At 33.3% G+C, this 144,179-nt stretch overlaps 11 protein-coding genes and 1 non-coding gene across 12 annotated transcripts in view; 6 read left to right on the forward strand and 6 right to left on the reverse strand.

The window, feature by feature from the left end:
- The window catches only part of LOC125813110 (NADH dehydrogenase [ubiquinone] flavoprotein 2, mitochondrial), a 9,176-nt gene extending 5,123 nt beyond the window's left edge, over positions 1 to 4,053 (forward strand). The window contains exons 8-10 of the mRNA XM_049492596.1: positions 3,405 to 3,482; positions 3,585 to 3,650; positions 3,738 to 4,053. Coding sequence (XP_049348553.1) covers positions 3,405 to 3,482; positions 3,585 to 3,650; positions 3,738 to 3,848 — 255 coding nt within the window. The 3' untranslated portion in view covers positions 3,849 to 4,053. The remainder of the gene's footprint in view (positions 1 to 3,404; positions 3,483 to 3,584; positions 3,651 to 3,737) is intronic.
- Positions 4,054 to 5,714: 1,661 nt separating this feature from the next.
- On the reverse strand, positions 5,715 to 10,141 carry LOC125812406 (transcription factor UNE12). Its single transcript, XM_049491906.1, has 6 exons — positions 9,486 to 10,141; positions 8,610 to 8,717; positions 8,095 to 8,160; positions 6,882 to 6,947; positions 6,135 to 6,212; positions 5,715 to 6,028 (listed from the first exon to the last, which is right to left on the reverse strand). The coding sequence occupies exons 1-6, from the start codon at positions 9,840 to 9,842 to the stop codon at positions 5,795 to 5,797; spliced, it is 909 nt and encodes a 302-aa protein (XP_049347863.1). The 5' UTR covers positions 9,843 to 10,141; the 3' UTR covers positions 5,715 to 5,794.
- Positions 10,142 to 12,753: 2,612 nt separating this feature from the next.
- LOC125811299 (uncharacterized) lies at positions 12,754 to 32,586 on the reverse strand. The gene is made up of 17 exons (XM_049490809.1): positions 32,300 to 32,586; positions 31,601 to 31,703; positions 30,860 to 30,929; positions 30,688 to 30,726; positions 30,486 to 30,603; positions 30,343 to 30,400; positions 20,344 to 20,408; positions 20,199 to 20,205; positions 20,023 to 20,083; positions 19,727 to 19,786; positions 19,618 to 19,637; positions 19,466 to 19,531; positions 15,638 to 15,805; positions 15,284 to 15,541; positions 14,999 to 15,211; positions 13,586 to 13,857; positions 12,754 to 13,189 (listed from the first exon to the last, which is right to left on the reverse strand). The coding sequence occupies exons 1-17, from the start codon at positions 32,389 to 32,391 to the stop codon at positions 13,057 to 13,059; spliced, it is 1,803 nt and encodes a 600-aa protein (XP_049346766.1). The 5' UTR covers positions 32,392 to 32,586; the 3' UTR covers positions 12,754 to 13,056.
- A 16,810-nt stretch (positions 32,587 to 49,396) lies between these two features.
- LOC125813080 (3-ketoacyl-CoA synthase 2-like) lies at positions 49,397 to 51,020 on the forward strand. The gene is made up of 2 exons (XM_049492574.1): positions 49,397 to 49,981; positions 50,049 to 51,020. Exons 1-2 carry the CDS (start codon positions 49,436 to 49,438, stop codon positions 50,835 to 50,837), a joined length of 1,335 nt encoding a protein of 444 aa, XP_049348531.1. The 5' UTR covers positions 49,397 to 49,435; the 3' UTR covers positions 50,838 to 51,020.
- Positions 51,021 to 51,447: 427 nt separating this feature from the next.
- On the reverse strand, positions 51,448 to 52,517 carry LOC125813318 (protein ELC-like). Its single transcript, XM_049492815.1, has one exon. The coding sequence runs from the start codon at positions 52,515 to 52,517 to the stop codon at positions 51,468 to 51,470; it is 1,050 nt and encodes a 349-aa protein (XP_049348772.1). The 3' UTR covers positions 51,448 to 51,467.
- A 4,727-nt stretch (positions 52,518 to 57,244) lies between these two features.
- On the forward strand, positions 57,245 to 57,361 carry LOC125813652 (U5 spliceosomal RNA). Its single transcript, XR_007442080.1, has one exon. It is a non-coding gene; the product is annotated as a U5 spliceosomal RNA (small nuclear RNA).
- A 5,533-nt stretch (positions 57,362 to 62,894) lies between these two features.
- Positions 62,895 to 65,704, reverse strand: LOC125813256 (uncharacterized). Its single transcript, XM_049492748.1, has 3 exons — positions 64,906 to 65,704; positions 64,459 to 64,651; positions 62,895 to 63,880 (listed from the first exon to the last, which is right to left on the reverse strand). Exons 1-3 carry the CDS (start codon positions 65,308 to 65,310, stop codon positions 63,174 to 63,176), a joined length of 1,305 nt encoding a protein of 434 aa, XP_049348705.1. The 5' UTR covers positions 65,311 to 65,704; the 3' UTR covers positions 62,895 to 63,173.
- A 9,216-nt stretch (positions 65,705 to 74,920) lies between these two features.
- Positions 74,921 to 79,124, forward strand: LOC125813335 (probable histone H2A variant 1). The gene is made up of 3 exons (XM_049492838.1): positions 74,921 to 75,018; positions 75,523 to 75,645; positions 78,617 to 79,124. The coding sequence occupies exons 2-3, from the start codon at positions 75,523 to 75,525 to the stop codon at positions 78,911 to 78,913; spliced, it is 420 nt and encodes a 139-aa protein (XP_049348795.1). The 5' UTR covers positions 74,921 to 75,018; the 3' UTR covers positions 78,914 to 79,124.
- A 2,500-nt stretch (positions 79,125 to 81,624) lies between these two features.
- Positions 81,625 to 86,556, forward strand: LOC125813344 (beta-carotene isomerase D27, chloroplastic). Its single transcript, XM_049492848.1, has 7 exons — positions 81,625 to 81,853; positions 82,334 to 82,473; positions 84,422 to 84,514; positions 84,950 to 85,011; positions 85,388 to 85,494; positions 86,228 to 86,320; positions 86,469 to 86,556. The coding sequence occupies exons 1-7, from the start codon at positions 81,625 to 81,627 to the stop codon at positions 86,540 to 86,542; spliced, it is 798 nt and encodes a 265-aa protein (XP_049348805.1). The 3' UTR covers positions 86,543 to 86,556.
- Positions 86,557 to 87,255: 699 nt separating this feature from the next.
- Positions 87,256 to 90,331, reverse strand: LOC125813245 (ammonium transporter 2 member 5-like). The gene is made up of 4 exons (XM_049492738.1): positions 90,108 to 90,331; positions 89,176 to 89,651; positions 88,450 to 88,735; positions 87,256 to 87,797 (listed from the first exon to the last, which is right to left on the reverse strand). Exons 1-4 carry the CDS (start codon positions 90,229 to 90,231, stop codon positions 87,256 to 87,258), a joined length of 1,428 nt encoding a protein of 475 aa, XP_049348695.1. The 5' UTR covers positions 90,232 to 90,331.
- Positions 90,332 to 96,281: 5,950 nt separating this feature from the next.
- Positions 96,282 to 99,073, forward strand: LOC125813327 (2-methyl-6-phytyl-1,4-hydroquinone methyltransferase, chloroplastic-like). The gene is made up of 3 exons (XM_049492825.1): positions 96,282 to 96,936; positions 97,646 to 97,952; positions 98,698 to 99,073. The coding sequence occupies exons 1-3, from the start codon at positions 96,380 to 96,382 to the stop codon at positions 98,851 to 98,853; spliced, it is 1,020 nt and encodes a 339-aa protein (XP_049348782.1). The 5' UTR covers positions 96,282 to 96,379; the 3' UTR covers positions 98,854 to 99,073.
- An 816-nt stretch (positions 99,074 to 99,889) lies between these two features.
- On the reverse strand, positions 99,890 to 107,100 carry LOC125813221 (peptidyl-prolyl cis-trans isomerase CYP63). Its single transcript, XM_049492703.1, has 14 exons — positions 106,968 to 107,100; positions 104,612 to 104,713; positions 104,410 to 104,464; positions 103,494 to 103,582; positions 102,901 to 102,925; positions 102,757 to 102,795; positions 102,561 to 102,678; positions 102,220 to 102,380; positions 101,762 to 102,095; positions 101,573 to 101,673; positions 101,309 to 101,489; positions 100,836 to 101,195; positions 100,673 to 100,753; positions 99,890 to 100,479 (listed from the first exon to the last, which is right to left on the reverse strand). The coding sequence occupies exons 2-14, from the start codon at positions 104,687 to 104,689 to the stop codon at positions 100,125 to 100,127; spliced, it is 1,977 nt and encodes a 658-aa protein (XP_049348660.1). The 5' UTR covers positions 104,690 to 104,713; positions 106,968 to 107,100; the 3' UTR covers positions 99,890 to 100,124.
- Positions 107,101 to 144,179: the final 37,079 nt, after the last annotated feature.

The raw sequence follows: 144,179 nt of genomic DNA on the forward strand, positions 1-144,179 counted from the left end.
CAAGAAGAAGAGGATATTCCTAGTATTTTAGATTAATTATGAAGCTTAGTAGGGACACCTCTCCCTCTGTAATTTTGTTGTAAGTATTTCTGGAATACTTCTCTGAGTATTCCTTTTGTTCATAATACAAGTTACCTTCTTCAAAAAAAAATTATCCCAAACATTTATATGTTATCTGGCAAAACACTATGGAGGTGGGATGGGATGAGGATTGGGGGTTCAAGGGTGGTGGGCGGTGGGATGGTCAAGGGGTGGCGATTGGGAGGATTGGGAAGAGACAACAAACTTGGAATGCCACTTATGCAACTTGCTTTCCCTACTTCCATTAGGGAGGTCATTTTTCTCATTTTTGAGGAACTTTTTTTTCCTAGAGAAAATATTTTCCAAATATTTAGACCAACCAAACATGAGAAAATTGAAAAACTTTTTCTGGAAAAATGTTTTCCTCCATACCTAACAGGCAAACACACCCTCGCATACTTAGTTCTAGAAATTTGCAATCTCTCGCAACCTTGGTTCCTTTCCAACCATATAGTCCAAAAGATACAGGTTGGAATTGTTCTACAAATCTGCCTCATGTTTCTAGGCATCCAACGACTTTGCCAGCACTCCATTGAACTCTTGATCTTAAGAGGCATTACCCATGAAACACCAATCAGTCAAAAAAGCTCCCAGCATTCCCTGGAGGATCTGCAGTGCAGGAACAAATGTTCCACTGATTACAAATCTTCTTCACATAAAAAGCATCTGCTATTTAGAGCATAACCCCTCTTATGCAAGTTATTCCGAGTTAAACAAGCCTTCCAGGTGACAATCAGCTAAAACAGGCTGCTTCCAACCTGATTTATTTGCGTCTGCACATCCCACATTCATGGTCCTTAGGTTACTTCACTTAGGTACTAGGCATATACCCTTGGTCTACAAGGGTACATTGGACTCTTGTCTAGTTTGGCAGGCAGGAATATATCCAGTGACAAACATAATTTGTCAATGAATAGTGGAAACTGGCCTCCTGACAACTTAATATGATAACCCACATAAATCTGTTAATGAATTAGAACTCCAACATATACAGTACGACCTCTATATAACAACCCCAAGTTTTCTTTGGTTAATTTTTTTTATGTGGCATTTTACTTCTCTATGACAGTAACAAGTAACAACCATCGTTACAATGACACTCTTTGTGAAGTTAACCCTCTATAGAAGGCCTTAAATCAAATATCTATGTACTTACTCCCTCTTTTGCAATTTATGTGATGCAATTTTCTTTTTGGCATGTTCCAAAGAGAATGACACATTTATATATTTAGAAGCAATTTAACTTTAAATTTTCCATTTTGCCCCTAACAAGATGATTTATTGCCACGCACGTATACATAACTTGTCTTAGATCATTAGTTTCAAAAGTCAGTCTTTCTTAAACTCTGTGTCCAATCAAAGTGCATCACATAAATTGGGTGGAGGAAGTATTATTTTATAATAATTACAGAAACACAATCTATTTTTTTTGGGAGACGTAACTCTAATAAATTTTTCTAAGTTCCAACGAGGAATTTGGAATGTCAAAAACTCTTGTGAACTTGAAATGAGATTCGATCAAAACCTGGAAGAATTTGATTTTCAAATAGTTTTGAATTATCATCCTTAGAGTTGAAGTTCTTATATGTAGAACTTGTTATGGATTTATTAATATTGTATTAGCCTTTTGAAATTTTTAAATAATGACATATGAATGTCTTTTAAAGTTTTAAACTTAAATTAATTTTTCTTTTATAACATTAAAAAAGTTTGAAAAAAAGACGTTTTAAACAGTTTTTGTTTGTAATAACTAAATTAGATCTAAAGGTCAAATGTTGTTATAGGCATGTTATAGGCAAAAAAGGGTTCAAACAAATGAGGTTGTTATGAAGAGGTTTGACTGTAATGATGTGCATGGAGACATGGCCAAACACACGATGTATGGATGGATACATAATTAATTCCACCTATACCTAAAGTAAAGTGACAAGAAGTCTCAGATCCTGTGGAAAATGAATTCTTTTTTAAACCTGCGAAACGAGCAACTTGTTGAGGAACTTCGTTTTCCTCATAGCCCTTTGATGGTTTGGTCCTGGTCTAATAGGGGCCACTAAAGCCTTGAATTCATGGATTGTTGAGAGGATGCCTTTCTTGGTTGGATGGTTTTAGATACATGTGAAGAGAAAGATGTGATGGGTAGGGACTATTTAAAGTCAGAGAACTCATCTTACTGTTAATTAGCCAGTTTTCTCAAACAGTATTCTCCTATTTATGTTTGTCATGGTGAAGTTTGACTAGATATTTATGATAACTAAAAATACTCCAGGGCCACTGGAGCACGGTTTGGAACTCTATGGATAATTTAAATTGGTGCCGACAAATAACCAATTCGCAAACTTAAATACTAGGATTTTGTTTGCACCAGGGTTTGAAAGTCCCTAACCTACACTTTTACCACTAGACATAAACATCGGAGTCTAAATCTGGCTAGATTAAGTTTGTGCTGTTATATGACAGAATATCATTGTCGCCAATGCATTGAGGTCTGTCCAGTGGACCATGTTGAGACCTGAATTGGGTGTCTGAAGGGGGGGAGGGGGGGAAACTTACTATTAATTTGGAACCCTGGAGAAGTCATGAAAATTATAAGGATATATGAATATGACACACCAATGAAAGCATGGTGGGGACGACAAGATTGTCTCTGCTTTCTATTTTTTGCTGACTGTCGGTCTAAAAACCTATTTTACACTAGTTTAGGTCCTCCTAACCAATCTTGTAAAGGCATAACCGCATAAGGTATGATTCTGGAATTGAAACAGTGGAACCTACTGTTAATGACAAGATATGCTTATCCATAAGAAGACAATTTTCAATATGCTTAAGAAATAATAATTCAATACTAGAGGTAGTGTAGAGAGCATGAAAAATGTCAAAACATTATTAAAATTGCTGTTCAGATCCTGCGGAGATTTGTTCTCTATATGAGAATGAGGATTTAATGGTCAGGCTTTAGCTATTGCTTATTTTGAGCAAAAGGCATCAGAAGATGTCAAGCTATATAAAAATGTGCAATGTGGTCATTAACTACAGTATACAACTATCAAGTCCTCCATACTTTCCCCTCAACACTGGTGGCCTTGTAGTCTTGGAAGCTAAAATTGTCCTTGGGGAGGAGGGGTGGTTTCTCAAACTATAGGGAAGGCTATTAGTGTTGTTTAAACTACTGCGACATCCTTCTTACTTTCCATGAATTGGAGATGCAAGGAACCATTGATTAGGTCATTAGATGCTTATATTGGTTCCAGAATGTTGAACACCATTCAAGTCATTGCTTATTTGATATAAAACTGTTTTAATAATATACCTTATCTTTGTGGCAGGGGTGCTGTGTAAATGCTCCAATGATGACGGTGGCTGACTATTCCAATGGATCTGAAGGATATGCTTACAATTATTATGTGAGTTAATACATTAATCCTGTTTTGATCACTTGTTGTTCAATCTTGTACTAATAAGTTTAAGTATTTGGAGCTCAATTGGTCTTCCCTTCCTTTCTGCAGGAGGATCTCACTCCAAAGAAAGCTGTAGAGATTGTTGAAGCATTCAGGAAAGGTGAAAAACCACCGGTAAGATGACTATAAGTTGCATAGACTAATTTTATGTGCATAATGATATTACTACCTTGTTGATTGGCATGCTTTTTTATGTTTCAGCGTGGCACACAGAACCCAGGTCGTGTCAATTGTGGACCAGAAGGAGGAAATACTACATTATTAGGTGAGCCTAAGGCTCCTCCTTGTCGGGATCTAGATGCTGCTGAATAAGTTTCTTGTTGTTCAGTTTTTTAATAATGCAAAACAATGGATGGAGAGACACATCCGATGTCATATGCAGTAACTTACCTACTGCATTGATGTTTAAAGATTGTTTTCTGTCTGTCAGTATGATTACAGGTAAAACTGATTCTTGTTTATTTTTATCGGTTAACTCGAACTGGATCCAGTGAAAGTCCTTTGTTTTGGGTCAGGATGTCATATTTTGCCTATAATTGGTTTAGTACAGAATGGTTAGTTTACAATTAGGAAGTTTGATTTAAGAAGCCAGTTGCTTTTCCAATCAGTACACTCTAATGCTGAAGTGTATTGGGAGCAATGGCAATGTTCGGTGTTTTGGATGTGAAAAGAGATTTTCTACTGAATAAAAAAATTGGAACTTGCATTCAAAGCTAAATTCTTATTTTCCCTTTTACTTGTGACTATATTTAGATTCAAGTTTCTTGTTTCACATTGACTGTAAAATTGGAGTCAAAGTTGCTATTCTGAGAGTTTGATATTGCATTTATACTTTCGTTAGTTAGTTGAAAGGCGGGGGCCTAAGATCGGTTGGCTCCGTTTGGTTTCATGTAGTATCAGTTTTTGGTTTTTAAATATGCTAAATCAATAACCAAACCTATGAGATATCTTTTTTATTGGTTATTGATTTATCGATTTTTAGTCTTCATGATTTGGTTTAACCAATAAGAAAGTTTAGTTCAAAATCAAATGAAGAGTATTTTATAAACACTTAATCCAGATCACATTTATTAATCAGCCATCAACATTTCAATCTCCTTCAAAGTCTTTGATGAAAGTTGTTTGTTGAAATTTGAGTCTAGTAATTGAGAGTCCAAGTCAAATAACTATCATCAGATAGGACCAACCCAAAAATATTATCCAAGTTATTATTATGATAACGCAAGAAAATACTATATTGTATAAAGCAAAATGGGAAACAACTTTCCGTCAGAGCCGCCTTTTTCATTCTCTCTCCAATTATGCATCTCAATAATTATTCAGGAGAAAATTTAGAGAATAAGTCAAACCACTTTCACAACCCAACCACACACGCTTTCAAAATAATACAAAATAAAAAAAAAACTTAAAGTTAAGAACTTTTTTTGGACTATAATTGGTTGGAAATAGGTTATCTCAAGTTTAATTAATTTGGGATAAGTTATTTTATCATATATATAATAATTAAGATAACTTATCTCATCATTAAGATATAAACGGTGAGATATATAATTTTAGAACTGCCTAATACCTCCAACCAAACAACCTTGCATTTTATCTCTAAAATTATTATCCCTTATGCCTAGTCCTAAAATCTTATGTCATGGGACAACAAAATCTAGTATTAGAATTAATTTGGAACAACTCAAATACTTTGCTACTTCCTTCAACAAATGGAAAAAAAATAATCATTTCTTGTTAAATTTTAATCTCCTATAAAGCTACTATTGTTACCACTAGCACTGAAATAGATTATTAGTTAATGTGTCAGTCTTACAGGGCCCCAATTTCCACTAGGAAAACATAGAGCCCCCACCACAAGTGCTTCTACATCCACCACTATATTATCCTAGTCCCACCATTCATTTTCTTCTCTTTCACACTTAACATGAAGAGAAAGTTTGACAATTTCTTTTACTACTTGAATATATCAAACAACGACAACATACTCAGTATAATTAAGATAGTCTATATCCGTTAGACTCTCAGTTCAAGTAAAACATATAAAAAATTAAGTATAAGAGCTGAAAACAAAACTACTTGAATATATCAATGATAGAAAATGGTTTACTTTATACATAAAGCATTAAAAAAAAACCCTGTTTCTTTCAACAAAAAGCTAAAAATTACTTAAATAGATAAAAGTAGGAACCATCCACTTCAAGAAAATTCTTAAGGTCATTAGCATGTTATGTCACCTTTTTCTATAAGGGTGTCATCTATGAAGGAGGATTTGTTTCTGGCTTAACAAGACTTGATGTATCTGGTGGTTGAGAGTGATAAATTGCTGATGCAAGAGAAATAGGCATTATACATAGTGCCTTAGACTGAAGAAATTGCATTGCAGCACCAACATTTTCTTCCATAAGTTTAGCCACTTGCCTTTCTGTGCCATCACTTGACCACTTTTCCCAAGCTGGTTGGTTATTATTTCCACCTTCACTGCTCTCTTCCTAAATAAGACAAAGCCACAAGGATAAAAAGTATTAAGAAATTAATAAAGTGGACAAATCTTCCAGAAAAGAAGTCTAATAAGCTTATTATAATTAAAAAAAGTACCTCTACTGATGATATTGGAATGTCTGTAACAAGTGGTGCTACTGCACCAGCTCCTCCTAACCTACTCATGCTCAACACCTGTAGTGTCAAATATAATTTTTAACTTAGAAAAGTACCAAAATGTTCAATAATGCAGGAAAAAAGTATTGATTCAAAAGGAGGAGAAAATCTAGTGCTATACCCTCTAAAGAGGAAAGGTAACTTTTCCATGATGTGAGTGGGAGATCCTTTATGGCATTTCTCATTTCACTATTAGTTTCTTTTTCAAGTTTAAATTATTTGAGAGGTTTCCATCCAGCAAAACTTCCTTTCAACACAAATATCCGGAGGGAAACTGTTTACTAATCAATTGATTTGAACAGATAGACATCGAATTCAACTAACCATAAGGAAAATACTGCGCAGAAAATGACATGGGAACATTTCTTGAATGAAATGAAAGCCATTGAAAAGAGCAATGCAAAAGCAAAGTGAAAGAATATTCCGTGGAGAGTACATTTTAAAGAATTTTATGCAGAAAATCCAATCATGCCAAGATGCTAGTTTCTGCACCTTGGAAGTATTACATTCATGACATATTTTTTAAAAAAATTAATAAGTAGCAGTTACATGAAGCTCTGAGTATTATCAGTAGTACCAGAATGCATTTCTGAAGAACCTTCACAATCAAAATCAACATCGATAGGTTCAAAATGATTTAGAATGACCCGTGATTGTAACTTTCGAAAAGATTCTATGTTAACTCACCTTCACTTGCAGCCGTAGGAATTTGACATAATCTACAATTTCATCAAGCATTACAGCTCTATCAGTCTGCAAGACCAATGAACAAAGGAAACAGTTGATGACTACTGATATGACAAACTTAACAGAATGATACAGCATAGTAACTACAACATGCCAAACATTGTTAATGCTTTAATTATGGCACCAGAAGAATTAGAAATGGGTGGTTGAACGTTTGCATTAACCTATAGATGCGTATAATCTCTCAAGACCTTCTAAAGATCACTTGAGATAAAACATACATAAACCTGTTTTACTTTGTCCCACAATCTCTGATGGGGATGTGGAAGTTATAGAATAATCAAAGAAAATGATGCAGCAACGTTTTTACCTATTCATAGATTTTGGTCTACTAATAAAATAAAAGATCAAGCTTCTTTTCCGTGACATTTGTTGGCAATTTCAAAGCACAAGACACCTTGTTTAAGCATGAAAAAATTAATTCTCGTAATAATTTTCATAACGACCATAATTTCTATCATATTCTTGTTTGGCTTCTGCGTGAATCCAAACTCCCTTAATCATCAACAGTAGAACAAGTAGACTAAACCAAATTGAAGATCTGCTTCAGTTAACGTGTCGAACTATACTGAAATAAATTCTCTTTAACCAGTAGATCTACAACTATGTCTTCTAATAGTGACTATCAAACATGAAATAAGGACCACAATATATGTCATGCAGTATCCTCATAATACGATGCGTATCAGCTACTCTGTACTAAACCTTATGGAAGAACAATAGCAGAAGGAAAAGTTACCTAATGAATCAACTTCGACTTTTTACATTCTTTCAGGCAGACTAAAAAACACGGGAGAAAAGTTGAAAACTGTACACATGGGAAAGTCATATCCATGTGACCCTACTATTTTTGAAAGAAGTCTCTTTTGGTTTTTCATTTTGAAGTCCTTATTGCTTCTCTATCAATAAAATAGCATCATAACTTGAACAAACTGAGAAAGTTGAAGGAGCTAGTGATTTTAGTTTTTCATTAATTCTGCAAATATTGCTCCATCAAATTCCTGAATTCTTTGGGTACGTAGGCACAAGCCCACAAAAGAAAACTGTGAAAAGAAAGGGGTCTCAATGTTTAACCCTCTACCTTTCTATCTTTTTAAAAGGATGCTCACAGTAAGTGAAGCATAGTTCAGTATATAGAAGAAAGAAAACTAACCTTATTGACACTGGGAACCAACTCTTGCAATGCTCTAATTCTTTCTGCTATCCTCTCTCTACGTAACTTCAGGAAAAGAAAAAAATCAGTTAGAATGGTAAAGTAACAGCAACTGAATACTAGGAAACAGGCCTTTATACATAGTATTCAACCTTGCACCGATGCTCGGAACTAGGATGTTATTCTACCTAGCATATTACTGAATTCTACAATAACACATTTTTGGCAGCTTAGGAATTATCAGTGTAGTATCAGAACATCTTATGCTCGTTGAAACTATGTATAACCCAAAATAATATGAACTCTAGATGATCTCCAGTGAAAAAATTAATGTTGCACTTTGAAGAGCTTAATTCAAGCTCATTCATTTACTGTGGACAGTTGCAATCAAATTAAAAGAAAGGATATTATTTTACTTCTGTCCAAATGCTAGAAGCAACAGAAAAATATGCCCGTTGTTAAACAATCTGAATAACTTTAGAATACTCTTCACTGCAAAAAGAAAAAAAACATACCCTCTCCGCAATGCTGTGTGGATCAGTAGCTTGTCCTCGCCTAGCTCTCACCCTTGGACGTATTGCAGGGGGATGCGGCATTGAAGGCATGGGTTGTCCATGAAAACCCTGTAAAGATAGAACCTTGTCATTACTTTTGATTGTATATCAAGGAAGCAATTGGTAAAATCACTTTGTAAATGGCCAAATTTCTTCATATTTAGATCTCGGACCATGGTTTCGCTTACATCACCTTGAATGGAAAAAAGTATTGTTACATGTCAAGCCCCTTTTTCTAGGCGAGTCTGCAATTCCAATTTTCAAAAGCTAGCAATAGTAGTCTTAAAATGAACAACCTATATGATCTCTAGCTTGAATACACAAATATAAGCCTTATTTTTAAAACACCTCATTCTTAACTCCAAATTATACTGGACTAAGGCAGCCAAGTCCAGAAAAGGAAAAGAAAGTCAGAATTGAATTTCCCATACACCACCACCATCAACAACATTCATAGTATAGTCCAACCATTGGGGTATGGGGAGTGTAGAGTTTACGCAGACCTTATCCTACCTTGCCAGGTAGATAGAGAGTTTGTTTCCAATAGACTCTGCTTCGGGAAAGCAAAAACACAACTTCCCATATACCAAGCACATACACATATCCCAGAAATAAGGTGGAGCTAACATATGGTAGTTTCAGGGGAGAAACAAATTCAGAAAAAACAAACAACTTTCTAGTGAAAACTTCTTAGGTAACACTCTACACCAATTTGCACAAAAAAGGAGAAAACTTTCCAAGAAAAACTTACAGAATATCACAGTATAAGTTTTTAAATGGCAACCAAAAAGAAATCAAGTAACTAAATAACCAAGAAAAGATATAAGTAATAATTACAGGTTTGACAGAAGAAGAAGCTCTGCTATCAACAACATCATCTCTAAACCTCCTTCCAGGTGCTGAAACGTCATCCATCTTCAAGAACCCACCTTTCCCTTGTTCTAAACTCAACCCTAAAGGAAAAGAAGCACCCCCACCATGACCATGGAATCCCCCACCACCTAACCCAACCCCAAGACCCACTCCAGTAAACTGACCCGACCCATCACCGGAGTTAAGCTGGAGCATCATCGCCGGCGGTATAGCTCCGGCATCATTTCCCGCCAAATTAGTTTCTGCTCCATTGTAAGCAGGAAATCCCAAGATTTGGTCAAAGAAATCATCAGAAGGTCCCTCAGAAGGGTTGTTAGCCATAGCAGAACTATAAAGATTCAATCTTTCTTGGATCGGAGCTGTTTTCGACCACCTTAATTTCTCAGAAAAGCATTCAATTGAACAAATACTACTTAAAAAAGTGTTCTTTACAAGTAAAATGATAAGATGGTGTACAAATTAGTACTCTCACAAGTACTTGTTACATATATATATATATATATAGGCAAAAAATGGAAATGGAAGTGTGTGTTTTGGGTGTTTGTGTGTGTTGCTACTTTCTAAAGAGCAGTGAGAGCCATGAAGAAAATGAAGGAAAGGGTGTCACCTAAAGCTTTGCTTAAATATATTGTGTCATATTGTTTGTTTCAATGGTGTCGCTAAAAGCAATTGTTTAAGTATTTGAGAGAAGTATTTTGAAAATATTTCTCAAACTTGAGGCAAATTATTATTTTTATTTTTGAACTATTGTAAGCTTTAAAAATATTTTTCTATTTGATTAACTAAATTTGTACAGCCTGATCTACTACCTCACATAGCAAGTGTTTCAAACTCTCGTAGAAGCATAAAACTCTTAATAAAAAATCGAGAAGTATTGAAAACGCCACTAAATTTGGTGAGAATTCAGGCGTGTATTAAACATAAGATTGATGATGTCTTTAAGTTCAGTTAGTCAAATAAAAAGTATTTTTAAGACTGTTAATAGTTTAAAAATTAAACTAATAATTCACATCGAATTTAGGGGGTGTTCTCGTGTAAGAAAAGTATTTTTTTTTTCTTTGTTAAAAAAGACTAGCTTAAATATATTCTCTACTGTTTCATGTTTTGTATATTTATATAATATTGGAAAGAAAAAGACATTCAAGTGGGACTAAAAAAGTTGTAAAAATTAATACTTCTATGACTTTTGCATAAAGATGATATGAATAAACTAGGAAATTATTTTAACTCTTTTCTTTTGATTTGTGGATTAGATTATCTCAACATTATAGTTTTAAAACTATAATATTTGGATTAATTTATTCCACCCGAGACTTGAGAGATGGATAAAATAATCTCAAATTTAATGCGATAAGACGGTATATCTGTGATTAAGTTTGAGATAAATTTTTTTTGATATGTTTGGTTAACGATATAAATTTATCTAATATCATTAACCAAACACACTATAAATTTTATTGCAAACTTAAACTTGGCATATCATATCCTATCCTGCATATCAAACAATTTCTTTTACTTGAAAAGCATTTTTAGAATCGTGATCATTAATATATTATTGCTTTAATACTAATAAAAAAAATTCAATTAATTAATCAAACATAAATTATTTAGCAAATTTATTTTTCCAAATTAATAAATTTTAAAAGTTAACCAAACAAACTAAAAATTTGTTAGTACAATTTTGAGTTATTTATTAAAAATAAAATTAGAAGCAAACAACTAGTATGACCAAAAATTACATCCATGCCAAGTGGCACACTAGATAAATTTGAGAAAGTGGTTATAAAGTTGGACATAAACTAATAATTTGATGGAATTTGACCTTACTTGTTTGTCCTAAGCACTTCCACTTTAACTAAACCTCTACTTTATTATCTATTAGAGATTAGTGTTATAAACTAACTCATGCATAACATCTTTAAAATATGCCAACAATACCTAACTCAAATTATTAAAAGTTGATGACCTTACCAAATCACATGGGAGTTACTATACTGTTATTATAATCACTCATAACTAAGCAAAACATAATAATAATAATAATAATAATAATAATAATAATAATAGAGAGTTTGTTAATAGATAAAAACTGACATAAGAACACAGATGAATTAGGTAAGTAGCTATTTTTAACACCTCCTATCGAATATTAACCACTATTTGAAAAGTTCTTAATAAACATTTAACCATATTCTTTTGACATGAATAAAATTTGGATGTAAATATCCCCAACGAAAATATGAAACAAGTCAAACATTGCTTGAATATGAAGGATTAACAAGTTGAAAATCCAAGGAACGATTCACAGGGTTCAAGAAATTACTTGAATTTCAAAACCAAGAAAGGATTCAGGAAGTCCAAACCTTTATAAGTTCAAAATCAAGGAATGATTCATACGTTCAGTTTTTTTTTTTTTTTTTGTATGTCAGTAGGAATATTTCCACATTAAAATATAACTATTTCCCTGCTAAAATTCAAACAACTGCTAAAACCTCGTAGCAAATCCAAGAAGTGACTAAAAGATACATCAATAGAGAGAAAATAAAGACCAAAAATGCATTTCCTTGAGGAAAATATGCAAGGCTTTTACATAATTTTCATGTTTGTAAACGTATTCATGCAGTCAAATTATTATGTATTATAAAGTTATTGAGCTAATTGAAACAAGCTATCGTTTTTAAAAATATGCTAATTAATACAATATCGTTAACATTTAACATTATATATAGACTCAGCCTGGATTATTGTTAACAAGACATTTTAGGCATCTAGTATCTAGTACCAAAGAATCTAGTTTTGCTAGAAAATATATAACAATACTGCTTTTTTGTAATTTAATCTCTTTCTAATCAAACATTTATGTCACTAGCATAAATGAATAATTCCTTATTAATAGAATATGTGCTTCCTGGATTGTATAAAAGAACCATCAATAATGACATTCAACAAACATATTCTGTTTAAAAGGATCTTAACTTCTTTAAATGAGATATTTTATCATCTCTTAACTTTATATCTTGCAACATTTCGACATAGCATTGGACCAAAAAACAAGTATATAATAATGTATGAATTGTGTTTATACACAAAAATGGGCTAAAACAGTAACAAACTCAGAATATGGGCTAAAAAACTTACTTGCAATCAAGGTAAAATACGAATGATCTCATAAATCCCTTTAACACCTAAATATATGTGGCTGCTAGTATACACAACCATAAAAACTAAAGTCATCATGTAAAATTCTCTGACTACATCTTATAATTGTTGAAAAATAATTACTCCAGTTTTACAGTAAAAGTTAATGAATGATAAAGATACAGATATTTCCAACTTTTACAACAAAGCTCAAGAACCTGTTTAGATCTTCTTCTGGTTCTCACAACATATTGAACTGGGTATACTGAGGTACAAATATCCAAACCTCGCGTGCTTTTGAAGTAAAAACATAAAGCTCGCGCTGATTAAATGGACATGATAAGCTGCCATTTAACTATTCGCGGTGATTGGATGGACATGATAAGCTGCCATTTGACTATTCTGTTCTATGTCGGTCTTTAGGATTGCTGTACATGGGTAACAACAACATGGGGCCGTGTTTCCGTCTCCCATAACATCGCCAATAAACCACAAATATTACAGCCATTACACACACAGGAATTGCCCACCTGCAGCAGTAAACAACATAGGAAAGGAAATATTATAAAGCATCCTCAGTCCAGGTCATGTCAGCTCATACTACTCTCACATCAAGCTACAGAAAATTCTTTCACAGTTCGACTATTGAAAAAGCATATGCCCTGATACGCAATACAATCTCAAACTCATTATCAAAGACTATGCTATAAAAGAAAGAAACTTTGCTTCAAAAACTTAGTCTGGAGAGGCAAGTCTAATGGCTGCTATAAATCTTGTATTGCTTCTACTGATCATCACAAAAAGAAGAAAAGAGAGCAACCCTCTTGTACTGCTTTAATTACTAATAAATTGTAACCAAATAACAAAAAAGTTCACAAAGGATACTTGAAAGTAACAGAATTTTAGAATAAAAAGGTATTTCGTACCTGTCCAGATCAAGGATTGGACTATACACGAGCGTTTCCCAAGCAGCTACAATAAAATGCCACACTGGATTATAGTAAAGTGACTCTGCAGACCAAAACATTCTTGTATATGTTTCTAAGAAAATAAAAAGTATCCATGCGCCAATCTCGACCAAAATAAACTTTATGACGAACCGCCCGACCACCACCATGAACAGTGAGAAAGCCACCAACCAATTAAAGAGTCTGTGATTATAGTCCTTAATAAATGAAGACTTTGACTTCTCTAACATCTGCATAATTTGTAGATATACACAATTCATTGTAGGCCATATGAAATGGACAACGGGAAAGGAAAAAAAACAGCAACGTAGTCGGAGTAATGCAAAACATCACAAAATTTTTTTTAATAAGTATGTATAAACAAGACAAACGGGTAAATCTGGAGACGAAGACTGATACTGATACTGCTTAATTCAAATGATAATTTATCATCTGACTCTTGTTTATACATTGGACAGTAAAGGATAATTTATCATCTGACTCTTGTTTCTACATGGACAGGTAAGGAATTTTCCTATGTTATTGCTAGCATAGTCTTAATAATAAAACTGGCAAATCAGTTTCGCAGAGTTACTCTGCACATAAAGTAATAGAGAGGAAGCGAGAGACGTGAAACTCCTGTTTCTTAATTTCAACAAAATATTCACCGAGAGAGCAAATAGAAGTCACCTCCAGCTAAATTGATTCCAAAGGCTGCCTACAAGTTTTCAGACCACGACTCTTTCTAATGCCCTTTTTGTCTTTTTTAACTGGAAGGGGGATGTAGTCTACAGTCTACTAATGTTAACTGGTCCAGAAAGAAAACCTACTGGAAGAGGAGGAGCAGGCAAATGAGTTCATACAAGAACATTGATGTGACGAATAATGTCCATATTCAAGAGAGGCTGTGCAACTAGTGAATATCAAAGCAAGAATTCAAAAGCAACAACATTACTAGACATTTTTTGACTAATTTCCAGGGATAAGGGATGGTGGAAAGGATATTTTCATTTACTGCAAAGATACTATGGTTTCTGTCTGTTCAGTATCCAGATTTGTATAGTCAATTATAAGTAAAAATGTATATTTGCTTAGCTTCCTGAATGGGTTTTTTCTCATCTGTTGATCCAGCATGATGCAACTAACCTACATATTCACCAGCAGATGGTAAAGTTTTAATCCATGGTTCACCTTTTGGGTTCAATAGTATACTGTCCGTTACTTAAGATAGGGGCTTCCTGATAAAACACATCCTATTTCTTTCTCTTCCTCAACCTCCCACCAACACAACCAAATGCAACATTATCGTAAGGGCTGAAGTGTACACTCAGTATATTGAGAAAAATCTTGTTGATAAAAAACAAGCAAGTACTAAAACTAAATATATTAAACCTTCATCATCCGCTTCTCATAGTTGATTTTAGAAGGTCCGACACATTCACCGTGAAAGCTTTGGTTACACTGGATGAAGCCAGCATTGAACTTTGCCATCGAAGGAAGTCTGAGGACCTGAAGATGGTCCATTTTGTCCTCACATCTAGTATACAGGGCCTCACACAGCTTTGAGGATTGATATTCATTCGCCAGCATTATATTCTTGTACACCTGCAATTGATGTGGCAATAAGCAAAAAATTGAGAATTACATAAGACTATGCTTGTTGTAATCAATTAAAACCTTTTCAATCTCTTCATCCAATTTATCAACTGATTTTTTTGCATGGTGACGACCAAAATGCTGTTCATCAAAGACGTTCATCGCTGCCTGTCTGTGCTCTACATGAGCCTTTTGCAAAGACTCCCCAGACATTGGCAAAACCAATTTAGCCATCCTCTCATTGTACAGTTTTAGACACCGCTCCAGGATACCCTTGTTGAAAACTTCCACAAGGGACCCTGTGGATGGAATCTCCCCTTTATTCAACGCATCAAGAATCTAGAAACAAAGTTGTCATTTAAGAGCGAAGGTTAAAAAAGGTCATAAGTATACAAAAGCAATTGATTACAATCAGGACAATCGATGGACAATCACCTGCTCAAGGAAAGATACGAACTGCTTCCCGTTGAGAGATTTACCCTGGACAATTTTTGGACGAATAATAGATGTTACAACTTCTTTTAATCGCTCCCTCTTCTTGACATAGAGAGGATCAAGCTCAGCGTCCTTCATGTCACAAAGCTTTGTGCGCTGAAGATGGGGCTGTAAAAGAAATATGCATGTTATTATATCTTATTCTATCACTATGGGAAGTTCTTATACAAAATGCTCAAATCTAAAGGCATACCAAGTTTGCTATAATACCTTAGCATGTATCTGTACTATCCAAAATACCAATGCAACTACATAACAAACAAAAATTGTTTTCCTTCATTTTCTGGGGAAAGGGTAGATGGGGTTTGCCAGGTAGGAGTCTAGGAGATGATAAAGCCATCGTTTAGCAACCACCTACACTTATGGACATTCAATGACCACATATAAGTTTAATTGGTTCCCCATGAAAGGCATGCTTGACACATGAAGTCTTGAGGAAGAAAAGAAAGATCATACTTCCGTGGTGCTCTTTATGTGGAAAGACGGGGGAAACTAACAGTCACCTATTCTTACATTGTACTTTCACAGCAGAAATATGGTCCATGTTTCTCAACTATTTAGAAGTGAAATGGACTATGCCCGAACATACAGCTGATTTACTTAGTTGTTGGATCAGGAGAGGAGGTAGCAAGAGACAGAAGACCTGGTGGAATTTGATTCCACATTGCATTTGGTGGACAGTGTGGAAGGAGAGGAATAGTAGGAATTTTGAAGATATATCCAATTCCATTCACAAGGTTAAATGGAATTGCATTGTATCTCTATATTTTTGGTGTAAAGAGATAGGATTAGAGGAATCAGATCAACTTTTAGAACTCTTAGGATCCTTGTAAGTATTATGTTTTTTGTTCTTTTCTGAATTTTTTAAAGGTCCCCAGCATATCCTTAATGCTGAAGAATACAATGTTTACCAATTCTCAAAAGAAAAAAATTGGTTCCCCACTTCTCTTAAATCCCCACCTGCTTCTGGAAACAAGAGGGGGTGGGAGTGGGAGTGGGGGGAGAGTCCAATATGATGCTATAATTGTATGCCGTGACTTGCTTAAGCAAACCAATGTTTTATCACAAACGAAAAGTGCCAAGGTCTGCTATAAAGCGCATCCAAAAAGCACATGATTTTACAAAGAAAGTTGCAAATGAAGAGAAAATGATGAATGTGTGAACAGGGTTTTGCTATTAGTAGATTAGCAGTTGAGTTCACTTTCTTATTCCAACTCCTAGCAAAATAATAACCATACTAGAAAAGTTAAACCCAATTTTATTTTCTCTCTTTGTATCTTGCCCCCTCTTATTTTCTCATTGATTTGTCAGTGGCTGCCAGACCTCTGACTAGATTGGCCCCTGTTATACTACGGCAGTGACCTTGACAATCTTTCTTTACAGGAGCTCTCCTGATGGGCTTTGCTGCCAAATACAGTGTATTTATCATTGACTGAATTCCCAAAATGCGGTTGTAGATCTGAGTTATGCTGATTTTTTGAAGCCTAGTCAGTCATCGGTTACTTTGCATTTCTGAATGGAGAGTGTCAATTGGAAGCATATCATGTCAGCTCGGACTACGGGGATATCAAAAAGGAAGTGAGACTGGAGGCATAGATAAATGGCTGATTTAGAGAGCTAAGGGAGCTTTCAGGAGGGAAAGAGAAGAATAAATGGGCAGGAAATAGCAGCTGTAAGTGCAGGAAGTTGAGATGGTAGAGGTAGTGATAGGCTGATAGCATCTGAAAATGGGCAACAGTAGAGACAACATTGGTGACAGCATTGAAGAAACCAATGGGAGGAGAATTGGGTATAAAAGAAAGGACGAGGGGTGTGTTTGGTATGAAGGAAAATGTTTTCCTTGAAAATGCTTTTTTGGAAAATGTTTTCCAGTTTAATTTTAGAAGGAAATATTTATTAAAGCTTGATAATAATATCAGCAAATTGGATAGCACTTCTATTTAGACAATCTAATGAAACTTTTGAGTGTTAAAGATTGATAATAAACTCTAAATAAGAGTTGGAATAGTTGCAAAGGATTTTCAGCTTTTTGATGGAATAAGTTCTCCTCAAAAAAATTTTTTTTTTTAAACTGGTAAGATTGTATTCTTCAGCATTAAGGGCATGCTGGTCACCACCAAAAAGTGTCAGTTACAAGCTTCCTATCAAATCTACAATTTGTTCTGTATCTACTATACACAACTGTTTACACCAAAAAAGTAAGGATACTATACAATTCCATTTGACCTTGTGAATGGAATTGGATCTATTTTCAAAACATCTACCATTCCTTTCCTTCCAAACTGACCACCATATACATGATGGTATTAACCTCCACCATCTCCTCTGACTCTTGCTGCCTCCTCTCCTTACCCAGCTCTTTTTCTAGGAATCAAACACCAAACAATGACTTCCTTGTGGATAAAATTTTATTGGAAAAAGAGTACCGACATGTTAGAGACACCTACATCATATTCCTTTTAATGTCTTGGTGGCTATTTATTGGATTAAAAAAAGTGGGAAGAATTTTAGCAAACTAATGTGTGTTGTGTGCATGCACGTGTGTGTGTGTGTGGAGAGAATAATCCAGGAGAAAATAACTACAAACCAAACAACAATTATATGGACAAAGAAACTGAAAAAGTAAAATTCAGTGAAAATAGTGTAACCTCAAACGTTTGAGTAATGGTAACTTCCTATCAAAATAAAATATGTTTATCAACAATGAGCAATCATCCTTGATCAAAATTAAAACCAAAAGGAATAACGGAAGAGAAAAGAGTTGGAAAATCTTAACTTATCCAAAAAAAAAAAAAAGAGAAGAAACTGGAGTTGGAGAATCTAGTAAATATAGTACAATGTACATTGAGATACATATTTTTAAAAAACAGTGGTGGTCGAGCCAACTTGTGCGCACTTCAACTATTCCTCTAGGTTCCTGCCACACCAGTATAGGTACCAAATAACTCTTCCTACCAAGACTTAGATAGGTGGGAAGATATCACCTGGTGTTTTTTGTCTTTGCTAGGATTTGAACCTGGTCTCCAAGGTTTGCACCCACCTCATTGACCACTAGGCCACACCCTTAGTGCTAGTCACATTGCGATATACACAAGGATAACATGAAAGAAAATTCAGATTAAACTAATATTGGTAAGGAGCAGACAGCACTAATCTAAGTCAACTTAGGAGCATAGTTTATTGATCAAGGATTAGGAGCAAAGTTATAGCAGGCCATTGCCGGAAAGGGATGTAAGCAGGTTGTAGTTGAAGAGTGTGGAAACTAGCTATCAATATGATTTAAGGAGATCAGGAAGTAGTGTGAAATTTAATAGTAGAGTAGGCTACTTCCTATTATCGTCGGATGGCTGGGTGGACATCTTGTTGGCGGCATCGGTGCATGCTCGATGTATTCAGGTGGTTCCTGGACTATTTTCTAACAAAGTTACCAAGAAAAGATAAAACTAATGGCATCTTCTTCAAAAGCAAGATACCATGATCATAAGAAGAGTGGAGATAGATGATATAATAGCCTGGATCCTTGCACCAGTAAAAAAGGTGCACATGGACAGCGTAGAGAAATAATACATCCCAAAAGGTGCACAGATCATGTAGCGGAACAATATTTATCTAGAATTATAAAGGACGCTTTCTTTAGGTTAAGATATAACATCTCGTGATTGTTGCAGTCACAAAATTATTGAAATGACAGTTTACTGCACTAAGCTGTGAAATGCAAAACTCAAGGAAGAAGAACAAGATCAAAGAACAGAAGTAGTTAGGCCATACTTGTGGTAAGCTGAAGGCTGTGCTATTATCACCCATTATGGCTAAAGAATCTCGAATCTGATTCACCTGAAACCATGCATTACAATCAAAACTAATCCATTTAGTCAAGTTTCTTCATCATGTGCAGAACTCAAGAGTACAACAAAGAGCACCTGATCAATATTTTTATCACCTGTGGTAACAGAAGAGGCAACCATAGTTAGCATATACTAGGCTTCATAGTTATTTATTAAGCATGCATATAAAGGTAATTGAACTAACCATTGCTATTAGGGACACGTCTTAGAGCTTCATCAACCATTTCTTGCACAGATTTTCCTTCTGTAAAAGGTACAAGCTCAGAGAAATTACAACAGAAGGAACAGAAACAAAAGCATTTTGTTATTAGATGGAAGAGTACTGCGAAAACTCTTGTGATAATTGTACATTAAGCAGATAATATTAAGCACTTCAGTTCATTTTGTTCATTTACATCCCCAAGTCCATAAAGGATGTCACATTCACAAATGTCAAGCAATTGCACTGAAGAAGTTTTGAGGCATCATTTCCCTACTTACGCAGAAAATCACGTTGGATGAGCCAAAGTAGCTTTGCAGGTTCAAACGCAACATCTTGCCCCTACACAACATCCATCAACTGAGCATGTCATATAACTTGTTAAGTAACTCTTCTTTCGTTGCCCCTTTCAATGAGGCAGATATATAATAGGCTTCATGACTCCAAAAATGCTTACCTTTACTCTGGCCACAAGGAGAGAAGAGATACAAGGATGAAACAACAGAGAGTCAGAAAAGAAGCAGAGAGAACGTGAAGCTGAACAAGAAACCAAAGGTCAAACATAAACTAGAAACTTTTGAAACAACTAGTTAGAGTTGAACCTTCCATAGAACTCCTCCGCAAGTTCAACAGCGAATGACAGCCGGGATATGTCAGCTTCACGTATCTAAAGCATACAACACAGCGCAAAAAAAATATATGATTAGGGAGAGCCCTTATACATTAAAGAAAATAGGGCAGGAAATAAGCTACCACTCTCAGGGCCAAAGCTTTAACCATATTAGGATGACTTAACAGTTGTCCGACCAATATGTAGACAAGAATAGGTAGAGCAACAACTGATTTTTATACAAATGGGTAGTCAACCATTACATTTGTTGGTTATCTTCTACCACTTGCTCGCCACTTGTGTGATTAAATGAGCTTAAAGAAAATTTCTACATGATAGCAGTTATATTTTGCTCGCTCTTTATAACACGACTCTTCATCAATTAATGTTGTGCATCACCTATTTACCTTGGATAACTCCAACATTGGAGTAAAATGTCAACATTATATACTTCAATATATTGTTTGTACTTGTCAAAAGAACAAAGAAATGCAAATTACACACAACCCATCTCTAGTTTATTAGTAAGTAAAAATTGCATTTTTCATCCATGTGTAATTGGGTTAAGTCCCCATGCTGACATGTTTCCCAATTAGCACATGAGACCTTCAATTATTATTCAGTTAGATGGTGGTGTCCAGACCAGCTCGCATGCACTTCAACTATTTTATCGCATAGCAGCTACCTCCCACCAGTGTAAGTACCGAGTAAGTCGACCACTAAGGCTTAGACAGATGAAAAGAAATCACCTAATACTTTTTTTGCCTCAGCTAGGATTTAAAAAATATAAATGTAAGAACAATCAATCATTTGGGTGGTGAGGTTTTCTATTTCTATCTTGACTAGTAATATCAAGACAACATTAATAGCGCATTTAGTTAGTAGAGTGTATGGTTATTCTCGTTCACCATGTTGGCGTGTTCTCCACTTAACACATGCAGATGTGGAGCCATGAGATTTAGTTTATGGGTTCTGAATCCAGTGTTGTCAAAGGCACTCCAAAAGCGCATTTAAGCCCCGAAGTAAAGCTCTAAATAGGTTGAATGCTTCACATCGCTTAATGTGCTATTTAGTATCATCTTCAAGGCTCTCAGGCATACTTTTCCTTGCCAATGAGCCTCTTCCAAAGAGGCGGTACTAAACCATTGACATTTGGACAAAACATATATATTTGTATTTTTTTTCTCCCTTTGCGTCTTTTTTCTTTAAAGCTCACGCTTTATTCGCACTTGAAGCCCCAACAGACCTTAGAGCTTGTTTGTGCATTTTTCTTTCAGTAACACTGTCTGAATCACAATTCTTTCTGTTTACTGGATTCTAAATAGATTGTTTGTCCATATTAAATGAATTTTTCAATGCAAATACAGGGTTTGAGACCTAAGCTATTGGATTTATCGAACCCATAACAGCAATCCTGAATGGGATTTTTCGCATAGAACTAGTAGTATCGACAAGAGGCCACATCACTAGCTGAACTTTTCTCAGGTAGGGTAGGCTTGCTTGGAGTCAGAAGTCATATTCTACCTAACCAAATAAGCTCTTTTGCAAAGCTCATCGCAGTCAAAGCAAGACTTACGATAACAATCACACCTCACCAGGGGCACGGACCAGACTGCCCCTGAGCACGACACCTTCAATTATTTTTGCCACACATTTTCAGGACTTCCTTGCTCGAAAAACAAAAAAAGAAGTAAATAAATACTCATTTGGGTGTTTAGGTTTGTGATCATTAATCTTTCAGTTTCCGCCTTATGAGATCCTGAAAGCACACACTGAAACGAACAAAAGTATTATATGTTTAAGAAAACATGAGGACTAAATCGCACTAATGCTATAACACAAATGGAAACCAGAAGTTTGCCACATTAGCATTTTAAATCATAAAATGTTATCAGCAGATGATAGAAGCATCAGTTGCTGTCAAGTTCTATTCTGTTATCTCAATCACAGTATGAGTCAGAAGACTCACTACACATGAACAAAAGAGCTTATCAGAGGAAAATGAGGAGTATTATTCTCTATTACAGTAACTGTTGTATAAGAGCTGATCATTTCAGGTAAGACAGTATCCACCCTCAATAGGTACATCCAAAGCATTAAGTTCATTCATGTGTATAATATTTCACTCCAACAAAGTTTGCTGGCAATGGTTTTACTGTCAAAATTATTTCAGCATCACTGAATAAGAAACCCAAGTACAGTGAACATTCACATAAGATAATTTGAAATGATTAAATACTTGCATGCCAATGCTAGTGATGTCTGAGGCACCCTTAAATGGCATTTCAGTGCAGGCACTAACACATGTCTCAGAGACATGAGCTCTTTCATGAAGAGAGCGGCACTAAATAAAGTGATGCATTTACTTGTTAAGAGAAAATGTTATAGATAAATATATAGGTGGTTAGTAAGAGGAAGTTTAGTTTTAGTACAAAAGAGGTAGTCATTAAATATGAACTAGAAACTTAAAGTTGTATTTGCATCTGAATCAGGTATTAGAAGTAGGTTTGAACTTGATTGACAAGGTTTAACTCCATATTTGCCAATGCAAAATTTTCAAATACTTTGTCCACATAATCATTATTTGCGTTTATAACCTTTTCTTTTGCACTACATTTATATTTTTTTTAAACTCTGCCTATGTATGTTTTGCATCACGTGCGAGCACGCATTGTCAGTCCCGAGCCTAGATTAAAAAAATTGCAATAGGTTGATTGCCAGCATAAAACTAGTTGATTTATGATCAAGCAAAATGGGTATTAAGTATGCATATAACTGACATCATCCAAGCGAGATTGAAGTGTAGTTTTTTTTTTTTTTTTTGATAAAGGTAACATTTGTATATCAATCATCAGCTCAAAGCTGGTATCCAAAATTTACATCATATCGTCCCTCCACACATGTGTGTCGGGCATAAACAAAAGATAAAGAAAAGAAAAGAAGAAAAAAGAGAAGCTATCCCTAGATCCTCCTTTCATCTTTATAAGGACCCTAGAATGTCTACAATAGCCACAGGGTCATCTATATACTCTGAACTACACCAATAGCAAAAAGTGATAATGCAGTTCATTTTAATCTTGTGCAGAGGGCTGCTCTTGTTATCAAAATTCCTAGAATTCCTTTCTTTCCATATGGTCCACCAAATAACAGCTGGGACAATTTTCCATCTACTCTTGTCTGTGCTGCCACTGCCCTCCATATTCCAGCTTTCTAGAGCCTGTCCTGTTCTCCCTGGAACAGTCCAACTTATACCTCTGAAGCTAGTAAACAATTTCCACAGCTGGCCAGCCACTTTACAATGTAAGAACAGATGATTAATTGTCTCTGCAACCTGCTCACAAAAACAGCATCTTGGGCACATTTGTATTCCCCTCTTCATAAGATTCTCTTGTGTAAGTACAGCCTCTTTCACCACCAACCAAGTAAAAACTACCACTTTATATGGTATTTTAACCTTCCATATAAGCTTCCAAGGCAGAAAGTTAACTTGGGATCCCATCTGATTCATAATTCTATATGCAGAACTAACAGTGAATAAACCTTTATTATGACATTTCCATTTAAGAGTGTCTTCTCCATCCTTGAATCCTAAGAACTGATCAAGTGTTCCATAAAATTCAGCCAATCTTTCCACCTCCCAGTCTTGCATCAGTCTTCTGTAGGTAAGGTTCCATCCATGTTCAGACCAAACTTCATAAAGAGTCGACTCTTGTTGTTGGTTCAGGTGATGAATATCCGGGAACAAGCGTTTGAGGCTTCCATTCCCTAACCAGTTATCTTCCCAAAACCTGATCTTCCTCCCATTGTTCACATTACATTCAGTTTTTGCATAGAAACCATGCCATAAGTTTCTAATTGATCTCCACAAACTGGTTCCATATGTGGATGTCACTTCCTTAGTCTTCCAGGGTCCTTCCTTCCCATATTTGGCCTGGATCACCCTACCCCACAAAGATTGATCTTCTAAAGGAAATCTCCACAGCCACTTCATGAGAAGACTTTTGTTCTGCTTTCTAATATTTTTGATTGCCAATCCTCCTTGCTTCTCGGATAGTAGCAGTGTCTTCCATTCGACTAGGTGGAAACCTTTATATTCCTTCTCACCGTGCCACAAAAAATTCCTTCTCAGAGCATCAATTCTTTCTTCCACCTTTGCTGGAAGGGGAAAAACTGACATTAAGTAAGTTGGTAATGCATCCAGGACTGAGTTAATCAGCACTAATCTACCACCTCTTGATAAATATTGAGACTTCCACCTAGACAATCTTTTCTCACATCTTTCCACTACTCCATTCCATATCTCTTTGGTTGAAGTGTAGTTTTTGTTCATTTACATTCTTTTTTTTTTCTTCATCCGTGCATTTTTCACTAAACCACGTGCTTTAGTTGTGCTTTACACTTGTAGAAGTAACAAATCTTGATACTTTTTTACGTTGTTTGCCATTGACATCACTGGCTAGTGTGATCCTCTACCTTCTCGTCCCATCATGTCTATAGACAAAATAATATCTCTCAAGAAATTTATGATGACATGGTTGTTAAATGTATGAGGCTGTTCAGTATAGTCCCATCCTCTCAGGACATTATTGTGCATGCTTCTTTACCACCTAAAAACCTACTAGAAGCTATATCAATGTGCTTTGAGTATCAAAACTTATGGCCATTTTTTTTTTCTAACTGCAGAACTTGTGCCATTTTTCCTCAAACAAATGCTCAATTCAGAACGATCCACTACATCTCATACATCCTATGGTTATCCTCACTAATGATACTTGTAAATACATTCAAGAAATCCATTATCCACATCAATTGTAATATCAATATTTGCAGTAATTCAAAAAGGACATAAAAATGCCCATTCCTATCAATTATCTATTCAAAGGGGGAATGTCATAAAAATCCCAAGACACAAGAAAGTACGACGAGAAGTTAGATAAAAAAATGTTAAATTCTGCTAACTACAAAAAAATTCATAACTTTCTACCTATTACATGTGTCACTCTCCTATTCCAGCCTCTCTTACAGAAAAAATCAAAAGCTGCAAGAAACCTTATTTGGGGAAGAAATCTTGGTGTCGGAAGATTCCGCTTGTTGAATAGGGTTACTCCACTTCACCTGTAGATGTCGGGGTACTGGGAATAAGACTGCTAAAGGCCTTTAACGAGGCACTACAGGCAAGTGATTGTGGAAGATGAGAAGAGAAATCCTTATGAGGATGATGACAGAGGATAAGTACTAATAAAAAGGGGAAGTGGAAAATCTAGGAGGCTACCTCACCTTTTGGGAGGAGATTTTGAAGAGGTTGGCAGATTTAGCAAGAACGTTAAGTTTGCTATTTTTTTCTAAAACAAATAGAAACATAAATTTTTGGAATGATGGTGTTCTCTGGAGGGGAACTTTAAGGATAGAAAATTGCTTCCCGTTGCAGATTACAACAGTGCAACGGCTGAGAATGTGGCCTCAGGGATCAGGGTATGAAGATGCTATTTTATTCGGGACATTCGTTTTAGAAGAGCACTAAATTAGTGGGAGTTAAAAGACTTGCTAAATAATTGGTTCATCTCATTCATATGAAAGAAGGATCTGATGGAGATGGAAAGGGACAGCAAAAGGACATGGGAGCTTCACCTCAAGTCATTATATGATATACTTCTTGTAAGAGAGAGGAAGAGCTTCCACATGGAGCTATTTGAGTACCCAGTCACCTGAGAAGTTAAGTATTTTGAACTATGAGCTGATTGGGAAGCTAGAAAATTGGAGGGACTTCAATATTGCCCCAACACTATAGAACTTGATACTATATTTTGTCCCTCCATCCCATTTTATGTGGCACCATTTGACTTGGCACGGTGTTTACTTTTGAAACTTGCGGTTTAAAACAATCCTTAGATATTTGTGTGGCTCTAAATCAAATCATTAAGGATAAAAGGAAAATTTAAAGTTAAATTGTTTCGGTGACATTCTTTTGGGCAAAACTAAAAAGGAAAGTGCACCATCTAAAATGGGATGGAGGGAGTAACTACCAGAGGCAGTCAGAAAATGGAAGGCAAGGAATAGAGGGAAGAAATAGTGACAGGACCAAAGTTACTCAGCATGTGATATGGACTATTTAGAGAAGGAGGAATAGAAGTGCTTTTGGGAAGGAAACAACTGCCTCCCAAATTTAAAACATCATTTTTGCATCTCTTGAGAACTTATACGGTGATACTCATCGAATGTAACACATTTCTAGTGTGAATGTCTCACCTAAAAGCTTAATCCACATGTGAGCCAAAAAAAATTCATTGGTCAAGCACATGAACTGTTTTTAACCAAGGATGACAGCAAGACTTGAACTTAAGACCTATGTTTTCTCTGATTCATGACGCATTTCGTGAAAGCCTCATCTAAAAGCTTATATTGTTACTGAAGGAACGCATCTATTCACTTAATTTCTTTGACGCATATAGTTATTTTTGCTTTGTATACATCTTGTATCCCCGAAGGTTGCCAATGTAACATTTATTCCTTCCTTTCTATTTTTTGTAAAAATGGTATACGCGCAAGTTGCATGCACCTATTCTACCAGGTATCTGCTACCTCCCACTGACTCATGTCTTGGGTAACTTTACCCACCTAGACTTGGACAAATAGGAAGAAATGACCAAGGACTTAATTGCCTTGATTGGAATTTGAACCCTGTCTCCTGTGGTTCTCATCCCACTTTATTGAGCTTGCAAACGTACAAAGACCAGAAGCTATTCTGGATAATGACAGACGCATAGGAAAACAAGATGTTATCTAACATCAGCGTCAAACCCTGCTTTTCAGCTAAGTATCAACATCACAAAATAACTCTCCAAGCGTCATAAATCACACCCTTGGGGAGTTATAACACTTACACCCTTAGGGATCGTTTGGTATCTAGTAAGGAATTAACCTATTCATGTATCAGTTTATGATCAAGTTATACAACGCTTGGTAGCGAGTTAAGAAATAAGTTATAAATGTATAAATTAATACGACGTTTGGTCTGCAATTTAGAAACCTGCATAACTAATACATGCATAAGTTATGAGTGAATTGGTGTATTATCTTATGCGGAGTAAAAGATGGAATAACTAATACCTACATAACCATTACCCACATAACTAATGTCTGCATAATTCCAACCAGCTACCAAACAACCCCTTAATGTTTAATCACAATTTGGCAAATAGTTATTGAATAGACCAATTTACCCCCAAAAGTAATGCTTACGCAAACCAACTACGTTATCACTATATTTCTAATTGGCATCTTAGTTTTTCTCCACCAATAATACCAAGAAAAAGTTTTTTCCTTCTTTCAAATTCTCTCAAATGTTTGTGTAATTTTTTGATCTATGAACTTAGGATGTTGTTTTTGTGAGAAATATAGGAGAAGAATATTATTGAATTGTTGTTGTTTACATTATTACGGAGAGACCCTATTTATAGACACTACAATAGACACCTTTTCCAACTAGGACACTACAATACAATCCTTTTCTAAGTAGGACACTATATATTATTCCTATTACTATTGCTATTATTGTTTCTATTCTAAGTAGGATTGTATATACGGTATACCTATTACTATTCTAATAGGATTGTATAAACCTATTCCTATTCTAACACTCCCCCTCAAGCTAGTGCATACAATTCATGCACCTAGCTTGTTACAAATGTAATTAACACAAGGACCGATGAGAGGCTTGGTGAGATATCTGCAAGTTGATCACTCGACTTCACAAAATTGATAATCAATCTCAATGTGTTTGGTCTTCTCATGAAATACTGAATTTGATAAATAATGCCGATAAAACACAGAGTGATAAAATTACACTGTTGGAACTTCCCAAACCAAGCTTGCAAAGACTATTTCAGACCATAGAGTGACTCACATAATCGACATACAAGGCTACTAAACTCCCCCTGAGCAACAAAGTGCTCAAAATCTAGTGTTAAGTATATGGATCATGTTGGAATCAATAGATGAGTCGATATTAAACAAGTCACCGAAAAATTGGCCGGACAGGCTCATATGCCGGAGTATTAGATTTGATGGCTAAAAGTGGTCACAATCTAAAAAATAGTAGGGTTGGAATGATGGCACAACCCTACGCAAATCAGATTTGAGGAGTCACCGGAAAGACGAATGGAACTATGCAAATCAAATCTAAGGAGTCACTGAAAAGACAAATGATGCTATGCAACTCAGATATGAGAAAGTAGTTCGGAAAAATCAATGGTACTACACAAATTAAATATGAAAAGTAGTCCGGAGAGATGCACGGTGCTACGCAAATCAGATATGCAAAAAAAAGGTAGTCACCGGATTGATGGCACGGTGCTACACAAATTAATTATGAAAAAGTAGTCACCGGAATGATGGCACGGTTGCTACACAAATTAATTATGAAAAAGTAGTCATCCGAATGATGGCACGGTGTTACACAAATTAAATATGAAAAGTAGTCACCGGAATGATGGCACAGTGCTACACAAATTAGATATAAGAAAGTAGTCACCGGAATGATGGCACAGTGCTACACAAATTAGATATAAGTAAATAGTAACCGAAAAGATACACGATGACCCAACTTTTGCTAACATAATCATTGGCCGGACGGGTGGCATATATGGATAATAGCCTCCCGCCGGCAGCGGAAGCTCTTTGATTGTTTACCAAGATCGTAGAGGCTCTGATACTATGTGAGAAATTTAGGAGAAGATTATTGTTGAATTGTTGTTGTTTACATTATTACAAAGAGACCCTATTTATAGACACTACAATAGACATCTTTTCCAACTAGGACACTGCAATACAATCCTTTTCTAAGTAGGACACTATATATTATTCCTGTTACTATTGCTATTATTGTTTCTATTCTAAGTAGGATTGTATATACCTATTACTATTCTAATAAGATTGTATAAACCTATTCCTATTGTAACAGTTTGCACATGTTCCTTTTTTGGGATAAATGTATATGGTTATACATGTTATGATTTGCTTTTTTCTTTTCTATTTTACTAACCCAGGTTTTAAATGTTCTAATACTTACTTTAAACTCACCATACACTTGAGGAAATACATGGAGCCAAGCTTTCTTATGATAGCTTAATTGTCTGAGTACATCATCATCATTACATTATGCAGTCAGATTCAATAGTTCAGCAAGAATTGAAGTTCTTGATCTATCCTGTAATTTAAAATTGCATACTCATTCCATAATCTGTTAAGTGTTAAGCAACATCTTTATACAGCAAAACAGAAGGAAGTATTTCGCTTTCATTCTTTTACTTTTTGAGATGGATAGAGGAAGAATAAAGTAGTTTTGAAGCAGAGAACAATATCATGCAGATGCCTCACTATCAAGAAACTAAGCCTGATTATAGTTTGAGAGAGAAATAACCTATCTAAAACATGGTTTGTCCATCCCCAACCCTTCCTCACACCCCTCTTTCATAGGAATGGCTGTCACATAGTTTTGTGAGATAATAATCGATACCCTTCTCCCACGACTCAAATACATTCTCCATATTTCATCAGTCAACACTTCAGGGACAACTAATAACCAATCGGGTTCTGTTCAAATTTTACATGTTTCAACAACTTATATCATGCAGATGCCTCACTATCAAGAAACTAAGCCTGATTATAGTTTGAGAGAGAAATAACCTATCTAAAACATGGTTTGTCCATCCCCAACCCTTCCTCACACCCCTCTTTCATAGGAATGGCTGTCACATAGTTTTGTGAGATAATAATTGATACCCTTCTCCCACGACTCATCTCTATAGAGGGAATACATTCTCCATATTTCATCAGTCAACACTTCAGGGACAACTAATAACCAATCGGGTTCTGTTCAAATTTTACATGTTTCAACAACTTATATTGTCATGCCCTGAATATAAATTTAAATTAGGATTAATCTGTACAATTTCATAGAAAGAGAGTGGATATTATAGGCAGAGTAACAGACCGTCTCAGGGAGATTATATATAAGCACAGAACTCATAACAGCTGCAAGGGCAAAAATCCTGAGAAACAAGAAAGCATCAAGAAACAACCATGTTTAGTCAGATGTATATGGTAGACTGCGGCATCTGAAGATTAGCATATTACCGGTCATCGTATACATTAGATTTTCCAATGCTTTCAAAACCTTCTGTGTCAAGGTAAAAAACAGAAGTTTTTACTCCATTGATATCCATCTCTACTGGAGTACCCCAAACCCATATCCCTGAAAGAAAAGGAAAGGAGGAAGTTAAATGATGTCCAGATCTCCTAATGAAACAACAGTATCCAGAAAAATCTTGCATATGACCTTTTGTCTTTGTATCACGCATATGCCCAACACCAAAACCTGCAAAAGTAGAACTCCATTAATCAGTTGCTTAAAAACCTGCAGAAAAACCTTGCAGCCACCAAGGTAACAGCAAACTTTAACAACTAACAAATAAAGTGACATCAGCTATCAAAAATATAGGGCACCGCACCTTCATCACAAGACAGGGAAAGGAGCTGATTAAGAGTAAATGATTTTCCCGAACGATATGGACCAATTACCTGGTCAAACATTTTGCAGAAATGTCAATATACCAGAAAAGACACTGCTGGCAAACAAAATTTAGGTAAGAAACAGCTCCGCTAGAAACTTCTCCAAGAAAACCATATTCAGTTGCACAAAAAGACAGATACTTGATAATCAAAACTGGTGCATGCAAGATTCCAAAAAAAGAAGAAGCAGCTAACAGTACTCCCTGCGTGCCAGTAAAAGTAACCTAATTTCCTTCTTGGACTATTCTGTAAAGAAAAAAGTGACCTTTTTCTTTTCAATAGAGAATTTTTCACTTCCTTTTTTTCTTACTTCTCCCTTTCACAGTTAGACAAATATGAATTACATCTATTCAAGATCATTTCAAATTGATGCAATTTTTTTCTAAAATGGAAAGTAATAAAACTTGATGCAGAAACCTTACCAACTAATTATTACAGTTTTCCACTTCAAAACAGTTATTTCGAATATTTTTTTTAATCAATGCGGTAATCTGAACACCACGTAAGTCAAACCAAGTATAACTGAAACTGAAACAAGCAACCCTTAAACATAATAACTGAAACTTCCTAGCAATAACAGGGAGACTCAGACTTCCATAGAGCTGTGCAGGAGATGATAACTTATTATTCCTAAAAAATGACAGGTTATAACTGATGCCAGATACAAATGCAAAACCTACAGCAACAGCTGCAATGGGTGTAGTTATCTTCTCAATTGCCTCCAATCCTTCTCTTGAAAGGCGAAGTTTTGTGTGACCTGGATCAGGCTCTATAATAGGAAACCTGTCAAGCAGAAAGATAGCTATATGTTGAAACAGCAACCAGCATTCCAGTAACAATAGAAAGATAGAAAACTATGTACATGCATCCATACACAGAAATGACAAACAAATTATTTACATTTAACTAACCAAGGCTTGATGAGACAACATTGCTCATCAGACATAGTACGAATAAATAATCTAATTTCTAACACAAACACAAAAGAAACAGTATACAGCAAAGACTCTGAGTATTCATGTTCTATCTGTCTAAGCTGTAGAGATAGGATTGGTATAGCCCATCCCAACTAGCTTATAAAGTTAAAAACTGAACCCCACCATATGAATATCACGGATAAACATCAGTGCTGGTTCAATCAGTCCTAGATGGGCATTACACTTAAACATGTTAACAGCCAAGAAACAATAAAAAGAAACAAACCCAACTTCACAATGTGCATTCTCATTGTTTGAGCATATGCCTCACTGGGCAAAACAATTTACAGTAACATTACCACAGATCACAAGAAAACACAAGGATTTTTAAAGCCAAATAACTCAAGAGTAAGATCATGAACAAAAAGGGTATATACAAAAAATCTCTGAAAAAAGTCTTACGCTTGATGAAAATTCTCAATAGAAGAAAATGACCCAGATGCGAAAAAGCAAAGAAATGTGTAGAAAACCGCGATTGGCCAAGAAAGCTTCATTCTTGATCTGGGGATTCAGCTGTAATCTTGCAAATGCCGTAAAGTTACAAGCATTGCAAAGGGTAAAACAACATAGAAAACTGAAAAAAAATGGGATTTTCCAATTCTCAGCCCCAAAAAGGAGAAGTCATGTGCAAGATGCACGTTAAGGATCGTGGAGCCGTTTCTTCAGGGTTGATTTTTATTGTTTTTTTGTTTAAAGATTAGGGGTTTCAGACTTTTGAGATTCTTGTCCGAACACAAGGAAGAATTTGGAAGGTCTAATTAACTAAAATAAACTTTTGTTATTACTATTTGATGTAGTAAAAATATTTATCATATTAGTTGTTCATTCATTTTATCAAATTAAGAAAATATTAATTAATTTTTTTCTCAAATAAAATTGATGGCTAATTTTTTGTAAAAGTATTTACATTAATTTATAAAATTTTCTCAACTAATATGAAACGGGACGAGTATTAATTTTCTTAGAGTTGACCCAAGAATGCAAGTGGACGACACTCTATTGGTCTAAATTGAATGGGATGCCGTCGACTCAACTAATAACGCAAAGTAGTCATTCGGCTCTTTACTTTGTAAAAAAAAAATAGCTTAATTTTTAAAATTAATGAAATTGGTCAAATACCACTTCTTTCTTCGTTATTAATGGCTTCCTCTATCATTTTTATTTTCTTCTTTGACCTTTTTTTTAATAAAAAAAATCAACGTATCGAAAATACAAATTGTTTTAAGTGAATTATATACCAAAAGATTCAAAGCATCGAGAGGATTTCATATCTAAATATTGGGACAATTTAGAAGTGGTTTTGAACAAATTGTCTTCCTCATCTTTGTTGGTATTCTTCGTCTTTTTTTTTTTTTTTTTTTAATTCAACATACCGAATGAATCTTTTGAGTGAATTATATATTAAGAAACTTGAAACATTGATAGGATTTCATATCTAGCTTTTGAGACTGGTTAGAGGTGATTTTGAGTTAATCAAAATAGACTAGTCAATGTATACTTCATGTATAGTGATCAGTGTATAAGTTCATGTTTAGTTAAGTTATATTCGAATTTTTAGTGTGTCATCATGTATGTTCACTGTATAACTCATATATATGTAAGATATATTGTTTAGTTAGTGTATAACTTGGGTATATGTAAGATATATTGTATAGTCAGTGTAAACTTCATATGACTTTTGACTATTTTTTATGTAAATAAAACATGAGTATTTATTGTAATTACTTTATTGTATATATTTGAAACTAGCTCATTGATGTACTCTATTTTTTTTTCCGAAATTCTTACATATCAAATTTCAAGTCGAATACACTACTCCTTCAAATTTCCCCTTCGATATATATATCTTTGATATCAAATACATTCTGAAAATCAAATACACAAAGAAAGAGGCGAGCCAGAGGATAAACATATATCTTTAACAATTGATGCATAAATCGTTGATATTAGATGTATTTTAAATTACAAATATATAGGAAGAGAGGTAAGCGAGAGAGACAATGTATTTCAAATACAAGCAACTCACGTTTGAATATAGTGTATTTTGAAAATAGCACCAAATTTGATCCGCATGTATCCTAAATACATGTATCTGAGTTTGTCAAATACATGTGTTGGCAAAGAAAAGTGGTATGAAATGTAATTTCTTAACTGATGTGAGCACACATAATTAGGATCTAAACTAGTAGAATTTGTGTTGTTTACTTTAAAAAAACCGAACACATAATCTTATGTATATGGTATAGATAGTGTATAACCATGCATATATAAGTGATAATTAAGTATTATAGATGTTTATACTCGCATATACACTACTCATACTATATTAAAACATTGCAACAATTCATATTTATCAATTAGTTAAATTCTTAAGGAAAAACTACATAGATAGGTCATAAAATTCAAAATAATTACAAGTTCATATCCAAACCCAAAGTAATTCTTGATATATTCATACTCTCATAAATAATTACAGTCCATACCCCCATTAATTAAGGCTGATAATTTTCACTTAATTGATACTAAATCGGTATCATATACTCTATTGGATTATTAAGAAGGATAATTTCGCTTAATTGATACTAAATTTGTCACGCCCCAAACTCAATGGGCTCAACTGGCTCCTAATGCCAAAACTCAGGCCCAAGCCGACCCTGTTGAACCCTTTGCTACTAGTGCATGGCAGCCACATGCAATCGAGAAAACAAACAAGTTTATCTCAGCTTAAAACTAAGCCCTCGGCCGGCAAGGCCCCTGTCAATTGATCTATAAAAGAAACAGCTACTCCCAGGAGATCATATAAATAAATAGTCAACTAGCACAGAAGTCCTGATTGGGCCGTCGAGGCCACCACGATATTTATTCCAAAACTAAAAGCAGGTAAATATCAAGACAATACATTAAACAGCTCACAAGCTTCAGCAAACCAACAAACTAGGCCACTATGGCCATAACGTAGCTATACACCCCACACACTAGTCTCCTCTACGAGTAGTAAAGATTGGCAAGACAGGGCCCCAGCCTACCCATAAAGATATATACAACAAAAGTTGACAAACCTCCCAACTCTGGCAGCTCCGGAGGAAAGGAGCTAGCCAATCAGATAGAAGTCAATCCGGTTGCTGAGGAGGTCTATTGAGTCGTCTGTCGGGACCTGCATGTATGAATGCAGCGCCCCTAAGGCAATGAGCGTCAGTACAAAATAATGTACAAAGTATGAAATGCTATAGACTAAATGAGCAAGTATCATAACATACCAAAAGTAATCACGTAAGGAAATCAAAATTTTAGATAAGGATGCTAACCCACTACTGAATCTAAAAATACAAAAATGATCAAATATCAACCTAACCAAGCCCCATAAGCTCGGCAGGTACAAACAACATACCACCTACCTAGGCCCTCATAAGCCCAGAAGGTGCCAAATCAATTTGCATACCCCTATCGGTAGCCCCTTGTCTTTGTAAGAAGTCACATAGCCCTTTTTGGCAACGATATAACCCCGTAGGCAACACATAGCCCTCTTAGGCAACATCATAGCTTTGTGGGCTGCACATAGCCCTCTTTTGCATCAACATAGCCCTATAGGCAACACATAGCCCTTTTTGGCGTCAAAATAGCTCTGTAGGCAACACATAACACTCTTTGGCATCAATATTGCCCCATGGGCAACACATAACCCTCTTTGGAAATAACATAGTCCTATTAGACAACATCATAGCCCCCATAGGCAGTTCATAGCTCAACAACTAACCACAATAGCCCCAAGGGAGACAACAAACAATTGAATAGGCTAAAGGCGGACAATTTAGCTATAAACAATATATATGAATAATCTCCAAGTCATTCCTAACTTAGGGTCGTTCTTAACAGATTATGAGTCCCTAAAATAAGGGTTTATAACCACTCAATCAGCGAACCACTTACCATTACATCTACAAGATCACTAACATTAACTACCTCTAAGGAAACATGTCGAACGAAGGGAATAGCCTTAACATACCTTTCCAATGAACGCTCGAAAGACCGTAGTTCCTTCACGAAAGTTGTTCCTTATTTCCTAAGCTTCACAAACACTATATATACACAGCTGGTATGCACCTATAAAAAGTTCATAATTAATCTTAAATCGGCAGATTTGCCATATTGCCCCAACTTGTCAAAACATCCGTAGAAATTCATAAAAACAATCATAAAAGAGTCCCGAGATGATTACCTTAGTTAACCAAGTTTAAACCTTGAAGAAACACCAATAACTACAAATTTATATCTTCAAAAACCAGCTCCAAACGTAGCTAATAGAAAGGGAAAACGATTGCCATGTGTAGAGATCACGTTTCTAGGCACAGGGGAAACTTTTAATGGTAGAAATGTCAAAAACTAACCTTCATCATGCAAGAACTCCATAGGAACCTTCTCTTAAGCTTTCTCTCTGGTTTGGAAGTGAAAAGAAATGTTTTCATGGCTTAAAACGTTGAGTAAGCCGACATACCACATTTTTTACCCGACCCGGATTCTACTCCGGCAGTCCGTAGTAAAACGCTCATAACTTTTTACTCCGATATCAATTGGACACGGGGTTTTGTGCGTTGCAAACTAGACTCGTAGGCCTTCGATTTAATGGGTGATAGGCCTTCTAACTCTTTATATATTGGGAGAAAACATCCAAGACATTTGACCCAAATTTTAGAGAAATCTTTAAAAAGGAACTTACGATAACTTTCATCAACTTTTATTTTGCCACTTACCTAACTTCAAAACTTGAGATACAACTCTTGAACACTTAAAATACGACATACCACATCATTCTTAATTTATTACCCACCCTCATTGTCTTTCCATGAAGATACGAGTTAATTTAGACATTTTGAAAAGTCGAGGTGTTACAAAATCAATAAATATATATATATATATATATATATATATATATATTTATTTATATATATATTGTATTGGTATCATTAAGGTTTCTTGTTCGGAAATTACTCATTAGTCAATGATACTATAAGAGTATGTACTTATATATATATACTTTAAAAGAAAAAAACACTGAAATAGATATTTTTAATTCCAAAAATTAAAAGACTCAATCCCAAATATAAAAAAAAAAGAAGCCCTCGAATAGGAATATGGATTCCCAAATCCCAAAATCACTTTTTTGTTCCGAACTTTAAGTGAAAATTTTGAATCCGCCACTACTAATAAGTTATATAGATTATACCACATATATAATATTATAATAATAATCAATATCTGAACATATAAAGGATGGAAACATGGAATCATATCTCCAGGTTTCTTATATTGGAATGGTTATTCTCATTCTTAAACAAACTGTCATAATAAGAATATTTTTTAAGAATCAAATATGTGAAAGAAAATAAAATCAAAATCAAATAATCAAATTAGTTCAGTCGAATTCATTTTTAGGTATTTATGTTTACCCATACTTGAATTATATATATGTCCAAATGAATTCTAAACTCAATATTAACTAGTTGGGCCAGCCTATGATAAGGTCCGGCCCAACCCAACCAAATCCAAGAGTATTAGTAGTATTGGAATCAATATAAACTTTGGAAAAATTGTATTTAATAGCAAACTATTAATTCAAATTAAATGATATAAATATAGTTTGATTTAATTATACCCCATAGCAAACTGTTGCTATTTCGTCTCTCTCCTGGTGAATCTCGCTCGCCACTCTCGTTCTCTCCCTCGCCTCTCTCACTTTTTATACAAATACAAATGTATAAAATGTGTTTGTATTTGTATAAAGCAAGAGAAAATTGTATATATACATATATTTCCGTTCCCCTCTCTCCCCTCTCCTAGATCTCGCTCGCTCACTCGCCTCTCTCACTTTATACAAAAACGTAAATGTATAAAATGCATTTGTGTTTGTATAAAGCGAGAGAAAATTGTATATATACATATATTTTCGTTCCCCTCTCCCAGATCTCGCTCTCCACTCTCCCAGATCTGGCTCGCTCACTCGCCTCTCTCACTTTATACAAAAACGCAAATGTATAAAATGCATTTGTGTTTGTATAAAACGAGAGAAAATTGTATATATACATATATTTTTGTTCCCCTCTCTCCCCTCTCCCAGATCTCGCTCCTCACTCGCCTCTCTCACTTTATACAAACACAAATGTATACATTGTGTTTGTGTTTGTATAAAGCGAGAGAAAATTGTATATACAAATACAAATGCATATATTTTTGTCCTATACACTTATGATTATACAAATATGATCTTCCCCTGCCCAGTTTTCTTTTGTCTTTCTCTCTTTCTCGCTTTACAAAAACACAAATTATACAATTGATCTTTTGTATATGTATGTGTGTGTGTGTATATATATATATATATATATTATAATGGTATCAATGAGTAACTGAGTAGTGTTTTCAATAAAGCATTGCTTCTTCCTCTTTGATATCATTAGAGTATATATTTACTTTGATGGTATCAAACAATAAACACAAATTAATAGTTAAAAATATGGGGTATGAAAGAAATAGGATAGTTGCTCGTAAATAGTTTCTCTTTTTGGATACAAGTGTTCTTTTCCCAAAAGTTATTGTTGTCTACTATATATCCTCCTTTCAACCCCTCATTGTTTGGTAATTTTAAATGAGTTTCAAAGTTGTACATACTTTAAATCTATGGGAACATGATATACATATAGAGGTGTACATGATTGGATTGTTCAGGTTTTTTTCAGTTTGATTCGATTTAGAATTTGATTGATATATATATATAATTTTGTAGACCCGATATTCATTTTCACAATATTTGAATTTTTCATCACTAAACGCTAATTTTCAATAAGGTAATAAATTTTATTTTTTAAAAAAAAAGTGAATTTCATGTTCAAACGGTAAATTAATTTCAATACTAACTAATGCAGGGTAACATTGGAAAAATATTTTAAAAGTAGTATTGAGAATTGAACAATTAAGTTAATTTGATAAATAAAAAATATCTCAACAATTCATTTAATATGAAATAGAGGGAGTATCATTGAGCACTACGAGGAAAAGATATAAGTTATAGAAGTGGGCATAGTTTTATGGACAGTAAATTAAAGTATTAGTGTCTATTTATGGATGCTAGTATCATTTAATTGCAATGTGTTGATCTGGATATAGTACTCACTTTAACATAAAAATGGAAATATTTATGAATCCTTTTATAGTTTAGTAGGTACGAAGTGACAACACAATTCTACTACCTAACTACATTAATTATTTATTGGCTTTCAATTTCATTTTCATTTTCATTTTCATTTTCATCTTATGAATATTATAACATTTTTTATTAATAGTATGTTTGATTAAAATTCTAAAATTTAATCTATTTTTAAAAAGTATTTTTTGAAAATGTACGTTTAATGAGAAGAGTTCATGTTTGACCAATAAATTTAAAATGTAGTTTTAAGTATTAATTAATGTTTGACCAAACTTTTTAAAAGAGATTCTAACAGTTTATTATCAACCAGTATATGTGTGTCATGAATCTACATGTGAAATTAATTGTAACTCCTGTTTAATTCTCCTTACATTTAATAGTAGAGTACTGTTTTTTCAATGCAAAAGACTTGTCATGGGGTTTATAAAGCCAATATTTTTGGTAAAAAATTTATTTCAATACATGCTGTTCTTTTTTCCATATTTGGAGTTTCTTATTCATGGACCATATTACATTATTAATCTTGGTGGACCATGCCTAACAGTTGTTGAAAGATGAAGGGATTTTTATCAATCGTATATTGATTATTTGTGCAGCTATTGGGAAATTGGTGTGTAGGTACAAGTCTTACGTAAAATTAATGTATATTTGACTCAAAACCTATTTATTAAAAGTAAGCTTCAAAATATTGACATTATGTAAATTTTGTATCAAGTCAATTTTTCTTCTAAAATTGCGTTAAGCATAATAATTTTCTCCTTAAAATCATGCTATATTAGGAGAAACTTACAGAAATCTCACTAGTTTAGGAGCTAATTACTTAAATACACTCTAGTTTGCAATATTACGTATTTTATCAGATTTTGGTGCCTCAAGATATGTCCAGATACATGTATCTCAAATACATGGGGCCAAATTTAGGTGTAATTTGTTCTAGATGCATTATACCCAGGTGGATTCACATTTATCTGGGATACATAGCAAATCTCACTTGCCTCTTTCACCTCTCTCCCATCTCGCTCGCCACTCTCCCTTGTTTTTGGTATTTGAGATACATGTGAATCACTCCAAATATATACAAATACATGTATTTATAATTAGTGTATATCCAGTGTAATTTGTTCTAGATATATTGTATTCAAATTGATTCGCATGTATTTGGGATACACAACAAATCTCGCTCGCCTCTTACGCCTCTCTCCCATCTCGCTCCACTATCCCATGTATCTGATATCTCAGATACATGTGAATCACTCCAGATACATACATATACATGTATCAGGTGTATATCCAGTGTGATTCGCATGTGCCTGGATACATATGAATCTCGCTCACCTCTCTCTCTATTTTTATGTATCTGATAGCAAAATGTATCTAAGTGTAAGACACGGAGAAAACTCTTAATTAGTGATAAGATATGTAATATTTTAAAAGTATAGGTAATAATAGTATATATGATAGTGAAGAATGTCTAAATATGTAGTTTTTCCAACTTAAAAATCAATAACAACATGTACAACGACAGAATTCAAAGTTAGTTCACCTTTTATGTGTAATATTAATTAATACATGGTATACATTGTGTGATATAAATTGTATAATTTTGGTGCCTGCCTTCCACCGAATATAAAAAACCTTAGAGCTGCCTAACCTGCTGACATCCCGACGAAGAGAGTCATTTTTTGTATGTGTATAAATTAGTATTAATTTAATTAAACTAATAAATTATTGAGTATAAAAAGGGATATATTGTCTTGTATATATTTTTATATATGTATATGTTAGATTAGAATTGACTTACTTTATTTATACGCTATATTGTATATACTCTTATTATATACATAATTGAAGATGATTACATTGAGACTAATTCTTCATAATTGTATCCTAAAGTTTAATTAGTCCTTCGAAATATGAATATATTACTATATATTACGTGTATTATCGAATATAGCAATCAGAGGGGACAATAAATATCAATAGAGATTTTTCTGATCTTGCATCACATGCTTATCTTGTTACACGGCTCTTCGGTTTGGTTTTTTAATTTTTGGTTTTAGAAAAGTTTGCACTGTATATCAAATTAAACTAATTTAATTCGGTTTGATTTTTCTATTTCAGTTCGGTGTTTTCAAATTGATTTTTCGTTGTGAATGAAAAATAAAATGAAGACAAAATCAAAGTACAAGATACTCAAAAAATTTAAAATTATGTTAAGGAATTATGTGACTCGCCGTGGAACACTTATTGTGCTAACTAAAAGACTATATTTGTTTGAATCAAAACATTGTGCCTCCGACTACTTCTCGAGAAAAACAAGGACGAAGACAGTTCCTTTACATAACGTACATTGATAAAAATATGTTTGAGTTGTTCATAAATGATTTAATTGTTAGTTGATTCTTATTTTTTGTTAAGAGAATGCCCATAAATATATATTTTTTTAATTTTTAATTTTTTAAACAAATAAAAGTTTGATTCTTCGGTGCGTCAAAGTTCTGAGACACTTACACCTAATATCGAATCAATGAATCAAACTTTTGAAAAGAAAAAAATAACACCAATAGCAAATGGAAAAACTGAAGAATCAAAACCAAAGAATCAAATTAGCTCGATTCAATTCGATTTTTAGATAATTATACCCACCCGATTTGGTTTCCTTGTGCGCCAATTAAATAGAGAAATGGGAATCTAGATTCTATATGAAAACTTTTATACTGTGTGTACTTTATCAAATTGTCAATAAAAGGAACCTCACACATTTACATGATATGATATGTCTCATTCATCATAGGATTATGTATACGTAGCGAATCATAATTTACGTTTTAAGATCTTATATGACGCATAACTAATTTACTTTTTCTTTTGTTTCAAATTTTTTGTTATGATTTTAACTTAATAGAGAGTTTAAGAAAGTGAATAAATTTTTTGAAATTGTGTTGGTCTTAAATTAAAGTACATGGAACATATTAAAATATTCTTTAATTTTATTGTTTCAAAGTGAATGTTTAAAGTAATAAGTTGTAGATAGAATATATATATATTCCTCAATCCGTAACTCCGTCTATCTTTACTTGTTCACTATATTATTTTGAGATGTTCGATAATATTTTCCAATTTATATAATCAATGAATAATTTATCATATTGTATCTATTTTACCTTTGCTATTCAATACTATTTATTTTTTAATGTTTAGAGGACTTGTATGTAATAAGGGTGATTTAGTAAAATTACTCCTACTATTTACTGTTTCTTAATCTCTATATCAAATTAATAATGAACAACTATTATTGAACGAATAATATTTTTTTCTTCTTCAAATTTCTGGACCTAAATAGTCAAAAGTTATTTTAATCATTTAATACCTTTAATTCTGTAAAAAAGACTTTTAAACAACCAATAATAGTTGTAGTTTAGTTGGTTGATTACTTGAACTCTATTTAGTGGGAGTTTGATTTCTCACATTGTAATCCTCTCTCCCATTTCTCCTTCCCTCACCCCAATTTTAAGAGAGAGAGAGAGTTTATGGGGAGGGAGAATCCATTTTGATACAGTGTATTTAGATCAAATTACTCTTATACATTTAGATAATTACGTATTTTAATCACTAATTAAGAGTTTACTATCATATATTAAAGAAGATATACCTAGATATATGGATTTTTGCTACCAATTAAACTAAAATAGAGAGAGATGAGCGAGGTGGGAGGGAGATAGGAGAGTGACGAATGATATAGGAGGGAGTCGAAGAAGGCGAACGAGATCTGTCTATGCATCTCAAATACATGCAAATTCATTTGAATACAGTGTATCTAGAACAATTAAACTTAATCTTGACCTCGTGTATCCGAGCTAGAAGTATCTGGATACACAAAAATTTAATGTTATTATAAACTAAAGTATATTCAAATAATTAGTTTATGAACTAGTGATTTTTTTAAAAAATTTTCTTTTTATTTATAAGATAATCTTATGTGAGCTTAAGACACGTAGAGCAATTAATTAATTGTCTCACTTGTCTTTTATCTTCCTTTCAACCACTCTCTGTTTAATAATTTTGGAGTTTGTGTGTGCTTTAAAGATATGGGAAAATGATATATCATATTTGTAGAATAAAATGTACAGTACGATCAACCTTTTTAAGGATACATGAAATTAGGATAATACTAATGAATACTGACAATATATTTCAAATGAAAACTTTTTTTTTTTTTTTCAACATGTTGGGCTGGCTCATTTATTATAACTTACAGGCTCAATAAAAGTTCGGTTCATCAGAACGCTGTAATCGTACACAAAATTGAATCAAAATTTTGGAAAAAAAAAAAAAAAAAAAACTGAATTAATTTGATTTAATTTGAGTTTTCAAAATAAATCAATAGTTAGAGGATGAGATTAATAATTTACGTTAAGTTCAAAGATGTTTTCAATATTGAAAACACTCCTAAACTCGATGCGAAATATTAGTTTCTTCTTCAAACTATTGACAGCTTTAAAAACAGTCATTTACTTGACTCCACTGAACTTAAATACACCCCCGATCTTGTAAAATGAGTTAAATACACCCTTATTTCTTGTCAAGTTTAGGGGTGTTTTCAATACTTCTCTTGACTTTTTATTAAGAGTCTCATGCTCCTACAAGAGTTTGAGACCACTGTTATGTCATGTGGCAGATCGGGGGCATCTAAATTTAATTAATCAAATAAAATAATATTTTTATGGCTGTCAATAGTTTGATGATGATACTAATAATTTATGTTATATTCAATTATGTTTTCATTACCTCTTATTTTAAATTTAACCTTTATATATAATTGATGCCTGATCTAGATGAAAAATAAGTTAACTGAACAAACTGCTAAACTTAATATATTATAGTTTGTTCAACTTAGCTTTAGAGTTAGTTATTAATCCATTGTTCAACTTAATTAGCTTACTAATTTTAGTAGTTTTGTAAGTGATCCCATTTACTTACTATATTTAATACGAAGACTTAAAAGGGTAACCAACATTTAAGTGCAGACACATGAACATGTCTATAGTAGAGGTAATTTTGGTTACCTACTATATATGATCGATAAGTTAAAGGCCAAATTTTTATTATTTATATTTATTTATGTCGAGTTATTTCAATTTTATTCTTTAATAAAATATTACTAGACACTCGATCACCAAAAAATAAAAATAAAAAAGTGCAAGTATTGATAAGTGACGCTCCTACATAAGTTTTACCTTCGAGGGTAGGCAAATTTAGTTGACTTTGAAAAAGTTGAGAGCAAATCTTGAATAAGTAATTGATTTTTTTAAGGAAATACAAACATAGGGCTTATATTTACTCCTTAAAACTATATTTTAAAATAATTACCTAACAAAGGTATAATTATTTTAATAGTAAATTTATATGGTTATATCTAATCTAACTCTTATTTTAGGCATACTTAGAAAATATACTTGACTAAAAAAAATTCTCTCATCTATACTATTTATATTTCTCTCCACGTCCCAACTCCACCAAGTTAGCACTACTTATTTTTAATTTTTTTAAGTTCAAATCGGAGATTTTTCTAGATTCATGTTTTTGTGATTATTCATATTCGATAAAGATTTTAATTAATGGTAAGTGTATCTACATATTTCTTCTTTCAATGGCAAGACTATTATTGAAGGTAAGTCGTTCATGTTAGTAATTTTTATTATGTGGACTCACATATTAATATATTATACATAGATATCCTATCATTAAAGTACCCCATTGTATGATCTAATAAAGTATCAAAGTTTTGACCTTAAAGTGAATATCTATTAATATGGATTTAATTTAAATAACTTGAAATTCATAGACCTTTTCTTAAGTCTGATGGAGACTTATTAAACGAGTACCAATGGCGGATCCAGAAATTTTATTTCATGGGTGCTCAAATATTTTTAGTTTGAGAATTGCTATATAAAGTGGGTGCTTAGTTAATACATTTGAATAAATTATTAGATATTACAAACAAATATTAGTGTTTATTGCAAAAAGCAATGGGCGCTTAAGCACCCATAATTTGTAACATGCATCCGCCATTGACGAGTACCATTTAAACCTAAAAAGGCACTTCGAAATCCTTTAAAGGATTTGGTCCATAAACCAGAAGACGTACTTTTCTCTTTCTCTCCATTTCAAAAAAAGAACACTAAAAGAGTTATCTTCAAAGCTTGGAAGATCAAGTTCATTAATCAAGTTATTGTGATGGAACAATGTTAATGTTCCTATTATTCTCTAATATTGATGTTTATGTCTAGTGAATTACTTGTGATCTTGGATAGATTGTTTAAAGTTTTCTAACAATCCAAACATAAGGTATCAAAGAGGTATGTCCAAACATAAGCTATCAAAGAGGTATGTGATTTCTTTAATGTACAATGATACATCATGTAGTATCGAAAAGATATCATGATACATCATGTATTGAAAAGATATCATTATATCATTATATAATGTAGCAAAAATGTATCATGATACACCATCTATGAGAAAGGTTTCATGATGTAATATATCAAAATGGTATATATCATAATACATCATATATCAGAGAGGTATCATGATACACCATCTATGAAAAAGGTATCATAATGTAATATATCAAAATGGTATATATCATGATACATCATATATCAGAGAGATATCATGCTACCATCAATTACTGTGTAATGCTCTCTGCACCAGATCTCGAAATGTCGTATCAGAACTTGAATGGTTTATATCCATAACTCACAATAAACCAAAAAAAAAAAAAAGCCAATGTGGTAATTAATAAAAATCATCATTTACTTATTTTTCAATCTATTTTGGAATAAGTTGTTACTACATATATTTATTTTTCAATCTATTCTGGAATAAGTTGTTACTACATATATTTCATTTACAATTCTACAACAAATTTCAATAATGTAAATTTAAAAAATTAATATAATTGATCACATTAATTACTCGCATAAGTCAATGAATTGTGCATTTAATGGCAACAACTTGGATTGCATTTATGATATACATTATGCACCTATACTATGACCACCTTTTAAATGAAATTTTCTCTTTTTTTAGTCATAAGTTACCATTCTGATTATACAAAGCTATTATTGTTAGAATATTTCAAATACTTGCAACGAAATTTTTTTGGTACAACTTTTAAGAAGTTAAATTAATTTAATTACTTAAATTTTAAATACTGATAAGATATATATTGTTTTAAATGTTGCCCTCTACTATAAGTTAGATTAGTATTAAACTTGGTGACTAATCAAATATACCATCATTTTTGGATTGATTTATTTTTAAATATTTTTATAATAAAATATAAGCACTTATTATTAAATTAAAAAATAAAAATAAATCAAATATCATAAATTAAAAATCCTTTTTCCTTTGATAAAATATAGCAAGTTGAAGATGTTGTAATAAAGATGAGAGAGACTTTGGGTATTCACTACAAATCTTGGCAGTTGCAACATGCCTTCATTTACTTTCCTATTTCATAATTTGCTATAGAGTAGTAGTTTTCCACATTTTCCATAGGTCTCTGCTTTTGGGATCAGCCCCTCTCCATTTTCTTCAAATTTCTATTGGAATTGCTGAAACATGGCATATGTTTAATTTAATGACTAAGATTTAGTTCATTAAAATAAGGGAAGTGCTAAATTGTCAGAAAAATAAAAAAATTATAATATTTTTTTATTTTAAAATAAACTGATTTTTTTTTCATTTTTTAATTAAAAGATATTAAAGTTAAAAGGGTAAAAATATTTAAAAAGATAAAATAACATAGATAAAATATCATTCTGGCCAAATTCTGACCAAAAAGATTTTTCCTTAAAATAAATCCCTAACTATGGTTATTTGGAAAATTAATTACTTCCAAATATTTTCTCCCAAAAGATTTTTATAACCCCACAATTCTAAATCAATATTATATTTTTCTTAAATATATATTAAAAAGACTCTTTCTTATTTTGTGTAAATTTCTTAAATATATAATTATGAGTAACTAAATATTTAATTACTTTGTCTTATTTTGAATATATTATCATGAGTAAAAATAAGACAAAGTAAGTAAATATTTATTCGGATATTACTTCCCAATAGAAAAAGGATAGGCAACTATATTTATTCGGCTCGCAAGTTGTCAGAATTAATAACAATGCATTGATAAACGCTACAAATTATTGGTGGACCAAAATGTATTATGGGAAGGATAGCAATTAGAGTAGATATAGTAGTTGGACAAGTAATTATGTCATTGTCACAAATTTAAATAAATTAATATTAGATTTAAAGTTAAGGTTAAAGATTAAAATTATTATTGTATAAATTAATTTATTCCAATCATAACATCTGTCATCGTTTTCTTCATCTTTTTAGTCGTAGTCTCGTTTCTGTCGTATCATTGATATCTCCGTGAAATGAGAGGGTTTAGGATTTTAAAGAAGTCAATCAAACATAGTATTAAAATAATTGATGTGTCAGCAAATAGAATTGTTATATATGTCAGGTGGACGAATATTTTATAGACAAACACACCATCAATCATTTTCATACAAACATTTATTGTAGTTAACGTCTAGGTGTGTTTCGCTAACTATTCGGTGATAGTTCAAATAAAAAACTTACAATCCCAATTGTTTAAATATGAAACTCAATAAAATGAAATAGTTTAGATGTATTATTGATCCTTTTAACTCTATAATTTATGATATAAAGGATTTATTTAACTGTGCTCTTTTGACTAAGAGCCTGTTTGGATGGGCTTTTAAGCTGGTCAAACTGGCTTAAAAGTCAGTTTTAGACTTATTAGAGTGTTTGACAATTATCAAAGTGACTTATTTTAAGTCAAAAATGACTTATTTTAAGCCAAAAGCTAAAAGCTAGGTGAGGGGAGTTTTTTTTTTTTTTTTAACTTAAAAACCCTTTTATGTTGACCAAGTATATTACCTTTTTGCCCTTAATTCTTTTATACAATTTCCAAATTGCCCATATTGAATTATTATTATTATTTTTTATTATTATTATTATTATCATTATTATTTTATTACTATTATTATATTATTATTATTATTTTATTATTATTTTATATTATTATTATTATTTTATATTATTATTATATTATTATTATCATCATTATTATTATTATTATTTTATATTATTACTATTATTATTTTATATTATTATTATTATTATTATATTATTATTATTATTATTCCTCTTATAAATAATTTGTGGTGGTAAAGAAATATGTGAATGATAGGAAAATATTATTACTTATGGATGTAAAATATAAATTAATTTTGTTTTAATTTTTTTTAAAGTATAAAAACCTTAAATTAATCAACTTTTCATCATGTTAACAACTTAAAGGGTATTTCAGACAGTTTGATAAAAAAAGTGTTTACCAACACTTATTTGCCAAACACATCAACAACTTTTTTTCAACTGCAACACTTTTATCCAAACACATAACTATTTATTTTAAAAATAAGTTTCAACACTTTAAAAAGTTACTTTTTAAAAGTTAATTTTTTTAAGTCAATCCAAACGGGCTCTAACTTGAAATTGAGGCAGTATATTGAAAATGCATTAATTGATCACCTCTTCGAGATTAAGGCCAATCAAATTCATCGTAAGACACATAATGATCAACTTTACGAAAAAAATCCAATTCCATTCTAAAAGCTTGTAGCTTCTTATATATCGTCACTATATGTAAATAATTCTTACACCATCTGGTAATCCAAATAATATCTACACATTCTATAAAAGTGAAATCCGAAATGTCAAAAAATGCATTTGGAATAAAGGTATTTTTGACTCATCACATAACAATAAGAGTATTTTTAATCCAAAGTATTGACAACAAGGGTATTTTTAGACTATACTTAAAAAGAAAGATATTTTTATTCATCTCACATGGTTTAAAGACATTTTTAACCCTTTTTATTTTGAAAATAAAATATATTACTCCCTCCGTCCCATTTTATGTGGCATCTTTTAGATTTCGAGATTCAAACAAGTCTATCTTTGACCGTAAGTTTTTCATAGATCTTTTAAACATTTTGAATTATCAATTATTGTGACTTATACTAATATTTTTCAAGTCAAACATTTCCTGTCAAACTTAAACTTTTTCACTCTCGAAAAACGAAAGTGACACATAAATTGAGACACAGGCATACCTATTACAACACCACACGAAAATGACTTGATAGTGTAAGCTATATATATACTATATGGAGAAGGGAAAGAAAGGTATGTTGAGATCCAAAATTATCACTCTTCAACAAGCTAAGGCAATACTTTCAACCATGGAATTGATCATAACATACCCTAAGCTTTTCTTCATTACATTAACATTAGTACTACTATTTTTCTTCCGCAAAAACAATAAACGAAGAGTTTTCCTTGTAGATTTCTCGTGCTACAAGCCCCCGAAAAATCAACAAGTTGATAGACAAACGTTTGTTGATAAAAGCACCAAAACTCTTTGTTATAACAAAGACTCACTAGAGTTCATGGACAAGATGTTGGAACGATCCGGCTTAGGTGATAAAACGTATCTTTCTAAAGGATTGTTGAAAGAACCTATAGATAATAGCGCGGAAGCTGCTAAGGAAGAAGTTGAGATGGCAATATTCGGAGTCATAGATGAACTTCTTCTCAAAACTGGAGTTCAATGTGAGGATATTGGGATATTGATTACTGTTTTTTGTGGATACAATATTATGCCATCAGTGTCTAGTGTCATTGTCAAACGTTACAACCTTAGACATGATATACGTACATATAATGTTACTGGAATGGGATGTACTGCTGGCCTTGTTGCCTTAGGCCTTGTCCAAAATTTGCTTAAGGTAATATACTATAAACAATTTTTATTCGATTATCGTATTATTATTATTGAACTCTATTGTTGTGCAGGTGCATGATAACTCTTGTGCACTAGTAGTGACCAGTGAGAGCACTACAGCAAATGTATATAAAGGTAATGACCGGTCAAAATTGTTGACTAATTGCATATTCCGTGTGGGTGCTGTAGCTCTTCTCCTCTCCAACAAACCGTCTGATCTAAATACATCAAAGTATGAGCTCATCCACACCGTCCGATCTCAAACATCGGACGATGATCGCTCATACAACTGTATTTTCATGGAAGAAGACGTTGAAGGACATCGAGGTGTCACAATCAATAAAAATCTATTGTACGCAGCTATAAAAACCATTCGATTAAACATATCCACTGTAGCTCCTTTAGTCCTTCCTCTATCTGAAAAATTTCGTTACTTGGTAAATCTTATTAGTACAAAAAGCAAGGTAAAGCCTTATAGTCCTAATTTCTCAAAATCCATTGATCATTTCTTCCCACATGTCGGTGGGAAGCCGGTGCTGGATGACTTGCAGAACAAGTTAGGATTTAGCGATGAACAAATGGAAGCTTCTAGAATGACATTGTACAGAATTGGTAACACTTCAAGTAGTTCGATATGGTATGAAGTAGCTTATGCTGAGGCAAAAGGTAGGGTGAAAAAAGGAGATGCATTGTGGCAAATAGCATTTGGTTCAGGTTTCAAGTGTAACAGTGTGATTTGGAAGGCAATTCGATCTGTTAATCGCGATGAGATGAATCCATGGCGCGATGAAATTCATGAGTTCCCCGTGGATGTAAGTGATATCGAAGTAATCCCGGACCTATTCGTTGCATCCAAATAGGATAAACTCATGTGTTACATGCTCATTTTGTTTTCCATATTCCCCTGTTTAATTTTTGTTCTTCTAAGCAAATTTTCCATTTATAGAGAATGGTGTAATTTTTATGTACTAATTTTTAATCATCGATGTCACTTCACTAAAAACTTTCTTTATATCGAGGGGATTCAAAAATTATATACATAACGGTTGTTCTTATCCTGTTCAAATAGTATAATTTTCCAACAAAGGAAGTTCAACTGAAGCCCCTTCGTTGCAATAGCTCCATCCCTGCTAGACTCTTTCTGGATATTCAAGACTACGAAATCTGAAGAGTTAATATAGTCAAGCTACAGAGGATAAAAGATTATGAATATATTAGAGTAACATATGCATTTCATTAACTTGGATAAGTCAAATAACAAAGTTTGAGGTTGATTCAACTTTGGCTTTCTATACATGTAGTTAGGGGCTGAGCCAGTGTAACTTTGGTTCAAATTCTAAATTTGTAACAAGAAATTCATTGAATATGTACAAATTATTAATTCAGAACTTAGTAACTTGAAAGAATTAGAATTCTGAATCCATAAACTTCAAATTCTGGCTTTGCCTCTGCATATAGCTCTGTAGGAATTCACATCATAAACCATTCAATCAATGAAGCCATTCGAGAGATATTCCCATTTTTTCAAGGGTAGCTCTACCAAAGTATTGTTCTTTGGCCAAAAGTCTCACTTGTTTTATATATGTACCAAAAGGCATTACCCCTTGCTCAACTGCCTTATCTAATGAGTACATCAAATCCTCTGTTGCTTTATCTGCTGCTATGCTATCAAGTAGTATCTTTGAATTCTCGTCAATCGCTTCAAATTCATCCTCAATTTTATATTCTGAACTTAAATCTTGATCCTTATCTCTTAGCCAACTCGACAGTTTATCCGCTTCATCTGTCAAGATTTTCACCCTTTCCTTCAATTCCATCATTTCATTTTCACTCTCATCAACCGAAAACTCAGCAACAATTACCCTTCTAACCATATGTTCTTTAAGGCTTGAAAGCTCCTCAACTTCTTCATGAGTCTTGGAGAGTAATTCTTTCATGTCATAATGAAGTGTGCACGAGAGACGGTCAACAGCCTCCCTCCTAGAAGCTAAAGAAGGGTGAAAGAAATCGTCAGTTGAAGGCGAATAGTAGAAAGGATGATTATGTGAAAAGATCTTGAAAAGATTGTGTACAAGGTCAGAGAGGTTGCAGCCAGGGTACTTCCAATTTACTAAGTAAAATGTTGAAATAGCACCTGATGAAGAGTCAACAAAAGGATGGTTGTCATAAATTGGATAAGTAGTATTTGTTGACATGAGTACAATAGGGGCTATAAAAGGGTAACTTTCATGTAACCAAATGGTAAGAGGGATTGAAGGGGTGGAGGAAGAGAGTTGCAACTCTCCGTTCGCGTTGAGTAAGTTGACACTAGTGCCATCGTCATGCATGAATGCATCGATGGAAGGCTTGAAAGAGAGATAATCTTGAAGAAAAGAGACGAGATGCCTTCGAATTATACGTTTTTGGTTAGGATCTGTGTAAGATGGTGCAAAATGTGGACTTGTACAAGAAAGTGCAGCATCTATGAATTGGATTGAAGATGGAGGTGTTTCAAAGTTTGTGGAGAATAACTCTTGAGCAAATGATTTGAAGTAGTCCATTTAAGTTCAAAGATTGCTGATTTTTAGGAGTAATGATCAATCACTATTTATAAAGTGAATTGGAAAAAACTAGTTTGAATACATCAATACCCCTTAAACTTGTCAGTTGATATGGTCTGTTTCAATTGTGCACCTGAACATATGATAAAATGTTCTTATTAGACACTTCTGACTTGAATTTTGGAAAAGTTTATGCGCATGTTCTCAAATGTCTATTATATAAATAAGTTAATCACTTAAAATATGTCACTTTTTTTAAATATACATATTAGTCTCAATAAGTTGTTAAATCTTTGACATGTTCCAATTGATGTTGATGTGTATGGTTAAAAGAGGTTACATATTTTTTGTCATATACTTATCTACATGATATGTGCTTGCAAGAACACACGTTGAATCTATTTCAAATTTACGTTGGAAGTTTCTAACATGAACACTTTATCATGAATTCAGGTACTTAATTAGAACAAATTATACCTCAAGGGTCTAAATGTAATTTACCGTCAAACTTAAGGGGTTGTCGATGTATTCGGCCAATAAACAACACTTCTATCCTCTAGACTCTCCTATATAAAAAATGACCCATAGACAATGAAGTCAATTGCTTATAATGTTTTTTAAGTGTTGTGTAGTTGCTTGGAACTTTGCTTTTGATGTAAGTAAAGGTGTTTTCTAGATTCAATCTGTTCAGTTTTGTGAGTCAACGACTAACAAAATGTTATAGAAATGCAAATATTACATTAATAAGCAGATTAGTTGGGATAGATAGTCACTTATGCATTAATAAAACAAAACTTGTTGACCAAATTGCTTGCTCCACAAGTGTTGATTCGCCTCTTTCTCATTGTTTATTATGCATCCTATGGCTTGGGAATTGGCATGGAAAATATGGAGGGGGGCCAATTATTAGGTGATAAGATTTGCTAATAGATATACTTGTTTGACTAAGTAAGAACAAAAAAAACAGAAAACAGAAAACTGTTTTTTTTTGGGGTATATAGTTGCATTAAATTAAGAAAGATCAAATTGGCATAAAAGAGTGGGAAAATGCATGCTCAATTGATTTTTTTTATCTGATTAAGTTTTGATGGATACAATTATTCGACATCTATGGTGATGAGAAATAACATGTACTTAATCAAAAGTCATGTAAAATAATTCAAAGTTTCAAACACCATCATTATGAGAAAATAATCTATGGAAAAAGATTAAACAAAGTGAAAAATGAGCAAGAATAGTACAAGCGTTGATCACCGACTTGATTATTATAAAGTAAGAAAAAACTATTTGATTCGAGTACATTAAAAGTTAATACTTTTAGAAATCATTGATTAAAAAAACTTTGCGTCTAAGACTGATTTTAGGACTGGGTAGAAAAATTTTGAGTTTAATAAAAATAATATTTAAAGTTAGATGAATTTAGGCTCAAAGAGTTCTACACTAATACACACCATATGTTTTTATGTAATGTTAGGTAAAACAATTTAACAGTTATGATAAAGGGTAAACTTGGGAATAAACATTTGGCGGGTGTTTGTTAGCAACAAATTTTTGAGTGCTGAAATATTAACTGCAATAAAAAATAAAAAAAATGATAATTTGATGAGTTTTATCAAGTACAATTATGTTGTTCTTTTGATTGTTTTTTTTTTAACTTCTCGGAGTGATTAGAGGACTTCCAATTGTGTATTTCTCGAATTGTAGGATACTTTGAACCTCGTAGAAATATAGTGTGTTTGATCTCCATGAATGTCGAAAAGTGTTTTGTTTTTCCATGTTGATCTCTAAGCGGAATTTTGTTGATCACCCATTTGAAGAACTTTTTAGTCAATATTGATGCTTTATCCAATACTTGTTGAATGTCCTCGGAAAGTTATTTAATCTCCATATTTATAGTTGTAGGCAGTCCAAGTGTAAATTGATATTCTTGTCTCATTTTAATTGTATCGTATAAGTCATCAAGATTATCACAAATATATGTGATAAGATTTTTTTGATTGGTCAAGACATGTCATTTTAAGCACTTAATAAAAAAAAATCTGATACTTGAATTTGGTTGGGATTACCGCATCATTTGAACGCATAACATCATCTTATTGGTCTTAAATTTTACTGAGATGTCATGTCAATTGACACGCGGCATGAATTTGGGCCTCAAAATGAAACAATCTTTGGGCTTGAAAATGATAAAATGGACTACTATAGTTAATAAAATTCAAATTAATTATTCAATCCAAATAATTCAAAATTTAAGAATAGCTATTAATATATACTATTCAGTCATCTAATTTGCCAAACATAGCCAAAGTATACACTATATATACATTCGATAGTACGTATATGGTGCGTATATGTTATGTATACTTATATACATTATATGCATAATATATGTATATTAATACAAATTATAAAGTGTATGCTATCAATATATTGTCCAAATGCTTTGTAAACAAGATGGCCCAAAAGTATTGGACTGTAACTTTTTAAAAACTTCTATTCAAATTTTGTATGGACCAAACTCAATAACCTTTTTGACATGTCTACAGTGTCCATTTAGTAATATATATTTTTTATTTCCTATTCATATTTAAGTCAATCCCTTTTTTGTTGAGTTTCCTACATTTTACTCATTTGTTTCTGACTAATTAGTTTGCTTAAGGATGAATTTATGTGTTACACTTCCTTAACTGTAATAATTTTATATTATACAGAAGTGATGCTAATCTTTAGGTAGTGCAAAGAAAAAAAAAGGGGACATTATACTAGTGTATTTGCAGTAGCTAGGGGTGTACAAAATCGAACCGAAAACTGAACCAAATCGTAAATCGAGTCAACCCGACTAGTGGTTTGGTTTGACTTGGTTTGGTTTTGAAAAAAAACCCCGACTATATTTGGGTTGGTTTGATTTTAAAAAAAAATCAACCCGAGACCAAACTAACCCGAATTTATATATATAATTTTAAAATTTTATTTTATACATAAAAATATTTACTTTGATATAATTTTTAAATATTTCTTATACTTTTCCATAGTTTTTATCTTTTAATATATTATTTCAAGTTTAAACTTAGAATTATGAATGAGCCAATAAAGATTATAGTCCACATATGATGGTAATTATAATAAAGCTTAAATCAAAATCAAATTAATACTAATGCAAAAAGAAAATCAATTCAACCCTAAGAATGACAATAATATTGAATATTTGTTCTTTAGTTTTACATTGGTTTAGACAATTAAAATACATAATCTAATTTTAATTTTCTTTAATATTTAGTCATGTAACTAATACTTATAAAACTTAATTTTAGCATGATTTAGTACTTTTAAATTATGAGCATTTTCATTATGACTTGTTAATTTGCAATATTTGTTTTACGCAATTTCATTATTATTATTTTTGTTGGATATTTTAGTGTCATTAATCATATCATATTGTGTTATATTTTTAAGAAACATCTTAGATAGTTGTATTTTGGTAGGACTAAATAAATATTTGAAGTACAAGTAAATTATATGTTTGTATGAATACTTTACCAGAAAAACCCGAAACAACCAGAAAAATCAAAAAATCCGAAAAAACCCGAGGTTGAAAAACCCGAGTTTTATTGGTTTGGTTTGGTTTATAAATTTAAAAATCCGACACAAATGATTTGGTTTGATATTTGAAAAACCCGAACCAACCCGGCCATGTACACCCCTAGCAGCAGCATTATATTTTCACCTAAAATTCTAACTGACACATTTGTTTTCATATCATTGATTGAATTCAATAATGTACTCCCTCCGTCCCATTTTATATGTCATCCCTTCTATAAATAACTGGACCACAATACTTGTAATTTTATAAAATTTATGCATAAATTACCATATTTTGCCTATTATACCCTTGATAGAATAGTTAATTAATCTTGAAAATGTATTCATCATTTATTATAAAGTTGACTTAAAAAAACATTAAATAAGAATAGAAGAGTAAAGTTACATCATTTATTAATACAAGTGCAAAGTAAAAAGGTGACATATAAATGGGACGGAGGAAGTACTTGTTTTTCTAAAATATGTGTCCTTTCCCAAAAAGGATTGGGTCAAATTTGAATCGCATAAAGATTTGATTCGCCCAAAGTTGCTCGGATTAATTGTTCATCGATCAGGTTGGGAGCATATATTATTCTTCAGAATCACTAGAAAACTGAAGCAAAATCAAATGGTAAATTAATCAGACGAAAATTATACATGACAACTTAAGTCGTTTCTATGTGAAAAATATCTCAATATATATATATACATAATATATAAACATAACCCTTAATTTGACGTTAGCTAGCAACTATGATCTTTAACTTTGGATGTACACAAGTAGACACTTAAAGTTATATAAAATTGAACAAATGCACACATTCGTCCTACATGATAATTTTGTGTCCTACGTGTTGTCCTACATATATTATGTCATGTAGGATACGTGTGTCTACTTGTTTAATTTTATACAAGTTTAAGTGTTTCCTTGTGCACACTCAAAGTTGGAAAACATAATTATCCATTAAAACCAAGTTAAGAGTCATGTTTATATATTATGGCTATAGCCTATATATATTGAAGGGCTAGTGAAGAAGCTGAAGAAAAAATAGAAAAAGAGTGGTAAGTACCACATCGTTGAACAATGAGTAAATACAAACATTATCGCTATATTAAAAGGCAGCACAGAACATTGGCAAATCTCACGCAGCCACGCAGTGAGCACAAAGCGAACTATTCTTTCGCCTTTTACTAAAGAATACCGTGTGCGCGTTGCAATTAGTGACATACGCCAATTTTTGGAGGGGTTCTCATTTTTGAGTACCCCAACAATTCTAGTTTAATAATTATATATTTGACATAACATATTTCTTAAAATGCAATAAATAAAATAAATACTTACTATTGTTCATTATTAGTAGTATATAAGTTATCTCATAAAGAGAGTAATTAATTCTTGCATTGAATTAAAAATAATACAAGAATACATCACTATTTGTAAGTAATAAAATAATACAAAGGCATGCATAATTAACTTGACTTTAGTTCACATTTATGCTCTTCAATTTTGAATATGTACAAGTAGATACTTAAAGTTAATTTGACTTCAGTTCACATTTATGTTTTTCAATTTTGAATATCTACAAATAGACGCTTTGAGTTGCAAAAAAATGAACAAATAAACACACGCGTTCTACGTGACATCATGTGTTCTACATGGTGTCCTACTTGTATTATGCCACATAGAATTCATTTGTCTACTTGTTCAACTTTATATAAGTTCAATGTCTATTTATACACACCCAAAATTGTAGAACATAAATGTAAAATGAGTTCAAGTTAAATAGCACTCGTAGGTATTAAGTCTAATACAAATATGTTTATTTTCCTTAAAAATCTAAACTACTAAATAAAAGTTAAAATTAAGGAAAGTGAATTTTAACATGTGGGAATCAAAATCTTTCAATTATTTGAAACTTTTGACAAAGTGAACCTAGAGATGGCACATTCCCACCAAAATTAAATTAGAAGAGGAAAAAATAGAGGCAACAAGAGAAGATATAGTGGCCTTGTATGGTCCGTTGCTACTCTTAGATACTACTAAAAAAATTGTTGAATTGTCTTGTTTTTCCTATCCTATTAGTAGAATTTTTTCTAATCCTAATTCTATTTATGTATAAAAAAGAAACTAATCCTTTTGATTTTTTTATAAAATTGAAGATCGTTCTTCCTGCATTACAAACAAAATAGCATTCAGTAGCGTGTTCAAAAAATCTTGTTTAGACAAAAATTAATGTGTTTGTGTGTATATTTATATTTAAACAACTTGTTAATAACCAAAACCCAACAAAGGGTTGTGGTGGAGTGTTAGGTATTCATTCACCCATTGGGTTCAAATCCCCTTGGGTACAGAGTCACCTTTGTTAGGAAGCGCTTTACTCCTAATATGGACTTTCCAGCGGTACCGAACACCGGACGGAAAAAAACAAAACTTGTTAACCAGAAAGAAAGATATAACTTAATGAAGTTGATCAGAAAATTGTAGTTAACTGTATACCACTCTAAATTTAAAGGATTAATACTTGAAAACTTGATATGTTAATCATTTGCTATTTTCGTGTTTAAATAATACTCTAATTTTCTTTAATGTAGATAGATAGATAGATATAAATAAATATTACCTTTATCAAAAGAAGGTCCTTAATTAAATAATGAATTAACAATTGGGATTATTAATAGTTTATGGACTATGGTATAACAGGATTAAAGTTTTGTTCTAAATTGATATACTTTATTTTCTCACCTACTTTAGTCACTAACAAATCAAATGTCAAAAGCAAGTAAAGTAGTAATAAACACGTTAAAGAAAAATAATGAAAGCAACCCTTTCTTTTCTAGGTGGTTGAAGTAAACTCGAATAAAGACAATCATAAATCATGTAGAAACAAACAAAAAAGCAATTTTTTTTTATCATACTCAATGTCTGATATTCATATTAAAATTCGATTAATCTAATTTTTTATCGTGAATGACCTCATTTGATAAGAAGCGTTCTTTATGTCCTATGAATGAGTTTTTGATACACAAGTCTCAAATTCAATATATTTAATTTTTTTTAAAAAGCGATTATATTCAATGTATCATATTTTTTTTAATGGTATAAAAGCAAGCATAGTAACCTAGTGGACCTTTTTTCACCGACCTAAGCCTAGGGCAGTTTAAGAAAAGAAAAAAAGAAAGGGATTTTAAAAAATTGTAAAACAAATTAAATCGATGATAATATATATTGCTTAGGACTACTGTCCTATTTTGTTTTACTTTCTTTTCTTGGAAATAATAGTGGAGAATTTCATTACTTGGGATGATCGACATAAAAAATTAGGGATGGATCTTAATATTTTTGTTAACTAACATATACATGATGAATACTCCCTCCGTCCAACAATAATTGTCCATTATATTATTTTGGGATGTTCAACAATATTTTTTCACTTTATGAAATCAATGAATTATTTTACACTTAATTCCTAATTTACCTTTATCATTAATTATAGTCATTTCCTTATTACACTTTTCAATACATTATATTTATATTATTCAAAGGGTGATATAGTAAAATTACCCTTTTATTTATAATTTCGTATTAAGGGGTGTGTCAAGTCAATAATGAATAACTATTGTTGGACAGATGAAGTAATTTGTTCTCGAATTGAAGCATCAACTAGAGCTGATAAGATAATCCTATTAAATAATGATGGTATTTATCGGTATTTGTTATCTTTTACTAATTATGTATTATTAAATATTTTTCATCAATTATTGAGTAACTTTATCTACTAATGCATAGAAGAAACCACTTAATATTACATTTATTGAATTTTAAAACTCATATTTTAAATGACCATAAAATACATCATTGAGTGTTTAACAAAACTAATGACATTTTTAATTTGTATATAGTTGTCATGTTGTGCTTATACACACTATTTTTGTGAAGAGTCACACTCAAATAACTGTTCTTGCTCACCTAAGTTACCATCTTCTTTTCAATCAAATTTGGAAAGAAAAAAAAAGATACTGTAGAAAATACCTCATAATTCAACTTGCCATTTGTAGAGTTAGGTTTTCAAGAGGATTGAAATGTTCATAAAAATATACATAGGATAAATAATTCTAAAATTAATTAATACCTCTAACTAAATGTAGGATAAAATACTTATATATTTTATCAAAAATTATTATCCTTTATATCCTTAATTCATATATGATGACCTCTAACAAAATTTTGTTGCGTCCATATATATATATACCAATTTAAATTTTAGAATTTGATTAGTATTGTGATTTATTTTTCTCAAAATCACTATATGGGTGGAGGAGGTGGGGAGTGGGGCTATAGGTGGTGTGTGATAGGTAAGAGTTAGAATCATAAAGCGTCACTTATAAAATTTATTTTTTCTATTTTTATTAAAGAAATTATTTTTCATAATTTTTTAATCGACTTATTTTTCTATAGTAAGTGTTTATCAAAAGTTTTGTTCAATCAAACATCAAAAGAAATAAGAAAATACTTTCTTTGTATCAAACAAACTCAAAGTGTTTGTTTAAAAATTAAATTAAATAAAATATTTTAACAAATTTAAAAAGTTAATTAATACTCGTTAAGTCAAAAGAAAATTAAGAACTTCTCCATAGCAAACCAAAAGTAACTTGATTTAAAGTTTAAACAAATAAAATAAAAAATACTTTGCCCAAGACAACAATTTTCCTGAATAAGTTGCAGATTAACTTTATTATAAAATTTAATAATAAAATAACAGGTCACGACAAAAAGAACACGGAAATTCATCAAATAATTAATTCCTCAAGTCAGCAGCTTTTTTTTTTATCCAGGAGTAATCATTATATTCTCTGCAAATTACAAAAGAATTAAACCATCGAGTATAAGATCATCCCTTTATATAAACTATACTATATAATTTTTATATTTATATTTATACATTAAAAGTGACACGTTCTAAATCTAGAATGAAGTGATTTAATTCATTATTACCTCAATATTATAATTTTACGGCACCGAATCCATTTGTTAAATGAAATTTCTTTTAGTGCCTAAAGCACCACGACTAATGGATCGATTAAAGATTTTAGTCACCAAAAGGATAAATGACACTCTCTCTAATTTAATATAAATGAATTGTTGATCTAAAATAAATAATTTTTTCAAAATTTGAGAATGTATTAGGATATATATTTTATTTCAGAATCAAACTCTTTTTAATGGGATTTTCAATTAGTTTTACATTTTAGAATAATGAAATTCTCTATTTCTAAGAAAAAATTGAAAAGAATCAAAGGCATAACATCACAAATTACTCTTTGATTAAAGAATATGTCACATTCCAATAATTCATTTATATATTAAATTAGAAAGAGTACCATTATTACCTTTTATTTCTATGATGAAAAATGAACTGTACGAAAATTGATTATGGCTTGAGTTGTTAGCCCAAAATGCTAGTATGACTTTACGACACACTAAGCTCTTGTTTGACAATAACATGAGACTTGAAAATTTCAGTTTTCTAAAGTTAATATTTTTTAAAATTTAAAATTAGTGTTTGGAGATATATTTTATTTGAAAAAAAAATAATTAAAGTTCTACGAATAAAAATCCCAAAAACTGACTAGAGTCAATTTTTGAAAACTTGATAATATTCTGCTCAAATTACAAGTCACTCCTAAAATCTATGATCAAACGCTAACTAAATACTTTTAGTTGTAATCAAATATCTTAACTTCAATATTCATTTTTTGTTTAATCAAAAACATTTTATTTCGGGCCATACTCTTATCAAATCGTAAAAATGGAAGTGATTAAAGTTGAAGTTCATTAGCCTTAAATCCTCTCAAACAAGATTAAATTTTTGAGAAATTTTGCCCTATACAAGAGAAATAAGGAACACTCCTTGATGATATTTGAACTGCACGTCACTCACCTCAAATAGCTTCTTTTTATTAATAACCGTGGTATCCGAGCTAACTTTCACAGACCTTAACCTCCCACCAATACCAGGTAACTTTATCCACCAAAGCTAGGACAAATGCAGGAATCACTTAGTGATTTTTGTCTCAACTACAATTTTGAACTTGAAACCTCAGAGTTCTCAACCACCTCATAGACCACTTAGCCACAACTTGGGTGCCTCAACTCAAATAGCTTATTAACAATTCATGTTTACACGTCACACCATTACTAATATAGTCAAGATTTATATCTTATACATACACTTGTAAAAATCAAATTGTTTTACATAGAGAGATATCCTAACAATGTCAAAGATTACCAGTCTAAGTCATTACTATGATAAGATAAAAGAGTTAAAAGTGGAAAAATTGCACCAAGAGTAGTGAAATATTACCTAACGGCTAACGCACGCATTAGGCTGTGAGACAAAAAGGGAAGGTAAAATTTCACCGAAAGTGTAGCTCAGTATGGAGTAAAGTTGCACCTCCATTCTACGCAACGCATCAGACTTTAGCCAGCAGTAATAATTATATTCCCCTGCACCTACTAGAATTTCATGTCTCTTTCTCACTAGTCGCCACTTACACTAGTGGACGATAAGAAAATACTTATGTATCCAACATTATTTTTGGTTTCTCCCATACCTGAATGAATAAAGAAGAGAGCAAGCACGATGAACTTTCAACATCAAACAGCCAGAAAATGAGGACTCACAATGTATAGAGAAAGTACATAAACAGAAGCTTATACAGCAATAGTCCCAGACTTTATTGTCATTATATCAGTAAACATACTACAAGCTAACAAGCGTTTGCTACAATGAACACTTGTGCAAAACACCCTGTTGAAAAATATCCAAGAACTGAACTGACAACACAATTACCAGTTCTCCTTTACTAGTCTCTTCATACTATGTAAGTTTGTATTAGTGGATATGGACTCATAGACCCTTACTATAAAATGCGAAGGGAGACCGCCGAGACAAACCAGTAGGCAGTTGGTCCGTAGTTTCAAATAAGGCCCCAAATACTAAAACACACGGGGGTTTTCAGCTCGAAACATATAAAAGCAACAACAGTAGACAAAAAGGTTAGGAAATAGGTCAAAATTTAGGTGTGGTCTTCAATCAGAGAAGTTAAACCAGTCATCTTCCTGGCACAATTGCTTGAATCCTTGGGTTTGATCTCCAGGGGTTCACCTAGCTGCGCCATAGCGTTCTTTTCATCATCACAAGCAAATAGAGGAGATGTACTCGCTCTCTTGGTGTTATTCTCTGCCAAAGGACTGCGCTTTCCTCCAAAAACATCACCTAGCTTCACCGTCACGTTCTTTTCATCATCACAAGCAAATAGAGATGATGTACTCGCACTCTTGGGGTTATTCTCCACCAAAGGACTGCTCTTTCCTCCAAAAACCAGATTCAGCTCACCGCGAGAATCTTCTGAAGTTTCTTCCTTTATGGCTTCTTGTTTGGTTTTACAAGCAGTTCCAGGTTCAGAAGCAGAGTTTGATGCTATTGGCATTAGAACTGGTGTCATACGGGTGTAGGTAGACAGCCATTTAGCTTTCACGTATTCAGCTTTACGCCATGGAGGACAAGGCATCCCTTTCTTCTTTAAGCTCAGCTTTGCAGCATCTGTTAGCAAATGAACAATCTTCTGAAGGCGATCTGCTTTGCCTACAAAAATGTTAGGCAAAACTTGGAGAAGACATTTGTATGACCTAGTCGACCTTGCTATTTCAAATTCTGATCTGAAATCGATGTCGATTATAAGTCTTTCTCCTTCAGTCACCACATCAATATATTCATAAGCTCCTGCATAAAAGATTCCAACTTTTGCTGAATTCTTAACCCCAAAATGAGCAAAAAAACATATGATTCGTCTATAAATTAGAACAAAGAATAAAAGGCAACCAAAGCGAATAGCCTACGGCAAGCAGTAACTGATAGACTGATAAGTAGTTTTCAAAGGTAAAGAGACATTTCAAAACCTAAAACAGAAAGTGAAGTGCTTCTGATTCTTCTCCTGTGTAAAAGACCAAGTTTTTTTATCACTAGGGTCCTATAACCTCTAAATATTTGGGATCATCATATGAGTGATTTGTATGTATGAACTACTTACTGGTACCTATTATATGAGTCTTTTTGAATCTTTCTGCCCCATTTCCATCATCTGTAATTATTTGGCAACTCCTCAAAGAAAACAACTCAGGCTATTCACCGTTACTGGTGTACAAATCTTTTAGCAAACTAAAGTAATTTATAAGTCTACCCTCTGATAAGGATGAAATTCATGGATTTTTCTAGTTTACCCATACACAACACAGCAATAAACTATAACTATTAAATTGAAAAAACCAGCATATGTGGTGGTGTTGAGATTGCGGATTTACCAGCAGGAGTTGAAGGAGTCTTCTCCCACCGAGACTCGCAGATTGAGGCATCATATTCCATAGCTAGAAGGCCATCAACAACCATCTTTCGAATGAAATTGGCCTTTCGCTTAACCATCCTGTTTTTCTCAATGATCTTTGTAATTTCCGCCAAGACGTTCCTTTCAAGGAGGCAAGGACAAGACACCAAACTCTGCACCAAAAAAATAAGAACTTTGTGATGACAGAACGGACTCTGCATGCTGATAAAAAATACTCATCCGACGGAAATTTACAGCATACATGGAAATTTTTTTAACAACATAGTGATTGAATTACAAAATTGTATGTAAAGATAGCTATTTGTTTGGTGCAAAGACAATTATTAGATATATTCAGAACCGGGAAATGGAAACTAGAGACTAAATTTGCCTTAAAAGCAGAACATGGCCGGAGCACATGCAATACCTTGAGAATTTCACAAGCATCGGTACAGCAATTTTGATTTGATTCACCGAAGCAATTGACTGAATCATTTTCCTCCTCTGAGCTCTCAGTTCCATTACAATTAAAGCAATTGCATCGGTTCCGATTGCACCTATGCTTATCCTCACCTTCCTCAATAAAAGTCTGCACCATTTTAGCCAAGCAAACAGAACTCGGCTCGAATTCTTCAGACGCATCCTTCTTATTCCCAATCAAATCCTCACCAGTAACCAGCTTCTCCGGCGCCGATGATCTCAAAAGCCCTGAAAATTGCCTCTCAAATAGCCGCTTGAACCGTGACTTGGGAACCGGCTTAAACGAGTCATATCGACTCGATTCTTCCACAGTAGTGAAGTCAACAGGTTGAATCTTCATAGGAAAAGGCATAACCACAAATTCTTACACTAGAAATTCAAGTTTACAATCTTCCAAAATTTCAAACAGAAATCGATTTCAAATTGCCTTTTTAAACCGTCAAAAAACCATTATTTGGAGTAGAAAATTAGTATTGTAGCATGTAATAACTTGAAAACACTGCTAAGTCTTTTATATCTTTTGCTTAAGGTACAACAAACACGAGACGACGGCTAAAACTCGCCGTATTCGCGACGGACACACGACATGACGTCATCACACCGACATTCCATAGTAACAAAACCGATTGCCGGAAGAATCATTTCCGGCGATATGACCGATGAAGATAAAACAAAAACCCTAGAGAGAGAGAAAGGTAATAAAGGTATGGGTGGGGTGGGGTGGGAGTGTGGAGTATTAGTGCGGTGATCAAGAGAGAATTTTGGTGCATTTTATTTTAAAACAAAATCCAAAAAGAGGAAGAGGGGTTGTGCCACGTAGGTATATGAAATTTTTATCTGGTCCAACTAAAATACGTGGCGAAATGCATGTTTGCGGTTCAGTTGATGAGGAAAAGACACGTGTTAGTGGAAATGACGCGGAAAAAGACGAAAATGGGGCTTATCTGAAAATGTTGTAACTCGTGATGCTTTTTGAACAGAAGCAAAATCACGTTTGTGGTGTGAGCTACAGCATCTGTAAGCTTTTTCGCTTATTTATCTCTATTAAAATATAAATATAAAAATAAAAAAATAGATTAAAATATTTCATTTCTAATTTTTTATAATGGTAAAGGCTAGTACTAGTCAATGTTGATGTACTTGGTTGGTAGTAAAAGTTAAAATAATTTTAGGTTTAATCTTAAGATGAAACTGACTGAGCAGAAAAAAGAAGGGAAGTTGAATCGGCTCTTTCCACTCTCTGTCTTCTCCCGCTTGCCTCTCTCCTTCTTCTTTCAATTTTACTCGTTAAATAACAAAATACATATGTATATCAATAATATATATATACTTATTTGACAGATATACATAGACAATTCAATTGTTGTATAATTACAATTCACCTCTCTTAACTCTCTTCCCTTTCTCGTCCTTATCCCCAATCTCACTCGCTTCTCTCATTCCTCTAACATGTAGCTACAAATCGTAATTAGAAAACTATAACTATAAAGTCTAATTAAGTTATTTTTAGTGGCTATTTACAAATTTTTTCCATTATTCACCCCTCTCACTTCTCTCTTCTAAATCTCACTTGCCTTTCTCCTCCCTCTCCGATCTCGTTTTCATTTCAAACTTATCGTTATGACTAGACTATAGTATGATGAAGTATATGAACTAAGAACAAGACAATTTTGAAAGTTACCTTGTCATTTTCTTAATATCTCTTTCGGCTTAGAGTGCCTAGAAAGGTGTAATCAATGTTAGATTATTGTGAAATTTTGGTTTTTTAGATACTTAATTACATTGTTAATATAAAATAACAGACAAAGAGAAGATACGTAAATTAACATGTACTTTATTACTAAGGCAGCTAATGTCTTTGATGGACCCTTTTGATGAAAAAAACAATATGATGCATTCAATAAGTTGATGATGATATCCAAATGATTTATATTTATGTTTTTTTTTTGTTCATAAACGGAAATTAATTAGGGGTATTAGTTAAATATATAAAATTTATGTACTTGTGTGTATATTATATACTACACAAAAAATATATTCATACTCAATATATAAAATATTACTCCCTTGAGCTGTCTAAAAATGCACAAAACCCATTATGACATGACTTTATTAGAGTATTAGTTTCCACTTTCATAATATAAACATCATGAAGCATACAAGTAATATTTCTAGTGGATAAAAAGGGAGTAGTGGTTCGAATAGTAAGTACCTCTCACTTCTAATGTTAAGGTTGTGCCTTCGAGTCATCAAGGAAGAAAAAAAATGGGAACTCCGGTGGAGGAGTAAAAAAAGTCCTAACAGTTTAAATTTATTCATTTTCAACAAGATATTGTCATCCGAGGACAAATTTATGCACAAATAAAATTTTGTACTAATCATAGCAAATTTTAGGGAAAAGAGTCTGAAAAATATTTTAACTTTGATCGAAATTGCTGTTACGATATCAAACTTTGAAAAGGACATTTTACCCCCCTGTATTATTTAATAGTGTATTTTAAAGGTATATATGTGCCTACGTAGACATCATAAATATTGCATCATTTTAAATAGTAATGTGTCCATGTGGGCACATATATACCTTTAAAATATACTATTAAATAGTGCAGGGGTAAAAGGTCCTCCATAAAATTTGATATCGTAACAATAATTTCCACCTACATTAGAGTATTTTTCAAACCTTTTTTCCCAAATTTTATATCGGGAAAGATTTTCTTTGTGGAACAAGTCTAACGACATCAAAGAGCTCTATGATTTTTTTGGGTGAGAGTTAATAAAAGACTATATCCTTTTATATAAAATAAAGTTATCTAAATTAAGATTGAAGGTTTATGTAACTCATAAATTTAGTTACCCCATAATTAGGGTGATAATGGTATGATTTAGTCGGTTATTTTTTAAAAATTATATCATTTTAATTTTTTGGATATTTTATAATATATAACCAAAATTAGATTTTCTAAAACCATTTCAATCATATCAGTTTTTCTTCGGTACTAGTACGGTTCGGTTAATTTTCATTTTTTTTACTTTTAAAATATCACCTCAAAATATACTACTATTAAAATATATTTTTCGCAAATATGTTCTTGAAGAAGCACTTTAACTCTTCACCAAGAAGACAAAAATGTACTTTATTGTCGTATTGTTTGATCTTAAATATTTAATAGGAGTGTTTGCATAGGTTTGGTTGTATTGTTTGATAGAGTATCTATCACAATATCTTTAAATTTTAAAGCTAATTAAGTAAAGGTTAATTAAAGAGCAAAGACCCAAAGTCGTCTAGTCACTAGAGACCTAGGACCTAGATTATATTTATATTATAAAACATATTTATATATTAAATTTAACATATATATATTGTTAATATACAAAATATAATTACATACATGTAAGGTTATTCGGTTCGGTTAGAAAAAAATTTAATTTTTTTATAAATTAAAATAACCATCCCAATTGTTCGGGACGGTTATACACTTGAATAAAAGCTTACAGTGTAGACATTGGAATTTTGTGGGACTCTACAAGACGTGTTCAATTCGAGTTGAGACTCTACAATGTGTGTTCAAATTCAATTAGGATTCTTGGAGGCTACTCAACCCTAAACCCTAGTTCATGCCTATATAAAGGGCACTATATTCCCTTGAAAAGGCATCTCAAATATTTTGTAGAGAGATCAAAATCTCGAATATTCCACAAATTCATGAAATATTCATAAAGAGATCAAATCCAAATCATTCTAGTTCAAGAAATAAGCCACTAACGCCCTCGAATCATTGGAAAAATCTTATGAGAGAAAAATTAAAAGAAGGAACAAAATTGTACCCGCAATATTTATCAATGAAGTTATGTTTCTTCTCATTTTATTGTGATTGTAATTTATTTTCTGTCACTTTAAAATTTATTACAAACATACGATTTTAATGAAAATGTAACATAAATCGAATTGATTCGATTAGGTTCAATCGGTTTTTCAGACACCCCGACGGACATAATCTTAATTAGTACCAAATTGTAGGTGCACATAATTTTCTTTGGTCTGTTCAATATTTGATATGTTAATTTACATTTTCAACTTGTGCGTTTTCTGTTAAGTTTGAGACAAAAATAAAATAAAATAATGAAGTCATTTTCATACAATAACAAGTGTAAGAACAAAAGAAAGAAAAAAGTAAAACAAAGTCATTTTCATAAAATACATTGCTTGACTTAGTTGGTTTTGCAAGAGAATATTTTTTCCCTTGATCTCAAAGCAATTCAGATTCTTTTTGTTCATCATTTAGTTTAATGATTCTATTAATTCTAATCCATGTTAATTAGATTCACTAATGAGTTAAAACTTAAAATGCTTCTTATCAATAAGTTTTTAAATTTTAATGCTTTAACTTCAAATCTAATATTCGGATTCTATATTTGTTCTATATTCCGACTTGATCAAATGATAGACAACGTAGTTTGCTTCTTATTAACAAACATATTTTTGGTCAAACTTTTAAAATCTATCTATTTTAAAAAATAAATAATATTTTATCATTTTCTTTTCTTTATTTTCCACTTCACTTTTTTCGTGATATATAGTTGAGTTTGAGCCTAACTCATTTCTTATCCTTTGTAGGAAAATTGGGTCACTCCTTTTTTAAGAGTTCCCGTTAGGTCTCAATTTCCTTATGAATTGGTATAAAGAAAAAAAAATGTAATGGAACCTAAAAGGTTTGGTGATAGTTTAGAGTTTTTTTACAAAATATATGGATATCCCTCAAATGTTTGAGAGATTTGATAGGGATAGTTTCAAAAGCAATAAGTTTATGATAAATGTAGTCATGTTTTATTTATATAAAAAAAAGTCATAGAATATATACATTGATTTATACAGTATGATACACTTAAAAAGTTGAATATAGTTAACCTATACATGAGCTATATACTGATTATACATTATGATATACTCAAAAAGTTCAATATAGCTTAACTATACATGAAATATACACTAACTATTCAATCCGGACAACTCAAACTCACCTCTAAACAATCCCAAGTTTAAAATATGAAATCCTCTCAAATTTATAAATATTTTTAATATATAATTCGTTCAAAACGATTCACGTTAGCATAACATCAAATTTTAAAGAAAAAAATACACAGATCACGATCTGGTGAGTACACCATAGGAAACATCAAGTTAACAATATGAACGCTTATGAGCACAAAGCTCGACCAAGGAAGATAAATCCAAATCGAAAAATTGTAAGAGAGTATACACATCTTTTATTATATGTATGAATAAAAGATTAATATATTGCTTGGTCTCGGGTTCGATCCCTGGGTATGGAGAAAATCATGTTAGGTTATGAAGGGTGATTAGGGCGTCATGCGGAAGCTTACAATTTGCAAATCATATAGTTGATAAATCAGTTAACAAAAACTCATACTAAAAATCAAAATATTATTATATCAAAACTAATATAAAGAAAAACATTGAAACTTTAGAGAGAATAAATCTTCTCATAAACAAGACTCTTAAACGACTACATTGTGGATTCTATTGTGTTTTTGATATGAGAAGAGAGGTCTTCAATTTATAGATCTCCTAAGTTTTCCTCTAAGAAAATAATAAACCAAATATAGAAGAAAAATATATTTTCCTTTCATGAAAAGTAAAAACATTTATGGTAATGTTTTGTCCTTTTTTTTAAGAAAAAATAAATTTCAAATAAGGTAAGAAAATCAGGCAAAATCCTAACAAATCTCCTCTTTTGGCTGGATTTTCTTGACAAAACTTGATTCGCCTTCTTCATATGCTTGATAATCTTGTTCTTCACAAATTTTTCATGTATCACTGCTGCTTACCATGATTTAAAAATTTATATAAGTTAAAAATTGGAGCCCTATGTTAAAAGTGATGAACAGGGTTGAAAGTGGAGCTCATGCGTTAAAAGTAAGATGCATGAGTTAAAAGTGGAACTCATGCGTTAAAAGTAAAGATACATGAGTTAAAAGTGGAGCCCGAGCATTAAAGTTTGCAGGGATTGAAAGTTGGAGCCCATGCTATAAAATAAGTATGAGTTGAAAATTTATTTTGTTTTAAAGGATGGAGCAGCAAGATATTGTTGAAAATATATTTGAAATTTTTCTCCAGATGTAGTAACACAAAAATCTTCATTATCATCATGTTGATTACAAATTGATTTGAAACCATCTGAACCTTTCTTCAATCTTGTTGAACCATAGGATCATCGGACCATGGGATCGTTGGACCATGTGCTCTGATACCACTTAAAGGGTTATGAAGGGTGATTAGGGCGTCATGCGGAAGCTTACAATTTGCAAATCATATAGTTGATAAATCAGATAACAAAAACTTATACTAAAAATCAAAATATTATTATATCAAAACTAATATAAAGAAAAACATTGAAACTTTAGAGAGAATAAATCTCCCCATAAACAAGACTCTTAAACGACTACATTGTGGATTCTATTGTGTTTTTGATATGAGAAGAGGGGTCTTCAATTTATAGATCTCCTAAGTTTTCCTCTAAGGAAATAATAAACCAAATATAGAAGAAAAATATATTTTCCTTTCATGAAAAGTAAAAACATTTATGGTACTGTTTTGTCTTTTCTTTTAAGAAAAAATAAATTTCAAATAAGGTAAGAAAATCAGGGCAAAACCCTAACAGTTCGATCCCTGGGTATGGAGAAAATCCTGTTGGGAGCGCCGCCTTCGAATAGGCCTTGCAGAGCACGATCCGAATTTAGTCGAAACTCCAATGTGGGCTTCGGACACCGAATGGGAGCAGGTGTATAAATATTATTTCAGAAAAAAAATATTAGCTATGCAGTGTAAACTAAAAATATGACCATGTGGTGCAATGTGCTATGTTGGATATATTCCTTCCGTCTCAAATAATATGTCGTATTTTGTTTTTAGAAAAAATAATTATCTTAAATTATTTCATTCGCTCACTTTTACTTGTCCGCATATTAAAAATATATTTTAACTCTAGATTACTTATTACTTTTGGGATATCAAGAGAAAAATATTTTTGTTGATCTTCACGTTTTATCCTTAATATTATTAATAAATTACTTATTTACCGAATTATTTTGCAAGAAATACTATTAAACATTAATTAATATGATTATTGTGATAAAATATTCATATCAATCATAATTTTTTAAAGAACGTGCAAATTTTGAACTGAACACAAATAAAAGTAAATGTAGGAAGTATTTGTGATTGTAGAAGTTCAAGACAAAATGAATAATTCTTTTTCATTTTACACTTGATAATAATTATTTATGAAGATTAAAAACACCTTAATAGGGTGCGAATTGCGATAACACATAAATAAAACAAATATTACTAAAGAGAGATAATATTTAAGACATAAATATGAACAAAATAATAAGAACTCCTCATAATTAATATTTAATGAAGAAACGTGTAAGAAAAAAAAGTGACAGATAATTTAAGATGGTTGAAAGTTTATTTGATATTGGTATTGTGCTATTGTTAACCAATCGATATCATCATTCAACCTTTTCCTTTGTTTTCTAAATTGTTTTACGTGTTTCTTGCCACCAAGAAATCAGTTTATGGCCAGAAGTTAAAAACTAAGGCAATGATTTATATATATATATATATATGAAATCGTGAGTGAGATAGGTAGCCTTATTTTGCATATGATTTGAAACAAAACTCTAGCTATATTTAGTAAATGAAAAATATTAAGTACTACATTTGATAATTATGAGTCCGATGAACTACCTAATTATCACACAGATAGTTCTACTATACTTACTAATTCTCCTCATAGTTTAAAATAATTACATTTTATCTCACTAATTAAGTAATTCATATCAAATTTCAAGCAAAATACACCTAAATATATGTTTTTTGCTATCAGATACACTAAAATAGGGAGAGAAGTGAGCGATATTTGTCTATATATCCCAGATACATGTGAATTATACTAGATACATGTATCTAGAATACCAAATACGAGAGTGGAGAGTGGTAAGCAAGAGTTGTCTATGTATCCCAGATACATGTGAGTCCACCTGGATATAGTGTATCTAGAACAAATAACACCTGATTTTTACCACATGTATCCCCAAATACATGGGATCAAAATTAGGTGTAATTTTTTTTCATACATTATATTCAAGTCGATTTGCATGTATCTGAGATTAATACAAATCTCGATCGCCTCTCTCCCATCTCACTCACCACTCTTATATGTATCTAGTATCCCAGATATATGCGAATCACACTAGAATCTCGCTTTCTCCCTCCCCATCTCGCTCGCCTCTCTGCCTATTTTGGTGTATCTAGTAGCAAAAATATATGTATCTAAGTGTAGTTTTCTCAATATATGATATAAAAAAATTTTAATTAATGGTAAAATACATAATATTTGAAAGAATGGATGATAATAATAATAAATATGACAGTACAATATGTCTAATTTTGTAGTTTTTCTTTTTGGGAAAATTGTGCATTATGGCAAACTATTAATTCAAAATAAATGATATAGCTACAGTTTCATTTAATTATAATTCGTAGCAAATACTTTGCCATTCTCGCCTCTCTTATCTGAATCTCACTCGCCACTCTCAATTCTCTCCCTTCCCTTTCTCACTTTTATACAAACACAAATGTGTTTGTGTATGTATAAAGCGAGAGAGACTGTATATACAAATACAAATACATATCTCTCCGTCCCATACGCTTATAATAATACTAATATAAATCTTTCTTTGCCCAGTTATCTTTTGTCTTTCTCTCTCTCGCTTTATACAAATACAATGTACAATTTGTGTTTGTACAAAGCGAGAGAGAAATTTGATATACAAATACAAATGTTTTAACTCGATTCAATTGTATACAAATTCAAATTTTATGCAGATATACAAACACAATCATTGATACGTATACGTAGTAGTTACATATATACAATTATTTAACCGATATACATATACAATTCACCTCTCTCCACTCTCTGTCCTCTCTCGATAGCCTCTCTCTTAGTCTTGCTCGCCACTCTAGCCTAGCACAAATAACATATACATATACATATACAAATGCAATTTTATAGACACATACATCCAATTTATACAAATTATTGCGATTTATATAAATTAGATACATAATTTGAGATTTTTTTATTGAGAGAAGGCCCAAATTAGTCTCTCATCTTTTGGTTAAGACTCAAAGTTATCCTTGAGTTTTCAAATGGTGCACTAATAGTACCTCATGTTTGCAATATTGACATTTTTGGTCCTCCCTTAAACTTTTGCCTATTTTTTAACATTAATTTTGTTCATAATTTTATGTAAGGAATGTCCCATCGTCTTTTTATATATTTAGTAGAAATAATAACTCTATGTGAGAGAAGGTTAGAAGGGAACACCTTGTTCTATTCATTATAAATATTACTACAGTTAAACTAAGAATATTTTAACATATGAAATTGCAAGAGAAGAAAAATTTGTGTTATTGCACGTGAAATCGTCGTAATGAACCTCTCGACTTTACCTGCAATATGATTTCTACTAAACAAAACAATGTGTTTTTCTTCTCACAATCTCTCATATGTAGTTATTATTTCTACTAAATATATAAAATGACGATTAAATATTCCATACATAAATTATGAATAAAATCAATGTTAAAAAATAGGCAAAAATGAGGGACTATTAATACTCCATGTGAAAACTCAAGGATGACTTTAAGTCTTAAGTCAAAGATGAGGGATTATTTTGGGCCTTTTCTTTTTTTTATTTATAGAAGGTTTGGGTTGGGCCAGGCCCCAAATAAAAGAGGAGGGCAACGAAAATTTTGAAACCCAAAAAGTCCAAAAATTTCAGAAATTCCCACCCAAAAGGAAATTGTAGGCGGCAAATAGACTTACCATTCAAAACAAAACCCAAAATTACAATAAAATGTGGCACTTAATATTACAGATCTGACGACTCTTCTCTCTTTATTATCTTCTTCTCAAAAAAAAAAAAAACCTTTGCTCTCTCCTCTCTGCTTTAGCCCAAAAGTTCTAAGGTATGTTCTCTTTCTTCTCCTCTCTTTAATTACTAGTTTGATTGTTTGTTGGTGAATGAGATTTGGTAAAAAAACCCTAATTTTTTCTTTGGGTAACTTCTTGTTTTCCTTGTTCGTTGTGGGGTTCTCTTTAATTACTAGTTTACTTGGTGGTGAATGAGATTTGGGTAAAACCCCTAATTTTTTCTTTGGGTATCTTCTTGATTTCGTTGTTCGTTGTGGGGTTTCCGTTTTTTTTTTCTTCTGGGGGTGTCTTCTTTTGATTTGTTCATAAAACCCTTTTTCGGTGTTTGGATTTTAGTAGTTGTTTGTTGGGTTTTGTTAGAATTAGTGGTATATGGAAGATCTGAGTTTAATTATTTGATTTTACGGGGAAAAATCAGATCTTTATTCTTTACTTCATCTTGGGTTTATCGTTGACGCAAATTCTGGGTTTATCCTCTTTAAGATTGAAGAAAAAAGACCACACAAATACTGACCATTTGTTTTTTTGGTTTTTACAAGATGGCGGGGAAAGGTGGTAAAGGATTGCTAGCAGGAAAGACAACAGCAGCTGCAGCAGCAGCAGCTAACAAGGAGAAAGACAAGAAAAGGCCAGTTTCTAGGTCATCTCGAGCAGGTCTTCAGGTAATTTGATTTTTCCACTTCCCAGAGAAAGGCATCAAGCCAATGTCGTAAAGATTTAGATTGGCTACAGTTTTCTGTTGTTGGGTTTCAGGGAAGTTGCTAAATTTAAGTTAAAGCTGGTTGAAAATTGCTTTCCTTTTTGATATTGTGGTTGCTTGTTCTATCTCATCGTGTTTGTGGATGTGTTGCTTTTGTTTCTAAGGTAACTTTGAGGATATAATTTACCTAGTCAAAGTCTATTAGCGGTTTTTATTTGTGTACACATATACTAGGACAAGTTTGACAAAGATAAATACAATTGATGTTATCTGTGAAGTTCCAGTCTTCCTACTTGTCCTTTGTGATGTAATTTGCTTGTGTCTCAATTATTACGTAGGGCTAAATAACACACCTAAATGTTGTGGAGATGATGATATTGAGGTGTATGTTTGGGCATACCAAGAGAGATAAGAATATGAATGAAGATATTTGGGACAAGATAAGACTAACCTTTGCGGTGAACAAGATGAGGTAGGTGAGATTGAGATGATTTGGATATGTGAATAGAAGATGTGTACACCTCTCGTTATGGAGGTGTGGGAGGCTAACATAGGTTTGTTTAATGAGGGGTAAAGGTAGGTACATTACAAAAGTATTGTGGAGAGTTGATTAGATAGTACATGATACACTTCAGTTACTTGGGACATGACATGACCTTAGATAAGAGTATGTGGAGTTAGAGAATTAAGGTAGAATGTAGTTAAGGGTTGTCTTGCTCCCCCAACACAGAGGCGTGGTGGGCTGGTATAGTATTAGCATTATTCATGTAGATTTTAGTTCTTTTATTACTTCTACTACACGTTTCTTGCACTTGTTTTCACATTTTTATGTTTTGTACAGTTTGTTACAACTTCTCTATTATTTGCTGTCTTATTTGCTACATATTGTTCTAGCTCTGTATTGTCTTTTTCAAGCTGTCATGTTATGTGCTGCTTAAGTCTAGAGTCTTTCAAAAACATCCTCCCTATATCCATAAGGTAGGGGTAAGGTATGTGTACGCTCTACCCTCTCCAGGTCCCATTTATGGGGATATCTTGAGTATGTTGTTGAAGGTGTAAATTAGATTGTTGATATATAGCAAAATCTGAGCAAAAACTCTTCAGTTTTTGCATGAATCTCATCTATGAATGTGCAAATTGTATAACAAACATACTACAATAGCATAGTGATATCTATGTAGCTGCAAATAGAATGTTATCTCAGTCATGTGATATTAATTTTTATAAATGATAGGGAAAAATACATATTTTCCCCTCTATAGGTAGGGGTACCTGAACTCCACTTATGTGATTACATTGGGTATGTTGTAAAGTTGTTAAGGAAAGTCACTTGCATTGTAACACCTAAACTTTGAGGGAAACCTCTTATGTCATTGTTCTTGTTTAACTTGGAACTGATACCTCTTGTTTGTCCTTGAACCAGTTTTAAGCTCATCTGTGAAGTGCATGCTCCACGCCAACTTCCACCTCAGAAAATCCTTATCAGTTCTATGAATGTTTTTGCATTTTCTCGCTTATGTTCACTAGAAATAATGGAAATTTAAACCACCAAACCACATTGCTTTTCTGACTTCACCTTTAAAATTCCTAAATAATCTCATATACAGTCTGATTAGTTCCTGTTAATTCCAATTCAACCACATAATCAATTAAATCTGGATCCTTCACTCATCAGTTCAACTTTTTATTTGGTACAAACGGCTGCAAATTATTCTTATGATTAACCTTCATTTACCACCATAGGTTTTGATCCACAAACAAACTATTCAACCCCAAGAATAGCTCGGTACGCCCATCCAGATTCCAGGAAGTCTTGGGTTTCTTCTTCATTGACTATGGTTGTCGGTTGATTTGTTATTCATGTTCCTACATTACCCATGTTTAGATTTTGATACTCTCCCCAAACTCGCCCAGACAACTCCATTTTGCTGTTCTTTCTATTTGGCTTCCAGATCTGAGAGTGAAAGCAAGCCCTGAGAATGCTTAGTGGCTGTTGGGTTTTGTTGTATTATTTGAGGCAGTGGTGGCATGTGGTGTGGTCATGACAGATGTGAAATGGTTGTAGGTTCTGGTGGAATGGAAGTACTGTGTTGGAGTTGGAAACGAGGGAAGTGTAGGTGGTGACATGGTGGAATCAACTATGGTGTCCAAAAAGGGAGAGTTGAGGAGAAGAATAAAATAAAATCCCCCAAAGCCTTAGCTCGAGTGGCAAAAGGTGGAGGATTTGTGACTTAGGTCGCATGTTCAAGTCTCACACCATGCAAAGTGAAGCCTGGTCTTTAAGTGGAGAAGGGTAGAGGGGCGGGCCCATTATCCACTGAGTTTAGAAGGTTGTGATTGGTCCAAAGGGCTGCGGGTCACAAATGGATTTCTTGGTTATAAAAAAAGAATAAAATAAGAAACAGAAAAAAATCAAAGGAAAAAAAGCCCATAAAAAAGATTTAAGTTTTATTAGTTATGTATCATCCAGTTAAAAGATAACACTTGTATAATTTAGTACATTTTGAAGTTATTTTTTCCCCATTTCTCGTGCCCCCTTAGGAAAGTGGAACCCCCCCTTCTGCTCCTGCATCCTCACCTCTTAGGGAGGTAATGGGGACACTTTGGGCAACAATATGGGGTAAGGGGATGCACACAAAGTTGAGTGTGTAAAGTGACTTACTGGACAATTTTAGGTGCAAAATATGTATTTTCCCCAAGTGATAATACTAAATGTGGCTCTCTTGCTCTACTGACGTCTTTCGGCTAAGGTTATGGTTGTATGTCATCCTGAATTTCTTACTAGGACATTTTTGTTGTCATTGCATTTAGCACAATGAAAAGAAGCCCTTAATGATTATTGGTGATATTATTAGTATAGTATTTCCCCCAAAGAATGTTGAATAATGCTTGATATGATTTTGTTTTTTTTGGACATGTTTTGGGGATTATAGTTTCCAGTGGGTAGAATTCACCGTCAACTCAAGTCCAGAACTGCAGCCCATGGAAGAGTTGGAGCTACAGCAGCTGTTTACTCTGCTGCGATTCTGGAATACCTAACAGCAGAAGTTCTTGAATTGGCTGGTAATGCTAGCAAGGATCTGAAGGTGAAGAGGATCACACCGAGGCATTTGCAGCTGGCCATTCGTGGAGATGAGGAACTTGACACCCTTATTAAAGGGACCATTGCTGGTGGTGGTGTCATCCCTCACATTCACAAATCACTCATAAACAAAACCACCAAGGAGTGAAATGCTCATATGCTTTTAACTTTGTTGTCTCTTTGACTTAAATGACAGTTTGGTGTTAGCATGTTTTCTCTGTTATCTGGTTTGATATTAGTAGTCTTGTATTTTGATTTAGGAACAATTTCAGCTTCTCAGTCATGTTTGATGGAGTAAAACTTGTAGGGATGTAGTGGACAATGGAAATGTTAATTTGACATTTATATTGTGTTGCTATTTGTTGGTATGTAGATTTATGTATGTCAATTGACCTGTTTCTGTTGATGGTTTAGTGAGTTGCTTCAAAGATTGTATATCCTTCAACAGATGAGCATACTACAATAATTTATAGTATGGAGAGCATTGAAGGACAAAATACCTTTTGATGCTAGGATTGCTAAACCAAACAAGTGCTCATGTTGTAGAATTTCATAAGAAGAAAACATTGAGCATCTACTCTTTACATGCAGCTATCATCTTGTGGAAGGATATTGAGTTGATGGTTCATTCATAACTAATATTTCTAGCACTGTACACTACTGATTAGCAACTAGTTTAAAAATATATAGGTAAGTTCTAATTGAAATAGCATTATACAGATCATGACAAGTGATATTGATAAAGTGGATTAAACCTTTTGTCGATCTTATTAATAAAGCTCAATTCTAGTGTCTTAAGTTTAGTTATAATTACTCTTTGCAGGTGGACTTCACTATTTATCCTCCACTAAATAACAATGAACCTATCCAAATGAAACAAATCACACGACTTAATCTAGATTTAGGGTGTGTTTGGTATGAAGAAAACATTTTTTGGAAAATGTTTTCCAATTTTCTCATGTTTGGTTGTGTTAAATGTTTTTTAAATCAACTCATTTTCCTCAAATTTAAGGAAAACATTTTTCAAAACTCTCTTCCAACTTCAAATTACAATTAATTTTTTGTTGAAAAATCAATTTATTTTGTCACTACCCTCAAACCAACCCCCAACCATCCCCCCTCCAAAAAAAATAATAATTTTAAAGCTTGTTTTTAAATTCAAAATTTTTTTACCCCACCCTCACCCCTACCCACCCCCTCCCAAAAAAAATATTAAAAATTATTTTTAAAAGATATTTCTAATTTCAATTTTTTTACCCTCCACCTACTAACCCCAATCAGCCCCCTATCAACCCCCCCAACCCCCTTCAAAAAGAAAAAAAATTAAATTTGTTTTTAAAAAATATTTTCAACTTCAAATTTTTATTTTTTCATCCTGATCCTCGATCACCTACCCTCCTCCCCGGCCCCGCCCCCCCCCCCCCCCCCCAAAAAAAAAATAAAAATAAATTGAGTTTGTTTTTAAAAAATATTTTTTACTTCAAAATTTTATTTTTTTACCCCTATACTCGCCCCCAACCCACCCACCCACCCCCTACTCGCCACCCCTACCCCCAAAAAAAATAATATAAGTTTGTTTTTAAAAAATATTTTCAACTTCAAAAATTTATATTTTCACCCTACCCTCGACCTCCCCACCCACCCCCCAAAAAAATCTTTAAGTTTGTTTTTTAAAAAATATTTTCAACTTCAAAAATTCATTTTTTCACCCTACCCTTGACCCCCACCCACCTCCTATCCAGCCCCCACGCACCCACCCCAACCAGCCCCCCCTCCCCCCAAAAATAAATAATTAAGTTTGTTTTTAAAAAGTATTTTCAATTTCAAAATTTCATTTTTTCACCCCTACCCTCGACACCCCCACCCCCAAAAAAAATTTAAGTTTCTTTTTAAAAAATATTTTCAATTTCAAAAATTATTTTTTACTCTAGTAAAAATAAAAGATATTTCTCAAAAATATTTTTCATTCATAAATCAAACACTAAAAATCTTTTCCGGAAAATATTTTCTACTCACCAACCAAACATGAGAAAATAAATCAAAAATCAACTTGTTTTCCAGAAAAACATTTTCCTTCATACCAAACACACACATTACCTTAATGTAGAAGTTGGAAAAGCTTAGATTAAATGAAAGGTATTATGTCTTTTTTAAAAAATTTCAACTGTAAAAAGATGTTATTGCCTTTATACGATGGTAACAACTATTCAATATGAACATTTCGAAAATAATAATAATTCAATATAAACACATAATGCTCAAATTACATCGTATTCAATGTGAACATGTGTTATTCAGATTACATCCTTTCTCCGAATGGAAAAATTAATCCTTTCATTTTGTTGATCAACTGCTGGTTGACACAAAATATGTGGATTATATTAATTATGATGAATATTATGTCTTCCACTCAAAGAAAAAGGAGAAAAAAAAAAGATGAATAGAAGAAGTAAAAATTGCAAAGGGCATCTTCTTGCCGACTTCTCCTTTTGTCTTTTTTTTTTTCTTCCAAAGAAAAAGTATGTTAAAGAATTTAAATAGGATGCATCGATCTTAATTAATTAAGTTACTTATAAACTTTATTATATATTAATAACTTGGTTTCATGATGTAATCATCTTATTATATAAATTTAATATTTCTAATTGATCACTTAAGGTATCAAGATTTAGACTTTGCCTAATATACTCTTTCATTCTCTTTTGTTTGTTTTCTACAATGGTACACTACTTAATTAATTACTTCTCCCCTCATAATTAATTATAATATAAATAAATCTGTCCACAATTAGTATGGAGTCTATATATTATTTCTTCTACTAATACTCTTTCATATATAATTATTCTCTTTCTCTCACATATGGAGGCAAATCTTGTTCTATCTTACCAAAGCTTTTCAAAAGTTTCCATGAGAAATATAAAGATCAATACATATTATAAGTACAATAAATTAGCATATCCATCAACATGTTGTGTGTTAACAAAACCACCTCACAATAATGATAGTAGTAATTATCATGTTTATAAAGATAATTGGTTTGATCATCTTGCTATTAATCATCTCTCTCAAAGTATACAAGCTACCACAGGTAATTATATATTCTCCGTTTTAATTTGTTTGTCCTGCTCTCCTTTTTAGTCTGTTTCAAAAAATAATATTTCTTTTCTTTTTCTGCGACTCTTTATTTATAACTTTCCATATGACATGTTTAAAATCATAATAAGATTTAAAAATATTTTAGTACCTTCTACATATCTTTAATTTAAAATCACATGATTCAATTTTTTTATTTTTGTTTAAAATTTCATGTCAAATTTAAACCAGAGATAAATATTTAAATATCTCTCTTTCTCATCACACTTAATTAAAATGAGTTGATTTCTCAACCGTCACTCAACTTATAGTTATTATTTCATAAAGTCAACTTTTTTTTTCAACCAAAAAAGACGACTTTCTGTATTAATTAGTTGGGCGACGATTCAAGAAATCAACTCTAATTAAAAGGTACCAATTCAATCTTTCTCTTATTTATTTGTTTATAATATTAATTTTATGCTCTTAATTTTAGGATTAAGAAACAAGAAAAGTGGCTATGAAGGCTTTGTGGAGGCTGCAAGGGTGGTATATGTGAATTTTAATTCAACACATCAAGCAAATATTGTTATTGAATCTCTTCAAAGGGCATTCCCTAAGCCTATTCTTTCCCTGGCAAGTTCAGCTTCATATCCTCTTAACTTTTTTTCTTCAAATAATTTCTGATTTCATTGCATACTCTGATTACCTATAACAACATGTTAAAATATTAATTTAATAGTATATTATAATGTTAGTATGTGTTAAAAGATATGTTTACTCGTTGTCTTTTTCTTATTTTTAACGTGTTTTAAATCACAATCTTTTATGAATAAGTAGGTTAAAAGAAAATTAAATTATTGTTCACATATTTTTTCTAAACTATCACGAATTCATATTAAATTATTAGGTGTTCACAGAACTATTCCTGAATTATCATTAACTTATATTAAAATACCCTCTAGAGCAATATAACATTTTACGTGTGAACACGTGAAAAAAAACCTGGGTGAATTGGTTAATATCACCACTATAGTATTACTGCTTTGTGAATTTTATATCTAAACTAGATATTCACAAAACTTTTTTGATAGGTGAACTCATTTTTAAGCCTTTTCTTATATTTTATGTGCCTATCAGCAAATTATCCCAATCATATATTCAATTGAGACAATTTTATCAGCAAATTATCCAAAACATTTTATCATATACTCAATTGAGATAATTTTTAATCTAATTAGAGTTAATACTTAATATTCGAGAAGGTAACAATTACAACAACATGTGTTATAACATGAACACGTAAATAATAAACTATATTACGTAAATAAAATAAAAATAATTTCTCCCCTATATATATAAGCTTCTGAATCTCCTAATAATAGTAAAATTAATTCAGAAATTATTTGAAATCATAAATTAAAATATATTAAAACTCCTTATTAAAATTTCCGCCTCTATAGGGAGGACGATAGCATGCACGTCAATATTTAGGAAGTAGAATAAAAGTTTGGTTTTGTCATCCTTTCTTGTTATTAACTTATAATATTATTCAATTGCACTTCCAACTATAAATTAACCCCCCCCCCCCCCCCCCCCCCTTTATTTTTTATTTTTTATAAGTACTATATTTTATATTTTATATTATTAAAAGGCAAGCACTGATTAATGGTCCGTCTATATTTAAAGACAAAACGTACTAATTAAATTATTATGTAGAACGATAAAGAGTACAGAAAGAGCATATAACGCAAGTTGCTTTATCTTCAACAATTCAGTAATTATTATATACTTATCTAATATATACATTTTTTGTATTGATGACTAGGGATGACATGTTGGTGATGCTTAAAAATAATCCAGGTGTAGCTTTGAATGATCATTAATAATAGGCATAATACATAAACATGAACCTTAATTTGGCGTCAGTTGATAACTATGACCCTTAACTTTAGATGTGCACAAGTAGACACTTAAACTCGTATAAAATTGAACAAATTGACACATTCGTCCTACATGGCACCCTACATGGAAATTTTGTGTCCTACGTGGCGTCTTACGTGTATCATGCCATGTAGGACACGTGTGTCTACTTGTTCAATTTTATACAAGTTTAAGTGCCTACTTGTGCACATCCAAAGTTAAGGGTCATAGTTGCAAACTGACGCCAAATTAAGGGTCATATTTATGTATTATGCCTTAACAATATGTGTGTGATGTTCACGTAAAATGTTATATTGCTCTAGAAGGTATTGTAATATAAGTTAATAATAGTTGAGGAAGATTTTGTAAACATCCAATAATTTTATTATGAGTTCATGATAGTTCAATATGTGAACAATATGTGATCATAGATATATATGTCATAACATTTGTATACATAGTTATAAGTTTTTTTCGAAATTTCTTGTTTTACATAAATTGAAATGGAGGTGGGACAAAGCTAGAGTCTAGAGAGACACAAAAGGTCCATTCAAATCCTCTTTATTAAAAATCACACTATAAAATTTTATTCATATGTAATATAGTGTTACTAAATTTCCTTTTAACTTCTTCGTATGATTTCTTCTTGATATTCGAACAGGTGAAGATGCTACTACCGGAATCTAAGTGGGCAAGGGAGTATTGCGCTATTTTCACCACGATCTTCTTCCCTTGGCTAGTTGGACCTTGTGAGGTACTTCTTTTCAATTATAAATATTACACGAATTGATCTACATATAAGTCGTATATAGTGTAATGAGTTAACGAATAATATCTATATGGGCCTTTTCTCAAATGAAAATGACATAAATGAGCCAAATTTTTAAATAATGACATATTTGAGCCTTTTCCCTTAACTAACTAACAATTATTTTGAAATTTATTATTTTTAATAAGCACATTAACTTAAATGGACAGAGAGAATCATATATCTTTCTAAATAAGAATCTCAATTTTTATATATATAAAAAGTTATTACCAAATTAAAGTCATTTGACTCTTGCACCGTCCACACATAAATTGTATCATGTCACACATGATACATTCTTGATTTTTACATATGCAATGACATAACACTCAAGTCAAATGGTAGTGACCAAGATTTTTAACAATATTCTTATGCTTCTAGGTGAAAGAGTCTGAGTTTAACGGGAGAAAAGAGAACAATGTGGTCCACATAAAAAAATGCAGGTATTTTAATTTTCCGAAACTCGTTTTTTTCTTCATTTGGTGTCTGGTACTCACATTAAAGTTTAACTAAATCTGAATTTGTGCCGAAAAATCTCACATTGGGGTAAATTGAAGGAGTACTTGTCACTCCACCACAATCGGTGTTGGTTAATTTTTCGAAGCTCTATTAACAAAGAGAAGAACTTCAATTCAAATATTGTCCAAAAACCTATCCAATATTTTGGACAATGTTGACTACTCAACTAAAAGTTCAAAGAAAAAATTCTAGTGGAATTTTGCTTCTTTGAGATTGTCTATTGTCATGATGATGGCCAAGGATGAAGTATTTTAAAATTAATTCCCAAACCTTTTCCATTTTCACAATATACTTTTGTAGGTTATTGGAGGAAACAAATTGTGTGGGAATGTGCACTAATCTTTGTAAGATGCCTTCTCAATTATTCATCAAGGATACATTAGGAATGTCAGTGAACATGGTGCCAAGTAAGTATAAACTTATACCAAATACTAATACACACTACTCTAAAAATTTCCATTATGTAGTTGTGCCTAATGCGTTGTTTGTACGAACAAAATTTCATATTGATAGTTGAAAAGAAAATGAGTTACTTATCAGATATTGAATACTTTTTGAAGAATCTGACACTGGTGTAACAACATATATATTTGAAGAATACGAGCAACATAGCTCTCCTAATAATACTTGCACTAGAAGTTGGAGGATATTACAAATCACTTCAATGGGAGGTCCCACCTTGATGCCACTAAAGGTGCAATATTGAAAAGGATCAATCATACTGCTATTGAAAAAAGTTAGCATAAAGCACTTCACAATTTCTATTTTTATATGAACAAAAACCCTAACCTATTTTGTATTGCGAGGGTACATCTTAATTGACTGTCAACCTATTACAACACCCTCCTACATTATTCGACCTTAAGATCAACAATATGAGCAAGTTCACATAGATCAGACTTAAACAGGCCGACATGACATTAAATATTCGTATAGTTGATCCAACTTCTTTGTGCTTGAGACAACACATTTGATATGAATCATAGTGCTTCTTGATACTCTGTCCATTAAGTGATTTATTTTTCAATTTTAGAAAAAATAATAGTTCATGCACTTCTTTTCTCCACATCCAATCATATAGTAAGAAAGAAAATAAGCAAATTCTACATATAAAATGATGTTGACACCTCTATTTTGCAGACTTTGATGATATGAGCTGTGAAATGATATTTGGGCAGGATCCTCCTCCACCAGATACAGATCCAGCATTTATGCAACCTTGCTACAAACTATGTAACTTTTTCATCTACCATAATTGCAATTTTTTTAATTAGCTTTCAGAAAAACATATTACGCTACGTATCTCAATTTATAATATTATACAACATTATGTTGTCATGCCTGAGTATGTTACTTATGTTCTTCTATAAAATTCATGCAGGCAAATTAAACAATAAACACCAAACAGATTGCAACAGCCAAATGAAGAAGAAAGATCATCTGGAGATTTCATAACGCGTCGTGTTCATATATCCTTTCGATTTGAAAGATGAAATACTCTTAACATTATGAGTATATGTTAAAAGCATTGGTACTTTTGAAAGAGGTGTAATTCACAGGAATTGATTTGCATAAATAAACCTGATGCATAAGAATGCTAACAGATAAATTTCTAAATATTGTTTGAAGAAATGTGAAAACTTAATATTCTTAGTTGAAAAAATTGAAATCAACTTTCTCAGATAATAACACTATTAGTTGAGCGACCATACAAGAAATCCAACCACCACAAAATTACTTAATAAAAGAATGCTTCAACATATTGAAGTTGCACAAGTGTGATTCAAACAATTTTCTTCAACACTTAGATGTGGTTATATATTAGTCTTATGAGTGATTTGTCTCAAAAACAACTCATAAGTCACGTCCTTCATGTCATAATCTGAGCTATAACCTCACAATCTGCAACATGAAGCCAATTAATTCGCAAATGAAACGATTATAGATTAAGAGTAAGGTTGGATACTACGTCTCCAGTTGCTTGCTGAATAAGGCTATTAAATGTCCAGATAATATGGATCGAAGACAGTAATAACAATGAAAAAAAACTGTCCAGAATGATATAATGTTGCTAAGACACCTTACAAGAGAAAAAAGGCTTGAGAATTATTAAACTTTGACAAATATTTTGAAGTGTTGCAACAACAACAGCACCAGATTCAGTACAATCAAAGTCCATAGCCACTTTTAGACAACTGAGGTTCTTCAATTTCATGAACTAACTGGAGCTTTGAGTTGTCAAATTTCTCTCCATCACCCCACAATGCATATGCTTCTTCTCCATGTACCGCGTTATCTCCCTCACTGACCTCTTCCTCTGTCATCCTCAAAGGAACCACTATCCTAATTAATAAGCAAATCACACTAGTGCTAACGACATTCCAAATGAAAACAAATCCGATACCTATCAATTGTACCCATAATTGCCTGAGCCCTGCATTGTACTTTCCACTTTGAATGCCATAAGCAAGGCCTATATACTTTGGCCAATCATCAACCATGTAGAAGATGCGACTGAGTCTTGGATTTGCCAATACACCTGCCAGAATTGCGCCTAAGGTTCCTGCTACCGCGTGTGTGTGGAACACTGCCATGGTGTCGTCTACTTGTTTAAGGAACCACATTTTTTTATGAAGGAACATCATACTGAACCATGGAATGGATCCGGACATTAACCCCATTAGTACTGCTGCCCAACCTTGCACCACCCCTGTTTCATTGGCGGAGCCAGAATTTTCACTAAGGGGTTCAAAATATAGAAAGTAAACACACGAAAAGGCTATAGGGGGTTCAACATCTACTGTATATACGTAAAAAATACATAAATAAAAACTCAAACCTGGCCTCATCTTGCAAGTAAGCACTCTAACTTTGAAATAGTTACCTCAACTTTGGTCTCAACTGACAACTAAACACTCCAACTCGTTTCCACTATGTCTCGTGGACACCCGATGCTGACATGATGCACAAACTTTGGAGGTGTCTAGATGATCATTTTGTAAGCTGGATTGTTCAACTGACACAATGGAGGCGAGTTAAGGTGTCTAGATGTGTATACTCCAAATTGGAGTGTTTACTTGCCAGCTGAGGCCAAGTTTGAGTGATCGTTATGTATTATGACTCCAGAATATAAATAGTGAATGCATGTACATCCGCTGTCTCAAGCTTGAACTATATATACGTATACTGAAAAGAAATATATTAAGAACTTAAAAAATAAGTACTCTATGTTATATTAAGATGTGCAATCACGGCGTTTAAAATCTAAATTCACCCCTCTTATAGGTGAGACTTGAGGTTCTACTGCAAGAAAAGCTAGCACTTGGTACATGTTACACATCTTAAAACCTTATTTTAGTTACCTGCTGCAGGAGTAATGCAAACTAAGCCAGTGATCATTCCTTGGGTAGCACCAATTACAGAAGGCTTTTCATAGAAGAGAATGTCTAACATTAGCCAAGTTAGCAAGCTCATTGCAGCACAAACATGCGTGTTAAGGATGGCTAAGGATGCATCAAGGCTAGCTGCATATGGATCACCGCCGTTGAATCCTGTCCATCCCATCCATAGAATGCCAGCACCAGCCAACATTAACAATATGTTATTTGGTGGAAACCTCTCCCTGTCTCTAGGTGCCCTTGGTCCAACCTACATCCATTTTTCCTTATCCTTTTAGAATCTCATAGTATCTAGTGTTATTAGGCATAAGAAATTGATGTTGCATTAAAGTCGTAAACATAATTTTTGTAACAGAAAAATAACTCATTTACGCATATATATCATAGAAAATTCTGTTTCGCTGCCACAAGTATAAAATAACCATGTAAGCTTAGCCACGCCAGCAACTCGTCTAACATATCATCAACGCGACACCTTCTCTCGTCTAACGTGAGTTGCTGACATGACTATACTTACATGATAATTTTATGCTTATGGCAACTTACTTTTTGTATTCCAGGAGCAAATTTAGCATTCTTCAATGCTCTCATTTTCCGATGACATATAGGCATAATGTATGAGTTATTCTCCGGTTCAAAATTAACTTTACGACATAAGAGTAATAGGTACAAGAGTACTGAAATACATACCCAATAAGCAGCAGTAAAACCAGCAACACCAGAAGAGAGGTGAATAACAAAACCTCCCGAATAGTCAATAACTCCCATCCTGAACAGCCAACCCTGAGGGCACCAGATACTAAATGCACCCACTGTATATGAAAAAGTAAGCCAAAGAGGAACAAACAACATCCACGCGATGAAATTCATCCTCCCGAGCAGGGCACCAGCTATTAAAATCAAAGTGATCGCCGCGAATACAAACTGAAAATAGACCATTGAGGCATTTGGAAACTTGCCAACAAATGCTTGACTCATTAGGAACTTTTGTTCCAATGCATCAATATTTGTTTTTCCAAGAAATGGAACTAATGTGTCACCAAAGGCTAATTGGTATCCCCAGCCAACCCAACAAACAAGGACTGCTGCAAAGGCGTAAAGGGCCATCAAAGCCGAGTTGAGAGCCCATTTCTTCTTCACAATGCTACCGTAAAGGATGACAAGACCTGTCATTGCGACATAATATAATTAAGTAATCGAAAGTGTGCTCCAGAGGCCTGAGCCAGAATTTGGAGTTTATGGGTTCAGAACTTAGGTTTGAACCCATACCTCGTCTTAGTTATTGGATTCACAATTAAATATTTGTACAGATTCAATGATTTTCCATCTAAGCAAAAGTTACTGGATTCGTCCAAAACCCATACTTAGTACTCCTTCCATTTCAATTTTCTTTGTTTTACTTTCCTTTTTAATCCGTTCTAAAAAAATGTCCCTTTTCTATTTTGACAACTGTCTAATTCTAACTTTTTACATGATATGTTTAATAAGACATTTTGATATAAGATGATCGCACAATTCAACATGATATCAGAACCATTCAAGTGTCTCAACACGCATTAGCTTGATTGTTTTTCATGAGCCAAAATATTATATGAGGTACAGAGGTAGGAGTGTTAATATACCTGGAACACTTTGAAGGCCAACAAGGGTGGCTGAAGTCAATTGCCAAGCATTGTCAGCTTTGTTCATCCATTGGGGATTTGAATCATCTGGTTGATGATTTCTAGGCAAGTACAAGTATGCCATTCTTAATTAGTACTACTAATTTAGTTGATTAAGTGATTGCAATTACATAATATAATTTGTGGACGTGATTAATAACATACATTATATGAATCTTGATGGTTATAAGGCGGATAATTCAAGCGCTAAAGTTAAAAAAGAAAGTAATTATATTGTGACAGGAATAAATTAAATCGATACTTACTAATTGAATCAAGGAAATTCTTAGCTAACTGAGATGCAATTTTATGACGTACCCCTCCTACTACTAATACTTATTTTGAGTGTTTTGTTGTTTGGTAAGATAAAAAGGTGCATTAAAACACATATTTTTAAGATTTTTTTTTTAATTGAGTGAATATTGAGATAAAATTATTAAGGAAAGTTACATAAATCCCACTAATTTAGGAGTTAATTACTTAGATACGTTTTAGTTTTTGCACGAATCCCATTCCGCTGCCACTCTCCTTTGTATATGGTATCCCAGATACATGTTAATCACACCATATACATACGAATACATGTATCTGGGATACATCACTATCTTCGCTCGTCTCTCTATTTTAGTGTATCTAATGCAAAAATACATGTATGTAAATATGTTTACCTCAATATATGATTAAAAAAATCTTAATTAGTAATAAATATATAATATATTAAAAATATAAGTAATAATAATATATATAATAATGAAATATGTCTAATTATATAATTCTTTAACCCGGTTTAACTTCTTATTTTTGTAGCAGATAGTCAATTTTTTTCCCAAGCAATGACTGAATTTGAAAAAAACAGTTAACATTTGACACATGTGCCCCTTCAATAATTGAATGGACTAGATTCATTTTGCTAACCTAGTTGATATTAACTATGATTAATATTATTTCTCTTCGGTCCTTTTTTTAATCATATTATTTCTTTTCGATCCTTTTTTTCTTGTTTCAAGCATTTTTTTTAAAACTATTTGATCCGTTTGCAAAGCAGAACAAGAAATGCAGATGGTAGATACAAATCACTCTTTTTGATAATTGTTTTCACACACCCAACAAACAAAAAAAAATCATACCAAATCTCTCAATAAGAATAGGAGATTAATAAATCTGAAGGATACATTTGAATTATAGGTTTTTTAAAATAAAGAATTTGAAGCACTCAACTACGGCAATGAACATCAATAGTACTTTTTTTTTCTTGAAAAAGGGATGTGCAGATTTGGACCTCATGAAAGTTGAAACCTGATGGACGAATTAGTCATGCTTCAGCAAACTGATAGAGTCAAAATTTATCAATGTCAACTTCAAGCTAGGGCTGGAATTGGATAAGTTGATACTGATCCAGATTTTCTGGATGATTGCCCCGAAATTGTGAATGCGTTGGAAGCCCTTAAATTAAGTATTTAATTATATTTTTAGTTGCTTTATTTATTATTCTAGAATAGGATTTATGTTTCGTAAGGATTATGTTAAGTTATAGTTATTAGTTTGGAATAGGATTTAGGTCTCCTACTTTCATAAGAATTAGACTTCCTATTGATGTAATAAGACTCCTATTTAAAGAGGTGAATAAATCAGTAAGTCATATTTCAGGAGAAAAGCAAGAGATTAGAGTTCTTTCTTCCATTGAACTCTAAAGTTTCAGTCTCCCTTAGAACTGAAGAGATCAGAGTTCTCTTTTAATGAATTCTAAGGTTTCAACTTCCCTTTAACGAGCTGATTTATATATCGCCCGTGAATCGATCCTTTCTCTAAAGATTCATAGCAATTTGGCATTAAAATTAGAAAAGGGAAAAAAGAGTTGATGTACTAAAATACATAATTTGGTATTTTTTTTGATGAAATACCTAACAAATATGCTAGATTTTCTTTTATTTCTCATTGTTAAGTGTTTTTTGTTGATAACAATGAAAGTGAATTATAATTATTAAATGTTTCTATTGATAATAGCGAAAGGAAATCATAATTGTCAAGTGTTTTCGATGATAGCAGTGAAAGGAAATCAAGAGAGAAAAAGAGAAAAATGTTGGAAACTATAATGAATCTTATTTGGTTAATAAGATACATTTTATTCATTAAAAAATAAAACGACACTTTTAATTCATTTAGGATAGGATTGAAGGGATCAAAGGAGATCTCCACCGGAGGTGAACCAAGTCTTGAGTTAAGAAGAACTCATAGCATAACATCTATTAAATAAGACATATTACCAACAAACTAAAGAGAAAATTGAACATATGTTATGTTTTACCTGATGAGATAGCTTTATAGCAATATTGTATAACTATATAAGTTCTCTTATTATATAAGAGGGAGTTTATGATGGGACATTGTAATGTCCCATCATAAACTCCCTATATAATATATAATATATAATATAATAAATCATTTTTTCTACTATATAATATATATTTATTTTTCTACTATAAGGGAGTTTATATAATATATAATAATATAATATAATAAATCATTTACAAATGACTTAAAATATTTCATATTTAAAGGATATATAATAAAATAGGTTGACTCTCAAAATTCTATCCGGGTCACATATATTGGGACAGAAAAAATAACAGCTATCATTTTAAAATTACCAAAAAAGTATTATAAATAATAATAATTAACAACTTAAAATATCTTAAAGACATTTTAAAAGGGTTAATTTTGTAATTGTAATTTCTACTATATAATAAAAGGGAGTTTATATAATATATATTCTACTATTATATAATATCATAATAAAACCCCTTTTATTATATAGTAGAAATAAATATAATATATATATATATATATATATATATATATAATAATATAATATAATAAATCATTTACAAATGACTTAAAATATTTAATATTTAAAAGATATATAATAAAATAGGTTGACTCTCAAAATTCTATCCGGGTCACATATATTGGGACAGAAAAAATAACATATATCATTTCAAAATTACCAAAAAAGTATTATAAATAATAATAATTAACAACTTAAAATATCTTAAAGACATTTTAAAAGGGTTAATTTTGTAAGTTTATCCATATCACATAAATTAGGACAAAGTGACCAGCAATGTAAGTTATTTGAAAGTTACATAAAAATATTACAAATCACAATAATTAATAACTTAGAACATTTTTTAAAAAAATGCAAATTTGGATGACTCTTCAAATTTCATTTGTGTGACATAAATTGAGACAACAAAAATAACATATATTGCGTCCATTTTAATTTATTTGTCTTAATTTTTTTTTATATTTAAAAATTGCGTAAAAATACTATAAATCATGATAATTGACAACATAAAATATTTCAAAAATAAATACATATAAAAAAATTCGATTAATTCTTGAAATTAATCTATCGTTAAAAATTATGTATAAAATACAATAAATCGTGATTTTGACCACTTAAAATATCTATTACAAAAGCAGAAAAAATAAATTGACTAATTCTTAAAATTAATCTATCAATGTCACATAAAATGAGACAAAAGTAGTAATATGTATTGTTTAATGTGAAATTATTGAAAACTATGTAAAATGTATTATAAATGATAACAATTAACAACATTTGATTGAATCTTGAAATTTTATCAATGCTACATACATTGAGACAAGTGGAGTAATATATATTAAGTATTTAAAAATTACGTACAACCATATTGCTTTCTGTAGGCTTCGAATTATCGTGGTCATTTTTTAGGCTGATACAAGTTTTGTACTTTTTTTTTAATATTATAAATCGCAATAATTAATAATTTAAAATATTTTAAAAAATATATTAAAAATTTAGTTGGTTTCGGGAATTTTATTTATACTATATAAAATGGGACAAAGGAAGCAACATATATCATTTACAAATGACTTAAAAAGCATTAAAAATTAGAATAATTACCAATTTAAAATATTTAAAAGCTATATAATAAAATAGGTTCACTCTCAGAATTCTTTCAGGCTCACATATATTAGGACAGAAAAAATAACACATATCATTTTAAAATTACCAAAAAAGTATTATAAATAATAATAATTAACAACTTAAAATATCTGAAAGACATTTTAAAAGGGTTAATTTTGTATTTTTATCCATATCACATAAATTAGGACAAAGTGACCAGTAATGTTGGCTATTTGAAAGTTACATCAAAATATTATAAATAACAATAATTAATAACTTAAAACATTTTTTTAAAAAAAATTAAAATTTGGATGACTCTCCAAATTTTATTTGTGTGACATAAATTGAGACAACAAAAATAACATATATTGGGTCCATTTTAATTATTTGTCTTATTTTTTTTTGGGTTTTTTATATTTAAAAAATGCGTAAAAATATTATAAATCATGATAATTGACAACATAAAATATGTTTTGAAAAAAAATACAAAAAATTCCACTCATTCTTTAAGTGAATCTATCGTAAAAATACTATAAATCATAATAATTGACAACATAAAATATTTCAAAAATGTTGTATGTGGATAGTCTTATTGTGCCTTGAATAGCGTCAAATAAAGTACAAGTTTGTGATAAAAAAACTTATTCCTTTATCCATGCAAACAATCGCTTCAAAATCTCCGTTATTAGCCCCAAAACATACCATTTATATTATTGGGCCCGTGCCCGTGCATAGCACGGGCAACATTACTTAGTATAAGATAAATAACACAGTAAAAATTTATATAAACACTTTTTATATACTTCTATACATGTTTATACAACTTTATACATTTATGTACAATACATATATAATATTGTGTATGGTACAACAATAGACTATGCGCAAGTAATGCAAAAATATGGACATGTTTTTATTTTTAAATCAAAATAACAAACATAAACAAAAAATTATAAATTAAAATTCCTAACTTATAGCTTACATGTATAAGCCAGAGAAGCTCATATTACATAAACTTTTGTTATACATCATGATCACGAGGGTAGTAGCTGAGAAATTTTTCAATCAAGTGGTGTTATCTAACATAACTTCAAAAATATTACTCTCCGACACATAATCTTAAGCTAAAGTTATGTTAAATATATTAAAATATCTTTTAATTTTATGACTTTAAATATGACTCGAGAAAAGTTGAAATTAAAGTATTAAAAAAAGAAATCATTCTTCTTAGACAGATTTAAAAGTATGTCTTTTTTTAAAACAGAGGGATTAGTGGTGTTTTTTTACTCTAAAATACCTACAATGGAGCGATATCACTTGAATAATACTCTCTTAGTCCGTTAAAAAAAATTCTTTTCATAATTTTTTAATTTCAATATTTACATGTTTAAAATTATAAGATTAAAAGATATTTTTATTTATTCGATACATTGTTAATTTAAAATTCTTATTTATTTTTTTAACTTATACGTTAAAATGGAGTGCGCCAATTTTTCTAAAATATATACTCTATCCGTCTCATATTAGTTGATCACTTTTCTTTTTATACGCATATTAAGAAATCATAAATAAGAGGATAGTTTTACCAATTCACTTCTTAAGAACTTCTTTAGAACTTTTCAAACAAGTGTGAATACTTTAAAAAATAATTAATTGCAAGGGTAAGATGAGAAAAAAAAATCAATTTAATGTTTTCTCAATTTGATAAGGTGATCAATTAATATGAGATAATTATTTTTAGTATAATATGTCAACTAATATGAGATCGAGGTAATATTAATTTGATATAGATAGTGATGAAGCAAGGAATTGTCTATTCCACATTGGTCAGTTCAGGCGTTACTTACTAGACTTGATGAGTGTATTTATTTTATTTATTATTTTGATAGCTAACTAGATAATTCTAAAATTTGAAATTTTATCATATTTCATTCTTCCTATATTAATTGATTATTATACTCACTAAATATAGTCGTTATATATCAGTGGTTTATTTTACTAAATCAAGAAAATATTGATTAAATTTTTACTATATTATCCTTGTAATTATTTATCTTCATATTTATAATTTTTTAAGCGTCGATTAAAATGAAAAGTGATAAACGAATATGGGGCGGAGGGATTGCTAGAGTGTGTCACAAAAGCCCATCAACTTTTGCCCTTTTTCAACAGCAAACTCCATTGGGTTCTTGATTTATGACTTAAATTAGGCTTTTCAATAGTTTTGTAGCCATTAAAGCTTCGATTTTGACGACTTTCATTTCTTGCATTTGCTCAACTAATTATGGCAAATTCAATACTCATATCTGGAACTCAAAGTTTCAGTCTTTGTAATAGAGTTTCCCCAAATGGGTTAGGCTTTATTGGTTCAGATTTCAATGGGAATCAATTTCCCAAGCTGGGTTTATCAAGAACCAGTTGTAAAATCAAAACCCTAGCTCCAATTTGCAGTATTTCAAAATCTAGGCCAGCTTCACAGCCAAGATTCATACAGCACAAACAAGAAGCTTTTTGGTTTTATAGGTTTTTATCTATTGTGTATGATCATGTGATTAATCCTGGGCATTGGACTGAAGATATGAGGGATGATGCACTTGAACCAGCTGATCTTAATGACAGGAATTTGACTGTGGTGGATGTTGGTGGTGGCACTGGTTTCACTACATTGGGTATAGTTGAGCATGTAGATGCCAAGAATGTTACAATTCTTGACCAATCTCCTCATCAGCTAGCTAAGGCTAAGGAAAAGGAGCCTTTGAAGGAATGCAAGATAATTGAGGGTGATGCTGAGGATCTCCCATTCTCAACTGACTATGCTGATAGATATGTATCTGCTGGAAGGTTTATGTTGCTCCCTCTTTAATTTTTGTGGCTGTTCTTTCGAGTTGCTTAGAGTATACTCCGTTTCAATTTGTTTGCCTGGTTTTGATAAGACTTTTGAATACTGTGGTCTTAAACTAAAGATATGTAAAATGTACCAAAATGCGTTTACATTTGTGGCCTTAGACGTGAAGTGGAAAATTGAAATTAAATTGAAATGGAGGGAGTAGTAGATTGCATTTGGGGTTTTGGATGTTATAGCTAACTTAATCTGATAGAATGGTGTTAGCAGTAGCATTAGTCTTAGTGAGTACCGCTAATTTTGAATCTGCACGTATTTGGACTCAAAGTTCAGTCCTTGTATGTTAATATTCCAAATGGTTGAACAAGATTGATTGTTAGATGATTTTTGAAGGAGTAATGGGCATTTTCAAGCGCGGTTTGTGCTTCTCTGCCCCTCTTGACCTGTTTTGGATGGTATAAACTGTTGGAAAGCTCTATGCATGTGAAAGAATATGAGAAAAATCTATATTGACAATATGTAAGGTAGTATTCATAAGTCATGGATAATTTGTATGGATACTCTACACAGAACTAATAAGTACATATTTTTGGCAGTAGATAGGTGCATTGATTTGAGTTTGATATTTTCATTCTTTAATTGAAAAAGCAAAAAAGATTTTCTGGAATTCATCATAATAAAGTTCCTTGATCACCTTTTTCCTCTCAGTATTGAATACTGGCCGGACCCACAACGTGGAATCCGAGAGGCATACAGGGTTCTGAAACCTGGAGGAAAGGCGTGCTTAATCGGTCCTGTGCACCCTACCTTTTGGTTGTCTCGTTTCTTTGCTGATGTGTGGATGCTCTTCCCTAAGGAGGAAGAATACATAGAGTGGTTTGAGAAGGCAGGATTCACAGACGTCCAACTGAAGAAGATTGGCCCAAAATGGTATCGTGGAGTTCGAAGGCATGGGCTTATCATGGGATGTTCTGTTACTGGTGTTAAGTCTACACCAGGGGATTCACCACTGCAGGTAATTTCTCATGTACCTCAATCAATGCTCTTAAACAAAATTACTTATTCAGGAGTACATAATGTACTTTTTTCTGATCTGATGGTTTTGTTAACATTGTATTTTTTGTCTTGTTTCTTCTATTGGGGAAAGGGGTAGTTGTTCGGGTGAGCAGTCTGTAACATCTTGATAAAGTTTATCATTGTGTTCCCCATGATATATGAGGGAACCGAATTTGCTCAAGCATATTACATCGCCGTAAAATGTTAGAATGCACCTTTAACTTCTTAGCAATTAACTGAAGTCTGCTGAAGAAAGAATTTTGATGGAATATACGTTTAGAGAAGGGATGATGATAGGGACGGAGCTACAAGCCTGTTTATGGGTTCAACAGAACCCAGTATTAGCTTTGGCCAATACCTTGTATTTGTGTTTAAAAATTCACTTAACATGTATAAATAATTTATCTAGAACCCAACCCAATAAGATGTCTTTTATATAAACTCAAAATTCTAGTTTCGTTTCTGATGATGATCTAGCTAACATCATGACTTAAAAACAAATAGCTATATGTTCACCATTTACAAGTTCTAATTGGTTGCCTTGGAGTGAACTTTGAATGGATGTTAGGCTTTTCCTGCATCTCCTCTTATCTCACTGGATTCTAGAGCATGTTCTTTGCCTCTTTTTCTTTTTATAGTTGGTAAAAAGTGTTTTTACAAGTTTGTTCACTCTTATATTTACCTTGTTGTATGCAATATCGCAGCTTGGCCCAAAAGCAGAAGACGTGACAAAACCTATAAATCTATTTGTCTTTATGCTGCGGTTCCTTCTGGGTGCAACGGCAGCAACATACTATGTTTTGGTTCCTATTTACATGTGGATTAAAGACCAGGTTGTTCCTAAAGGCGAACCTCTGTGAGAGACCAAGCAACTTACTAATTACTGGCTGATCCTTGTACCGTTGCATCTGGTTCTAGTTAGCATTTCAAGAATTTTCCGCAAATGACATCTTAGCTTGGTCGTCGATATAATTTTCCAAATGTAGACTCTACTCCTTTCCTATAGCTCTTTTCAAATGACTTCCAACCTTTATTATCTGAACCTGGTGAGTTTGTTCCTACTATTTGTTTTGCGGTAAATCCTTCCCATATCTTCAAAATAGTACCATGTTTTTATATATAACTTATATATTTTACATAAATATATATAATCTACCCCATACAATCGAAAAAAAAAAGGTTATTTAAGAACAACACTTGTAAAATGTTGCTTATACCATATAACTTGGAATTTTATCTTTTTCACATATTGCAAATGTTGCTTATACCATATGTACTTGTGTGTAACTATACTTTTATGAAGCATAAAATTTGATTAATTTATCCATCTATTACTAGAGACATATGTATAAGATTTAAAAGAACAAATGCAAAAACTGGATATTGCTCTTGTACTGATCGGTAACTTAATATCAACCGTCACGATCCAATTTACGGGATAGTACGCACCTACCCTATTCCTAACAAGATAGGTGAAGCGTTACCGTTGGCTTTTCTTTGCATCTCTCTTTCCGACAGAAATTCTTGTCCTACTCTATCTAAAAAGCTCTTGTACATGCCTAAACTAAAGATCAACTCAATTAAATTTATATTTTAATCCACCATTTTGTAATAGTGAAATCCTGAGTACGCATGTGTTAGTTAAATAATCACATTATTATCCTTTCTGGCTAGCTCTTTCATCAAATAACTAAGTTCAAGGGTCATCAAATGTCTAGTGATCAACAAAAATGATTGAGAATTTATGATTTCTTATGTTCAAAACTTAGTATATGAACCCAACACCAAATCGATAACTGAACTAGGGTGGCAAAATCAAACCCAATCCATTTGAATTTGAATAGATTATTGACCCGCACATTCATTGGCTCAACCCATTTCAACTCATTAAAAATTAAAATTGGGTTGATATGTAACCCAAATTAACTCCTAAGAAATCTTGTCAAAACATGAGGGTAAATAAGACCCTTTTTCCATAAATAAAACATTCAATGTCGAACTGCTAGTTTACTGAAGCACAAGATGATAAAATTGAGTTGGCAATCCCCAGCTAAGCAACATCTGATGAAACAAGGTTTAAACCTAGGCCATAAGTTTTCTGCAAATTTAGTCAGCATGAAGGGTACACAGATTAGTTTGTCCCGGTGGGACTGATATCCTCATATGAGACTAGACCCCTCTGTCGAGGTGGGGAGGTTGATCTCGAACTATTAGGTGATGCAGATCCTACTTTCCCACTGTGCTTCCTTGGAGCAGCAGCAGGAGATCGAGGAGTTGTAGAGTCGCGGCTTCTAGATCTTGAGGCTGACCTCCTAGTCGGAATAGAATGCTGATCATCCACACGAGGCCCAAGACGAGACTTCAATCTGTCACTGATTGTCTGCCACTTTTCTCTGGGGGAAGGACTGCGTGAAGGGCTCCTACTTCGACGACTCTCACGCCTAGGGCTGTGAGAAACACTCCTACTCCGACTCCTGTGCTGGTATCTAATGAACAAAGAAAACGAAAAGGGGGTTAAGGGATGTGAAGTCATTTTTACATGCTTATAATCCTAGAGCCAAAAGAGTCTACCAAAAACTCAGATATCATAGACAGAATATATCGAAGCACTGAAACTTTGGATGTATGAAGAGACATTCAGAACAAAAAGACCAATAGGCAGGGACTCAGGAGGAAAACCTGGGGGGACTTCTGCCTCTTGGTGACCGTCTGTACCGTCCCTCTGGAGAGCGACCAGAATAGCTTCTATAGCTTGAGTACCTAAAAAGATAACAGTGTATTTTAGCATGCACAACAGACTTGCCCCTCTCACAGACATTTTTACTTTTGAACTCGCTTTTACCTATCACGATTCCCCTGAAAATTTCTCCCACCCTGGTAATAAGGCCTGTAAGATGAACGCTCAGGAGATGGGGTGCGATAGCGTCTTGCAAATGAATAACGATCAGTGAAGCCACGGCCTTTACGGACTCGTTTTGAAGTTCCATCTGGAGAACGGTTTTTGGATAAATCCCTGCCAGGACTAGAGCGAGATGGCTGAGTAGCTTTTGGTGAAGGACTTTTTGAAAGACTTCTCTCCTTTGATTCAATTTGAAGACTTCCACCATTTTGACCAAGTCTAGCAGGTACTTTTTCTGGGCTCATACTTCGACTGCTCCTGCGGCTGGGTCTTGGCTTTCCCTTAGGACTTGGTGTTGCGCTCCTGTTTATCATGCAAAGAGAAAGAATCCACTTCGTGAAGATATGTAACTAATATGAGCAGCCACAAAAACAAGTGCCACATCATAAAGCATTCAGTAAAGCTAAGGAAGGAACCTGGATCTGCTCGAATTATCAGATTGATGATTTGTGGCGAGAGTCCTGTCAGTTTGTACATCTCCACCATGACCATTATTTGGAAGCTTACCGTTCTTAGATATTTCACCCTCTTCAAGATTCTGTTGCTGCTTCAAAACAGCTTGTTCTTTGACAGGGTTTGATGATTTCTTCACCAAACCTGTAACATAAGATCAACGAATAAATTGGTAAATCTGCTTATAATTCATGTTTTTCCACCTCCATGAATAAACTAGAAGTGACCTTTTCGTGCAGAAATATTGGGCCTGCCATTTTCATCATCGGAGCTATCACTGCTGCTGCTCATGCTCTGACTGTCTGTGTCACTAGAACTCTCAGAGCTCCTGAATGCAATGAAAACAAAATAAATCTACTGAACCAGCAATCAAGTACAGCTTAATAACACAGATAAGGGCCAACAGTTAATGGTACCGCTTGCGTCTCGATCTTTTATTTCGATGAACTCTTCTACTAGTGCTCTTTCTGCCTTTTTTCTTCCCATGTCGACTGCTTTCTTTCTTAGTTGACCTCTTCCTCTTCTTACGCCTTTCATCACCTGAAGAACTAGAAGAATAGGAGTCCAGCTTAGAATCTGAGTCAGAGTCGGAAGAGGAATCAGTATCTGTCTCAGAACTGTAAGAATCAGATGAAGAGCATCTCCTCTTTTTCTGTTTCTTTCTATTGGTGGATGATTTGCGTTTCCCCTTTTCTTGACTGTCTGAATCATCATCAGAGGAAAGAGCTCTCGCGGACTTCTTATTTTTCCCTGGAGGCGAGGCAAAAAATATATGAATGAATAACAGAAAAAAGACCACACAACAATCTCTTATAGATAAGGCAGTAACACTGCAGCAGAGTAGGACATCTTAGTCTTAGAGAGAGAAAATCACCTTTCTCTGCTTTGGATGTATCATTACTTTTCTTCTCAGACATTTCGCCACAATCCACAATTTTCACAAGCCCAGATGGCTTCCCACTGTCTGTTCCCAGCTGTTCAATTTTCTTCACTAAATCCATACCCTTTACAACTTTCCCAAAAACAACATGCTTCCTGCAACAGAAATGTAGATGCATCATGATAGGAATTAGGTATTGACACACTGTTATAACCAAAGTTATTTATTTTCCTAGTAGAGGATTTGGAGTACAAGCCAAGAGGTATGTCAGGGTTCTTAGTGAAAGACAAAACATGGTTGAAACTAATGTGCACTCATATATATCAGATAAATACCCGTCGAGATGGGGAGTTCTCTTAAATATAATGAAGAATTGGGATCCATTTGTATTAGGACCACTATTTGCCATCGAGAGAAGACCAGCCTCGGTGTGGGCAACTTTGAAGTTTTCATCTAATGGAGAAAAAAATTACCATCAGCATCAATCATATAACCACTTATTCACCATTGAAAACATATATACTAATCTACCTGGAAATTTCCCTCCATATATACTCTCTCCACCAGTGCCTGCAAAACATTAAAAGTTCGTGCCTTACTTGTCTGGGCAAGAAGTTGAAGTTAAAGATCCTCTGCACCAATTGACGGTCAGGGCCCAGAAGGAGAAAAGCATACCATTCCCTTTGGAGAAATCACCACCCTGTAGAAAACAGAAAGAGGTCATGGGACTGATGAAGTATCCCCAATATATGGACTAAGGGGGAAAATCTAGAAGCCTAATGTAGATTGCGGAAGAAACAAAAAGGCAAAAAAGGCTATATTTTTAAATGACAATTATAGTCATCAAACCAAGCCCAAACAGCTCATGAAGTCAATCAGCTGATATTCACCCCTATACAATCAATTTCTCATTTGAAATAAATGACAAGTACAACAGATATAGATCTACACTGCTTCACAAGAGATCCATAAAATCTGTAAAGCAACCCCTTCTTAATCCCATACATTAGGAGAGAAGCTCAAAAAGATTTTAGACCAGTAAGATGGGGATGTATGAATTAAGAGTATAATTTTGTCTATGCAGAAAAAAGAAAACTTGTGAACTTCAAACCCATATTCCGGAATTATCACATATCAAGCTGGAGGATACAATTGCTCTTCCTATGAGACCCAAGCTTAGGTAAAATAAATATGAAGGCACATCCATTCCTACATTGTTTATTCTCAAAGGATAAAGAATACAAATTTCAAAGAAAGAGAGAACATACTTGTGCCATAAACCCTTTTATTACACGGTGAAACAAGCATCCTTTGTAGTGCAGAGGTTTTCCAGTAGATACTCCAACTCCCTTCTCACCTTCAAAACATAACATATCATTGAAATCACAAACACTCATAAGATCAACTAATTATGCTTGTGAAATCGTGCAAGCACTGAAAAGCCAAAAAAAGGAAAAATATATTAATGTAGAAAAGAAAATAATGAGAATAATCAAACCCATGCACAATGATGTTATACAGGAATATGTGATTTCTTAATGATTCGGTGCACACATGAAAAGGAAAATATTCAAGCGGGATTACATTACCCAATCCCACCCTTGAAATTCCGGAAATGGTTGGACTATAGCTATTATTTGTTCACATATATTATCAAAAAGATTGTTGAATGGATCCTTAGTCTGCATAAAACTCTGGGAAATTTGCTTGGGTGAAAAGGCGGGTAAATGTAGTTCAATGTTGAGTCCATGAAATCATACTTTGATTGATTAGAATGGGAATTCAAAAAACACTAGACAGACTCCAATATTTTGGAGCATAATTCTGAATGGTGTTACTAGGTCTACATTATGGCAGGGGTTTATGATTTTCATTAAGGCCATGGGATTTCATAAAACAATGGATGGTCTCACAATTCCAGAGCAGCATAATGATGGTATTCACTGATTTACAGAAGATTTTCCTTTAGGCCCCTCACAATGATGCAAAACTTCTATTCCACTAATTAACACACATTAGAACCTTTGCTTAATTCCTATCCAGACTAGAAATATGACAGAGATGGAACTATAGAAGTTTTTTCCTTACCTTTTTTCTTATTTCGGGGGGAGGGGTTATGAGCGCCTCAAGGCTCAAACTAAGTACCCAATTAGCACAAAGCAAATAAAGTTTCGAGCAATATACCTGTGCAGAGCGACCGGAAATTTTCTGCAGTCCTTGGGACAGTATCTGCAAAGAGCTGCACATTTCCAAAAAAATAATGCTAATTGGAACATAGGACATATCAAAAACAGTTACAAGACATGGTTTCATATGGAAGAAAAAGGAAAAATATCCAAGGAGGAAGAGATCCATGAAGGTTGGTAACATTTAGTTCATATATTACCTCAATAACAATTTTTTCTGCAGTATTTCCATCAATTGATACATCTAAGAATACAAGAGGGTTTTTCTTCTTACTCATCCTGTACCTCAGGCCGTAATGATGCTGAAATATCATTTCAAGTTAGAAAATATTCTGAACAAAAGAAATTCGTAAGATGTCTTAGATTGTTAGATCAAACAATATAACAATCCTCACAAATATGGAATTCTTAGTCATAGGTGTCATAGAGGGCGGGTGGTAGAGGATGACAGGGAAGCCACAGGAACATGTGATATACTTTCCATGCATAGACATAAGATTGGAACAGAAGTCTTGGCAACCATCTTAAGAGGAGTCAACGACTACTCAAATCTCGAATGAGACTCTATCTACCACCATTTGAAACTGACAAAGTAAGACAAAGTGCATCCTGCCCAACTCGTCCAGACTTGAGCAGGTTGAGTTGGGAGTAAATGCAATTATCAGTCAATTCACGCACAACCCAAATTAAACCATAAAGGAAGTTTGTCAAGTACAAAAAAAGATCATCAACAACTTCAAACATTTACCCTCTCTATAAAGAAAAAATAGGCAATTTTTCTTAGTTGATTTGGTAAATGGTAACAAGGAAATTATAAAGCAGACAATAAACTAAAGAATGTTAGAGTTGGACAGGCTGAGTTATAATCCATTTAGTCCAATTTGACTCGAGCCAACTTTGAACAAGGGCACCATTTTAACCCGCCTAATGTTGACCTAGCCTGCCCATTTGACACCCCTAGTACTTCGTTACTTGTTGAAACTATTGCACTTCATTGCTTACAGTAAGTAAAAATTGACTCCTCACTAGCTCACTCCTGTCACGTATGGAAATTATGCTTAGGAACGAACCAATTGTAACAATTGCCTATCTGTAGTATATAATGTTAAACCTTAGCATGTCTAATACCACCTCTGCATCCAAACAATTACAACTACTATTGAAGTAAAAGCAAACAGACACAAACACACACACACACAGAGGTCTTAATAAACCCATCGAGCAAATACATTTTACGGGAAAAAAAGGGCAAACACATTTAAAGAGTTTGCCCTTTTTTTCCCGGAAGATTTAAAGAGGTCTTAATAACTCCTACGTGACTTGTAAAATACAAAGCCCAATGGGAAAACACATTCTTCTTTCTCCCGACTTCACACGCGAGGAAACACCTCAGTAAAAAAAAAAGCCCTAATCTCTCTGTAAAAAGCTTTGTTCAGCTGTGAAAAGAAGAGAACTCAAGTGAAGAGTTGATCTTTTCTTTTCCAACAATGATTATTAGATCTCATGATAGTGAAATACCCAATTATGGTAAGATTTTAGAAAGAAACACCATCTGGGTTTATATTAAACTAAAAAAAAAAGTGATTTTTCACTATAAGTTGATTTCGTTTCTCATTCTTTAGTATATTTACTACTCTACTATAAATATCTACAACTCTACTATATGATTCCAAAAAATGAAGACCAACATCGGTTGTGCTACATTGGCGGGACTGTTTCAACCTTAATCAAAGGTCTCAAGTTCGAGCCAGGGTATGGAGAGAATCGTGTTAGGAGCACCACTTCCGAATGGAAGTCCGGGCTCCAATGCGAGCTCTGGACATCAGGTGGGAAACCAAAAAAGGAAAAAAAAACCCTAAGAAATGAAGAAGACAAAAAGAAATAAAATGTGCATCAATCAAGAAAGCCATAGCACTGTCAATTGAAATTCATACCGTTAGAAAAATTGTTTGTACCGTTAGTTTTTAACGTAGTTATGTTAGAGAGACCAAAAGTGATTAACTTAAGTTAAGGGATTAAAAATGTTCGTTATATTCGAAAGACTAAAATGAATCTAGTCCCATAGATAAGGGATAATTCTAGCCCAAAACTCAAAAAAATTTCCTTCAAACAGAACACACCCTAAAACCAAATCACTGCAACCAAACCAATCTGGAAACTATCATGCACAGAACACTGAAGAAAAAATTAATGAAAAAATAATCAACTTTTTGCTAATGGAGAAAAAGGGCAAACGCCTAAACCCCAATTCGCAGCAGCTAAAAACTCAGATCAACAAGAACATTGTAAAAGCGCATATGATGTAGGAGAAATTAAGAAAGATTCTCTTTAAATCTTCTGGGGAAAAAAGGGCAAACTCTTAAACCCTAGTAATAGTTCACAGGAGCTATAACTCAGATCAACATGCTTCACATTTTTTCACTGTAAATACCATAAATTTGCAGATGGGTGTGAACATAAAAACAAGATTTCATATCAGAGTAACAATTGCAGAAAAAAAAATAAAATAGCAACAAACAGAAGAAGAAATCAAGAACTTAAAAGAGTGTTATTTACCAACAACAGCAATTTGGGTAGTGCCCAAGTGAAGTAGACGTCCACAAAGCTGCGAATTAGCTTAACAAAGAGAAGCCTCCATTTTTTTTCTTGGAGGCGCGATGGAAGTGATGAAAACTAGCGAGGTTGTGTTTGTGTTCACTAGTCTTTATCTTTAGTATACATATACTTACCATACGACAACACAAAATTATTCTATGTTATCATAAAAAAAAAAAGAGAAGGAAAATTAGGTTTAAAATGGTTAAATTTTCAAATATTGGTAATATTTGAAAAATTACCAATAACTTGCAAGAACAATTTTTTGTTAATCATATGGATATTATTTATGTTATTAATATATATGAGTTAAATCCGTAAAGTCGAATTTTTTTGCTTAGAATTTTATCATAACTAACACGTGCTTTGAAAAACAGAGACACACGTAATAGATAGTAATATTTTTGAAGTAGAGATAACAAAAAAAAAGATATTATTACAACAAATTCCTTTCGAGTTCATTTGTAATGGTTTGTGAGTTGTTACAGTTATCTCTCCCCTAGAGATTCAATGTCCTCGTTGAGATTCGCGCTATCATCGTATTAGGGGAAGAACTAGATTTAATGCCATCTATAATTGTTCAGTCCCAATTGTCAAAGTATTGTCCACTGAAACTCGACCGTTGGAGAAGTGGGCAGATAGTCGATTTCAAGACTTCTATTTAATGCTTTCATTAATTTTGCAGGTTTAGCCACTTCAAAATTTGGGAGATTGAAGTTTTAAAAAATTTAGACTTCTCGTCTCGAGTTTGACTTGCTAAAGCTTATATATGTCTACGTGTCAAACTCCAAACATGTTTAAAGTTAGATTTATCAAAAAAATTCAGATAAAAATGTTTGAAGTTCGACTTGACAATTTTAAATTCAAACTCTTTAATCCTAAGTTTGATTTAATAATCTAATTTAAGATTTATATATCTAAATAATTTGAACTAACAAGCCTTGACATATTTTACAAATTTGAATTCAAATTTCACACTTGATTTTTTCAACCCACTTCAAATTCCAACCTCAAAACTATATATAAATTCAATGTTCATAATATTTTGTGTCAAATTTCATTTAATCCTGGTGCGAATTTCTTTATTGTCAGTGTTCATGAAACTGTAATGAATCTTTGTGTATGAAATTCGAAATACGTTTTAATTTCATAGCTTCAACATGTTTTACAATGAATGTGAATCTACTACAGTTGTTGAGATCTATTGACAAATTTTGCTTCATTTCATATGCTAACTCTACGATTCATGTGTGGGATCTTGAGCAATAACATGTATCAATTCCTACTTTATGAAAATAAAATGATCGACGTAGAGACTAATGAAGTATCACCGACAATGATTAAAGATAGAAAAAAGAATCAAGGGAGATATAAAATTCGTGAAACCATCAACAAGTCATGTTGTTACATGATCCGATCTTTTCTCGATCAGAGCAATATAAAAGTTATTGCTAGTGGTTCACGATCCAATATTCTTCACATAGGTCCTAGATCTAGGTTTATTCGCATGAAAAAATAGAATTTTTGGAAATATCAATGTTAGTTTGGTTGTCGCAATAAATAGAAACATTGTTAGAAATCTAAAGGCCAAACTTAGAAAAAAGGTGTAACAACTAAATTAACTCACAGTGCCCAATCTAAATGTTGTGTCAGCTTGAACTTATATAAAGAAAAAAACAACACTAAAAGCATTTAATAAATGTCACGTGAGCAAAAATTCAATTATTTGGAACAATAGTACACACTATGACTATATAATAAAAATGATTTTGTTTCTTACGGAAAAAACCCCAGTAAAAAACACATGAAAACTATAATTAATGAACTTTTTTTGTACAAACCAAAATGGAGTAACAAATACAAAAAAAAGAAATCCATCTCATTTATCTTCCAAATCACCTGTAACATTTAGCAAGACAATCTAGCAAGTTTTCTCCTCATGATCTTGTGTAAACTCATTCTTTTGAGGGATGAAGGGTCATGGCGCTTAGTTGTTAGCTTATTCAGACTTAGAAAAATATTTTCATGAGTATATACAGTTATGTACGAAAATAGGTAGAAGACTTGTTCAAAGTCTTCTAACCTTATTTTCTCAGGCAATTGTCCATCACAATCTTTGTTATGATTATAGTGTTTCACATAATTGTTGATAAACTTCATAACGTCACACGAATTCTCATACAAAGACTTTTCTTCATAGTTGGAGTACTATTTTGTATGTTCAATAACATGGTGCATGTTCACATTATATTACTGGAGAAAATTGATCAAATTCCTCAAGCCAATGACGAAATCAGGACGAAAAATGTAACGGTAGAATTCCATCAACTCGTTCAATTCTACCGTTACATTTTTTTAAAAATAGGAAATTTTTTTCTATTGTCAAACATATGGTTGAATCATAAATATATTTAGACTTCGTCTTCAACAAAGTTTGTGCACAAGTATTTCTTAACTTAACGTTGTCATAATAGCGCGTAAAATGTTCCCAATTCAAGGTTATTCAACCTTATCAACTTGAGTTTGAAAGAAAATTTTGAGATTCTTGACATTCGTAAATTTGCATTAGTAGAAAATGGAGGTATGGTGAATTCATTTTCACAACATACTCAATTAAATCTTTATATTGTTTAAGATCTTCTTTATGGTCATAGTAGATCCATTGTCTCATTTTTCTTCCGCATACTTATTTTTGTCATTCATTTATTTCAAAATCATAGGTTCCCTTTCTATATTATCATGAAACAATTCAATGAAATCATCGTCTTTACACTTGAAATTGCAAAGCCTAGTACTCAGATCACTCCCAACCTAGGACTCAGATCACTCCCAAACCAAATATCATCACATGTTTTCATGTTTTCTTTTGAAGATTCTCCTTATCAATGTTATTGCTAAAAAAACTCTTGTTTAAAGTATACATGACTTTACCTACTATCCTAAAAAAGGAGAAATTTATAGAATAAAATTTCAATAGTAATCGTAGCATCATATATTTAGCTTACCGGAAAATTTGTCTAGCACCATCACCCAACCTATGGCTATTCTTTTGATTTTTCTTCTAGCAATACATATTTTCTTTTTGAATAGGCTTTTCATTCGCTCATCAAACAAGGTGAGTGGTTCAATGTGTTGACACCCAATTTTGACCCTCCCCGATAATAATTAATTTTCGAGCTTCTTAATTTTCAAACGATTTAGAATAATTGGCTTTACAAAATTCGAATAGTTTCAAGGTTATTTTAAGAAATTTCAGTCGATTTTTATAGTATTTTGAATAATACATATATTTCATATATATGTAATTAGTATATTTTATAAATATTTGAAAGTCACATCAAAAGATTTCTATATTGTTAAAATAAATATTTTATTAATTTAGTTTTAGTTTGAATTATAGTTTTAATTTTGAATTAATTACTTTGTATTTTAATTAATTATTTTATAATTAAATTAATTATTTCATTTCGTTAAGATTAAAGAGCTCATAGTTTAATTACATTAATTCATCTTTTCATTTTTGGTCAAATTTGCAAATTAATTCTATTTGACTATGATCGAGACTTCGATTGTTTATAATTATAATTCTTTCTGATTGCAATTGTAGCCACTTCTCACCTTATCTTTAAAACCATTTTGGGCCCTCATCTTTCAACCTTCCAGCAACCCAAATCCTAGACGTTTGCAACAGCCCAATTCCAAAGACTCAGCCCACTTCCTATTCTCAATTCCATTTCCTCATATTCCAGTTCATTCTATCAACTTTAACCCAACCCAATTTTCAGTTCACAAAGAGAAACCCAGAAGCTCCCAACGTTTAGAAAATCCCAAAAGCTTCATGTTAACAATGACTTCCATCGTCACGACAAGAACACGACATCAATAGTGGATACACAGAAAGTAGCAGCAACGTACACTGCGTGAATGCAACATCGACAATTTTCCCTTCAACGTTCACAAGAGAGACAGGCGACGTCAATTGGAGTGAACGAAACAGCACACGACATGTCACGCCTTGTACGCATACAACAAAATGCAGTGTTTTTCTTGCCTCCTTCTTCAACGTCCCTCTCCATTCGTACATGCACCAACAAAAAACACCTGCCAGCACACGTTTTTCATCTTTGTGGCCTTAAGATCGAGCCACGTAACTCCCCAAGGACATTGAATCGATCAAGGCCACCCACCTTACTCCAATCCGTTTGAAATTGTGAGAATCATTTGGGATATTCTTTTGTTTTGGATAGAATTTGGATTTTGAATTTCAAAACTTGTGGGCCTTGTTTATCCGAATGTTTCAGCCCTTTCCCCTCAATTCTGAACCCTAATTTCGTCTATAAATATCTTGTTCTTTCACTGATTTGGGGGTTGGATTTTTTGGGAACAATCAATTTTATACTCAAGAAATTTTAGACGTTTTCTCTAATTCTAAGTCGTGCAAAAATCTTTGTTCGAGTCTGGTTTACATTTCTTGGTCAGCTACTCGAGATTAAATCCGTGTGAGAGGTCGATCGCTCCGTTCAACTCGTTTGGTCTCAGTTCTGCTACCCGGAAAAAAGTTACTCCTTCCCCATACTATTCTCTTCATCTTCTTTTACTTTCTCATGGTGTTCTTAGTGTAACAAGGTCGACACTTCGTTGTGGTGTTGCTGTTACTTATTATCGAATATTAATAGCTTGCTTATACTATACACATGTGCTTAGACGATTTCATGAGATATTTTAGTGTCGACTCAAGTTTTCTACTGTTCTGTATCTAATGTTAGTGTTTCTCTGCCGCTTTATTCGATTTTGTTTCGTGGTTTTACTTCTCGAATCTGTTTCTTGAATGTTGTTGAGTTTGCGCCATGGCTTAATATTTGACGTCATATTTTTTTTTCTTCCACTTCAAGTTGGATGAATGAATCAAGACGTCAAGATTTTGAGTTTATTTATATCGTTACTTCTTGTTTTTGAATCTTTGAATTGATTGTGGTTAAACCTTCCTACTTATGGCCATGCTCTGTCTATTCGAAACTCAATTTCTTCTGTTCCTCATTTAAATGTGCTCATTGAGGTGTTACTTTTGTTTGTGATATATCGTTTGTCTATTTTCTGTATATGTTCGCTAAGCTGGTCTGTTTTCTCTTCGTTTCTCCTCCTATAACTGATGTCAATAGAGTCTCATTTTAGGAAAATCATGATTTACACTCCAGATTCTTTTGTGTTTTACTATATGCTCTCTTAAGAATAGCCAGAGTCAACATGATTATTTTGGTTTCAAAAGCTATCTGGTAGCAATCCCATTCTCGACATGAAATGCGTTACATTTTTATTTATTTTTTGATAAAAGATTTCGTCAACTTGCTTAAATCAATAGGTTTATGAAGCTTGCATTCTCTGTAATAATTTTGTGAAGTATTTGCTTTTAAGTTACAGTTGGATTAGCCTTCTATCAGGAACCTGACTGGATTTGTCTCTAAAAATTACTTAATTGGTTTCGACTCTCCTATACTCATTCAACTTGGTTTTAACTTTTATGTTCATACATATTGCTACATTTCTTGATGTATAGCATGGTGTTTTCTTTTTTTAAAACGTGACATTTCTTTTTTGTGTTTCTTTGATTATGCTAAGTGGGTTGGTTAAGTAAAAATCTGGTACTTTACTGTCAAGCTGATTTTGTTGTTAAGTTTTGATTTCTCATAGATATTTGTCTTTTTTTTTTCTTTTCTTTGAATGTCGGAATTTATTTATCTTGATTTTCCGGTGGTTTGTTTGTGCTCAGTTTCCTTGGAAATCATGTCTTGGATCAGTTAGCTCAAATTTGAAAGCATGATTATACGTTACTGTTAAGTTGTTTTTATTGCTCTACCATCAACATGTTTGGTTTTCTTGTTGATCAAATTTTTTTCTTAGTCTTTGTTATGAATATTGTTAATCCTTTTCTTTTCTTTTTGTTTCATGTGATTTTGAGTGAGTTCATGGAACTCTATTGCCCTTACTTTTCATTTCAATGGGCCATGGAGGCCCTATTGCATTTTCGCGAGTCATATTTAAATCCAAATCCCAATGGACTGAGGCGTACAGGTTCAGGAAAGCTGAAATACAGAGGCTGAAAGTCAAATTTTTGGTGTTTGAAAAGCCTGGGAAAGGGCTAATATACTTGATGTATAGGTATACAGTAAAAAATATTACAGTATAAAGGTGCAAAAATATGAAAATACAGGTTGAAAAATGCAGAAATATAAGGTGAAATCGAAATATAGGTTTCGAAAGGCCCAAAGTAGGTTAGATACAGGTCGTATACGCCCAATATACGCAGAATATATAGGGAAGTGAGCCAAAAATCCAAGGACTTTCAGTAGCAATTTGTTGGTGAAAATGGGTCCAAAGCCTTACTTGAAAATTTGGACCCATCAAATTTGGGAATTTGGGCAAGATGGCCCAAGTTCAATATTCTCTCCATTTTCCTCTTTATTTTTTTGTTATTGTATTGACTAACAATTTATTTGATTTTGGTTTGACTTAATTAATTCTCAAAGATAGTCATTTCTCCTTTTATATTCAAATTAAAATATTTATATTTTTACTTAGCTTTATTTTTATTTATTGTCTTGTCAACATATGAATTATTTCCCTTAGAAAGTTCCCTTTAGTTTTTCCCTTAATAATAAAAAATGAGTTTTCTTACTTAGTTAATATTTTTCAAGTTAGTCAAATGTTTTAGTCAAATCGTTGGTCAACCGCAAGTTAGCGGACATTCCGAGGGCCTAACACCTTCTCGGAATGTAAATTGAACCCTGAACCCCTTTGGATTTTCAAATGGTTTTATTCTGTTTAAATATTTTGAAAAAATGATTAGTTTTTTTAATTTCTTTGAAAAAGTTAAGTGGCGACTCTATTTGGAAAATCGATTTCTCTTCAAGTCATAAGTTTAGTCGATTTTTCAAAAATAAGTAATTTTTTATTTTTTCATAAAACACAATGACCACACTTGTTTTTTTATTTTTGTTGTTTGTAATGATATGTTTCATCGTTAGCGGGATTGGGGGTCCGATTGGGCCGCTATAAAAGAGTAAGTTACTGTAAATGTAGGAAAAAACCTCAAATCACATATTATCATCCTATAATGTTTTGGAGAAGAAAAATGGTAATCTAGAACAACTTTCAATAATTTTTCATCAAGAATCTTCATAAAAGTGAGCAATTCGATCCTCTACTTTTGTAGTTCGATTTTTAGGCCTTAAGGAAATATAATTGTAATCATATGGAACGGTTTGAATTCATTCTAAGGTGCACAAAATTTGGATTTATGAGGATTTTAGAATGTAAGACGTTAAGCTAATCTTAGGAATATTTGTTCTTGATTTATTTGCCGCAATTCACTATTATAAACCTGAAGTTGGTAGTTGTAGGTGAATTAAGGGAAAACCCTTAGTTTGAGTGGAAGATCATGGGGTTGTCTTAGAGTAGAATTTTGATATAAGCTAAAAATATTTAGGGCTATTGTGTTGTGTTTTGTACTTGTATTATTATTTTAGACAAAAAACAAGTTAAAAGTTTCACAAAGGGGTCAAAGTTTGCGATCTGACTTCTGTAACAGTTATTTGGCGCCCAAGTAGGCTAGGTCTTCTTAATTGAATAATTTCGACTTTTTTTCCAATTGATAATATTTTGTTGATTGATAGGAGGTTTCATACGTATAACTTTAGGTCAATAATTTAGCTTGGTTACTCTATTAAAGGTGTTTTAATGTAGTTAAATTTTATTTCCTTTATTATGGAGTCTCTTATCTAAATTGATTAGTGATATATTTGAGGTAACCTTTGTTTGATTAACTATATTGTTGAAGACATTATGCCAGTAAGAAATGATTGTCATACTTGTTTAAATTTTGGTTTATTTCTAAGTTTGGTTCCTTTTGTTTGTTAAAAGTCATCTGATTAAGACTATGATTTGTTTAACTAATTGTGTTTCCTAAAGATATTAATAGTCTGATTTCTAAGTCACTATTTGCATGAAAGAGTCCATTGGACTCCATCTTTCCTTCTCTACATCTTGAATCGAATCATGGAGGCTCAAGTTTGCTTATCCCCGTGCCTGCCTCGTCAAAGAACAGAAGTTAATATGAGATTAGAAGCTAAAATACATAATCAAAACTAAATTATAAGTGTTTGGAAGTCTTAAAATGGACTGTATACATTCAGTATATATCAGATATACATATTTTCATATTGTGATATACAACAGTATATAGTTGTTATACAACTGATATGCATAAGGAATAGGCCGAAAACTCATGGATCTTCAGCAACAAAGTTGGGCTTTAAGTCCAATAATTTGGACAAGAGAATTTGGGTCAAGGTGGCTCAAGTTCATTATTTCTTTCATTATTGTGATTGTTGCGATCCGATTTCGAAAACTAAAGTTTTGAAGCCAAATTTCACAACTTTGGCAATTTTGTTAAGTTTTGGAAAAATTACATTTTGGAAGTCGCCACTTAATTTTAGGAAAAAATTAAGAAAACCATTTAAAAAGGGTTTTTTTGAATAAAACATTTTTTAATGAAACCAAAGTCTTGGGTAAGGATTCAAATAATTCTCTAAGGAAGGGTTTAGGCATCTTAGAAAATCCGCTAACATACGGTTGACCGCCGGATTTAAAGTTTGGCTAATTTTATAAAAAAAAAAGGGTTACTTATAAAAATCTTGTTTGAAACTTAGATAAAAATCTTTTGATACTTTGCAAAATCTCAAGAATAATCCTACCTTAAAAGTTTATCTATAGTCAAGTTTTTGAACTATACAATTAATTCAAACTCATAAACATGGATTAGAGTTTTTCAATAACTATGAAAGAACATGAAAGGTTCTTAAGTTATTCTAATAAGCTTAAATTGTTTAACTTAAAATGAATTTTGAAAATTTAAATACTTAAAGTAGACAAATAACAAATAGAACAGTCATAAAAAAAAAACTCCCGAGGATTCATCTAAGTTAGATATGAGAAGAAAATGTTAGCATTCACAATAAACAAAACAATAATGAGGATATAAAGTAAACAATGAATAAAATAACTGAAATTTCCAGTCCCTATTCGACCATTTTGGAGGCTGAAATGTTAAATCTGCCGCTTCATCGGTTAAGGGTTTTAACCCAATTTTGCTCCTCATTTAAGCTCTTTCGAGCACTGTTGCTGCTGATTATTTTTATTGAACTTTTAAGTCCAAAACTTCAATTTTTAACCCCTTTGGGGCTGCTGCAGGTTTGCCTCTGCTGGTGCCTACTTTTCCGACCTTTTGAGCCGAAGAAAATGCTATTATTTAGCATTTTAAGGCTATTGCCACCCTGCTGCTACTGTTTCTATTAGTTTGGGTTTTATCCCGCTAATATTAGCTTTCCTTTTACGACTCCGATGGAGGTTGACTCAAGAAGAGAAATATGCAAGAGAGGGGAGTCTGAATGGACTCGAATGAGAGAGTGTTCATGCAAAAGAGAAAGAGGAAATAAGAATTAGAATCAATACAAAACAATGTTAAGTTAAGCTAATAACTTAATATGCCTATGATGACTGTAAAGGTGCAAAATTTAAAGTATCTATTCCTATTAAGATTTAACAGTACATCAGCAATCATATTAGGCATTACAAGCAAACATCAAATCTAAAAAAAAACAGAGCTTCCTCTATTTCAAATCAATGTATACGCATAATATGTCGCTCAAATTTATTGACAACAAATCCTCGAGTTCGAAAGGATTTCAAAGGAAACATGGTGAGTTAACTTGTTGCCGAACCGACCAAAATAACAGATCATATGACCATTAGTAATTCATAGTTTCTCAAATATGATAATATGGTGAACCAGACAGATTATCAAAGCAAAGAAAGCTAAACAAATATATCCAAACTCAAACTAGTCTTTAAAGCAGAGGATTTTAAAAGGTAGTTAGAGCAAAAGACTACCACAAGAAGCTTTACGAGGAGATGAGCAAAGAACATTCCATACTAGATAATACATCTCAAATAATCAGTTTAAGACACAAAATGGAAGGGAACTGCTCAATGAGCTCACATTTAATAATTAAAAAAAAAAGACACCGACATCTATTTTGAGAAACAAAGAAATCTTGAAATAATTTGCATTATATGGAGGAATTAAAAGAAAACTTAACCAACCAAACTTAAAAAAAAGATATATAACCTAAGACAAACAAGAAACTTCTTATCCATTTCTGATACAATCAAGAAAACTAAAACTATTAAGAGCAAATCGCGGGTATTTAAAAAACTATTAAGACAAGAAATAAAATACTAAGACCTTAGTTTTAAATCTAATTAACCAATTTACATATTCAAGTTTCCAAATCACTGAACTGTTAACCATAACAGGTAACAAAAATTTAGCATCTACAATAGAAATTAACACATAGAGTAGGAACTATACTAAGCAAGAATAAATAGTATAGACCAGGAAGCTTAACAACATAAAAACAAAGAAAATTATGAGACTAAACCTATATAAAACAACAAAGAAATCATACTATCTAAATGCTCAAACCGACTAAAAGAGAGAAAATAATTTACCTTTTGCAGAGCAGCGAACTGGAACGAAGACGGCGAGCAGAGGGCAGCGAGCTTTCACCACCAAAACACGAACCGGACAGCGAACTAGAAACCTAGGCAGCAACTAAAGGACGGAAACTAACTCTTCTTTCTCTCTTTCAAGTGTATTTCCTATAAATCCTATAGTTATTTTGTTGTATCGTTCTCTTTCTTCGTTTTGAATTCTCAACCCTTCTCTTAGTGAAGAACCACCACCTTTTCAGTGAAATAATAGGGATACTTATAAGGAAAAACTAAGGTTCGGAATCTGGAAAAAGGGCTGAGAAGTTGGATAAGAACAAGGCCCACAAATTTGAATTCCAACTCCAATTCCCAAAAAAAAAATAGAATTCTCACAATTTCAACGGATTGAAATACAGGTGGACGATCTCGATTCACTTGGGTGTCCTTGAACTCGATGTGGCGTCAATCTGTCCGAGCAAGGACGATTTCCGCGGCTGGAAAAAGCTGGAACAGTACTAGGCGTACTGTTTGTCGAGGGAAAGGAAGAAGATGACGAGAATAAAGCTGTGTACCGCCTGTACGCGTAGGGTGTACTGTTTCATCTATTTGACGTCGTTTGCTGCATATTGTTGATGTTGTATTCGCTTATATGTTCACGTCATCTGGGATCACTGTGTATTGACGTTGTTGTCGCTTATGGGTTTCTTCGCGTGAAGCTGAAACGCGATGGGGTCGGTTGGTACTGATGTATTGTTATTGTATGGGTTAAAAGAATTGGGTTTTTGATTAAAAAGTTGCGGGGTATTTGTTATAAGAGTTGGGCCTGGGTTATTTATTGAATTGGGTTCTGAAAATACATCAAAGAGGCCCAAAATGATATAAAATTGGAGGTGAGGATTGGCTAATATTGCAATTGAGAAACAATGAATTGCAATTATAACTATGGAAGTTAAGGACTTGGTCCTTTGACCATATCTTAAATAAATTGCAGGCGATATAAATTACGTATTTAATTAATTATTAAGCTTCTTAACTTTAACAACATCAAATAATCATTTAACATAAGAATTATTTTGAAATAAAGAGAGTAGTAGTTATGTACTCTAATTGATTTTTGAGGAAGTAAAACGCACACTTAGTTAAAACTCTATTTTTAGTAAAACTATTTTTCTAAATATTTATTCAAAGTAATAGATACATAAATTTATATATTATAAGTATATGAAGATATATATATATATATTTTATAGGAAAATGACCAAATTGTCTTGAAAATGGTCTCGAAAGATTCGTAAATAATTATTTTAAATTGTTTGAAATTAAAGAAGCTTGAAAATTAACTAAATTATGAAGGGCCAAATTGGGTGTCAACAACTGCCCCTCGTTTGACTGGGATGGATGAAAGACATCCGAGACAAATGAAATTGACGAATCCAATTTTGTCCGTCCACTAATTCATTTCTTTGGAATGGTGAATGGCAAGGATTTTGAGGAATCACGACCGGACCCTAGTATTCATTTTCCTACTTATCTTAGGTTAAATGAGAACGCAGGCCACTAGTAGTTCAAAAGACGCTTGATTTATCGCACAATTCTGGAAGAATGCAAAAACTATTTCGATGTCGAAGTATGGAGAGACCGAAATGCTCGAGAACAGAGTGATGATAGAATTTTTGGAGTACAGTCGAGTTTTCAACTAATTCCTCCTACATATCCCTAAACTTAGGGAATCAAACTGCTTGTAGTTTGACTCAATAGGTTGAAAAAAAATCTTTTATGCGAAAATAACCTTTTGCTTTAAGCTGAGTGACAAATTTATTGAGCGTGAAAAAGTGGCTTGTAAACATCTCAACTATGAATGTAGGGCCCTTCACACTCATAGGTAAGAACTTACATGGACATAACTTCCAAAGCTCTAGGTGTATTGTCACTCGAATTGAAACTTTTCCTCCGGTGAGAGTTGGAATTTTTACTGAAGATGAAACTGAAACATTAAACCCAAGAAAATACACACACGCCTTAAGATAGGGATGTGGTTTGATTGTGGTGGAGGTCGCTCCTCAACTCGCGTCCTAAGAGTTTGATATTCCTCTTTGGACTATGTCTCAGTTTGCTGCTAAGAAATTTTTTTCACGTTGTGTTGCGTCCTATTTTGACGTAGTCCACTTCGTGTGTTTCAAAATCTGGAGAAAATCGTCAGTAGAAATTGTAATATAAATACAAATATAATTTGTGCAAACCTAGTTTAACATGCCATACTAAAGGAGATGACGATTCAATTTCAAGTGTATTGCTTTTGAAGAAAGTAGTGATCTAAAATGGTGTGTCGATTCGAACGATGTGATGATTCGATAACATTATATAACGTGTCACGTTGAAGGAAGTGACTCTCCAATAAAAAATTTAACGTGTCACGTTGAAGAAAGTGACGCTCCAATAAAAATTTAGCGTGTCACGTTGAAGGAAATGACGCTTCAATAATATAACATGTCACGTTGAAGGAAGTGACGCTCCAATAATATAATTTAACGTGTCACTTTGAAGGAAGTGACGCTCCAATAATAGGTTAACGTGTCACGTTAAAGGAAGTGACTCTCCAATGATAATTTAACGTGTCATGTTGAAGGAAGTGACGCTTCAATAATATAATATGCCACGTTGAAAGAAGTGACACTCAGATAATATAATGTGTCACGTTGAAGGAAATGACTCTCCAATAATAATTTAACGTGTCACGTTGAAGGAAGTGACGCTCCAATAATAATTTAACGTGTCACGTTGAAGGAAGTGACTCTCCAATGATAATTTAACGTGTCACGTTGAAGGAAGTGACGCTCCAATATTAATATAATGTGTTATGTTGAAGGAAGTGACGCTCCAATAATATAATGTGTCACGTTGAAGGAAGTGACGCTCCAATAATAATTTTAACGTGTCACGTTGGAGGAGGTGACTCTCCAATGATAGTTTAACATGTCACGTTGAAGGAAGTGACGCTCCAATAATATGTTGAGGTGGAAGCTCGATATAACTCTTTAAAAGAAAGACAATCCAAATATATAATATTTCCTATGATTGTCTTTAAAGAGTTTGTTTTCGTAAAATAGAGGATAAAAGTAAGCTTATTGGATTGGATCCTTGCTGTCAGAAATCTTTCATAATAGCATTTTTGGATAAGGACTAGCGCATGTCCTTTGTCTGGTGAACGTCTGGCTTGATCCTTTAAAAACTGAAAAGTCCTTTAGAAATTTTGACTCCAATTCTAATGACACCTGCATAGCTCAGATGTAATTAGTAACAAAATAAAATTAACAAAGTAAAAGATAAGTTTTCAAATGAAGTTGTTCAGTTTATATTGGTCTGGATAACGTCTTATGGTCTTTGCCATTGTGCCAGGCTATTCCATATGTCGAATTGAGAATGTGTAAGTCATAATAAAGTGAATGGAAAATTTTAGAAGATAAGTAAGAGTAGGAATCATCTTAGTTTTGACGAGGCCATTGTGGATCTAATGATGCCTTGTAACTTTGTAGGTCCTGCATCCAAAGAAAATTTTTTAGTTTTGAAAGACTGATTCATGTTGGCTTTGCCTTGCCATCCTGTTGCTCCTCTGCCTTTTGGGATTACAAGCTTGTCCGGTCTTGAAATGTCGCTTGATGGAATTTTTGAGGACCTCCTCAAAAATCCTTCTCCGATTTAAAACATAATATAACCTTTGAACTTTCTATATTTTTTTAGAATTTCAAAAATTCTGCCCTAGTTGCAACTTTGAAGTAGTCCTTGATTCAAACTTGTTGGAAAGGTCTGCTTCTAACGAATTTTGAGATCCTCTCAAAATTCTGCCCCATTTTCCATTATAAAGGAAAACGGAAAACTTACGGGAAATATGACCGAGCCGGTGTGGCGCCTACGTATCCCGCTGAACATGAATCAGGTCGAATGTAGTTCCACTATAAAGGGAAATTGAAATATTTTTGATAACGTGACCAAAGCCAGTGAAGGCCGCCTACGTATTCCACTAGAAAAATCAGGTCAAACGTAGTTTAAGTACAAGGAAACATTAAAACGGGGATAAAGGGGTGACCGAAGTCGACATAGGCCGCTTACGTATCTCATTCTTGAGAATTTAGGTCAGACGTAATTCATTACACATGAAAAATGCTTACAAATAAAATCCCAACAAATGATTTCAAAGGAAACAAAGCGATAAAAAATGCGATTACTTGGAAATAACACAACAAACTCCAAATGCAAGACTAAAAGATGCCAAAAGTGCGACTTTAAAAAAACTTGCTTCTTCTTCGCAACTGGTTACGCCAATAACTACTCTTTGTGCTTAGGCAGTGGATTGGTGTTCACATTTGGTGGAGCATGTGCAAGTTTTACCACCTCGTTGTCAATCAGATCTTGAATTTTATGCTTCAGAGTGATACATTTCTCGGTATCATGCCCAATAACTCCTAAATGATAAGCACACCGCTTGTTTGGGTTATACCAATCGGCCAAAGTATTCACAGTCTTAGCTTCCACTGGATGGAGTATCCCTGCCTCTTTCAATCTCTCAAAGAGTTGAGTCTGTGTTTCACACAATGGAGTGAAGACTCGGGGAGGTTTTTTCTCAAAATCGGGATGAGGTGCATTGTTTCGATGATTTTGCATTGGTCGTGGAGGAAGAAATGTTGCTTGATTGTTGCAAACATAGTATTGTGAATTAGGATAGCCTGGAGGTGGTTGACGGTTATATGAGGTAACTCCTCGAGTCGTTAACATCATAACCTCTTTCTCCTTTTTCTTTCCACTTCCAAAGGAACCTGTTGGATAGGCCCTGTTAGCAAACTGAGATGAGGTGTAACTCGCTATTCGGCCAGTCTTGAGCCCGTCTTCAATCATTTCTGCAGCTTTGATAACTTCTGCAAATGTCTTTCCACCCATTGTCACCAGACACTCATGGTATTTTGAGTCTTGAGCTTGAATGAAGTAGGTGATCATTTCTAATTCCTCCATAGGTGGATGCACCCTAGCAGCTTCTTCTCTCCAACGAATGACATATTTTCGAAAGCATTCAGTCGACTTTGGTTTTAGCTTTGTAATAGAGATCCTATCAGGAGCAATTTCAATATGAAACTTATAGTGATCCACAAAAGCATTCGCTAGATCATTCCAAGTACGCCATTTAGTCACATCTTGCTTTGAGTACCACTCCAAGGCTTTTCCAGTCAGACTTTGATTGAATAACTTGATTCTTATCCCTTCATTGTTTCCAACGCCAATCAACTTTTCGCAGTAAATTTTTAAGTGAAAGAAAGGGTTTCCTGATTCACTGAACTTTTCAAACTTCGGAATTTTGTAACCGGGTGGAAGCTCAACCTCAGGGAATGTGCACAACTCATCATATCTCACACTCTGGCTACTATCGAACCCACGAAGACCTCTCATAGCATCTTATAAGCTTTTCATCTTCTTATTCATCATTTCAGCATCAATTGATTTTGCATCATTTTCAATTTCAACATAGTGATTAACATCTTGGGTGTGAAACTCCTGAGCCTTGGTAACAAGTGGAGCAGTGACATAAGTGTACACTGGCAGAGCATGATGTGTTACTGTTGGGGCTTTTGGAGGAGCATATGTGTACACAAGAGGAGTATCCTGAGTTAAATGAGGGAGGGGAGCACTTTGAGTTTGCTGAAAGGTGGTAAAATGATCTCCTTGATTGAGCTCACTTGAAGTTGAAAACAAAGGTGGCATAGGCCTTTTTTGGCGAGCATCAGGTGGTAATTTCTGAGAAGCAGCTTGGTATTGTGTTACCAGGAGGTTCAGTTCACCAATTCATTGCTCTAGACGAGCGATTACTTCCATGGGCGATTCTGTTGCTACTGAGGCACTAGGATTGGCCGCGACAGATGGAGTGGGGATCATTTCGGACGAAGCAATTGTGTTGATAGTGGGATCCATTTTTGATCGAGTCCTCTTAGTAGTCCAAGTAAGAAATGAAGAGTCTGTAGAAATTTTCTTGACCTTAGACCGTGTAAAATATGGATGTTCTGCCAGCGGGTACTTTGTGAAGTGAGCAAGTTTGATTACCAACACAAATCAGTCTCTTCTTCTAAAAACAACTCAAAAATAAGAGAGTTAGTCCGTTAATCATAATAATCAACCAAAATAACATATAAAATAAATAACATTTGTTTTGCTCTAAACAAATTAGTCCAAAATTAGAAGAACAAAAGACTCTAAAAAGGTGAGCAAATGGAAAAACTTGATGATTTTGTGAACTAAAATTTTTACGAAAGAAAGGAGTTTGACCAAAGCAAACTATGTGATTTGGGTAAACATTCAAATGTACCTTTTGGAAGCTTCAATTGAAAAGACCTTTTGAGGATAAATACGTCTCTAAATTGACATGAAACTGACGGAATATTTAGTAACGCCGGCTAGGTAGGTGTAAAAAATAATTTTCAAGAAACAACGGGGTCAACGTGAATTTGAATGATGACCTAATTATATATATTTTTTAAAAGCTCTATTGAACCTAGAACATAAGTGATTTTGAACGTATTTTGATAATGGAGTCAAAGAGATTTTGGAAGGCTTGAAAATTTGAGTTTATATGGCGAATGACGTTCTAAAATTTTGGAATAGAATAATGGACCAACCATGTTTAAAGCAAAACATATGTATAGAACACATAAGCCAAGCAGGCACAAATGAAACAAAATTTGTAACGTTTAACACACAAACAAAATATAACGCCTCCTAATATGTATGTGACCTTTTTGAGCCAAATGTAGGCCTAACGATTGAAGGGTATGTATATCGTTTGTGAAACATTCCATTGCCCCATAAATAATTATACGAACCTTATGAAATAAACAAATGGGGATACATATTAGAGGAAAGGAAAATCAATATCGGTCCCACGCAGGGCTACAATGGTAAACTAAACTACGCTTCCTTATGAAATCTTCATTCCCGAACTTCTTGGTACTTTTGAATTTCTTCCGGATGAGGATGATCTTCCTTTGACTTCAACAAAGAAACTACCTATGTAAACAAAAACCCAACCCAAAGGGAAATGGTACGCACAAATCGACATACATATCCTTCAAATTTAACAAATAGTTGAATGATCGTCTTATATTGACCGAAGGTCAATTAGACACAAGGTGGACTTCTAATGGGCCCAATACACATTGGGTATTGGGCCATCTTAGGTTAATGCACCTAAAATAAGGTTTTGGTTTCGTTCTACGTTAGCATATACTAGCAAATATGGGGTAGCTCCAATTGACATTCTGACAGTCGTTCTGTAACCTAATAAATCATATGGTAACATCTCATGCCAACCTCTGCAATTATCAATCATTTTCCTCAAAATCTTCTTTATGTTCTTGTTGGCGGCTTCTACAGCTCAATTCATTAGGAGACGATAGTCGGTTGAGTTTCGGTGAGTAATCTTGAATTGTTCACATATCTCTCTCATCAAGTGACTGTTAAGATTCGCTCCATTATCAGTAATGATGGATTCTGGTATTCCAAACCTACATAGCAGGTTGTTGCGAACAAAATCAGCTACAACTTTCTTGGTTACCGATTTGTACGAAGCTGCTTCTACCCACTTGGTGAAGTAGTCAATGGCAACCAAAATGAATCTGTGTCCGTTAGAGGTGGCACCCGAATCAAATCTCCATGCACTTGACATTTATGACATTTCTGCACGAACTTGCAACAATCGTGTACCATAGTCATCCAAAAATAACCAGCTCGAAGGATCTTCCTTGCCAAAGTGAGTAGGTTCATGTGAGTGCCACAAACTCCGGCATGTATCTGTTTCAAAAGTTTTGCAGCTTCACTAGCATCAACACATCTGAGAAGACCTAAATCTGGAGTCCTCTTATAAAGGATTTCCCCATTTGCAAAGAAATTGAGGGTCATACGGCGTATCGACTTCTTCTGGTTAAACGTTGCCTTCTCAGGATAAGTCCCGATCTCCAAGTACTTTTTGATGTCAAAATACCAAGGTAAACCATTTGGTTCCGCTTCAACATGTGAACAATAGACAAACTGCTCTTTTACCTCTATATCCACTGAATCAATATAACTTGTATCTGGATGTTTAATTATTGATGCGATAGTGGCAAGAGCATCGGCCAACTCATTTTGTGTCCTGGGAGTGTGCCTGAATACAATTTTGCGAAATCTCTTGCATAACTTCTGTATATATTGCACATACGGTGTGATATTTGGGTTATTTACGGCCCATTCTCCTTGGACCTGATAAATCAGCAAATCTGAATCTCCAATAACCAGCAACTCGTGAACATTCATGTCGATGACCATCTTTAAATCGAGAATGCAAGCTTCATACTCAGCCATGTTGTTTGTGCAATCAAATCGGAGTTTAGCCGTTATAGGATGACCATCTGCTCTGATACCTCTTCCTTGGTGGTTCACCGCTCCATTAAAGAACACTCTCTAACCAGGGTACGCTTCAGAAATATCTCCACTCACAAACGAAACTTCCTCATCGGGAAAATAAGTCTTGAGCGGTTCATACTCTTCATCAACTGGATTCTCCGCAAGATGATCAACCAAGGCTTGGGCCTTTATCGCCTTCTAAGTCACATACACAATGTCAAACTCACTCAAAAACATTAGCCATTTAGCCAACTTCCCGGTCGGCATTGCTTTCTGGAAAATATACTTTAACGGGTCCATCCTAGAAATTAGGTATGTGGTATAAGAAGACAAATCAAAGCACTGTATGTTCTCTCCAAAAGAGTGTAACGAGCCTCATATGGAGTGAACTTTTTGCTCAAGTAATAAATGGCTCGCTCTTTCTTACCGGTTTCGTCATGTTGACCAAGCACGCATCCCAATCATTATCCGAGACCGACAAATATAGCAATAATGGACTCCCTTCTCGCGGAGGGACCAACACCAGTGGACTGGACAAATAGTTCTTGATAGCATAAAAAACAATTTGACATTCTCCAGTCCACTTGGTCGAGACATTTTTTTTCAATAACTTAAAGATTGGCTCACACACCACGGTGGATTGAGCTATGAACCGGTTGATGTAGTTAAACCTTCCCAAAAAACTCATCACCTCTTTCTTAGTCTTTGGAGGAGGTAATTCTTGGATCGCCTTTATCTTAGAAGGGTCAAACTCAATGCCCCTCCTGCTGACTATAAATCCCAACAACTTGCCAGCTGGCACTCCAAAAGCACATTTGGAGGGATTTAACTTCAAATTGTATCGGCGTAGGCGATCAAAGAATTTCCTCAAGTGAGTCAAGTGATCCGAACTCTCGCGGGACTTAATTATGACATCATCTACATACACCTCGATCTCATTGTGAATCATATCGTGAAAGATGGTCGTCATAGCCCTCATGTAAGTAGCACCTGCATTCTTGAGACCAAAAGGCATCAGTCGATAATGATATACACCCAAGGGCGTGATGAAAGCTGTCTTTTCTGTATCTTCTTCATCCATCAGGATCTGGTGATAACCCGCATAACAATCCACAAAAGACTGCATCTCATGCTTAGCACAATTATCAATAAGAATGTGAATTTTTGGCAATGGAAAATTATCTTTCGGGCTAGCTTTGTTGAGATCTCTGTAGTCAACACAAATTCTGATCTTTTCATCTTTCTTAGCAACCGGAACAACGTTGACTAACCAAGTCGGATACTGCGTCACTTTCACTACTTGGGACTCGATCTGCTTTGTAATCTCTTCTTTGATCTTCAAACTCAACTCAGGCTTGAACTTCCGAGTCTTTTATTTTACTAGACTGAAATCTGGGTTAATCGGCAACTTATGGGACACCATGTTCGTACTCAATCCTGGCATATCTCTGTAAGACCAGGCAAACACATCAATGTACTCCCTGAGCAAACGGACCAGGTCTCTTCTTTGGGCTTCAGTCAGATAGACACTGATTCTGACTTCTTTGACACATTCCTCATCTCCGAGATTCACAGTTTCAGTTTCTTCAAGATTTAGCTTGTGTTGATTCTTGAATTGTCGAAACTCCTCAGCAACATATTCGGGTACCTCATTTTCTTCTTCATATTCCTCACACTCATCATCACCTGCCTCATTTCGTTGACTCGGTTCATGACATGACTTGACATTGGCAGGTTTTAAATTAATATTACTGAAATCATAAACAAACAAAGTTAGGAAAGTAAAATATAAACAGATAAGTAAACAAATAAATTTCGATAAAAGACGTTTTTCATTTGAATTGAAAGACAAGCATTAACTTTGGCAATGACCGAGGGTCATTTTGCATTTTTGAACATCACAAGTGAATTTAAAAGCTTCAAACAAATAACAATTATATAAAGGGAGGGTCTCGGGCCTCTTCCGGACTACCACCGATTTTAAAACAAACAAAGACACATGTCTTTTCTACCCAGATGAGCGGGAAATCAGGAGTGGTGTGCAAGTCCAGTTCTGTAATCGCTCGTCAGGTTCTGCATCACGGATGCCTGATGTCCCAACCTCTTCCTCGATGACCGCATCAATATCCTCAAAAAGGCCCTAGATTCCTTCCCCGAGACCACTATCGTTGACATTTTCTCATACCGGAAATTAATGGTACAGATGAGGATTTGGCCTGGCCAATGCTTGATCAATACTCTTGTTCTTCATCTCTGCTTCGTCAGCATCTGTGGGGACATACCCCAAACCAAAATTTGCTCATTTGGCAGGAATTTGGACATGCTCGACAATTCTTTAAAAGTGCTTCCCCAATTCGAAACCTGGTTCGAAACCATTCTGGAGCATGACCATAACAATCATCTTGTACACGGTAGGCATAGGAGGCTGTGGAGCCAAGTCATCACCGATGACATTTACCAGATCCACCGTGTAGATACAGTCATCGGTATCATGTCCAACACTGTTGGAGTGATACGCGCACCTCTGATCAGGTCTGAAAAACTTTGAGCTAGTGTCAACCGGCTTGGGCACCACTGGATGAATATATCCTGCCGCAGTTAATCGCTCGAACAACTTTGTTCGGCTTTCAATAAGCGGAGTGAAAATTCTAGCATGCTTCTTCTCAAATCTAGGACGGGGGGATCGTAATTGCCTTGTTGAGGGGGAGGCGTTTGGCGATAATTTGGTAGTTCGAACGCGCATTTTGGTAAAGTGGAGTTGGGTTTGGTACATTGGGGGAGGTGTTTGGTAATTTGCCTGAACGTTGGCACAGTTGGATGCAGCATTTCGATAGTGATGAGATGGAGTCTGGTAAACTGGAGGGGGAGTTTGGTAAATAGTGAGGGAGTTTGGTACCTAGGAGGGAGAGTATTTTGATAACTGGGAGGAGGGGTATTTTGGTAATCAGCCTGTGCATAACACGCCGGGTATGAAGTCTGTGAAGGTCAAGAATTACCTTGGGATGAGGATTTCCTTGGGGTCTACTTCCCCTCATAAGAGATAAAGGACACATCCTCTCTTTTCTTCTTCAACAAACCTGAAAATCCGGGCGAGGCAGCAACACGTGCAATCTTCCCGGTTTTCAATCCATCTTCGATAGTCTCACCTACCTTGACTATCTCAGCAAATTTTGCTCCAACGAGCAACATGATTCTGTCATAATATTCGGGCTCTTGCACCCACACAAACATTTCGACAATTTTCTTTTCTGACATGGGAGGTCTAACTCTAGCTCCCTCCTTTCGCCATTTATATGCGAATTCTCTGTAACTTTCGGTCGACTTCTGCTTCATCTTCTCCAATAAGTAACGATCAGGAACGATCTCCACATTGTAGGCGAATCGTTCAATGAAGTCCTTAGCCAGAGCGTTCCAATTAGACCACTGTCTCGTTTCATGAGACATAAACCATTCTAGAGCCTCTTGGCTCAGACTTCGGCTAAAAGCCACATTAACAAAGCTTTGTCTCTCCCAACTCCCACGATTTGGTCACAGTAGGCCCTCAAGTGTGCTAAGGGGTTCCCCGTTCCTCCGAAGATGTCGAATTTTAGCACCTTAAATTTTTCCGGGAGGTCCAAATTCGGATGAATGCACAGGTCTTCGTAACTCAACCCGACGACCTCAGGAATGCAGTTCAACTCCTTCATGGCCTTTCTAATTTCCTCTTTCATATCTATCTTGGCGGTATCTTCCTTTGACCTCCACTCTCTCTCCCTTTCCTCATAGTGGTCGAGCTCAGAACAATTGACATAAAGATCATTGGGGACTGGGATTTTGAAAGTGGCTTTCTGAGGTAGGGTAGAGCAATGGAAGGACTTTGGGCATTTTGAGTGGCTTGGTAATTTTGAAGGAAAGTCTGGGGGTTGGTATGTTGATTTTGGTAATGGAGGGAAATGTGCGGGCGGTTAACATTTTGGCTTTGAGGGGTAGGCTAGTTTGGTGGTTTGCATTGGCGGAAGGGAGTGGTGCTTGGAGGTTGGTGTTTTGAGGAGGGGGTGGTGTTTGATAAGAGGCTGAGGCGTAATGAGGGTTTTGAGTGGTTAGGTCAATGATGGAGGGATTACGAGCAGGGCTCGAAGGCGGGTTTTGAGCTTGTTCTACGTTAGGAGGGGGAATTTGAGCTAGAGGTCTTCCGTCTGATTGAGTGTTGACAGCAAAATCGGAGGAGTCAAATCTTGTTTTCTCTGCATCTCAACCCTCATCTCAGCAATTTGTTGCATCAACTGCAGGATCAGTTCATTCTGATCGGTAAGGACGGGATGAGCCACCACGACATCAGTAAGGTCGGTTTCTTCATTGTTATCACCCATTGTTGATTTTCTTTTCTGTGAACTTTGACTAGGGAAGGAATCTGTATGACCTTTAAATCTAGTGAAATAAGGATGATCGGCCAGTGTATCAACACAGATCAGTTCTAACTACCTGTAGAGAAAAACAACTCAAAGGCAAATCTGTCAATATTAGTTCTGGATGAATAATGCAAGATATCACATAGAAAGCAGATAAACACATAAAAGTTGCTTCGTTTGAGGACACGTTAACCCACGAGTAATGGGGACTGATTTTTTGAACAAGCAGGAATTTGCTCGTTTTATTTTATTTTGAGGCTAGTGACTCAGGAAGGTTAAACTATGTTGAGCTAAGGTCTTCTTGCTGCATCTCTAGGCATCTGCTGATGTGAATTCAATGTTTCCTTGTAGAATGAAAGGGAATTTATTTTTTTAAAAGATAGGGGCTGGGCCTAGCTTGAAAGGCTGCCTACGTATCTCCCAAGGAAAATTCAGGCCCTACGTAGTTCAAATACAAAGGAAATTTTCATTTTCATTCATTCATTTATGATGATTACAAGGAAAGTGAAAAACAGATAAGAAAGCTCCTAAAAGATAGATGGTGCCTTCACCGAAGCTCCTTCCTCTGACTGCCGTATTTGCCACGGGGGACAAACTCAACTTGGATCCTTCCCATGTTGATGAGGGATTCCACGTTATAGCGAAACCTGAGGCACTTTCCAATGTTGTGATCTATGGCATCATGATAAGGGCAGGTTTCCAGATCTCAATTCCCACTGGATCGATTGTTTCGTCGTCCTTTCCGATAGAGGCCAAGACTCCTTTTCGAACTAACAGACTGTAGATATTCAACAACGTTTTCTTGAAAGGCATGAAGTAGTGACAATAAAACAAAGTGTGCTTAGTGACCGACCTACTAGGCTCATGTTGGTCACAGGTAAGGACGGTGTTCCTACCCCACTTATACGGGATCTCCCCAATATTGATCAGGTTGCGGATTGCTGCCTTAAGCTCTACACATTCTTCTATAGTGTGTCCTCTTTGGTTCGGGTGGTAAGCACATGTCTTTTGAGAGTTTTCATGCCCAAACCCAAAAGTGGTTCCTTCGAGAGGCTTCAACATACCTGACGCCTTAAGGTGCTCGTAAATGAGAGCACACGACACGACTCTTGCTCCCACGCTATGTGTCCGCTCATAAGTCGGGAGAGTGATCTTTTGGTCTCCTCCTTTCAGACGTCCCAGGAAGGGAGGCATATAAATGATTTCCTCATCGGCATCTTCTTCAGTAGCTCCAGGGTGAGTGTCTTCGGGACAACTATTGGCTTCCTGATTGAAGAAAGAGCATTTCCCGCGTATCTTCTGAAGTCTCATAGTTATGTCATTCTTGAAGACGTTATGTTCCTTCCGCACATCAACTGTCTTTTTACTTATAACATCGCATTTTGTCATCTTTGCTGCCAATTCCGCGTCTAGTGCCGCATTTGTTGTTTGTGCGACCGCGGTGGCAAACTCCACTTCTATTCTCCTTTCTCTGGTTTCTTGGATCTCTCGCTTAAGCTGCTGCAATTCCATCCCCAAATCCTCCTCAGTTAGCTCGATGTCGATACCCTTGCCTTTTTCCATCTTAGCAGCAATTTCACCTTTCCTGAGATGATAGAGTAATATTTTAGGATTTGGTATTGGGGATTTTATTTCTTGCTGAGAAACTCAAGACTCATGGAATTTTGGTCGGACATTTTGGTAGTGACTTGAATTTGATATTGTAGGAATTTTTGGAAATTTTTGAAATGGAGTGGGCTAAGGATGTACTCATTCAAAGCAACGTACCATATAAACAGTTAAAGCACACAATTAAACAGACAAATATCGCATCCTAAACATGCATGTGACCTTTTTGTGCCAAGGGTATGCCTAACGAATTGAATGATGTATATGTCTTTTTAAGCTAATTATTATCCCCAAAATATTTCATTAATAGCATTCAAAAATGTTTAACAAACATAAAATTGAGGAAAAGAGTTCGAAAAATAAATTATAAGACAAAGTACAAATAAAGCAATCACACGCAGGGGATGATAACAAACTCCAAGTTCATCCTGATCTTTCACCAAGTCTGCTCCTCTTGGCTATGCTGACCTCTTCCCACATAGCATATATGTTCACCCATAGGTGATCTCTTGCCAACCGATCCCCTTCTTGATGTCTGAACCTCTCGACCGACTGAATTTTCTGCTCTATGCTATCATCTAATTCTGATGATAGCATAGCTCTTGCTTCAACTGAGTTATGACTTTGGCGTCTTCTGAGTGTCGATGTTGATTCTCTAACTCATTCCTATCAAACTTCTCTTGGAGTTGATGAAGTCGAATTTGATGTTTGGCTCCAACATCTGCAATAATATGGGGAACGTTTGGACCGGGTTCGATAGTTCCGGCGATACTCTTCTTTAACCATTCTTTGTAATCCTTAGAACATTTCGGACGAAACCTATTTGGCACCAGCTCACCCAATACCATTCGAGTCTTCCATAATTGAAACATCTTTTTAGTAAAAGCGACTTCGCCATTTTCATGATCCGTCACAAATCTTGTCATGTGTTCGATCTGAGGAAGCTCTTGTTTCCCTCCTAGCTGTCTAAGTACTCGAGAAGGAGCATATGGCCGAGTTCCTCTCAACCTAGCAAATATCAAATAGGGGGCCTTTCCACTTCGGATCACAATTTGTTTTGTTACTACCAAACATTGGATCAAGCACTGCACATTTTCCTCTCTCAAACCCTGAAGTCTCGGGTACCAAAACTCTTGGCCTCTAGTCCTATTGAAATGATTACGTTGCACCCACCAATCGTGACTTTCGAGACTGTTTGGTCTTTCCAAGGGATCTGGTTCTGTTGGATCATGAGCTTTGATCAAGTGTCTCATCATCCACCATTGAAGTATCAGGTTGCACCCTTGAAAGAAACGTGTGCCGCTTTTACATATATCCAATGCCCTGTAAATGTCGGCAAGGATCATAGGAGCCAAATTATAGTACTTTCTTGCAGACCCGTAGCCTACTCCATAAAACATAGCATGAGTAACCATTACTACACTTTGATGGATGGTGTAGTTTGGTCCTTGAGGAAACACCATTGTCCTAAGTAGACATATCGCGTCCAAATCGATAATACAACTTCCGAAGTGGAATATTTGGTCCTTCCATTTTTCTTCCGAAACAAACTCTTCATTGAACTTCTCGTAAGCTCTTCCGCGTCCAAATCGATAATACAACTTCCGAAGTGGAATATTTGACACAGGCAGCCTGTCCATCCATTCAGCTTTGACGAGTGACAATTTTTCTTTGATTTAAGCAAAATCTCATACTTTTGGAAAAAGAAGATCAACATTGGGTTGGTGTTTTCTCTTGTTGCACATGTCGACGCTCTCGTAACTTGCAAGAACTGCATCTATAATTGGGGTCAACTCTACTTCCCCAAACTGAAATGCCATGTTGTCGCTATCCCAAAACTTCACCATTGTTCTAATCAAGTCGGGGTAAGCCACCATTTCCATCAGTAACGGGAGATAGCCTATGTGTTTTTGAACTTTCTACTTATCTTTCTTGTTCATGAATTTCCACTAAACTTGGAGGTAAGGATCAGGTATAGTCACCATTCGGGTTCTCAACGGCTCAAATGTCGAATTCATCCTACAACAAAAACAAACAAATGTAAGTTAACCCTCACCCCCACTTGATAATTGATTTGTTTAAAAATGACACACACATCCTTCAATTAAAACACATAAGTATGATTGTCTTTTTATTGGCAAATGGGCCAAATAGACACAAGGTGGGCTTCTAATGGGCCAAACACGCCTTGGGTGTTGGGTCAGCCTAGTTCAAAATGCGCTAAAAATTGGGATTTTGTTTCGCTCTACGCTAGTTGACTAAGAGTGGCTTTGAAAGATCGGGAACCCAAGTGGACAACTTAGGCTAGAATTCACGACAACCATTGGACGCATAACGTATCAATAAATCGCCGATCCTTCCGGAAAAGGGTCTAGTATAAAAAGTCCGGCTGCGATTATGCAGAAATCGTCCTAAATATACTGTACATACAAGGGAATATGCCATGAAATGCAATGACAGTTAACAAATTTAAACACATTTAGTGCAAACAAACACTTCAACAATTAATAACAATCAATCAAATAAGTCAAATCTTATGGTTAGAACTTAATTAAATTCCCAACGGAGTCGCCATTTCTATTTTACTCGAAAAAGAATATAAAGGAAAAAATGACTAAGTTTTGAAAAATCGATTAAAACTTATGGTTTAAGAGAAATCAAATTTTCAAAAGAACAGAGTCGCCACTTAATTTTTAGTAAAAATCAAGAAAAATCAAACTTAAAATTTTCAAAAGATTTAAACAGATAAAATCAATTGAAAATAAAAGGGTTCGAGTTTAAATGTACATTCCGAGAAGATGTTAAGTCCTCGGAATTCCCGCTAACTTGCGGTTGACCGACGATTTGACTAAAAATGAATTTGACTAATCTTAAAAAAAAAAGATTTGTTGACATAATAATTTATAATATTTGATCAATTTTGAGAAAAATAGTTAAAAAGAACAATTCTTAGTTTTTTAAGAAAATTGAATCTTAATTGAAATATTCGAATTAATTTGTAAGCAATTAGCATTTGGCAAATCTAGATTAATTAGAATTTTATTTTATTTTATTTTTAAATCCCTTAAAAATACTAATTTAGACCCATTCAGTCAATTAAAGTATGGAAACTATTTTAAATTAATCGAAAATTAAGTAAAAGTTTTCAATAATAGTAGGAGAGTTGATAAAAAGGAATTTTGTTGAAATATATCTAACATAAAGAATACGGTTCATCTTTTGGGATTTTAATTAAGTTAATTAAAAAATATAAAGTCAGAGATAAACAACAAACAATAAATAATCACAATTAGGTAATTAAAGAGTAAGGGAGAAATTGAATTTGGGCCCTTCTTGGGCTAAATTCGCTGCTAATTTTGGGCTTAGGCTCAATTAAGGCTGGCAATTGGACCGGTTTTTTCGGTCCGGCTCCCGTACCGGTAAGTCCGATACTGGTTGAACCGGTAAGGAACCGGTCTTATAGGTACCGAAACGGAACCCGGATTTTTATCCGGTTGATCCGGTTCGGTAAGAACCGGTTCCGATCCGGTTCAACGGTCAATTTTTTTTTCTTTTTTAAAAAGTTGGCCGTTATAGTGTCGTTGGGCCCTTTGAGCTGTAGAGCTGGGGCCCAAAACGGCTTCAAACAGCCCCCCACCCCTCTCTACCCCTTAACACTATATATATACCCATATTTTTTCATTTAAATTACTAATTCACAAACTATTTCATTAATATCTTATAAAATCTCTTAATTTTCAATCTCTCATAAATTCATAATTATTATTTTGTGATATTGACTTGGAGTTCGAATTTCGGAGATTTATTTGAAGTAAATCGAAAGCTTCAATTGGCATCTCTCAATTCCGGCTTTGGTTATACGTCTACTTTTACGTAGACGTTCGATACATTCGTTCCAACTTTAATTTTTTATTTGTTTATTAATTAAGTTATTTTATTTTTTTTGTTATATTATCTTTGCTTGTTTTTCATAATATTAATTATTTTAAATTTGAACATGAATTTGGAAAAATATAGTGGTAAAAGACCAATGTCGGAAAGAAAAAATAATAGGGGAGGAGGAAGTAGTTCTAATTCTAAAAATTTGTCACCTCCTAGATTTAGAATTAATACTAATGATTATACTCATGTTGATGAAACTTCTTTTACATGAGACTCACGACCTATTGAATTTAATTCCGAAAATGAAGTAGATCATGAAACTTTAAATAGATGTTTTACTAATTTTGAGGAAGAATTAGATGAGGAAGTAGAAATAAATGAGGAAGATGATGAGACCCCTACCCCTACTAGTCCGGCTACCGAATTACCGGAACAAGATGAAGTCCCCTCTTTACCTACTTTTTCAAAGACCGTTGTACGTGTTAAAAGATCTTTAGTATGGAAATTTTTGGTACAAAATGAGGAAAAAATTACTTGCACGAAATGTAAATTGATCATGAAACATGTAACTACGGGTACACAAGGGGAACGGGATGACTAAGAACACATTTGAGACAGTGTAATAAAGAATTTGCTCGCCTAGATGATATAGAAAGGGCTAATAGAAATGGAATACCTCAATCTGAAAATTCTATGGGAGTTGGAGGTTCTAATATGGTTCAAAGTGTATTAAATATGACTAACCCGGCTAGCCGAAGCACACACCGCACATATAGTAAAGAAAAAATCGTAGATAATTAGCTAAAATGGTTGCTGTTTGTGGTTTGCTTTTTTCATTTCCTTCACATCCTGATTTTATTCAGTATATTCGGAAATTGTATAACCCAGATTATGAAGGTATTCCAAGAAGTACAATTAAAAGTGATCTTTTTAAATATAAAAAAGAATATTGTCATTTTCTTCGTTGTTTATTTGTTTATTATGATGGTAGATTATCTATTACTTCTAATATGGGACGTAGTCCTAATGGTAATGATTATTTTACAATTACTGTCCATTGGATTGACCATGAATGGAACATGCAAAAACGAATATTAGGATATAAATATGTTGAAGAAACTAAAATCGGTGCTTATATAGCAATAAAAATAGGCTCTATTTTACAATTTTATGGAATATGTGATAAAATAATGAGTGTCACTTTAGATAATGTTTCTAATAATTTAAAAGCAATTGATTATTTAAAATGTAGACTTTGTCCAATTAATAATAATTCTTTACATATTAAGTGTGCCGCACATGTGTATAATTTGATAGTAAAAGATGGTATTTCTTAATTTGGAATTTCTTGTGAAAAAATTAGACTTGCTTGTAATTGGATTTTTAAAGCTAAAATAAAAGCTAGAATTACAGAATTTAAAAATCGTTATAAAGAATGTGGACTTGAATATAGAAAAGTTCCAAAAGAAGTATGCACTAGTTGAAATTCTTTATTTGAAATTCTTTAAGTTGCTTATATTTATCAAGAGCCGGTACAATTAGTTTTTAATGCTCATAATGCGGACCCGAATTTGAGAATTGGCTATGAAGATTAGGAAAATACAAAAGAACTTATTGAATTTTTAAGTGTTTTTTATAAAGCAACAAATGCTGCTTCTGGTCAATATTATCCAACTATTTCTTCTGTTTTAGTAAATATTTGTGCTATTTCATCTGAATTTGCAAAATATAAAGGAAAAGATCGATTTGAAGATTCCCTTGCTTTTATGATTGAAAAATTCAAAAAATATTTTTTCCTTATTCCTCAAATCTATTTGACTGCTACTACTTTCAACCCAAATTACAAATTAAAAGGTGTTGAAAGAATGGTTGAAAAGATTTATGCAAATTTAGAAATTAAAGATGATGAAACTCCTAGTGTTGAAGATTGTAAAAGTAGCATATATATATAAGCTAGAGAGTTATATAATACATATAAATCTATGGAAAAAAATATTTCAATAGTTGAACCTCCATCTTGTAAACCTAGAAGCGATGATACGGATGATTGGATGGATGATTATCTTGAGTTTGAATCATCTACTAATAATGATTTTGATTTATATTTCAATCAGGCACGGGAAAAGATTAGACATAAAGAAGGACAACTTCAAGCTCCAATATTAGTATGGTGGAAGAATCTTGAAAATCAATTTCCGACCCTTGCTAGGATTGTTCGAGATGTGCTAGCGATTCAAGCATTATCTGTCGCTTCGGAGCAAGCCTTTAGTGCAACGAGATTTATGATTGGAGATCATCGATATTCATTAGCAAATGATAATTTGGAAATATCGGTGTTGTTTCGAGATTGAGTCAATGCCGAAAGAAGAAATACCGGACTACCACAATTAAATAGACAAATAGAAGACGAAATAGATGAAATATTTGGTGATAATAGTGATGATGGTATGGAAGCAATGGAAGAAAAACGACAAATACAAGTTCCAACAAATGTTTCTTTTGAAATGATACAAAAGTTACGAAAAGATTTTAAAAAAAGTTTCAAATGTTAGTACAATAACTAATATACAATACCTAGATTATGTACTCTTTGTCTCTTTCTAATATTTGTATTGTACAATTTATTTATTTGAATAAATATACGGCTATTCGCCTTGATTTTCTTTTAAAATAGTCTCTTATATTTAATCCAAGTCATTTTAGAAATTTAATTTTCAACTATTTTAATATTAGTTTAAACTTTAATATAAAATTTAATTTTAAGGTTTAAACTTTAAATTCAATATAAACTTTAAACTTTAAAGTCAATTTTAAAATTTAAATTCAATATAAAGTTATAAACTTTAAAATTTAAAGTCAATTTTAAACTTTAAAGTTTAAAGTTTAAACTTAAATTCAATTGAAACTTTAAAGTAACTTTAAAGTTTAAAGTTTTAAATTGAAGTTTTTTAATAATATAATTTTATTAATTAATAATATAATATTATATAATAATTAAAGTTAATAAAAAAATAAAAAAGTTACCTGTACACAATGATCCGGTAAGAACCGGTTTCGGTCCGGTCCAAACCGGTTCCAATCTAGTAACTAAGGGACCGGACGGAACCTTTGGAAATTTTCGGTAAAACCGGTTTCGGTAAGACCCGATTTCGGTAACGAGGACCGGTTCTGGTAAAACCGGTCCTGTCCGTTTGTCAGCCTTAGGCTCAATTTTCGTTTTTGTATACATTGGTTGTATATCAGTGTATATCGGATGAATATGTCCCATTTTTTTTTGTATATAAGACTGTATACCAAATGTATACAACCTAATTCAACTTCCAAAACACCTGTTTCAATTTTTGGCTTTGCATTTGTTGCGTTTTGATATGTATAACATGTATACAAAATCTGTATATCAGCCCCCCCCCCCCTTTTTTTTTTTTTTTTGTTTGAACGTCCAGCCCATCTTTGTTATTTTTCGACCTGTACACCTGCTTCCTTAATTTGCCATGATGACTGACTCGAAGAGAAAGAAATTCGGGCCTCTATGGCCCAATAGGAAGATGCGAGGATGAGAGGAGCCCATGAGGACTCGAGGCGAATTTTACATGTGACAAAACAAACAAACAAAAAAACATACGTAAGTGACAACCCACATATCCAATATAAGGAGTATTGATGTGAATATTTATACCATTGTATTAGAGCCTAAACATCAGAAAGAAAACAAAAATGACTCCCACTAATGTTTAATCACAACAAGAACTAAACCGTGCAAATAGGAGAAAATATCATTCATACAAGTACAACCATAAACCAAAATGTAGCATGCAATAATATCATATTTTCAAATTTATCTCATGGAAAAGACATACTGCAGGGACAGATAATTTAGGCTCTAAACACTCCTAATATATTTATCACAGTGAACAAACAAGCATGCTAGACTACTATCATTAAGCCAATAAACTCAACACCATGTTAGGCATAAAGACCAATCTAAGATGGCATAACGAGCAATTCAAATAGACATGAAGGGGAAATTTCGAACAACCTGCAAGAGATCAAATTTTAACTTAACAAAACAAAACACACCATTTTTAGCCAAAACCATAAAAGGTGTAGCTATATTGGAGAAATTACGATGTTAGAAACTATTTTTTAAGGCAAACGATTGATGAAGCACGCTCGGAACTGTACTAGAACAAGAGCAGTAAGCTTCTAATAGTCAACATCATACACATAAAGCCATGTATTTGTCATTTTTGAATAACAGCCTTCAAACTACCATGATTTTGAGACATGCTATAATTCGAAATTTTGACTTAAACAAAAAGGGAATCAACTTAATGATGAAGACACAGAGTTATGAACCCAAAGGAAATCTAGGCAGGTAACCAGAGACAAACATTTTATTTTAACATTAATGACAACATTTCACTGCCGGTAAAAGAATTAACCAGTAACTAATTTCACATCAAAAAATGATCCAACATTCACTAGGCATCAAGACATGATAGAATAATTACGCCAATGTCTTAGTGCTTCGTAACAGTAAACAGAGGGGAAAAACATTTTCAGCTAAAGTCATCAACACAACTAAATTCCAACATACGGAAACCCAACAACACTAATAATAACTAGGCAAGCATTGATAAAAGAAGCTGAAAAATACAGTATAAAGATGAGAAAAATTCACCTTATTTCGGGCAGCGAAACTAGGACTTCGAGTGAGAAAATGCGTCAACCACTGACCTCGACCTCACCGGAATCTGACGAAACAGCAAATGGGAAAGGAGCTACGAACTAGACTCGAAAATCCATAGTTTCGAACGTTAATAGTATTTAATCTTCCATTGCTTTTTCACTCTCTATTCGCACTAATTTTGACTCCTCTCTTTTCTAACCCTTCCTTTCAACTTTTTTCCCTATTTTTTTCTCTTATTTTTATTTTCTCTAACACCAAAAATTTCCAACTCGAATTTTTTTTCTCCCTTTAGATGAACAAGAGGAAAATATATAGGAGACTACTAGGGTTCGAAAAATTTTAAGGGGGGGGGGGGAAGGGGTGAGATTGAATTCAAGGCCCATTCCGAATTTCAAATTCGAAAGTCTTTCACCATTTTGGGGAGACACCTTTTCCCTGAAGTTTCAACCCTTTCCAGAAGAGGAAAGGGGAGAATATGCGTGCCTGATGCTTGCTAGTGCGATAGTAATGCGGATATGGACGTTGGACCGTTGAAATTTGTCGTCATCGCTGTCTGGAGTCAACGCGTTTGGAACAGGCGTGAAGACGCCATTCCTCCTCTGTTTTGTCGCTGAAAGCTGCTGGTTTTTTCTGGGAGTTGTACGTGTTGTGTTATGTTGAAATTAGAAGGGAAAAAGGGGGTGGGGTCGGGTCAGGGGAAAAGAAACGGGTTGGGGCGACTGGTGTTATTGTATGTTGTTATTATTTTTGTTGGGTTTGGAGAATTAAAAGGGTGGGCCTGGAATTTGGAGAAAATAGGAATGGAATTGTTTGGGAATGAACTGCTGAAATTTACAAATAGGGCCCGATTTTAGTTTATCACAAATGGGTTTAGGGGATTTGACTAATAGCTAAATGAATTAATGTAAATTAATTAACGAGCTTCTTAAATCTAAAAATAAAATAAAATAATCGACTTAGTTATAAATTAATTAATTTGAAATATAAACTATTATATAACCAAAACTAATATCTTTTGAGACTATTTTCGAATATTCATAGAACATACTAATTAATATATACATAATTATGTAACACATATATGTTATTCAAAAAATTATAAAAAATGACAATTACTTTAAACTAACTTAAAAAATATTTTGAATTTTATAGAGTCAATTATTTCAACTCGTTTAGAATTTAAGAAGCTCGATGATTAATTTACATTGTGGAGGTCCAAAATTGGGTGTCAACATGTATTTGTATAAAGCGAGAGAAAATTGTATATATACATATATTTTCGTTCCCCTCTCGCAGATCTCGCTCGCCACTCTCTCAGATCTCGCTCTCTCACTCGCCTCTCTCACTTTATACAAAAAACGTAAATTATATAAAATGTGTTTGTGTTTGTATAAAGCGAGAGAAAATTGTATATATATATATATTTTCGTTCCTCTCTCTCCCCTCTCCCAGATCTCGCTCACCACTTTCTCAGATCTCGTTCTCTCACTCGCCTCTCTCACTTTATACAAAAACGTAAATGTATAAAATGCGTGAAAATTGTATATATACATATATTTTCGTTTCCCTCTCTCCCCTCTCCCAGATCTCGCTCGCTCACTCACCTCTCTCACTTTATACAATTGATATTTTTGTATATGTATATCAAAACAGATTATACAACTGCTTTCTTTTGTATATGTATAGCGAAATATACATATATATATTTGCTATGGAGCGCAATTATGCAAACTTTGATATAACATACAATTATGAATTTTGTGTTTGCTATATGTGAAAGTTGCTCTAATTTTAATAGTTTTACAACTTATGGTATTTCAAATCGCATTATGTTACTCTCATTCATCTCCCATTGCACCATCTCTCAATTTTTCTTTACTTCAGTAGGTACGTTTTTTTTGCAATTATTTGGCCTTTTTATTTTGATTCTCTAACTGTGCTTGATTTTTTTTATAGTGTAATTTGTTTGGGTTGAAGTGTTATTTTTTAATTTGTGGTTTGTTGGGTAGATATTTCAATGGACAAGGCAACAGATATTATGTGTATTTCCATTGTTTAACCAAGCTAAGCAATATTGGTATCGCGCAAAATTTGATTCCGAACTTGAAGAAGAAGAAACTATCATTGAATTGAATGATCCCGTTGCGATACTCCCTCCATTGAAGGGTGGAGTAGGGGGGGGAATGGGACCGTTTATGGTAATGACATCTATTACACTGGGGGATTTCACTGTTACTGTTCCACCTCTTTTAAAGCACACCATATCCATTCATGCTAATGATGATCTGGATCTGGAAGAGTGGGAAATCGAGGGTAATAAACCTCCTCCTGGACGTTGGAAGCCCTTTGTTGCTGTGGATGTGGCTAAAAAAAAGCTTTATATTTTGGGACAGCTTTATAATTATGATGGTTATCCTTGTGGTGAAGTTTATGACCTAATTATGAAAACTTGGTCATGCCTAGTATCAGTAAATTGATACTGACTATCAAGTTTCTCGTGTTAAAAGACGAGGATCCAATGGAAATTGTGTTTTATAAGGTAGGCAATGGTACTATTCAGTTTCTCAATGTAGTGTTTGATTTTGCTGTCTTTAATTTGGACCGGCATTGTGAATTTACTCGTCCCACTTGATTGCAGTAATCGCGAATTTGAGGAACTATTAAATGTTTTTCTAATTATGTGCCGGCAGTAGTCATTGATCGTACATTCTATTGGTTTAATTACCTTGACATGTGTTTGTATGGATATGATAGTAAGGCTGAATCATGGATCAAATCACAGTGTCTTGAAGAGACCTTACTACCAGAGATTTGATTACCAGAGGCCCCTTTTGCTTGGCTTGCCAAAAAGTACTAATAAAATGTTGGTGATCCTTCATACTTCTTGTAGTGAATTAACCATCACCTCCCTCCACGTGGTAGAGAAAACGGTCACTAACTTACGTGTGTTAGTTGAGACAACTCGGGCTTACTGCTTTGATGATCCTGATGTTGTGATTGCTGGTATATATGAAGGCAATGTGAGTAATCTACCTTCTTTATGGGGGTTAAATTTGTTTGTAGTTACTACTCCCATTTTTGAAAATATTACTAGTTTCTCATGTAATATGCGATATTGTAAACACACAATATTATAAGTTTCTGTGAATGCTCAATGTTGGATTGTGATATGATGACTTGTTTATGCTGGTAAAAACTTTGTGAAACCTCAATTGTGCAAGTCTCTTTTATTCCTTGCTATGACTTGGCCTGAAAGTTTCACTGGCTATTTTCCAACTATAACATCAAATCCATTTACTGAAAGATGGATCTGAAACAAATGGTAATTTTTTTCTTAAGTGTGTACATCACAGAGATACTTCCCTTTTCTGTTTGTTTTCAGCTCTAAAGATTCGTCCTTAGTAAATATGGAAGGAGGAGCAAATGAGGAGGCATGATCAACAACAACATACGCGGTGTAATCCCACATAGTGGGGTAGGGTAGAGTGCACCCCTACCTTGGAGGTAGAGAGGCAAATGAAATGAACTATTCAAGAAGAATAAATTATTTCACCACCAACAGATGCCATTAATATTGCTATGCTAATGTCTGATTTCATCTGTATTGAATGATTTACAACTAAAGTGCCATCTTGTACC

This window comes from Solanum verrucosum, unplaced genomic scaffold (assembly GCF_900185275.1).
Source record: "Solanum verrucosum unplaced genomic scaffold, falcon-dt-bn FXZP01000235.1, whole genome shotgun sequence".
Taxonomy (NCBI): domain Eukaryota; kingdom Viridiplantae; phylum Streptophyta; class Magnoliopsida; order Solanales; family Solanaceae; genus Solanum; species Solanum verrucosum.

What these genes read in the sequence shown, in the direction of transcription:
- LOC125813256 (XM_049492748.1), bottom strand. Translation starts at nt 65,310, where the DNA reads ATGCCTTTTCCTATGAAGATTCAACCTGTTGACTTCACTACTGTGGAA. An exon ending in ATGCTTGTGAAATTCTCAAG is followed by an intron (nt 64,652 to 64,905) that starts GTATTGCATGTG and finishes TTTTTGGTGCAG; the next exon opens with AGTTTGGTGTCTTGTCCTTG. An exon ending in GACTCCTTCAACTCCTGCTG is followed by an intron (nt 63,881 to 64,458) that starts GTAAATCCGCAA and finishes TCTTTTATGCAG; the next exon opens with GAGCTTATGAATATATTGAT.
- LOC125813344 (XM_049492848.1), top strand. Translation starts at nt 81,625, where the DNA reads ATGGAGGCAAATCTTGTTCTATCTTACCAAAGCTTTTCAAAAGTTTCC. An exon ending in GTCCACATAAAAAAATGCAG is followed by an intron (nt 85,012 to 85,387) that starts GTATTTTAATTT and finishes ATACTTTTGTAG; the next exon opens with GTTATTGGAGGAAACAAATT. An exon ending in GTCAGTGAACATGGTGCCAA is followed by an intron (nt 85,495 to 86,227) that starts GTAAGTATAAAC and finishes TCTATTTTGCAG; the next exon opens with ACTTTGATGATATGAGCTGT.
- LOC125813080 (XM_049492574.1), top strand. Translation starts at nt 49,436, where the DNA reads ATGGAATTGATCATAACATACCCTAAGCTTTTCTTCATTACATTAACA. An exon ending in TTGTCCAAAATTTGCTTAAG is followed by an intron (nt 49,982 to 50,048) that starts GTAATATACTAT and finishes ATTGTTGTGCAG; the next exon opens with GTGCATGATAACTCTTGTGC.
- LOC125813221 (XM_049492703.1), bottom strand. Translation starts at nt 104,689, where the DNA reads ATGAGTAAGAAGAAAAACCCTCTTGTATTCTTAGATGTATCAATTGAT. An exon ending in ATATGGAGGGAAATTTCCAG is followed by an intron (nt 102,679 to 102,756) that starts GTAGATTAGTAT and finishes TTTCTCCATTAG; the next exon opens with ATGAAAACTTCAAAGTTGCC. An exon ending in TTTCAGGGGAATCGTGATAG is followed by an intron (nt 100,754 to 100,835) that starts GTAAAAGCGAGT and finishes TTATCTTTTTAG; the next exon opens with GTACTCAAGCTATAGAAGCT.
- LOC125813335 (XM_049492838.1), top strand. Translation starts at nt 75,523, where the DNA reads ATGGCGGGGAAAGGTGGTAAAGGATTGCTAGCAGGAAAGACAACAGCA. An exon ending in CATCTCGAGCAGGTCTTCAG is followed by an intron (nt 75,646 to 78,616) that starts GTAATTTGATTT and finishes TGGGGATTATAG; the next exon opens with TTTCCAGTGGGTAGAATTCA.
- LOC125813245 (XM_049492738.1), bottom strand. Translation starts at nt 90,231, where the DNA reads ATGGCATACTTGTACTTGCCTAGAAATCATCAACCAGATGATTCAAAT. An exon ending in GTTTTACTGCTGCTTATTGG is followed by an intron (nt 88,736 to 89,175) that starts GTATGTATTTCA and finishes AAATGGATGTAG; the next exon opens with GTTGGACCAAGGGCACCTAG. An exon ending in TTGCATTACTCCTGCAGCAG is followed by an intron (nt 87,798 to 88,449) that starts GTAACTAAAATA and finishes CCAATGAAACAG; the next exon opens with GGGTGGTGCAAGGTTGGGCA.
- LOC125811299 (XM_049490809.1), bottom strand. Translation starts at nt 32,391, where the DNA reads ATGAAGCTTTCTTGGCCAATCGCGGTTTTCTACACATTTCTTTGCTTT. An exon ending in CAGCCTTCAGCTTACCACAA is followed by an intron (nt 15,806 to 19,465) that starts GTATGGCCTAAC and finishes TTTCTTTTACAG; the next exon opens with CCCCATCTTCAGCGCACAAA. An exon ending in TCGTATCTTTCCTTGAGCAG is followed by an intron (nt 15,542 to 15,637) that starts GTGATTGTCCAT and finishes CTTTGTTTCTAG; the next exon opens with ATTCTTGATGCGTTGAATAA.
- LOC125812406 (XM_049491906.1), bottom strand. Translation starts at nt 9,842, where the DNA reads ATGGCTAACAACCCTTCTGAGGGACCTTCTGATGATTTCTTTGACCAA. An exon ending in CACACAGCATTGCGGAGAGG is followed by an intron (nt 8,161 to 8,609) that starts GTATGTTTTTTT and finishes CTTTTCCTGAAG; the next exon opens with TTACGTAGAGAGAGGATAGC. An exon ending in TGGTTCCCAGTGTCAATAAG is followed by an intron (nt 6,948 to 8,094) that starts GTTAGTTTTCTT and finishes TTGGTCTTGCAG; the next exon opens with ACTGATAGAGCTGTAATGCT.
- LOC125813327 (XM_049492825.1), top strand. Translation starts at nt 96,380, where the DNA reads ATGGCAAATTCAATACTCATATCTGGAACTCAAAGTTTCAGTCTTTGT. An exon ending in AGATATGTATCTGCTGGAAG is followed by an intron (nt 96,937 to 97,645) that starts GTTTATGTTGCT and finishes TTTTCCTCTCAG; the next exon opens with TATTGAATACTGGCCGGACC. An exon ending in CAGGGGATTCACCACTGCAG is followed by an intron (nt 97,953 to 98,697) that starts GTAATTTCTCAT and finishes GCAATATCGCAG; the next exon opens with CTTGGCCCAAAAGCAGAAGA.
- LOC125813318 (XM_049492815.1), bottom strand. Translation starts at nt 52,517, where the DNA reads ATGGACTACTTCAAATCATTTGCTCAAGAGTTATTCTCCACAAACTTT.